Source organism: Marmota monax, unplaced genomic scaffold (genome assembly GCF_021218885.2).
Source record: "Marmota monax isolate L192 unplaced genomic scaffold, Marmota_monax_Labrador192_F-V1.1 WCK01_AAM20220418_F8-fsc00069, whole genome shotgun sequence".
NCBI lineage: Eukaryota > Metazoa > Chordata > Mammalia > Rodentia > Sciuridae > Marmota > Marmota monax.
The window spans coordinates 9,274,347-9,418,525 of record NW_026695243.1 but is presented as its reverse complement, the minus strand read 5'-3'; the positions used below and the strand labels follow the sequence as shown (position 1 = coordinate 9,418,525).

Genomic DNA, 144,179 nt, shown 5'->3' with positions numbered 1-144,179 from the left:
TAAATATGGTAATCTGGATGAAGCATACATGAACATGAATGAAAGGTAATTGGCTTTTTTTTTTTTTTGGTTTTACATTTCTAAGGCTGTAGGGTTGATATGTGCATAAATAGAAGTTAGAGTATGTGGGTGAAGCTTGACCATGTCTGCTATAGTAAGTGGGCAAATCAAGGCTAAGGGAAATCAAGGTTAGTTAGTACATAAAATGAATACCAAGAGATCCTGTAACACAGATAAATGCTTTTACCAGTGACAATAACATCAAGAAGCTGTGTCACTAACTTCTGAATGTTTCCCATAAGAAATCTCAGCACTTACATTTTTATTCTGTCACTTCTTTGCCAGAAAAGAGTTTTAGAACTTTACTACCATGAAAAGTTATGCATCCTTCTCTTCATACCTGTCTCAAAAGCTGTTTCAAAATTCAAGGGTTCTCCAGGACTTGGCAAGCAACTGGGTGTTTCCTTTCTGCACTCTACACTTTTTGATACTTTGAAGATGTATTCTCTCAGTTTACAATTTCTTAAACTGAAAATATTTTTAACTAGATTCTCACTTGGCAGTTTCTTTATGTTATGAATCATGAAAAGCTGTTCATGTAGACTCTCTGCTCTGAACAATGCCATCAACAGAGTTTCTCTTTGAGACTTATCCTCTTTTCATTCTGAACCCCTCAAACCAGCTCCGGTGAGAACTCAGAAGGAAGAGCAGGGAAACTGGTTCTTGAAAAGAAGTTCTCTACACGCATAAAACTTCAGGGTCTAGTTTTCTAATGGTCTTTACCAAGTTGCACGTTCTATCAGCAACCATGCAAGCTCTATAGTAAGAACATGAATGAGTAAAATCAGTTTTTATCCCGAAAAAAAATATCAACTGGTTCCTGGTCAAGCACACGAAAAGCTTCAAAGTCATCATCCCATGCAAACAATAAGTAAAAAGTTGAACAAACTGAAAAAATCATCAGTCCTTCTTATATCCATCATAGAAGTGAGGTCATGGTACAATCTGCTAACTTTCAACATTGGGGATATGGACACAAAGGATACAGTGAATCCCAACATGCTGGAACAAAAATTCTCAAGCAGGGGCTGGGGTTGACTCAGTGGCAGAGCGCCTGCCTAGCACTTTGAGGCACTGGGTTCGATTCTCAGCACCACATATCAATAAATAAAATAAAGGTCCATTGACAACTAAAAAAAATATTTTTAAAAAATTCACAAGCAGAAACTTTCATGAGAACCAGTGCAAGGGTAGGAAAACCCTGAACTATGATTATAATTATAAGTTATTAGAGACTCAGTGTGGAAAAAGCTGAGAGGTAAAAACCTGAAGAGGAGAGCCACAGTTTTGAAAGGCTTGTCTCTTGGAGTTCCACCAGGTTCTCCCAGTGAATCAAGAAAAACTCCCTTGCACTTCCAGCAGGGGAGAAAAAAATATTCCAGAGCACTGAAATATGTCAGAGCATTCTGTTATGATCAAGACTTGTCTTCAAGAGAAGCTATTTTACCAGAGCCTAAACTATTCAGGTCTTATTAAAGCTTTGCTGACCTAGAAGAAGGGAAATAACCAACTTCATCCCCCCTAGGCATGTTGTCCTACCTAAGGTGAGTGTAGTGTGGGGACTAATAGGCACTTTGAAGTTCACAACCCAAGGGCACATACTCACTAAAATAATGAGACTTAATCATAGAACTATAGGACACTATCTCTACCCTGACACCTATACCACCTTATTTCTAAAGGCCTATTTACCAGGGTTCCTTTTTCCTGGTACATCATATCTGACTTTCAACAAAACTTACAAGTCATACCAAAAGCCAAAATCTACTGTATATAAGGATCAGAATAAGACTCAGATACAGCAGAGAAGTTGAAACTGTCAGACTATGAATTTAAAATAATTATGATTAATATTCTAAGAGCACTAATGGAAAAAGTAGACAACATGCAAAAGCAGATGGATAATATAAATGAAGAAATGGAAATTCTAAGATTCAAAAAAGAAATGCCAGACATCAAAAACTGTGATAGAAGTGAAGAATGCTTTTGATGGGCTCATTAATAGATCATAAATGTCTAGGGAAGAATCTCTGAGCTGGAGGAAATTTCAATAGAAACTTCCAAAAGTGAAAAAAAAACAATGAGAAAAAAGCAAAACAAATATTCAAGAACTATGGAACAACCATAAATGTGTAACAAACACATAATAAGAAAAGGAGAAGGAGAAGAAAAAGAGAACGGAACAGAAGCAATATTTAAGCAATAATGAGAGAATTTACCCAAATTCACTTCAGACACAAAAACCAAAGATCCAAGAAGCTCAGAGTCTCTCAAGAAGTGTAAATGAAGAACAAAAACTACACTCAGGTTACTTCTGACTCTGCCTTAGAAATCATGTAAGCAAGAGAAAGGGATGAAATATTTAAAGTGTTAAGAAGGGAGAAACCCACCAACCTAAAATTATCCATTCTGTGAAATTATTTTTCAAAAGTAAAGGACAAATAGTTTCTCAGAAAAAAAAATTAAGAGAATTTGTAACCAGTAAACCTGCCTTATAAGAAATGTTATGAGAAATTTTTCAGAGAAGAAAAATATGATATTATAAGTCAAAAATTAGAAAGTATACAAAAAAGCATTAGAGAAGGAATAAGTGAAGGTACAATAAAAACTTTTTTCTTATTCTTAGCTGATCTAACAGATTGTTTGAAATATTAATAGCAATAATGTGATCAGTGATTATAGCGTATCCATATATAGGCAAAATGAATGATAGTAATGATATAAGGGATGGGAAGGAGGAATTATTAATATTTTATTATAAGTTACTTGTACTATTTGTGGCAAATAGTTCTTTAAAAGTGGACTTCAATAAGTTGTAAATCTATATTTTAAACTCTAGGGTAATCATTAGAAGAAGAACTTGTATTATTGAAGAAGAAATAAGTATTATTGATATGCTAAAAGAAGTGAAAAACTAGAATAATTTAAAATGTTCAATTAAAGCCACAAATGGAAGGAAAGATGAAAATAGGAACAAAGAACAAAGGTAATAGAAAACAGTAACAAATATGGTAAACATTAATCCAACAACAGTAATAATTACTTAAAACATCAGTAATCTAAAGACACCAATTAAAAGTCAGAAACACAGTAAATTAAAAAAATAAAATCCAGTGATATAGTATCTACAAGAAATCCACTTTAAAGTATGCAGAGATTAAAAGTAAAGGGATGAAAAAAGATATAGCACACTAACTTTAACCAAAAGAAAACTGGGAGAGTTATATTAATTTCAGACAACATAGACTTCAAAGCAAGAATAATTATGGATAGGCAGAACTAATATCATTAAAATGGCCATATTACCAAAAGTACTCTATAGGTTTAATGCAATGCCAATCAAAATCCCAATGGCATTCCTCACAGAAATAGAAAAAGCAAACATGAAATTTATATGGAAAAATAAAAGACCCAGAATAGCAAAAGCAATTCTAAGCAGGAAGAGTGAAACTGGCGGTATAGCGATACCAGATTTTAATCTATACTACAGAGCAATAGTAACAAAAACAGCATGGTACTGGTACCAAAACAGGAGGGTAGACCAATGGTACGGAATAGAGGACACAGAGACCAATCCACACAATTACAACTACCTTATATTAGACAAAGGTGCCAAAAGCATGCAATGGAGAAAGGATAGCATCTTCAACAAATGGTGCTGGGAGAACTGGAAATCCATATGCAACAAAATGAAACTGAATCCCTTTCTTTCACCTTGCACAAAAGTTAACTCAAAATGGATCAAGGAGCTAGGAATCAAACCAGAAACACTGAGTCTAATAGAAGAAAAAGTTGGCCCTGATCTCCATCTCGTGGGGTCGGGCTCCAAATTCCTTAATAGGACACCTATAGCACAAGAGTTAAAATCAAGAATCAACAAATGGGATGTATTCAAACTAAAAGTTTTTTCTCAGCAAGAGAAACAATAAGAGAGGTAAATAGGGAGCCTACATTCTGGGAACAAATATTTACCCCTCACACTTCAGATAGAGCTCTAATCTCCAGAGTATACAAAGAACTCAAAAAATTAAACAACAAGAAAACAAATAACCCAGTCAACAAATGGGCCAAGGACCTGAACAGACACTTCTCAGAGGAGGACATACAATCAATCAACAAGTACATGAAAAAATGATCACCATCTCTAGCAATCAGAGAAATGCAAATTAAAACCACCCTAAGATACCATCTCACTCCAGTAAGATTGGCAGCCATTATGAAGTCAAACAACAACAAGTGCTGGCGAGGATGTGAGGAAAAGGGTACACTTGTACATTGCTGGTGGGACTGCAAATTGGTACAGCCAATTTGGAAAGCAGTATGGAGATTCCTTGGAAAGCTGAGAATGGAACCACCATTTGACCCAGCTATTTCCCTTCTCAAACTATACCCAAAAGACCTAAAAAGAGCATACTACAGGGACACAGCTACATCAATGTTCATAGCAGCACAATTCACAATAGCTAGACTGTGGAACCAACCTAGATGCCCTTCAATAGATGAATGGATAAAAAAAGATGTGGCATTTATACACAATAGAATATTACTCAGCACTAAAAAATAATAAAATCATGGCATTTGCAGGGAAATGGATGGCATTAGAGCAGATTATGCTAAGTGAAGCTAGCCAATCCCTAAAAAACAAATGCCAAATGTCTTCTTTGATATAAGGGGGTCAATTCAAAACAGAGCAGGGAGGAAGAGCATGAGAAGAAGATTACCATTAAACAGGGACGAGAGATGGGAGGGAATGGGAGAGAGAAGGGGAATTGCACGGAAGATGGAAGGAGACCCTCATTGTTATACAAAATTACATATAAGATGGTGTGGGGAAAGAAAAAAATAAAAGAGAGAGAGAAATGTGTTACAGTAGATGGGGTAGAGAGAGGTGAGGGGAGGGGAGGGGAGGGGAAGGGAGGTGGGGATAGGAAGGGTAGCAGAATACAACAGACACTAGTATGGCTGTATGTATAAACGTGGCTGTATAACCAATGTGATCCTGCAATCTGTACACGTGGAAAAATAAGAATTCATACCCCAATTGAATCAAATGTATGATATGTCAAGATCATTGTAATGTTTTGAGCAACTAATAAAAAATTTTTTAAAAAAAGAATAATTATGAGGGATAAAGAGGTTGCCATGGAGTGAACTGTGTCCCTGGAAAATTCTTATGTTGAAGTCTTAAACCTTAATGTGACTATATTTGGAGATAAGGCCTGTAAAAGGAGATAAAGTTAAATGAGGTCTTACAGTTGAGGTCCTGACATAAAAGGATTAGTGTCCTTACCAGGAAATATACCAGAGAGCTTTCTTAGTCTCTCAGTCTCTCTCTCTCTCTCTCTCTCTCTCTCTCTCTCTCTACACACACACACACACACACATACACACACATATACATGCATACTAAGAGGGCATGTGCTGCCAGGCATAGTGGCACACGCCTGTAATCCCAGTGGCTCAGGAGACTGACACAGGAGGATCCTGAGTTCAAAGCCAGCCTCAGCAAAAGCAAGGCACTAAGCAACTCAGTGAGACTTTGTCTCTAAATAAAATACAAAATAGGGCTGGGGATGTGGCTCAGTGGTCAAGTGCCCTGAGCTCAATCCCCAGTTAAAAAAAAAAAAATGGGCATGTAGGCACACAGCAAGATTGTGGCTACCAAGAAGTCAAGAAGAAAAGCCTTGCTAAAAACTGACTATTCTGGTACCTGATATTGAACTTCTAGGCCCCAGAACTTTAAGAAAATTAATGTTTATTATTTAAGCCACTCCAACTATGGTATTTTGTTATGGCATGCTGAGAGAGGCATTATACAATAACAACTAGGTCAATTCTCCAAGAAGACATAACAATGTGTATGTGCCTAAAAACAGAGCTTTAAAATGCTTAAAGAAAAAAAAAAAAAAACACTGATCAAATTGCAAGGAGAAATAGAAGAATCTTCTATTAGTTGGAAACTTCAATACCTCTCTATGAGAAATGGACATATCCAGGGGCAGAAGATCAATAAGGAGAGCTAAACAACACCATTAAATGAGTGAATATAAGGAACATCTATAGATCTATAGATTACTTCACCCAACAACAGCAGATTACACATTCTTCTCAAGTTCACATGGAATATGCACTAAGATAGATGGCCTTCTGGGCCATAAAACACATCTTAAATTTAAAAAAAATAGAAATAATACAATGTATGCTCTAAAACCACAGTAAAATTAAACTAGAAAACAATGACAAGAAGATAGCTGCAGAATCCCCAAATTCCTGGAGATTGTGCAACACACTTCTAAAAATCACAAGGTTCATAAGAAGAAACATCAAGAGATTTTAAATTATTTGGAAGTAAGTGAAAATTAAAATACAACTTATCAAAATTTGTGGGATACAATGAAAGTGGTGTTTAGAGGCAAATTTATAACATACTGTGTAAGAAAAGAAGAGCTAAAATCAATAATCTAAGCTGAGACCTTAGCAAACTAGAAAAAGAAGAGCAAATTAAGCTCAAAGTAAGCAGGAAATAAGAAATATTAAAAATAGAGCAAAAATCAATAACATTAAAAACAGAAAATCAATATAGTACCAAAAAAAATCAAAAGCTGTTTTTTAAAATGGTTTTTTATGAACCAAATTGATAAGTTTTTTTTTAAATGAACCAAATTGATAAGTTTCTATCCAGGCTAAGAAAAAAAATAGAAATGACACAGATTGCTAATATAAAAAATGAAATCCAGATACAGTGGTGCATGCCTCAAATCCCAGTTACTCAGGAGGCTGAGGCAGTAGACTCACAAGTTCAAGGCCAGTCTCAACAACTTAGTAAGAATTTGTCTCAAAATAAGATAAAGGGCTGGGGATGTAGCTCAGTGGTAGACCACTTGCCTAGCATGCATAAAGCCCTGGGGATAATCCCCAATAATGAAAAACAAAATCATTACAGATTCTGTAGATATTAAAAATATAATAAAGAAATATTCTGAACAACACTATGTCTACAAATTTGATAACCTAGATGAAATGTATCAATTCCATGAAAAACACAACCTGCCAAAACTCACACAAAAATGAACAGACAATCTAAACAGGCCTATATCTATTAAAGAAATTAAATAAATAATCTCTCATACATAGACATAAAAATCCTGAAGATAATATCAGCAAATTGAATCCAATAATGTATAAAAAGAATTTTATACCACAACCAAATGGAATTTATCTTAAATTTGCATGTCTGGTTCAACATTCAAAAGTTAAATATATAATTCATCACATTAACATTCTAAAAAATAAAAATCACATGATCACACGTCATTTGACAATTTTCAAAATGCATTGCTGATTTTTATAAAAAGAAAAACTCTCAGAAAACAAGGAATAGAGACTAACTTCCTCAACTTGAAAAAGAACATGGGCCAAAAAAGCCTATAGATAACACACATAATGGTGAAAAACTAAGAGCTTTCCTGCTAAGACCAAGAACAAAGTAAACATGTTCCCTCTTACCCTGCTTTTCAACATTATACTGAAGTCCTCACTAATACATTTAGACAATAAAAGGTATGCATATTGTAAAGGAAGAAATAAAACTGTTTTTGCAGATGACATGATTATCTATATAAAAATCTGGGAAAAAAAGGTTTAAACTGTTGAAACTAATAAGAAATTATAATGTCACAGGATATAGTCTCCTAGCTATAGACGAGGAAAAAATATTTGCAAAAGAATTATCTGATAAAGGGTTGTTATTCAATTGCTTTCCTATGTACCAGCAAGTGGAATTCGAAGTTAAAAACATAATACCATTTAATTAGCGCCACCCCAAAAAAAGAGAGAGAGAGAGAAATGCTTAGGTATAAACTTAAACATGTACAAGGGGCTGGGATTGTGGCTCAGTGGTAGAGCACTTGCCTAACACATGTGAGGCACTGGCTTCGATCCTCAGCACTGTATAAAAATAAATTAATTAAATAAAGGTTAAAAACAGAATTTTTTTTAATGTACAAAATCTGTATGAGGAAACTACACAACTCTGATGAAAGAAATCAAAGAAAAACAAAATAAATGGTGAGCTAGTCCATGCTCATGGATAGGAAGATTCAATATTATTGATAATATAGATTCAATATTATTGCTTCTTCCCAACTTAATCTATATAATCCCAATTAAAATCTCAAAAAGTTATTTTGCAGAAATGAACAAACTTATTCTAAACTTTATATGGACAGTCAATACATCTAGACCAGCCAACACATTATCAAAGGAGAATAACAAAGTTGGAAGACTGACAGGACCCAATTTCAAGGCTTATTATAGAACTACAGTAATCAAGACAGTGTAGTGTTAACAAGAGAACTAACAAATAGATAAATAAAACAGAATTCACATAAATACAGTCCAGAGAGTCTAGAAACAGATTCACATAAATACAGTCAACTAATCTTTCAAAAAGAAGCAAAGGCAATATAGTGGAGAAAAAAAAAATAAGCTTTTCAACAAATGAGTAAACTAGCTATCCACATGCAAAATTAAAATGAATCTAGATAAAGACTTTACATTCTCCACAAAAACTCTCAGTGTAGATCACAGACTTAAATATAAAATGAAAATACATAAAACTAGAAGATAATATAGGACATCTAAATGACCTATGACCCAGCATTTGGTGATGGCTTTTTAGATATACCACCACTCACATGATCTATGGAAGAAATAATTGATAAGCTGAACTTCATTAAAATTAAAAAACTTTTGCTCTGTTAAAGACAATCTCAAGAGAATGAGAAGAATAGCTATAGACTAGTAGCTAGGAGAAAATTTTTGCAAAAGACTTATCTGATAAAGGGCTGACATTTAAAATATACAAAGAACTTTTTTAAAGCTCAACAATAAGAAAATGAACAACCCAGTCAAAAAATGGACAGAATAGCTGAATGGCCACCTTGCCAAAGAAGATATATGTATTGCAAATAAATATATGAAAAGATGCTCCACATCATATGTCATTACAGAATTGAAAATTTAAATAATAATGAGATACTACTATATACCTATTAGATGCCAGAACCCAGAACCCTAACAACACCAAATACTGGCTAGGCTGTGGAGCAATAGAAACTCTCCCTCATTGCTGCTAAAAATGCAAAATGGTACAGTCATTTTGGAACCCAGTTTGAAAGACTCTTAAAAATTATTAAGCATATTCTTTCCACATGGTCCAACAATCACAGGTCTTGGGTATTTGCCCAAACTGAAAATTTAATATCCACACAAAAATCTATACAAGGACATTTGTAGGAACTTTATTCGTCATTGCCAAAACCTGGAAGCCATCAAAATACTCTTCAGTATGGGAAGGGATGAATAAACTGGTGCATCCAGACAATGGATACTATTCAACACTAAAAAATGATCTATCAAGTCATCAAAAAGCATAGAACCAAATTTACATGCATATTATTAAGTAAAGGAAGCTGATCAGAAAGACTACATATTGTACAATTCCAACTATATGACATCTTGAAAAAGCAAAAATTATGGAGATGACAAAAAAGTTCAGTGGCACCATGGGTTCAAAAGGGGGATGGATGAATATATAAAGCCCAAAGGACTATTCTATATGAATACTCTAATGGTAGATACACATCATTATGTACTTGTCAAAATGTATAAAATGTACAATACCTGAGTGAACCCCAATGGACTTTGGGTGATAAGGAAGTGTCAATGTAAGTTCATCAATTTTTAACAAATGTTCCACTCTGGTGTTGATATGGATAGTGGGGAAGAGAAGGGAGATATGTGGAGGGGGACAAGGGAGATACGGGAATTCTCTGTACTTTCTGCTCAATTTTGGTGTGAGACTAAGATTGCTCTAAATAAAATAAAGTCTATGTTAAAAGGGGAAAATTATTGATTTTAGCTGAATAAAAATTATTATAAAACTTTTCTACCCTCTGAAAGCTAGCAAAAATCCACATAGTTCTAGAAAGGATGTTCTGCATAATGTGTTCTTAAACTGCAAACACATGGCCAAACTCTGTGAAAGTGTGTGTGTGTGTGTGCATACACATAAGTGCTCAAACATGCCTTTTTCCCCCTAGGAAATAATTCCAAAACCTTCATCAGGATTCTTCCCCAAATCTTAAGGATCTCAGGCCTACAACAATCAGTTCTGCATAACTGCTTCCAATACCTTTTGTGTTTTCCCCTAGCTGGTACACAATAAGCAAATGGTGCAGTGGTAAGATCCTTACCTAGCCTCATGGTACAAATGCAGCTTGAATGTTGCCTGCCATGCCCCAATGTCAGCTGATTGCCCCAAGGTAGATTCATTTCCCTTCACCAGAGAAGCTGACTGGGTTCTCAATGTCTAGAAATGCAGAGGAAATGCCTTGTGGCACCCAGAATAGCATATTCATGGTCACAAACATGGACAGTTGAAGGACATGCCCCTATAAGAAAGGGCAAGGCAGAAGAAAATGTCTAGCACATACTCTTTATTTTATTTTATTTTCTTAAATGGGGTCATGTCATGTTGCCCAGGCTGGCCTTGAATTTGTAATCCTCACATATCAGCCTCCTGAGTAGCTGGAATTACAAACATGTGCCACTGTGTCCAGCTTAGCACACACTTAAAATTACCAATAATGTTATATGTCTGCCACTCCTTGAACTACTTGACATTTTCCAAATCTAACCTAAAACATTTTTTAACAAACTACATTCCACAATGTATGTGTGGTTTCCTATTCCTGCTACAAAGTAAAAACAGATCAAAGAAAATTCTAAGGGAAAATTTCTGTTGACTCACATTCTCCCCCTTGGTGAGGACATCCATAATGTCCTCATAATCCTCATAATGGATCACCAATCATGGATCACCCAATCACCCTGCTCCAGATAAACTCTTCTACCATTTAGTTTTTGTGATTGCATAATTTGACATTTCAATTATCTTCTTACCTTTGACTTTCCCAGTCTTCAATCATGCCTCCTCATCTAGCCAGTTACCAAATCCTCTCAGTCTTCCCATAGTAACAATTCTCATATCTGGTTATTCCTTTCTCTCAGCCCTGGAATGTCCCAGAGCACTCAACACAATAACACACACTCTTATTACCTCCATTAGTTCAGCCTATAACTTGTCCTTTTATTTCTCTTTTATACAAAAATGTAAGTCATTGCTAGGAGGTGCCTCAAGTGGAGTGTAGGAACCTCTACACAACCTTTTGAGATAAGCATTATCTTCCTTCTTGAAGAGCAAGATAATGCACACACATACACACACACAAAAAAAAAAAAAACCTAAGGGGTTAGGACTGGTAAAGAAGTGTGTAGGTTCTTCTGAGGTCCCCTTCATATATTTCCTTAGGTCCTGCTCAAGTGATGATGAACAGTAGGGGATCTGAATGTACCTGTGCAACAGCTACCATGTGATAACCCCCCAATGCTCACACACTTAGATAGAGAAGGCACAGACCCTGGTAAAGGTGGAGCACAGCCAGAAGTCCATTTTACTTTGACTTGACACCAGCCTCCTAAACTTTGAGAAGCCCTCTCTCTACTTTGATCCATGCTTTGTAACCAAGCTCTTTCACTATTTCTTAAAACTTGGCAGAAATGGTGTATTATTCTCAATAAACCTATACTGGCTACAGTACATATACCTTTGGCTGGAGTTTTCCCAACGTTTTTGGGTAACTAGGGTTCAGTCTTGCTGATCAGAGCCTCTGGCCAGCAGTTACACAGACTTCCAATTAATAAAAGATTAAGGAACATTTTAAGCATATCTAATAAATACTGTTTGGCAGGGGGAGGGAAATCTTTCAGGAAAAACATTCACAGAATGCTTGGTAGTGGCAACAGGGGGAATCACTGGTCTTGGTCGCTTCTGGCCATTTTATTTACTGAGCTTCCTCCCTATCAGCGTCACAGCCAGCACAGCCATCCTAGCTCCTTCTGTCATCATGACCATGGAGGGTCCGAGAGACCAGGGAGATGTATTTGCACTCAACTTTGACCAAAAGCCAGGAAATGAAATTCTGAGTGGGGATGTGGTAAGACTGGAACTGGATTTTAAGACAGGATATGTCAGGCCAAGGTGAGTGGGATGGAAGGAAATGGGGGTGGAGGTTATGAAGCCGAGCAGCAAACACAGGGCAAGTAAAGGGTTCCAGGATTTGGAAGAAGGACAATCTCTCTCATCGAAAATAATGTAGGCGAGTTCTAAGGAGGTCCCTAGCATGCAGATGACTGCATTCCTTCAGGTCCCTCCTCCTCTTCCTGATTGAAATGTAGAAGAAACTGAAAAGGACAACATTTGTGGCCAAATGCTGCTCCTTTTTAAGAGATGGAAAAGTAAAGCTTGATACAAAAAAAGAAAAATTGACCTCAAAGAGCTTCCAGTTTGCCTTTTATAGCCTGAACTAAGACCAAAAAAAAGAAGCTTAGAGTATCTTTTTCATAAAGGACACACATTTCTTCACAAGGACAGAAAAGACATTTTCTTCTTTGGAAAGTATCAAGAATTATTAGAGGGGAAAAAATAATAATCCCCTTCTACAGCCTTGTCCCCAAATCTGGGTTCTCATTGTTTTATCCATGAGATAAAACAATGGTGATCCCTATTAAAATGCAAAATATTATGTCCCATCCAAATTTAATATCACAATAATTTATTGCATTTATAAGAAGTCAAGCACTAACGAGGCCCCCGCAGGACAGAGATGGGTCTGAGTGGGAGCCCAGGGAATAGCCTAGAGCTCTGAGAAAGGCCAGGAGGGAGGAGCTAAGGGAAAGAAGCAGCAGCATGGAGGGCCCTTCCCATAAAGAAAGGAAGCAGGTGTAGAAAGCAGAGTGAAGGGCTTAGAGAATACATTGCCAATTTCAAAATTTTGTTGAAAAATTAGCCTTTCCCTGACATGTTTAATGATACCTGTATCTGCCACCCAAACACCCACATGGGTTCTCAATGACTCTTGGCTTAAACATACTCCTTTTAGCTGCATATGTACTCATACAAGGGGCAACAATTTATTCATTTTCCCTAGGGAAAAGGAAAATTGTGGGGGGCGCAGAGAGAGCTTATTTGGTTTTAGTCCTCTGTGGTTTCAGATGGTCTGAAGGGAGCAGATTTCACCCCTTCCCATATGGCCCCAAGATGCTACTAAAATTTCCAACTCCAGGCTGCTTTGCATTTCATGAGAAGAGTGTGACAAACTGATCTACATGGCTAGAGTCAAAAGCCAGGTGTAGAACAAATAAATGATTTTAAGCTGAGTTAAAGAGCAGCTCATAAGAAATTAAAAGAGCTTCTCTTTTGTCCTTGAAAGAGAATAGTAGTGCCACAGACCTCTTTGGGAACTGCAGCAAACTTTTTTTTTCTTCCGCAGATAACAGGTGACCATTTTCCCTTTCCCTTAGGGAGGAAAAACACAAGTATTTAATTAGGAAAAAAGTAGCAACTCAGCCAGAAAGGGTGCCAACTGGTGACAGACTCACGAACTCATTGGACATGACAACACACATCTTCAAGTCCACCTAGGGAACCCTGGGGTCTCCAGGGATTGGCATCCCCAAATGGCAGCTCTTTAATTGGCTCCCCTGTTACTGCTGAGTGCATGCCCCACATTTGGGGCACAGACAACTGGCTTCATGGGCACCACGACACACAGGCTGACTAATGAATCACGGCCACCCACACACACTCACTAATCCATATGTGCTGCCAAGCTGGAAGGGCAGAGATAAACTTGGACTCTGCAGCTACTAGGCTCTTCCTGAGCTAAAAGAGGATGGTGACCCAGTAACTCTGAAGGCTGACATCCTTTTAGGACAGTGTCCCCTAGTGAAAAATCAGTGCCCTTCCATCAACTGTGGATCAATAACAGCCTCCGCACACAGGGTCAGAACTATAGCATTTCATTTACATGGAAACTGATATTTGGAAGTTTTCACTCCAGCTTCACTGAGATCCACTCTACAAGGGAAACATCATCTGCTGGTATTTGTACAGCAGATCCAGATGAATTAATTGAGATTCCCTTTCAATAGAGAAACACCATGCAGGCAGAGCCCTGTGCAAAAACAATCTCAGAGTTAAGCCTTCTACAGAAGTGAGTTGCTTTCCCTGGGTTTTTCTATGTGGGTTACCATGGCACTCTCTCTGAACATATTTCATATTTTAAATATACAAAAATACCACAGAAACTATTTGGGCAATGTCTGGAGGGAACAGCCCACAAATAACGTAAATGTATTTCACTTTATTTTATAACAGGTTATATTGGCTTCAGACAGAACTGGTTTATTTAGACTTTTGCTTAGTCACACAGTTATTATTTCTCTGACTTTACATCTAGGGGAGCTGGAGCAGAATGAAGCATACCGGTCACATCAAAGCTAGCAACTCCACTGGAAGGAAAGCCAGGAGTGCCCTTTGTCCTAGGTCTCCTCTATAGGTGGAGTCAAAACCTAGGGGACTGGAAATCTCCCTCAGCTTTATCTATCCCCTACCTTTGTCCTAGTTATAACCAGGTCTAAGCCAATTTTAATTACTTTAGTGAAATCAGTTTCATTGCCTTTTCTAGGGATTGATCCTCTTTTAAAAATAAACCCTCCTTAGAAAGGGAATACCCTTGTAGTAGCTCATTGTGAATGAGTAAATGAATAGATTTCTTCTTTTATGAGAAAACCCCCAGGCACTGGAAGAGTATTGGATCCACTGGCTGGGAAAGAGAAGATGCTAATGCCAGGGAGAAGGATTTGGAAAGTGAATATGAAAAAACTGAGGATGTATTTTAACTGTTTCGCAATTTTTCCAGGGACTGCTGACCCTGCTTCTCCTCCCTTCTTCCTGTCCCCAAGGAGGAGCATCTCAAACAAGGTCTAATCTTCTCCTAAAGGACTGAGAATAGAAAAAAATAAAATAAAAAACATATACTTGACAAAGCAAAGGTGCAATTCTCTAGCAGATGTTTAGTCCAAAACCCTGCATGGGCCAAGATCAAATCAAAAATTAAAGGATTTCCTATTTGGGCCTTTTCCCCCTTTAGCAGGTACAGCATACAATGCTGCAAAATCTAACCATGAGGTTTCTGAGGGCAGTGACACACAGGACTTTTGGGGGGAGGGTTTTTGTTTTTGTTTTTTGTTTTTGTTGTTGTTTGTTTGTTTGGAGTGCTTCTCTCCCTTGCCCACCTCCACAGATACAAAAAGCCAATATCTACCTTGACATAAATTTACATAATACAGCCAGAAAGAGAGTTTCCGATTTGCTCCAGGATTTGATATGCACTTGAACTGAACTGGATTTTCAAAGTTGGAGGACAGTATAGGAAAGAGCACAGTACATACTTCCAGGCAACATCTTCTTCTTTTGCTTTGCCATGAAAAATCAAATAACTCTGAAGTTCATATGACCCAGGACATTCAACTCCAAGAATCTCACCTAGTAGAGAGGAATCTTGGGACACATCCTAGAAAACATCCCCAAGTGTTTCACATAAAATCCTGAACCTGATTAGCTTTTCCTATAGTAGTTATGTGGCAGGGCCTGCTGACCTGGGAAAGCCTTGCATATTCCAGAGAAAAACTGGTGTCTACTCTTTGTAGATAGTTGTTCAAGAATATCTGCCCCCTCTTATCACAAAGCTCCTTCAAGCAGCCAGCTTTTGGTGGTTCTGGCAAGAATAAAGCTATGAAAACCCTGCATTCTCATCTAAATGTCTACCATGTCTGGTACATCTCACTCCATGGTTTTTCCTCCAACCATGCATTCAGCTGCACTGTTATTAAGTTAGCATTCTTCTTTAAATGAACTGATATGTTCTCATAATGTGATTTAATATTTAAATGAGTGTCTCTTGACCACCTAAAATCACCTAGTAATATGACCTCACACTTAGGGATGAAGGGCTCCTGCCTTGCACCTCTATGAACACATATGCACCCTTTCATACACTTCCACATCGCCACAGGGAAGGTTTGTCAAAACAGGGCCATGGCAGTTAGCAGAGGTTGGAACTTAGTGTGGTTAAATCAGAGGGAATAAATTTACATGTGAAGTGTCCTCTTTCCAGATCTCTTCGAGAGCCCCCCTACTTCTCTCTCACCACACTACATGGCCTGGTAGGTCAGAGGCTATCTCCTGCTTACCAGAGCCTCCAGCCCCAACACTCATCCCTTACCCTCATAAACAAACAAAAACCAGGGGAACCCAGAGGGGGCATAGAGAGGACAGTTGAGGATAATTAATGCAATTAATTTCATTGCTCTCCAGATACTGATCCTCTTTAAAATTAACCCCTGGACCCTAAAGATTTTTATCTCCTTTCGCCCAGGACCTTAGGACCCTGGAGCTGAGGAAGTGGGCCAAGGAGTCCTGACTACACCTCCGTCTCATCTAAGCTGAGAGTGAGGGTCGAAAGAGGCCCCTGGCTCAGCTCCTGCTCACCAACAGGCTCTGAGTGCCATTATTTTCCTCTGACACAGTCAATCCTAAACTCTGTTAACAAGTGACAATAATGAGTGGCTCAGCCTCTGTGTTTTTATTGTGCTGCCTATTTAAGTACATTTTATTAAAGCTAAAAGATAGGCAATTTTTAAAATAATGCCAACCAGAATAATTATTCCCCTGAATAATTATTTGTATTAATTGCACAAGCCAATCATGACTGAACAAAAATAGTGAATTTCGAGTACTTCCCATAAAACAGAAAATAAACTTGAAATAGTGCTTCTCATTTTAAAATTTTATATTAAAATTCTCTTTTTAAGTACCTTAAAGACTTTACATCATATTAATAATTATTACCATTTGTTGGCACTTAACTGTGTGCTATGTACCATGCTAAGCTGTTAATATGTACTATATTATTTAATCCCTTTTCTTTCTTCCTTTTTTTTTGGTGGTATACATAGGGGATTGAACCCCAGGACCTCATGCATGCTAAGCAGGTGCTCTACCACTAAGCTAAATCCCCACACCTCTCATTTATTTTTATTTTTTTATTTTTTCCCCCTTTCATTTAATTCTATAGAATCCCTAAGAGGTGGCTAGACTCACAACATTTTATGTGTAGGTAACTGAGACTCTAAAGGAAGTTAAATATATGCCCAAGAGAATACTACTTATAAATTATGAAGCCAGAATCCCAAAGCTAGTGCCTTAACACTCCAATAATATCACTCTAAATCCTAAACTATCCCCCATAAAGATAAGCCACAGGAAGTGGAAAATGGGTGAGCTTAAATCCGTTGTCTGTATAAAGCAAAGAATACATTTTTCTAGATAGGAGGCCTTATTTTGAGCTTTTACCAACCCAGTGGAGGACTTGAGAGCAGGCTTTTAGTAATTTCTAATTTTTTACTATTTGAGTCTTTCAGTTAAAGAGCCTCTATTAATGAAAGAAAGTGGTTTGAACAGGGCAAAAAGTCCTCAACTATTGTATTTTTCCAAAAGTAACACCAAAATGACCTGGGTGGTAATGCATCATAACAGTCTGACTGGAAATTTCCCCTCTGGTAGTTGGCTTTTGACTAAGATGCCTTTAATATTCCCCTCAGCTGGACCAAACTTTAGACAGCTTTCTTCCTGGGCTTCCTTTCTTGGATAATTTACTTTAGAAAACTTGGGGCTATAATTCTTTCTCTAATCCTCTGAGATGTAAATCTCTGTCTCTTGCCACTTTCATAACCCAGCAATATCCTTCTCAAGGATCTGGATCTTTCTCTTTGAAACTTAATCACCAAGAAACCTCCCAGACCCTAGGGAAGCTTAGGAGCCTAACTTCAATAAGCACTATTAGCAAACACTGAAGACCTCATCACATGGATCCATCTACTCCCTAACATGCCCTAGTACTTTTGTACTAGCTTTCTCAGGACTTAAAAAGGCTCCCCACTTTTGTTTCAGTGGAGTTGACTTCTATCTCTCCCCTCTATTGCAATAGACTTGAATAGCTTTCCTTGAATGTCTTACTCCATCCTGTGCAACTTTTCTTTGATGATGTTTTTGATTCACTATAACCTGTGTCAACCCCATATTCTCTCCATCAGCAATGACTCTGTTTGTAGGGACCCAGGAATTGCAAATTCTCTTACAAGATGATGTGAAAATGAGCTCTGGGTGCTACAGGTACTGAACACTGCTGACCCATGTCTTCTACTCCTCTGTGATCAGCTGGCAGGGAGGTTGCAGGGAAATCCTCTCAACAAAAGCAATATATACCACCTTCAGCCCAATTCAAACCTCCCCCCCTCCACTCTCACTGCCATCACCAGGGCAACTTTCCACTCTTTGGGGTTGCTGGTAGGTTTATACGAGCTTCTTCAAAGAAGCAAATACCCTTGCCCTAAACTCAAATAGAATGCATCTGGAAATGTTTGAACTCCTTTATCTTCTTTTGTTCTTATTGTTCTAATTAGTCATACATGACAGCATAATGCATTTTGATTCATTGTACATAAATGGAGCACAACTTTTCATTTCTCTAGTTGTACATAATGTAGAGTCACACCATTCATGCAATCATACATGTAATGATGTCTATTTCATTCCACCATCTTTCCCATCCTCATACCCTTCCCCTCCCCTCATTCCCCCGCTGCCCAATCCAAAGTTCCTCCATTCTTCCCTTACCTACCCCATTATAGATCAACATCCACATATCAAAGAAAACATTTGGCCTTTCTTTTTGGGGGGATTGGCTTATTTCACTTAACATGATATTCTCTAACTCCATCCATTTACCTGCAAATGCCATTATTTTATTCTCTTTTAACGCTGAGTAATATTCCATTGTGGATGTACCACAGTTTCTTTATCCATTCATCTGTTGAAAGGCATCTAGGTTGCTTCCACCATTTAGCTATTGTGAATTGAGCTGCTATAAACATTGATGTGGCTGTGTCACTGTATATGCTGATTTTGAGTCCTTTCGGTATAAACCAAGGAGTGGGTTGGCTGGGTCAAATGGTGTGAACCCCTTTATCTTTTAGAACTTGAAGAATACAGATCACAACCAGCTCACTGAAACAATACCTCCTATTTCACAAAATTTCCATCCAATCTGCATTGTTGTATGCAGAGTCCCAGCAGATGTTTGCCCCTGCTGTCAAGCTTCACCTGTTCTTCCCTGAGCAATTGTGATGTTGATGCCCTGAACTGGATCCACTGGATTTGACAAATAAAAAGTTAAAAGGAAAAGGTTTTAAATAGTTTTTTAGAGGACAACAACTAGTCCCTAAAAGAACCAAATCTTTAACTCTGTGCCAGAGGTTAACTCTGTCCAGGAGGCTGTGTTTACAGCGTCTCCAAGTGACATTATCAAAGCATTTTGGCCCCAACAACTCTAGAAACCACTGGCCCTGGTCAGGGAGAAATTAATGGATTTAGAATCTATAGGTCTATGAAGCAAGTTATAAATTCAGTCTGGGATAAGAAAACACAAATCTATCATTGAATGTGTATCTCCTTTGTGCCAAGTGCTTTTCATCCTCATAAGCTTGACAGGTAAGCACTATTAACCATTTTACACGCAGAAAAGGTCAGAGTTAAGATTCCAACTAGAGTCTGTTTGATTCCAAAGTTTATTCTTCTCTTTTCACTTGATTTTTGGCAGGTATTGAATCAACCTTTAACTCTTACTTCTTTGTTCCCCAAGGAATGTAGCCCTCTGTTTAGCATTCAGAGGGTTTGCTTGGTGGTTCAGCTATCAAGTATTTTTACAAGTGGGGAGGTGTGACTAATTGAGGTAGAAATTAAGAAGAAGATTTTTTTCTGGGAAGCTAATAATCTAGTTTAGACATATTTGATCTGGTGTCCATGTAGGACATGCAGTTAAAGGGGTCTTTTGTGCTGTTATTAACCTGTAGTTCAGGAGAGAGATATGGCATATAGATAATGATTTGGGACTTTTCATTGGCAAAGAGTTGCTTATAAACCAGAGATATGGATGAACTACCAGGTTGAATGGAAAGAGTTAAAACACAAAAGACAAAGCCCCGGAGCCAAAAAGAAGAAGAAAATAGTAAAGGAGACCCAAAGAAGGAGCAACTAGAAATATGGAAGAAAGCAAAGGGAACAGGGAGAGGAGAAGACAGAGTGATGGAAGACATAATCAACAGAGTCTCATGCTTCAGCAAGACTGAGTGAAGTGAGGTTACGGGCAAGGTTTGGTGGTACACAGCTATAAACCCAGCTACCCAGGAGCTGAGGAAGGGACATTGCAAGTTCGTGGACAGCCTGGGCAATTTAGCTAAACTCTGTCTCAAAATGAATCAAAAAGGGCTAGGGATGTAGTTCAGCAGTAGAGAGCTTGCCTAGCATCATGCACTTCCTTAGGTTCAATCTCTAGTACTGCAAAAAGACAAAAAAAAAAAAAAAAAAAAAAAAAGCCTGTGGGATTTGGTAATGCTTCAGGGCTATGTACCGTTTACATACCATTTCTCACTGAATCCTCATAGCAACTCTATGGAGGAAAGACTATTATCAGTGCCATTTGAAGGATGATAAAAACCAGTCACAAAGTGGTAAAGTAATTTACACAAAATCTCAACTCTCATAGGTAGAAAAAAATCTGATTTGAATCTAGGCAATCTGATTTCAGACCCTGACTTTCTTCTCCTCAAGCTAAACTGCCTCTCTAAGTAAAAGAAGGAAGGCAGGATTAAAGTTAGGTAGGAAGGAGTGTCAAGAGAGGCTTGCTATACACATTTGTTTTTGGATGGGAATGTTCTGAGTATGATTTTAGTGACAGGGATCCATGGGAAAAGTCTAAAGATGCTAGAAAGAAAAGAAAGCAATGGAAAGAGGTTCCAAGGGAAGAAGGTAAGATCAAACGCAATTCCTTATCTATTATTAATTCCTCAAACCCTTAGGGATTAGGGATTCAATTACAAACTACAGAGAAGGGTCCCTGCCCCAGGAAGTTTCGAGCCCAGCAGTGGGAAGACAGATGAGAAACAAGAAGCAGACCAACAACCTAAAGCCAGGTATGTGGGAACAAATTGGGTAGTGGGATAGGAAGTAACTTCCCACATATAAACAAAGAGAAAAGGAAAAGGGGGAACCTCCTAAAAATAGAAGGGAGAACAGAAGAGTAAATGGAGGAGACCAGAGGGAGAGAAGAGGTGAGGGGAAAAGAAGTTTGGGGGAATTAAATTGATCAAATTATGGTATGTGTATGTATGAATGTGTAACAATGAATCCCAGTATTAGGTGTAATTATAGCTCACCAACAAAATAAACAAATAAAACCTGAAGTGTGGGGAAGAGTCTTGTGGGGATTGGATGGGATGGGTAAGACAGAGAACAATAGGAAATTAAACCAAGAATTAATAAATGGGGTGGCATCCAATTAAAAAGTCTCTGCACAGCAAAGGAAACAAGAGCATGAAGAGAGAACTTACAGAATGGGAAAAAAAATCTTTCCTAGCTACTCCTCTGTCAGGAATTAATATCCAGAATATATAAAGAACTCAAAAACAAAACACAAGAAAAACAGCCTAATCAATAAGTGGGCAAATGAATTGAACAGACATTTCTCAAAAGAAGAAATACAAACAGTCAGCAAATAAGTGAAAAATGTTCAACATCTTAAGCAATCAGGAAATGCAACTCAAAACTACAGTGAAATTTCATCTCACTCCAGTTAAAATGGAAGTCATCAAATACAACCAGTAACAAAGTCTGGCAAGGATGAGGGGAGAAGGGAACACTCATATACTGTTGGTGGAATTATAAATTAGTACAGATACTAAGGAAATCAGTACGGAGATTCCTCACAAGACTAGAAAAGGAAACACCAAATGACCCAGCTATACCACTCTTCAGTATTTATCCAAAAAAACTACTTACTATTAGTGCTCTATAGCCATACCTGCATATCTATGTTTATAAGCAACACAATTCACAACAGACAAGTTACGGAACCAGCCTAGGTGACTGTCAACAGGCAAATGGACAAAAAAAAAATGTGGTATATATACCTAATATTTTACTCGGCCATAAAAAGGAATGAAATTGTTATATGCAGGAAAATGGATAGAACTAAGAACATCATGCTAAGCGAATTAAGTCAGTCTCAGAAAGTCAAGGTCATGTGTTATCTCTCATATGTGGAAGCTAAAGAGAGAATAAAAGAGATTATTTTTTTCTATGAAAATAGAAGGGAGACCAACCAGTACAGTAGTAGGTGGGGCACGGGGGAGGGAGGAAGGGAGGGAAAGGGGAGGCATGGGAGAATGAAATAGACTAAGTTATGCTATGAGTGGATATGAATATATAAGAATGAATCTCACTATTATGTATAATTGTAATGCACCAATAAAAATATTTTTTAAAACAGATGGAGAATAAGGGGCGAATGGCATGAGGTGCTGCAAGGGAGGTAAGCACAATCCCATGGGAAGTGTTTTTTAAAAATGTTGACCAGATCTCACCCCATCCGATAAAATCAGAATGTCTGGGGGAGGCACCTGGTGTGGTTATGCTTTTAAGCTTCCCAGAGCAGCCTGAGAAGAGAATTGTCATTTTAGTGCAAGCTTTTCTTTTCCTTTTTTTTTTTTTTTTTTTTTTTGGTGGGAGGGCAAGTGCTAGAGATTGAACCCAGGGGTGCTAAATCACTGAGCTACATCTCCAGCCCTTTTTATTTTTTTTGAGACAGGGTCTTGTTAAGTTGCGTAGGACCTCCCTAAAGTGTTGAAGCTGACCTTCCTTGAACTTGCAATCATCCTGCCTCAGCCTCTGAGTCACTGGGATTACAGGCATGTGCCACCATGCCAGGCTAGTGCAAGCTCTTCTTGAAGATCATGACCAAGAGTTTGGTTTTTAGTGAGGATGCAGCTGGAACCATCCAAAGGTTCCAAGCAGAGAAATTACATCATTACATTTACTATTTTAAATATTCAAGAGAACTAACTGGGAAAAAGAATTCAGCTTTATAGAGAAAAAAGCAATTCTTTTTCTAAAATGGGGAAAAAATGAGAGATAAATACAGGTAAGTTTAAACAGGTAAGTTTAAAGGTGAAATGAAAAGTTCACATCTAAGAACTATTTTCTCCAAGAAAGAAAAGACTTGGTTCCTCTTAGAGTGATTTAAGGGTGTGGGGATACAGTTCAAATGAGAGATGGGAGGACAGCAAGAGCCAACAAAGTGGAGTAGGAAAGGAAGACATCTGAGAAAATAAAAAGGGTCCCTATATCTGGGGCTCAAGGAGCCTCAGATCATGGCAGAAAACATGGCTCCTTAGGTAGAGTCATCAGCATCAGTTTGCAATAAGAGAGACTGAGGCTGCTGGGCTAACTGAGGAAGTGCAGAGGAAGAAGTAGGTGGTACAGAATTGAGAGTCCTCAACCAGAGACCACCAGCTGAATTAGAAAGAAAACCAGAGTAACTGCTTAGACTAGAATGCTTGTGATCCTGACATCTTGATGCAGTTGAAGAACACAGAGAGAGAGAGAGAGGCTCGTAGGAAGGATGTGGACATGGGGTGGGATTGTTTAAATGCAGCAATTTCAAGCAAGGAGGACATGTGGGCTGTGAGCACATCTTCAAGGAGCTGTGCACACAGACAGATATTAGTTTATGGACCAAAGAGCTCGGAATATGCTACCCCAAAAGATGCTACTTTGGCATAAGGAGAATTTTGATCTACAGGCAACTAAGAATCAACAGAACAGAAACAAGCATTCTACCCTCCTCCTATCTGCCTAAAAGCTAGGCACAGATTTCCCTTTGTGAAGTTGCTCCCCATCACCACCACCAGAAAAGGCAGAATGAGAGAAGCTCCAGATTCAGCCCAGAACTAGCACTAAGAGGAATTTGCATAACAAAGCTTATTTTAAAATAACCTTGCTCTTCTATTAGTTTCCCCCACATATTTACCCTCCCACAATTTATTGTACTTAGAAGCTAAAAGTGCTTTTCCTTTTTCTTGTCACTTTTGCACAAATGTATCACCCTTTGTTAAAATGGTATATAAGCTTCTGGGTCTAACTGGCTCATTGGAGTTTTCCTTTCACTTCTATGAGGACTCCATAAACATATCAAATAAACCTTATTCTCTTATTAATCTGCCTTCTTTCAGTTCCTTTTGTAGGACCCAAGTCACTGAACCTAAGAGGATAGAGGGAAAGCTTTCATTCTTCCCTGATAGGGCATTATTTAGATTCTGAATTAAAAGTGCCCTACAACCACCAAGTATTAGTTTTGTTGTTAGGGGCACCGGGGAGATAGCTTTAGGACATATGCTTGATAGTGTTTTGGCACTTTCCTGAAGCACTTAAACCCTGAATAAAACAATGTTTACCCATATTATCCCAGAGGATGGGAAAGTTCTATTAAGGAACAATTTCTTTGGCTGGGGGATGTTGGTGGTAAGCACTTACCTAGCATGCACAAGGCCCTGGGTTTAATCCGAAGTAGCACAAAAACAACAACAAAAACAAAAGAATAATTTCCACCATTGTTGTCATAAAATCACTAAAAATCAGTGTCTCAATTCAAAATGTCAATCTGTTGCTGACACCTGGTTCCTACAACCCCTGGTTACTTTTTGGTCTTGAAATGCCTGCCAAGATCTTGGTTGGCCTACTGCAAGATGATTATCCATGGGGCTTTTTCCCAGTCAGCTGGAAGGTTGGCTGTGAAAGCCAGCTGAAAACCCAAGGATAGCTTTGGAGAACGGAGGATGAGAAATAGGAACTGAGGTCCCAAGCACCTGGCTATGAAAGGTAGCAGAGTACAGAGTTAAAATTCCTGCTTCAGTAATCAGATGTAATCATTTCCACTTCTGCCTTACCAGCTGAGCAGACTTCCACAAATTCTATTCTCAGTGTCTTCTTCTGTACAGTAGGTTAATAATTCTTACTCTACCTGCTTGTTTCAAAGGTTAAATAAGATCAAGTATGTAAAGTGCTAAGCATTAAATTTGGCACACAATAAATCGTCATGAAATTGTTATTATCAGGTTTCCAAACAGTATGCTTAGATTAATGAACTGCTTCCAAGTCACTGCTGAGGGGGTTTAGCCTATTTAGAGAATTCTCCAACACAATTATACATCAGTTGGAAAGTGGCAGTGGGAAGAGTCATGATTTATAGCCATAATCAATTTTGAGCTATCAACATGGAATCCCTGAGTACACATGTGGCTCCTGGGAGCCCTGGGAGCTGGCTCCCATACACCACTGGTTGGTTTTCTGGGAATTATTACCAAAGGTTCTTGGGAATTCATTCATCTATTGTGTGTGTGTGTGTATGTGTGTGTGTGTGTGTGTGTCACCTACTCTATGGTAATCCAAGAGTCTATCATGCAAAGAGGATTGTTGTTTTTTTTTTAAAGAAGAAAACCTGGCTCTTCCTTCTCAGAGGCTGCATTTAAGCCATCACAGCATTGTGAAGTAGGAATCATGTGGAAAGAGCAATACGGCCATGGAGTTCAGGGAGGAGCACCTCACCCTTATGAAGGTTCAGAGAAAGCTGCAGCTCTAGACATGTGGAAGCTAGCCAGCCAGGCAAAGTGAGACTGGGCTGTGGTACACAGAGGGAGAGAGGCCAAGGCGCTATGATCTGAAGTGCAGGAAAACAGAAGCTAAGAGGTTAGTATAGCAGAGCACAAAGGAAGGAGCTGGACTGGAGATGCTAACCTTGACCAGGCCGTGTGGGCCTGGGAGGCATGTTAGAGGAACCAGCATAGGGTTTTAAATGGAAGAGTGAGATGGTTGAGGAGAGAGAACTTTTTCAAGAGGGAGGAATCAATCAGCAAAGTTGAATGCCTCTAAAAAATCAAGATGAAAGCAGGAAAACATCACTGGAGGTCCCTACTGGCCTTGCAGAGGTGTGTTGGGACGGATGCCAAATCACAGATGTGGAGGCAGCAGGGATAGACATTCATTATAAAGACAGATGGGGGTTGGGTGTTTGGTACAGTGGTGGAGCACTTGACTAGCATGGATGAGGCTCTGAGTTCCATCCCCTACAAAGGAGGAGGAGGAGGAAGAAGAGGAGACAGATGGTGAAAGGGTGGAAGAAGATTAAATAGTAACTGCATAGGAATGTGAGGTTATTTAAGTTCAGAGAGACCTGGACATGTTTAAGTGCTGATGGGGAGGAGTCAAGAGAGACGAAGAGGCTGAGAAGATAGGGAAAAGATGCACAGGGCCAGCCTGGGCCTAAAATGTACCCCCCAGCTTCCAGTCACCTCTCCAGGTAGAAACAAAATCCCAAGGACCTCAGGGCACCCCCAGAGTCCACTGTCCTAGGGCAGAAGAGAAGGGAGTAAGGGACTAAGTTACACAACTGGGGCGACCATGGCTTGTGTGCAACTTGTGCCAGGCTCCAATTTTAGTCAAAGCACCACCATCCCTTGGCGGGGGGTCAAGAGAGAAGTGATTCAAATTTATTATTTTTTAAGTTACTCTATGGAACACAGCTTTGGATTCTTTTATGAAAGTAAATCTTTAAATCCTTTCAATGCCTAAAAAAGAGGGTCTACACTCCTCAATCCAATATAGCTGATGGAAAAACATTTTGCCTAGTGTTATAAAATTCAGGAAAGTCCACATAAATATCCAGACTTCCAAATTCTCTTGGCAACTTGAAGATCTGACAACCCCAGCACTGTGAAGCCTCTATCAGATGAACTCAGTGGTTGCTGCCTCATCAGAAAGGAGCAAATACTCACCATCTCGCTTGATATGGCCTCAAACCAACCACTTCCCTGACTGCCTGGCCCCTAGGGGGACTCTTCTGCTCTTGCTGGAAGATAGCTTAGATGCTGCTGTCACCTGTCCCAGCCATGCTTTATTATCGAGTACCTCCCTGTGTGGGGGGCAGAGAGTAGAGCACTGAGCATGAAACAATAACCACAACTCTGCCCCTGCTCACAGAGCAGGGAAGCTGGAGAGACAGGCAGAACTTTAATCTCAGCAGGATGGGGCTGCTGGCACCCTATGACAACACAGATTTAACTTTGCATTTAGAAAAATATTCCAGCTGTCTGCTCGTCCCACACACCCACTGATGAACAAAAGCACATTCAGAATGGATGCTCAACTTGCTATAGAAATTTTGACAGGAACTTCCTGGAGTTTGACATTGTACGAGGCACATCGCTTTAGCAGTCAGGCCAGAGCCACCTTTTGAAGAGGGCAGAGAGAATAGTTTAGTACAATACAACAGAATTTAAAAGAAGCACTGGAATGTTTTTGGCAATAGCAGTCTCATTGCATTCCTTCCCTTTTTCTTTGCAAGCTGGAATTGTTTCCAATATTGTGCCAAGATCTGACCTGGTCTTTGCCAGTCTCAATTGAAGATAGATTGAAACGATAGAGCAGGTATGATCCACAGGACTCAGAATGTTTGTTTGTTGCTAAAATTCTTGCAGTGATCATCACATTGGCCAATGTAAGCACCTGCCTGCCCATATCCCTTGAGGGTATTATTTTTAGAAGGAGCTTGGTGAAACAGAAGGGCTTTATCACTATTGAAAGAAGAGGAAAAACAAGTTTGATAAAATTTCAATACAGACTAGGAGAAAAAAAAAAAAAGCTAACCTGAAATTCTGACCTGTATCTTTTGCAGTAGAATTAATTTTCATTGAATAAGAAGCAAAGATTAAAACACCCAAGGCCTTGAAGAATGTCATACAATAAAATTAAACTAGAATATTCTTGTTTTGAGAACAAGTACCAATCAAAAACTCTGAAGGGGTGTGAAGGTTGAGGGAGAGGAGGCAGGTTGTTCTAAATTTCAGGTTTTGGCAGTTACAGGATTTGGGAGTAAGATCTTTCATGCCACTGTGTTAACTCAGGGGTCTTCCCTCTCTCTCTTACAAATCAAGATGACAACTCTGTGGGTTGTGGATCATGGACTATTTGTCTGGATTTGAACCTCAGCTCTGATATATACTAGCTAGGTAGTATGTGAGAGGGAGAATTACTCGTCACCGCGTGTTCCTTTTTGCACACTTGGACATTTTTTCTATCTTCATTAAGGTATAGTTTATATATAATATTCACCCACTTTAAGTACACAGTTTAATGAATTTGAGTAAGTATATAATCAGGTCATCAAATAACCATTCAATCAAGACAGCCTAACATTCCCTTGCACCCTTGGCAATCAATTCCATCCTCTACCTGGACCCCAGGCAAATACCCATCTGTATTCTGACATAATTGGTTTGCCTTTTCTACTGTGTCATAAAAATGGCAACTTACAGTATATAGCACTTAAGCTTTTGCTTAGTATGCTTTTGAAATTCATCCACATAGCTGCATGTTCTAATATTTCATTTCTTTTTATTGCTGAATAATATTCCATAGTATGAATGTATGACAAATTTGTTTAACCATTCATCAGTTGATGGATGTTCAGATTGTGTCCAGTTTGGGACTATCATGAATAATGCTGTTGTTAACATTTCCATATAAGTCTTTATGTTGTACACTTTACATTTTGTTCCAAATGCATGTATTCTCATTTTTAAAATTAGGGTGTGGGAAGAATCACTTCTCTGAATAGCTAGAATCTGGAATAAATGAATATAATTATAGTTTGGCTGGCCAAGATTTACATAACTTCTCTCCACATGCAGTACTCGGTGCCTTTTTATGTATTATGTATGTAAATACACAAGAACTATTTGGCTTCCTCTAAGCAATACATCTAGTTGATTTCCCTGGCAGACAAGATGAATCAAATCACTGTGATTATGTTAAATGCTTCTGTGGCCTGAAGGGTGCTTGATTTTCTTAAAAAGAATCTGTCCTATACCCATTGGCCATTTGTATATATTCTTTTGAGAAATATCTATTTAAGCCTATTGTCCATTTTTTAATTGGGTTATTTGGGGTTTTTGCTATTAAGTCAGGTTCCTAATAAATGCTGGATATTAATCCCTTGTCACATGAATAGTTTACAAACATTTTTCCTATTCTGTAGGCTTTCTCTTCACTCTTGATTCCTTCCTTTGCTGGGCCATAGCTCTCTAGTTTTATGGAATTCCATTTGTCTACTTTTGCTTTCATTTCCTATGCTTTTGAGGTCTTTTTGTTTTGCTTTGTATTTCTACTGTGATTTCTTTATTTCAAGCCACAGGTCTAGCAAGTGATTTCTGTAACTCATGAGAGATAAGTGTCTAATTTCATATTTCTGCATGTGTATGTTCAATTTTCCCAGCACCATTTATTAAAGACTGTCTTTTCTCCTGTGTGTATTTGTAGCGACTTTGTTGAAAATCAGTTAGCTATACATCTGTGGGTTTACTTCTTTTTTCTCTTTTCTATTCCATTGGTCTATGTGTCTTGTTTTTCAGTCAGTACCATGCTGTTTTGATAACTAGAGCTTTGTAGTATGTTCTGAAGTCAGGTCATGTGCTGTTGCATAGAAGGGAGACTATAGACAGCAATAATGTGTTGTATATTTCAAAAATCTAGAAGAAAGGATTTTAAAAGTTTTCACCATAAAAAAATGACAAATGAGGGCTGGGGTTGTGGCTCAGCTATAGAGCGCTCATCTAACATATGAGAGGTACTGGGTTTGATCATCAGCAACACATTAAAATAAAGGTATTGTGTCCACCTACAAAATATATTTTTTTAAATGACAAATGTTCAAGGAGACAGATATATTTAACCTGATTTAAGTATTTCACAATGTATACAGATATTGAAATATCATGTGGTACCTCATAAGTGCATATAATTTTATGTACCAGTTAAAATATAAATTTAAATAAAAATTTAAAATTTTAAAATGTTAAACAACAAAAATATAATAATCTTCAACAGTTATATGCAACATGATATAGGGAAGGGCAATGCATGCATTTAGATCAAAATTAATGTATGGAGATAAAAGTTAGATGAGTGGCTACCTCTGACAGGGGTCACTGGCATTGATGGGTGCAAGGAGAAAGGAGTCCACAGGTTGTGACTGGGTCTTAGGGTGCAGGAACTGTTCTCTACCTTCATCTGGGTGCTGCTTCCCTGCATAAATACCTAGATAAAAATTCATCCAGAACCAGGCACAGTGGCATATGCCTGTAGTCCCAGCTACTCAGGAGGCTGAGTGGGAGGATCACCTGAGCCCAGGAGTTTGAGACCAGCTTGAGCAACAGGGTGAGATTCTATGCACTTTACTGTATGTATGTTTATATTGATAAAAAAAGTCAATAATCATAATTATTATTATAATTATAACCTTTCAATTTCAGGTCAAAAGAGATCCTATATATGATATGACTGGCATTAATCTTGGCACATAATAAAAGATGTGTAATAATTCATTTTGCTCCCATGCTTTCATTTCCAAGGGAAACAATGTTTAGCAATATGTTAACATTACAACTATGTATTTACTGGTTTCTGGTCTGCATAGATGGAGTCACTTTGGGTCCTCTGAAAACTGATGTATCCTGAGGTACAGGCAGGGGCGCAGATGGGCTCTCCACACATCCTATCTTGCCTCACCTGAGTGGATGCCAGCACAGATTTTCAGTTGTATGTTGGAATCTCTAAGGTCCAGCACCAGGTCCAGGGCTATGCTTGCTACCTCTTCAGCATGAAGGATGCCATTGGCCTTGGGCACCCCACATAACAACGTATCTGAAAATATAGGAAATAATAGCACACTTGAGTGAACTGTAAAAGATTGTAGGTTTTTTTCAAAGGTGACTGGCAAGGGCTTGTCCTCCCTTTGCAACATAGAAGATTTATGTAGGGCAGAGGGTGTAGAAAATACAAAGGATTGGGTCTTTGGGAACAAAAGTCACTAAAATTTGAGTGACCTGGACATAAGCAGATCTAATAAATCTTTCTGGTCTACATGTAAACAGATTGTCTCTTGACAACTATTAATCAATGCTTCTTATATTCAAATAGTATTGCCCTCTCATATTTAGCTTCAATACAAGATAAAGAGTCTAGGGGCAACCAGCCATGTTTGAGTCAATTTCTTACATTTGTCTTTCACATTGACAAAAGGAACTCTGGACCAAAGCTTCCAAGAACCACAAAAAGTAATGCAACAACTCATGGACTATTGATTCTTTGACGTCCACAGGATTATTTAGAGTGGTGAGAGAAGTACTTAGAGGAAAGCCACCCAGAAGCTTTCAAGAGTCAGTGTGGTTTTCAAAGGTATGGAAAGTTCATGAAGATTAGGTGGCTCAATATGCCAAGCTATAAGCAAAATAGATTTCCTGGTTCAAAGCTAAATGAGACAGGAAATGAACATCTTGAAGAAGCTGCATTCTTAAGGGGAAAAAAAAGTGACAAAATCTCAGAAGCCTGGAACAGTATAATTTGTAAGTGGTTCCCCAGAGTGGGACTTGGGTATAGGGCCTGCAGGATCAGAACCTTGTCAAGTCATAATGAGCACTGGTACATCGCAGAATGAGAACTTAGATGCTTAGACACTGACCTTGACTGAGTGCTATGCTGTACTGGATAGAAAAACGGACTGGGATCTTAGTTAAAAGAGTGATCCTGAAAGATGTCTTCAACCTTTTCCAGCACTGTTGTGTAAGTGGGTGGGAAGACACTCCCTGCTCAGCACACCCACTCAATTTCTGCCTCGATGTAGAAGGTGCTCTTCCTGACACAATCCTGCACATACACACACACACAGTTGTCATGGCAATTGAGGCACAGTCTAAATAAAAACATAGATGGAGGCTATATCTGAAAGGAGCCAATAATTTAAACATTTTGGTTAAAAAAACATATTTCAGTAAGGATGAGGCAACCTCTCTGTCTACCCAGTAGTAGCAACAACAACAACAACAAAAATCTGTCTACACACACTATCCCACCTAAGTACTGAATCCTGAGATCTTGGGATACTAAAATAATTAAAACACTGGTATTTAAGGCATCAATTATTTTTCAACAGTGCTTCTAAATGGAGTTTTGCCAATCTCTTCTAGGTTCTAACCCACCAGGAGTTATAGGAACTAGACTATTGAAAAATAACCACCAAACCAGTATAGCAAAAACTTCCGGCTTGGGGAAAATATTTTTGGACTTATTGGAGGACCGCAAATGTCAACTCACCAATCATTTTTACCACTTGCAAATGTTCCAAAACTCAGTTTGAATTCTATTACCTTAGGGGTTAATAATTCATTTAGAAAGATACATATCTAAATTATATCTCAAGTAATCAGAAAAAGTAAGATAGAGATAATAAAGATGCCTGTTTTATAATCAACGAGAAACTTAGTTAATTCATTTCAACAACCTTACATACCACGAAAAGTATCATCATGATTAACAAGAATTATCTAAGCAATTATTTTGCAGTGGATACTTAAGCTACAAAGAGATATAACGATCGGTGAAGTCTATCAATACAGGCCACACTGCAACGTCATACAAGGTAAATGCCCAAATAGTTAGAAAAGTGGGTGATTAGGAAAACTTTGAGTAGGCGAATCAAATTTCAGGGGGCAAGTAAGACTTGAGCCAGACTATAAAAAACTGACTATCGAGCCAGACGCTATAATCACTAATCACTAAACTTAACATTTAAGCATCCTGGAAGCAAAGGGGAAATATTACAGGTTAAATGAAAGTTTGGGTGGTTTGGCAAGAGATGTCCTATAAAAGAATAACGAGAAATGAATCTGTGCAATGAAGAATTAACCAAAGTGATGTCCAGTCTTTGCTTCCAGCTACAAGGAACTGGTCTCCCTTCAATGTCTTGCATGATAGGGGGCTGTGACTACTAACAGTTTAACAGTGTGACTTATAATGGGGCCTTGAGGTCACACAGTATCACTTATGACCTCTAGAGGAATTGATGATTAATTAGCCTGACCTCTAAGAAAGGATGGAGACTAAAGGTCAGCCACACAATAGTATGCAATTGGGCCCCAATAAAAACTGTACACCATGGATTTGGGTGAGCTTCTGCAGTTGGCAAGGTTCTATGCATTTTGTCACACATGGTGACCAGAAGGAGGTCATCTGACCATCTACGAGGAACTGGTCTCCCTTCAGGGAGAACAACAGCGCTTTCTAGATGGAGCTTTGCCAATCTTTTCTAGGTTCTAACTCAACAGGGAGAAAATGACTGACAGCTCCATAGTTAGATTCCTCCTGGATTCTGCCCTGTTTTTTCTTCCCTTGGCTGATTTTAATTTTTCTCTTTTTGCTATAAAAAAAATCTTTAATAATAGGTATAATACTCTCTTGAGTTCTATAAGTCATTCTAGTGAATTATGGAACCTAAGGGTAGTTGAGGGAACCCCCAAACTTGTAACCAGCTGATCTGAAATAAGGATGGTCCTAGGAATCACTAAGCTAGCAGCTGATGTTAGAAGTGAGGCCGTCTTGTGGGGACTGTTCCCTCAGAGTGTACAGTAAGCTAAACTCATTGTCAAGGGGAGGAAGTCTGGGATGTGGGGCACTGGCTGCAAGCCTGAAGAGTCTGTGCATGATGATGTAGGCTATTAAGTTTCTGATTAAGAGAACAGAATAAGCAAAGTTGGTTTCATTTCCTAATAGTTTTAAAAAAGCCAGGCACAGTTGTGCATGACTGTAATCCCAGCAATTTGGGAGGCTGAGGCAGGAGGATGACAAGTTTTAAGCCAGCCTGGGTGACTTAGCAAGAACTCGTCTCAAAATAAAAAAATGGAAATTGCTGGGGATATAGCTCAGTGGTAGAATATCCCTGGGCTCAATCTCCAGTACCACAAAAAGAAAGAAAATAGTAAATACAAGAGACAGGAAGCAAGGAAACTGGTTAGGGGACTATTTTTGTCCAGATGTAGGAAGATAAAGGTCAGATCTAGAAAAATGAAAGGAAAGGTGTGAATAACATTTATAGAAAACTTATGTCATGTCAAGCATTGTGAGTACTCTATATGCCTTTCATCTACAAAACAATCTACATGGTCAGCAAAATTATGATGCTTATTTTGCAGATAAAAAAGAACTGAAGCACAGAAAGACTGACTAATTTACCCAAAATCACCCAGCAAAAAAGTGGCAGGGCTGAGGTTTGACCCCAGCTGGAATCTGACTATAGAGCCTGACTCACAACCATTCTATTGTGGCTATAAAAGGGAAAGGCCAGAAAGAGTCAAGAACAACTCTAGAGTTTTGCACATTGATAAAGAGAAAGCTACAGGTGCCCCTACAGCCCAACACTTCTATTTTACTATGACCAAAAAGGCCATGAGCCCAGGAAATCTTGGCTGTACGCATAAATATGTCACTAAATACTTTACTAAGTCACTTAAATTTCCTGGGCTTCAGTCCCTCTTCAGTTGAGTAAATCTCTAAATTCCCTGCCCACCATGAGAAGCAGCAGTCTGAGTAGCCAGCAACATGAGTTCTTGAGTCTGACAACTTTGGGTCTTGGTTCTGCATTTAGTAGGTGTGACCTTGAGCAAGTATGGAGCCTTGGCGTTCTCATCCAGGAAATGGAGATTATGATGATATCTGGGTCATAGGAATGTTGACAGGTACATTAATCAGTGGTCCACATCAAGCCCTTAGCACAATGCCTGGCATGTGACTAAGCATCCGATACATGGTGGTGTTAGTATTAGTTTTCCAGCTCTATCTAGCAAGCTAGGAGATAATGCATAACTTGAGAGCCCTGAAAATACCATTCCAAATAATTACACTGGCCATACTCATAGGTGAATAATTAATTTTTCAATTCTTATTAGTAACTGTATGAAAGAAAAATACATATTTTTATTAGCTACCCTTGATGCGGGTGCACCACTCTGGACTCTGCTGACAGCCATTGTTGTCTAGTGCAGCAGGGATACAGACTGAAGCATAAAAGTTCACACTGACACAGAACCCCATTGTGCACCAACAATAAAACAGACAACACTAAAGGATGAAGATTTAGCATCATAGCATACTTTGACCAAAACACAAGTTAATCAGTACTTTCATAAAGCACAACAAAGCAGAACCTTGGTCCCAATCAAGTCCCAGATGCCTAAGTACTTAATCCATTTTTATCAACTCCAAGCAAAATTTACTTCAAATTTAGCCAAAGGATTATTTCAGCTTTCTCTCTGTATTCCTTCAACAACGGCCTTCAGAGATAATGTTATGACCCTCACCCACATTTCTGCATAGTGAGCCTACCCTGAGTGAATAAAGAAAAATCCTTTAAATCTAGGGATTACTGAAAAAAATCAGAATCCCTACCTACTATGTATTTAGTGTCCTATTTACTCATTAACAGTGAGATTTGTTAAAAGTTTTCATCTTTTGCTGGGAGCACATTTGGGTCTAAACATCTGTTCAATGGTTCTGAATTAGAGGCACAGGGAAGAAAAGCCCAAAGAAATACAAGTGAACTGTAAGGAAAATATGGTTGTTTAATTAATTGTCCTGTATGATAGCAATTTTAATTTCATGATGCAGTGTCTTCCAGTAATGAAAACAAGAAATTCTAGCAGCACAATAGTTTCATCAGCACAGTATTTTTCACTAACAGAAAGAAAAGGAATTGTGTGAATTGCAGTGACTCATGCAATGGTCTGCATGGGCAGTAGGTCCAGTAACGAAGGTGAACTGGGAGAAGCACCATTCCTTCTTCAAGTGATTATCGATCTCAGTCCTTCTACTTATTACTGCACCAGGCTGAAAGCCCCCTGAGGACACAGCTCCTATCATTTCAGCCTCTTAAGTTTGGGAGCTCTACTGCTAACACAGGGCCTGGCACATATGGGGTTCTCAATAAATATGCAATGAAAAAAAGAATTGTAAATATTTTCTAAGACTATTTTCAATTTGCCTGTTGGGTAATGGAACATTTTGTTGTTCCATTCTCAATTTATACAATTTAGAAATTGTCGTGATTATTGATAGAATAATTTTATCTAATTATTATCCCATATTCACTACCTAATCTTTCAAAATTTACTTCCTTTCCTCACTGGTCATGAGGAACGGGAAAATACCAATGTGAATAAATGGGGGTGCTCCAGTTGCACAATCAGTTAGCACATAGTACTCAATCAGCAAACAGGCCAGAGGGGCATTAAAGGTCAATGAGCAAATGCCTTAGAATCTGACCACAAAAATAAAAGGATAAAGCCAATTTGTTTCCCATATTGAACACAAATGGTTCTTAGTTGTGCATACCTGTAGTCCTAGGTACTCAGGAGGCTGAAGCAGGAAGATCACTTGAGCCCATGAGTTGAGACCACCCTAGGCAACACAGTGAGACTCTATATAAAAAAAAAAAAAAATGAGGCTACTAAGATTTGTTTTCTAGGTGCTTACAACTGAGGAAAGTTGGGCTTTTCATGCAAATAATTAGAAATAATTAGCTTCCATTAATTCCTAGCTTTGTTCCCACTAAAATTCAATATTATTGCATGTCTAAGGGAGTTCCCACATAGTCACACTCAGCTGCAACAGTCTCCACTTTGTAGACATAATGATCTGTAATTTCATCAAAGGTGACATAGAGTATGTTCAGGAAGTCCCCTACCTGATGCCGTGTGCTAGCACTAGAAAACTCAGTGAAGCCCACAATGTCACTAGCAAGGGGCAATGAGGTAGAAAAAAGTTAAATCAGGCAAAACAATCAGCAATACCTAATTAAGCCAGAGTAGCTCCTTGTTCCCTGTTCAGCACAATTTTTTTTTTTAAGCTCTCCAAAATCTGAGCCAGTGAGACCAGAAAGTGACAGGCTAGTTAATTGCTTTAGAAAATATTCTCCATTATTTGTGACATGGTTGGTTGAGATTCTTTTTTTTCTTTTTCTTTTCTTTTCTTTTTTTTTTTCCATCGTTCGGTTTGGGTTTGGGGTTTGGAGGTTGGGGTTGGCTTTGTTTGTCACTTATCTTTCTTTTAGATTGTATTGTTAAGGCAAAAGCTAGGACAGCTTGTTTGATGAGAATTCTGTCCCCTAACATCTGGACTAGACCTATTTCTGATGAGCAAATGAAAAGGTTTATATAACAAGAGATTTACACAGAATGAAACAGCTGTGCAAAGCTCATTGAAAGAAGTCCTGGGTCTAGGTTTATTTGCTTACTAGTTATCCTGATTCCCACCTACTCTTGAGATCTTCTGTTTGGTTGTTAGGGGTGCTTTCATTTCTTCAGATGAATTACTTTGAGTTTATACCATTATCTGCTGGAAAGAGGTCGTTCTTCCTCCCCCACCCCATCCCACCTCCACCAGGAATCACCATCATGACATGGCATGGCTCTGAGCCTGTCTTTAAACTCCATGCTTCGGTCTCTCCATCTGTACAACAGGGAAGGTCCCTTGGTCCCCTGGTAGGGGCTGGCTGCTTGGAGTGCCTGCAGTAAGCTACAAATCAGTTGCAGTTTCAACCTCACAGCTTACAACTTCAATATATAGGTTTTCCTCTGAACTTTCAAAACTTGCCTATAGGCAAGGTGACCTTGGTTCTGCCTCATCACAGATTCAGCCATTATATTCATTGTTATGGAAGGAAAAACTGCATGGTCTTTTTGCTTCAGATTTTAAAACACATTCCCTAAGATGAAGTATACCTTTCTAAAGCAATTTCCTGCTGTTTTGCTAAACTGGGTGCCTACTAGCAATTGATTTAAGTTTTTTTTTGTTGTTGTTGTTTTGTTTTGTTCTTTGAATCAAGGGGTGGGAGTGAAAAGACTTAACTAAATCACACTGACTTACTTTATTAACAGGTTGCCTGAGTGGTAAGCTTGCTGCTACTTCACTCAAATGCCTGCATTTTCTTCTTTGGCAGATATTCTTTACTCTCAACCTTCTGATAGTCATGCCCAAATCCTATAATCCCGTGGATTGCTCCATCTCTATACCTTTTGAGTTGAAATCCTAACTGTGTTATATTAAAAACATAACACCTGAAAAAATGGGCACACCACTATGTGACCTTTTAGGATTGATACTTAAATTCGTTCTTCAGCAATAGCAATGGATTCGTATCAATACATTCCCCTTCTTGCCTATTTTTCATCCCAATCAATAAAATATACTTGTGGATGGTAAGAAAAGGACAGGATAAGTGGCAGTCTGTGGCTAAGGTCAGGAAGTCACACCCTGGAGTCAGTTAAGGAGAGTTCATGTTTGCCTTATTATATTCGTACAGCTAGAAGAAGACAATACCCCAAAGTATGGCACTTTGGTGTGCCAAGTACTTTGAACTAAAAAAGACTGGAAGGTCTCAGAAGTCAAGTCTCTCCAGAATCCATCCCCTCCCCCCCCCCCAAAGTGAGTCACAGTCCCTCTCTTCCACAAGGGAGGTCAAAGAAAATAGAACCCCTCTACCCCAAAGTAAGCTATAAAACCTAGAAAGTCTACTCTCTCCTTTCTCTCTTGATCCCAGAAGAATTCTGTCCTATACTTACAAGGAAGAAAGGCTACACAGAAGGACCAAGAAAAATCTGGACAGAATTGGCTGGGTCCACCTCAGTTCATTACCATTAGATCACACCCTTTTGTCTCACCAGGTTTCCATGGCTGTTTATTCTCTACTGACTAGGCATTAACAGTTTGTCCTGGGTCTTGGGGGTCTTCCTTTCTGAAGGCTCCATGCATATAAAACTTTGAATAAATAAATTTGTTATGTCTTGCTCTTGTTAAAAAGTGTGTGTGTGTGTGTGTGTGTGTATAAACACACTCTGGTAACTTCGAGCAGGACAATTCCAAGTTGCTGTCATCAGCAACTTGTTTAGGTTATAAGTTTAAACAGTTCATTAGACAGGCAGAACCCAATCTTAATGACTACACCTTCAGTTGTCACTTCTGTCCTCTACACACAGTCAACAGGGTATTATTTGTATTGTTTTCCTGGCTATAATGGATTGTACCAAGCCAAGCACATTTCCCTAACCCAGGCTCCCTTAGGGCCGCTGTTAAGATGGGGTCAAGGATGTTATCAGAGGTGGAGAAAGGAGAGTTAATTATAGGAGTGGAAGATCTGCCTGTGATGTCTCTGGCACCAGCCTTTACTGACCAGGCACTTTGCTGGTTGAGATTGATGGTCTCTCCTAACTTGAGACACTTAGTACAGGAACTGGGGCCTCTCTGGGTGAGTTAAACAGGTCCAGTTCTTAGCCTGCAGGGATTTGCAATTTAGTTGGTATGAGCCCTAGCAGCATTGTTAGTTCAGAGAGCTCCTGGGCTTTGCACTTTGGGGAGTTGGTGGAGCCTTTTGTTCTCAAGAAGTGGCTATTACCTTCTTCACAGGGATTTTTTTCCTAAACATAATGTGGTATATGAACAGTTTTACCTTGTCTTCCTCTAGTCTTGGGGATTAAAAATCTAAAGTTATTTGAATCTCGAAAGTGTTGGAAGAAGCAAATCAACTATGATCTTCATTCTGACTACAGGGTAAAAGCAATCAGAATGATATACTGGGCACATTCATCGCTCATTTTGCTTGCAGATAGCTTGGGACCCCCCTAGAGGGATAAAGGATGAATATTTATTGCAGTCTAATAATAGTGGAAAATTCAGATTTTATATTTTTTTAATGAAAGAAATAGGTGATATTTTTATATTTCCCTCAGGAATTTCTGTCTCAATAGCCACTTTTGATATACATATTCATAAACTACCCTGGTAATATGCTAAATACTTATAAATGCAGTATGATCTGGCAATATTGCTATTTCTTCTATGCATCCTTAATTGAGGAATGTAAAATGTAGTCAGGTTTCCAACCAATTTTTACGGAGCACCTACCACATCCTAGGCACTCTGCTGGGGACTTGGTAACATAACCAAGATTCATTTACCCCATCCAGAAACACATACTCCTGCTGGATAAACAGCAAATCATGATATTTTATATTTAACTAGCACACATATTCACATATTCACATATGTGTGCCAGTTAAATATAATAATAGAGAGGATGTACTGTGAAGTGGGATCATAATAGCATTGACCTTGGAGTATTGTTTTCAGGATTAAATTTCTTAGCACATGGTAAAAAAAAATAAAAGAGAGGATGTAAAGGGTGACACAGGAAGTACTGACATGTTTCTGCCCCAAAGAGGATAACTTTCATTTCAGATAGATTTGGAAAGTTACTCCTCCCACCAAAAGGAAGAAAGTAACTCCAAGTATACAGGGCAGAACAGGCAAAGCCCCCAAGGCTTATGATAATGAATCACTTGGATTAACTTTGTTCTTTATTCTTGAGCTACCTTTGGGGAGTTGGTGGAGAATATGCATGAAAACATGGACCCTCTCCCAGAAAATACACAGCAGCACCTGTTATGCTCAAATTCGGGACCCCCAAAAGACCACCAGAGACCAAGATCGATGTAAACAGCAAAGAGGTGTTTATTGCGAGCTAGCTCGGTTCTCCGCGCGCACACAGCAACTGGTGACGCTGAGAGGCCCCGAGCACAGGGCTTGCAGCAGTTTTATACATTCTTTGGAGAAGGCAGGGACCCCCACATACTTCATAGCATCCCTTAGCAAATCATCACACACCGCCGGAAAATCAAATAACAACTCTAAAACATGATTGGCACATTCACTGGCGGGAACAAGTTGGGTAGGGGTGATTGGTTACTACAAGAGGGGGATTCGTTTGAACTGATTGGTTTAAGCCAAGAGGGGTGTTCACATTGGTTTCCCAACACGTTATCAACCACCATAAACTACTGGGAAGGGGGTTGCTATGGATCCTCATCTAGCCTGACTGAGTCAGGGACACCTGGCCAGCAGATCTCTCCTGTTATTTGTAGATAAACAACTTAGCAGGGTGGGAATGTGCCTAAGAGTGCTCTGTGGGTCTTTCCAAGGACAAAGGTGATGTCCCTTCCTTGGACAGGCTTTGCTCTGAGGTAGAGGCTGGTTTTTCACACCCAATCTTGAATATAATTTCAAGGATTTGTGACCACCTGAAACTTATGGCCTATCTAGAGCACCAAATTTAGATAAGCAAACCAAAGAACCAACAATGACAATCAATATTTAGGAGTTAAAAAAAAAAGGTTTTAAGGCAAGTCCAGCACAGAGGAGCCATTGAAGGAAACTTAAAGGAAACTGGCATTATCAGAATTGAGTTGCCTTGAAGGGGCTGGTCACCCAGCCAGGGCAGCTCTGTGGGTCACTGGTCACTACCGGTTCATAAGACATCTGTGCAAATGCAGTAAGATAGGCACTCCATTAAAAACCAGGAACCACATTCCTTTTGTTCATTATCTCCCTTAATTTTCATGCCATCCTTTTTAGGTTGTTTTCCTTGTTTCACAGATGAAAACACAGGGGCTCAAAGAGACTGAGTTACACAGCAGCAAAAACCAAATCTAAACTCAGGATGGTAGGACTCCAAAGATTTTGAGATTCCACTTAATAAAATGAAGGAAGATTACACGTATTTGTAAACTGAGGGGGGAAAGCTAGAACCAAGAGACTGAAGATATAGAGTATCACGGAGGAGACAGTTGATGGGGTAAGGCCCACCAACTTTTTCTTTACCACTGGGTCTTTCCTTTGGCTATCTCTCCTAAATTAAGTTAAAAAGCTGACAACTCCTCCAGTAACACCCTCATTTCTCTCTTCCCCTTCAGTGAAAATCTTTGAAATTTTGAAACACTTGCCCATACTTGCTTCACTTCCTCCTGTCCCAGTGTCCTCAGGACATACCCCAAACAAGCTTTTTGTCCTCCGCACTTGACCAAAATTGCTCCCGTTAAGACCACCAATAATTTCTAAATTGCTCCATCCAGTGGTTGATTTAAGTATCAACCCCGTCTTACTTGCCCAGCAGCAGTATTCAATATGATGCTCACTCCCTTCTAGGGAAGACACCTTCCTCATTTGGCTTCTGGAATACCACCCCATCTTGATCCCAACTACTCCTCAAAATCCTTTTCTCCCCCCGCCCTTCTGTCTCTCCCCTCAGATCTCTTCTGCATCCATATTCACTATCCAAAGGGAGCTCTTACACTCTCATGGCTTAGATATACAATCTATATACTAATAACACTCAGGTTTACATAATGCATCTGGAACCCCTCCTTGAACTCTAAATTTTTATATCCAAAAGCCTGACATCTCCCCTTGGATAGCTAATAATCTTCTTAAAATAACATGTCCTAAATCATGATTTTTTTTCCTCCATAAGCTACTTTTCCCCAAGTTTTCCTTAATAAGCAAATCTATTCTTACAATGGCTCAGGCCAAAAATCTACAAGGCATCTTTGATCCCTTTCTTTCATTCACATCACACATCCAAGAGCTAATCCAAGAGCAAATCCTATAAGATCTAATTCTAAAATATATCCAACAGATAAGAGGAATCAATTTCAAAGAGGCCTATTGCACAGTAAAGCGACTATAGTTCATGATGATATATTGTATTCCTGAAAAATGTAGACAGTGGATGTTATGTGCTTGCACCACAGGAATGATAGCTACATGAAGTAATGCATTTGTTAATTATCTAAATTTAACCATTTCACAATATATATTATTTTAAAACACCATGTTGTATACAATAAAAACATAACATTCTTTGTCAAATTAAATAATATTTTTTTAAATAAATTAAATCCATTATCAGTGACCACTTCTCACTATTTCATTGCTACATCCCTATTTGAAGCCAAATTCACCCTTCATGCAGAACTTAACCCCTGTACTGGTAATTTGGGCTTTACAATTACCTCTCCTGCAGCCTTTTACATGCAGCAATAGAACATTTCTTTCCAAACAGAAGTCAGAGCGTGTTGTTCCTTTACTCGACCCTCCAGTGCTCCTCATATCCCCTCAAAATAAAATCTAAGTCCTTACCACGGCATCCAAAGTCATGCCCAGCTCTTTTGTTTACTTTATCATCTACCTCTCTGCCCCACTGTCCCACTCACTGACCCCCTTTTCTGTCCCTCAAAATTGCCAAACATGCTCTCACCTGTGTACCTCCCACCCTCTCTGCCCCTACATGCCTTTTACTTTGTTCAGCATTCTGACCACACTGTAGGAAACAGCAGTCCCCGTCGCTGTCACTCCCTACTTGGCCTTATTTTCTTTCTAGCACTCATCACCACCTGATATATCATATAGTTGTTTTTCAGTCTCCATTTTCTGTCTTCCTCCACCAAACCATGAGCTTCACAAGAATGAGACTCGTTCCTTTATATACACTGCTATGTTACCGTCTAGTACAATGCCCAGCATAAATGGGGTAATTAAGAAGATTCATTCAATATCTATATGAAAGGAGGCAGAAGTATGAGATCCAAAAGGAGAGGTTGGCCTCAGAAAGTGGAAGGCATGGTTCTTCCTCTTGCAGAATATGAAACGGGTAGAGACAAGCCTTTATTTGGCAAGTTTCATGACAGTTGAAAGCAGTGTCATACTTTAGAACCTGTTCATTGGGAAGGAGTCCTGGTGAAGTGAGGTGGTCCACTGGAAATAAGGAGAAATGAGATGAACACAGAATGTAAAGAAAGGGATAAAATTAGGAATGGCCAGTGATTAGGGATAAATAAAAAGACTGTCACCAGCTACAGCTGAGGTAGCCCAGAAATAATGCAGGTCACTGACGGGCATTACATACCTGGCATTATGTTACATACCAATACTGGATCCCAAGTTAGATGGAGGCCTAAAACTTAAAACTCCAAGCTTGGAGATCATGGGCATATGGGTGGTGGTGGAAGCTTGGGAACTAGAGCTAAATCAAAGAGGGCTCAGAATGAGTAAAGAGCATGCTGAGAATAGACCCCAGGAAACTTTCAATGTCCAAAGTGTAGATGAAAGATGCAGAGCTGAAAAAAGACAAGAGAGAACCAGGAGCAAGGAAGTAAAGAAGTCCATGAAGGAGAGGATTTCAAAAGGAAGAGAGAAAAGTCAGCAATTTTAAAGACTGGAAAGAGATCAAACAGAAGAAAAAACAATCACTCCAATTGGTCATTAAAGAATTATGGTTTTTCCAAGTATTGTGCTACTAGATGTTTTCTGATTCCATTGCATTAAAATAATGCTTATTAGACTGCTAGTCTGCAGTTTTCCAAGCTGTCTGCACATTAGTTTAAAAAAAAAAAAAAAGTAAGAACCAGTAGATTTTTTTAAATACCAATGCCTCAATCTCCTCCATAAGTAATTATAACAGAATGTCTGAGAGGTGAGGACCAGGTATTATTAAAGCCCCCAGGGGTTGGTAATGTGCAATCAGGATTGAGAAGTTCTGTGCAAGGGAAATCTACATTTTCGACAGTAACCACATAAGGGTGGGGGCCCAGGCCTGGCTTACACTGGGCAATCCTAGCTCACCCAACAGGATTGTAAAGCAGGACAGAGGACAGACAACTTTGGTTCTGGAGATAATGGTAACAATCAGTTGAGGGGCTGGTGGGCAGGCCTTGCCTAGGCACTAAGCCTGAGGATATGACAGACACTCTCTCTGCCAAGAACCTGCTGCCTACTTGCTTCCCTGATTTGGCAGAAGGTTAAAACAAAGATCCTGGTCTATTCATTCATTTTTAAAAAATAAAAATAATATCCAGTAAATTCTTCATTGGTGCCAGGCAATCACTAAGAGGTATGGCACATATTTACTCATTTACTATGAATGACACTCCCATTAAGTAGGTATAGCTTTTATCCCTATTTCATGGGATAAAGAAACAGCTCATGAAGTGACTTGCCCAAGGGTTATAAAGTTAGAAAATGGCAGAGTTCTGACTTACTCCAGAGCCCAAGCTCTGAAACATGTCATGTCATACTTGCTTCTCTCCATTGCCAGGGTTGGAAGCCTCTACCTGCCTGAGCATCTCCTGCAACTTCCAAGGAGGGCCCAGTTCCACCTCTCCAGAGCCTGGGCACTTCCTTGGAAGATTCACACACAGCTGCCCAAGATTCATTGCTGAACTCAAATCCTTCCCTTGTCATGACAGGTACAGATTTCTCTTCTACCTTCCAACTTTGATGCACAGCAACTTCTGATAAAGGAACTGAGTTGCCAAATTTCTGCTGCAAATGAGATGTGACCCTTAAAAATCCTTGAAATCAGAACACAGGATTTTTTTTTCAAAAGATGTAAAATAGTCATTTCCTTGGCTTCAGCAATTAGGTCTCAAAAAAGAACACTTCAGAGAAACAAGCTAAATAGAAATGCATAAACTAAACAAACCAGCCTTTATTATTGGCATCATATTTCAATATGGCATTACTTACTTTAGAGCAGGCAGTTCGTTATTTGTTGTTAATACATTAGTTCTTGGGTTCTTTCTGCCACAAGCACTTCCAGGTGTTCACTATATTTCTCCATCCAAGTAGTCATTACAAAGAGAAACTACTTCATGGGAACACTTTGCTCCCTGTGTATTCATCTTTGAAGCTTATAGATGGCAGGGGAATTTCTATAGACGGCTCCTGGGCTTGTAATTATCATCCCCTTGGAATCCAATAACCAAGCCAGCTGAGTGTTCCTTGTGAGGGAGTACACCACTGAGCCTTGCACAGAATGCTCCAGCAAATCCATACCTGAATGAGTGTGTCTCAGTTGGCACCTGTGTGCAGTTGGTGAGGATTGGAAAGTCACTCAAGCTTACCAAAGACATCTTCATGTCCACTGGACTGATTTTGCTGGGATTTGTCATGTGTAAAAGCTTCTTTACTACTCAAATATAGGTCTTTGTGATGGATTGTTTTTCCTGCACCTCTTAATCAACTGCAGTGATCAAAGATAACAATCATACACTGATTTACTGAAACTCTGAATAGAAATGCAAGAATTGAGCAATTTGGAAATCATCTAGTCCCAGGTTTCTCTTGTTTAACTTTATCCCTACCAATCAGGGGGATTTGATGGAGCTTTACTTTCGATAGCTTGAACTACTAAATCAATCCATGTGATTTGTGTTCAGGTTACAATATAAATTTATAAGAAAATCCAGTCTGATGTGATCTAGGGGGGACAATCCCCAATTCTGACGTGCTGCCTGTGTTGTGTCTTGCCGTCTTGGTCTCTCCAATATGGTATCCTTTTTTTTTTTATTTCAAATATAAAGAAACTTAAAAGAAAGAAAGAAACTAAGGCCCAGAGGCACTAAGAGCCAGATGTAACAGTGATGTAACAGGGCAATTAATGTCATGACTGGAGCTAGATCAAGAGGCTGTAACAGCACCGGCTGGTCTTTTCTACTCTGCCACTCTTCCATCAAATGCACTTAACCCTCCAACATCACAATTCTCATTTTGTGTTGTAGTAAATTGATTCCTATCAACTACACCAATTATCACGAGCCTACATACATTCCCAAACTCAAAGCATTGTAGTTCTGAAGCCTCATCTGCACCGGGGCGTGCTGCACAGGAACATGCCTGTTTTGTTTCATCATCACATAAGTTACCTTGTCAGGTTTTTATAGCACCAGAGCTCTCTGGTAACAATGGACTCACGTTCTGGATTCTGCCACGGCTCCTCTCTCCATTTGTTTTCCCCTAGGTTTCATCTCCATCTATGGCTCTAAGACAGGACTATAGTGGCAGCCCCCAAATTTCTACCTCTGTCTGAGCCTCTTTCCCAAGCTCCTAACACATATCTCAGTTCCCTATTGAATCATGCCAAGAAATTGTTACTTAAAGCAACAGCTTACATTTGCTAATAAGTCCCTTTCCGAGATGTAACCATGAAGTCATGGTGAGCTGAGGCAATGGCTTTATAGTTAGCACTTAAAGTGTCCTTTCCTTCCTACTCCCTACTCTACCTCTGCAAATTTTGAAGAGCAAGGACAGTAAGTCTTAGGCTTCCCTGCAAGTATTTCTTCAAGAGGGAGATACAAGGAATGTTCCTCAAAACAAACCTTTCCCTTTGGTGAGAAGAGAGGGGGGTGAAGAAAAATAGAAACTATCTTACATTAGAAAAATCAAAACAGAAGCATCCAACTTCTCACCAGCAGAAACATAATTTAACCCCTCTAAAACTACTCTCATCTTCACTGACTTATTTATTCATTCATTCAACTAATATTTACTGAGCACCAACTATATGCCAATGATATTCTAGGTCCTTGGGCTTCAACAAGGAACAAAAAAACAAAGTACTGTCCTTGAGAGGCTTAGAGTCCCAGAAGAGGGCGATAGACATCAATCCATCAAGCACACATATCTGTCAGCTGCTGATATGACAACAGAAGGAGCAAAGGTAAATGTGTCTGTCTCAGTGATGGATCATGAATCTAAACCAAGTGAAGAAAAGGGCACATGGGAGGGAGTGAGGGGCAGTCAGGGCAATTAGCCTGATACATTTCTAAAATTGAGAGATTAAAGGGAATTTGCTAGAAAAACAGAAGGTGGAGTCCAAAGACTGAAATGTTGACACTGAGCTTGTGAAGTGGATCAAATGATGGTCCCTGGTGCTATCTCAGTTGTGATATGAGTAGCTGAGACAGGGTGAGGAGCAAGATCATGGGAGAAGATGGGGTCAACAAATTGATGGGCCACAAATTGGACACGTTGTCCTCCTGGGCATTGAGATCACCCAAAATTATAACGGAAACAGTATCCAAGAAAGAAAAACAGGGAGCCCAGGGCCTTCCACCAAAGAATTAAATGGGAGTCAAAGAATGAGCTGGAGTCTTATACAGGTCTAGGGTCTCAGTGGCCTCACCCAAAAATGAAATGGCACAAACATATAATTGATAAGGTGACTTCAGCTCATAGTTGTAGTCTTAGATGTTCCCAAAGGCAAAAGGCTGACAAGGCAGGTAAAAAGAATCTGTTAGCAAGTACAAATCCGTTTATCTGTTAAACAGAATCTAGAAATATAGGAAGTCCTCACCATATGAGATCCACTCTGGAGACTTTCTAAATGTCTTAACTAACCACGAAGGAAAGAAAATTCAATTCTGCCACTGATGGCTGTTTCTGCCATGTCATTCCCATCATTCAAGAGCTGACGGTGCTCCTTTCTGATCAAGTGTGACTTACTCAACTTGGCCCCTAAAAATCTCCACCACAGGGCCCCTCCTAGACATTCAGTCATTCTCAGTTCCCCCAGAACTAACCGGTGGACTTTAATAGTGCAGGTCAGCCCTTACTCCCCACTCCCCACCCCACAACTCCCACCCTCTCTCTCCACACACTTATTCAGTTCTGTCCTACCTAGACCAGCTGCAGATACCATTGTTGTTCCATATAAAATGACTTCACTCATCTGCACTTGTCTGAGAGAGTCCATTTTCAGACACAAATGACAAATGGTGTCTACTAGGAGCCAGTCCTCATGAATAGTGGTAGTTTAGTTGTTGTTGTTTGCTTGTTCGGTTTTGTTTTTGGTTTCTGTGGGACCGCACACATAAATTTCAAAGTGTCATTGAAAATTAATTTACATATACATATATTGAAGCTAGATGTGGAGCTGGGGATGTAACTCAGAGGTAGAACATTTGCTGAGCATATGCTAGGTCCTGCGTTCAATTCCCAGCACTGGAGGGAAGGAAAGAAGGAAGGGAGGGAGGGAGAAAGGAAGGAAGCAAGCAAAGCAAGGAAATTTTAGGGTTGCAAACATATATTGAAGCTAGATGGAATCAGATAATTGGGAAATGGGAATGGTGTATTAACCAAAAGAGTATTGTTATTGGCACAAAGTGAACACTCCATTAGTCAAAATTTCATAATTCTGCTGGTTTGAGAGTTGAGGCATACTTTACTATATACTTTCATCTCTTCTTTTAGTTCCTCTTTTCATTTATTTAAAAGCACCAAAATCATTAAATAGTGTTGGCTTGTTCTAGATAAGATTCCCACATGTTTTAGATTATCTGTTAAATGGCATTCAGAAGCACATGAAATTAACGGCTTCCTACATAATTCCCAATGTTTTATATTTTTTAAAAATGAAATAAACAATTTAAAAGAACCCTGTCCCACCCGTCCTTACCTCCAACTTCTTTTATAGACAATCTTCTTTATCATGGTTTTGATTGATGTGGAAAATGTGTATAGTTTGTGTGACCAATTGAAATTTATAAACCTGGAGGGAAATTTCTTAAAGTAAGTAAGTAAATAAATAAATAAATAAATAAAACCTGATGGTGAGAAGAGTTTATCTGAGAACTCACATCCTAGGATACAAAATCCGTGTTCAACATCATTATGACTGGAATGTGATCAAATGAAAACAAATCTCTAAAGGATCCCCATGATCCAGATGCAGCCAGAGTATTTTTAGTTCTGCTCTCCTTCAACTCAATATACCTAGATTTGGGTGAGGGGAACTCCTCCTTATACCCAGAGGACCTTACAGTCTGGGATTCTTGTTCAATGCTTGCTCAAGTCCAAAGTACATGCCATTCCAAAAATATAACTGTATAATTATAATACCTATGTATCTGTCTATCCTTCTGCTTGTCTATGCCCTGGGGAAAGACATACCATCCTATTCCCCCTCAAAATTAGTGTCAGAATTTGATAGATATGTGCAAATTGTGTGTCCTCATTCTGAACCAGACTTGGCATCACTAATATTTATTGAACCCCTGTGTACAATTTTTCTCATCTGATTCTTGCTGTGGTACTGGAGTTCCTCTCTATTGCCTTAGTGGAAGTTTAAGGTTTGGGGAACCTTGAGAGGTTTAGTAACTCTCCCAGAGCCCCATCCTAAACATCAGAGCTGAGACCCAGAGCCAAGCACATCCACTCACAGAGATTATAAGAGGAAGTGTATGGGCATGGCTGGGGCCAAGACAGCTGTAACAGCTGCTGGAAGCTGGAGTGATATGCTTTCCAGTTTGCTGAAGGAACCAAAGGCAATATTTGCCTGTTATTACACAGTTAAGATGCTTATTGCCAATATGCTATCTATATTATTTCATTTTAAACAAATATGAACAAATCAGATAAAACATTGTCCTCAGGTAGGGTAAGGCATGGTGTTCACCTCTAAGCAAGAGACACTGACTCCCTGATGGTTCACTTAAAGATATATTTAAGTCTTAATGAGACTAGGTCGCTTTGAGTGACAATCTCCAACAAAATAATGGCATAGCTGCAAAAAGGCACATAGATCATTTTGATGTAAAACCTCTCATCCAGAGCAAATTGAAAATTCATACACCTTGCTCCGGCTCCCCAAAAGCAGAGTCACTGTTTGCAGAGTGGAGTGATGCAGTTACATCAATGTTCATAGCAGCTCAATTCACAATGACAATTCAGGTAAGCTCAGATAGACCCACATTTGTGAATTCTGTGAGGTCATAACTACCTTGTAGAAAGAAAGGCAATTCTTCCAAATAAATCTGATTCATTAAATGTAGGTCACATTTTAAAATAAATTTAAATGTTCATTATAGACTTGTCTATAATTAAAAGTTATTTTCATATTTACATTGCTAATATCCACTAGACTATGGATAACAACCTGAACTCATTTGTTATTTATACTCACTATGACGTTAGAAATAACTTCTCTCAATTATACATTTGCCTGTGGGTTTTCATGATGGTATGATGCACATGTTTACATACACGGATATTTTCTTCTAGTACTTCTAAAGTTTCATGTTTTTAATATTGGAAATTTTAAACTGTCCCACATTAAATTTTGGTTAAGGGTGTGCACTAGGGATCTAATGCTATTTTTGCTGAAGTATTAGAACATTGTCTTAAATCCCTTCTATAAATAGACTCTCCTTTCATCATTTATTTGAAATACCATTTTCATAAAACACTAAATTAGCTTATCTATTTTGGTCCATTTTAGGACTATCTAGTCTTTTTTTTTAGAAAGACTGATTTTTTTATTAGAGATAGTAGTTGTACATAGTAGTTGGGTTCGTTTTGACAAAAATCAAACATGCATGGAACTTGATTTACTCCATTTCAGTCTCCATTCTCCATCCCTTTCCCTCCCCTACTCTCCCCCCCACTCTCCCCCCTGTTCTCCAACCCTACCGATCCTCCTAGCACTTGTGTTTGTTTGTTTGTTTGTTTTTAATTGGTATTTTCTACATATACATAAAGGTGAAATTCCCTGTAGTATATTTATATATGGAACATAGCATGATTTTGTTAAATTCATTCCACATTTCCCCCACTTTCCTATCTATCCCTCTTCTCTCCTTCTTGATCTTCTTCTATTCCACTGATCTTCCCTATACCTTTGTGATATCCAACCCCTACACACACTTTTTCCCCTATTTTGCTCTAGCTTTTCTATATAATAGAAAACATTCCACCCTTAATTTTCTGAATATGCCTTATTTAGCTTATCTTTATTTGTTTGCTTATTCTCCCTTTCCATCCATTTACCAGTAAATGCCAAAATTTCATTTTTCTTTATGGCTGAGTATATATACCACATACAACCACTCTGGGAAGCAGTATGGAGATTCCTCAGAAAACTTGGAATAGAACCACCATTTGACCCAGTTTTCCCACTCCTTGTTATAATATACTCAAGGACTTAAAATCAGCATACTACAGTGATGCAGTTACATCAATGTTCATAGCAGCTCAATTCACAATGATAATGCAATAGAACCATACTAAGTGCCCTTCAACAGATGAATGGATAAAGAAAATGTTGTGTATATACAAAATGGAATATTACTGATCCATAAAGAAGGTTGAAATTATAGCATGTGCTGGTAAATGGTTATAACGGGTAACTATCAGGCTAAACAAAATAAGCCAGTCCCAAAAAACCAAATCCACATATCTCTCTGATATGTGGATGCTTCACATAACAAGAGGAAGGAAAGAACAGAAGTTCATTTAAAGGGGAATGAAGGGAAGGGAGGCAATAGGGATAAAATAATAGAATGAACTCGACATAACTTTCCAAAATGTTCATTTATGAATACATGACCAGTGAAACTGCACATCATGTACAACAATAAGAATGGGATCCTAATTAGAATAAGTTATACTCTATCTATGTATGTATAATATGTCAAAATATACTCTACTGTCATATATACCTAAAAAGAACAAATTTTTAAAAAATTTTAAAAAGAACTATTCTTATTCCTTTATCTTTCTGTCTATCCTCACGCTGGTACTATACTAATGTATTAATTATACTATTTTTATTTGAATATATATTTAAAAGTACAAAATCATAAGGGTACAGCCTGGTAGGTTTTTATGGACTGAGCACACCTGGGACACCAACTCCCATATCAGAAACCAAACATTTCCAGCTCCAGAGCTGTCATCAGCCTCTCTCCCAATCCCTCTCTGGTGTCTCACCCCTACCACACACAGGGGGACCACTCTGACTTCCAACAACTGAGGGCAGTTTTGCCTGTATTTTTTCTTTATAAGAATGAAATCATGTAGCAGTAATCAAGCTATTTTCATTATAATTTATAGTCATTTTCTTACTTTCTCTTGGTTATCCATGTATTTCACAATGACAATGTGAACCTTGTCTGTACCTTCCAGGAAGTGAATATTGGTCATCTTCTCGGGACCTCATGATATGGTCCCAAATCCACTAACATCTTTTTCACTTTTATAAACATATTTATTTTGCTCATTTGTTCAGTTCAGGCTTATGGAAAAGACAGAAAGAAGAATGTAAAGTAAATCACAGTCTAACTCATTTTACACTGAGGGACAGTCCCGTGAAAGTTAACATCTGATCAGAAGAAGGATTCTTAACAACCAACCTGGGAAGTCACCCACTCCCGGTGCTTTGTGGCCCTGCCATTGACACCCTCGTCCACCAGTCCTCAGTGGGGCAGCTGAGAAGCACTTCCCATTCTTATACAACTCCTCTGATAAAGGCCTTTGTCCTTTATGAATTTTTAAAATATTTGAACAAAAGAAAGTAATGTATCTCAACCCATCTGCTAAGTGTTTAACATGAATGATTATACTGATGCTACATTGTTTGCTTAATATTTTCCCTACCATAGGCATAGATTGCCCATGTTTCTAAGTTTTCATACCTAAGGTTTCCATATTCAAACCCACAGAATCACACTAAGTTTACTCATGCTAGAACCCCTCATCAAAAAGATTGCAATTTCACTCTGACATTTAATTTTTCTCTGGGACAACAGACAAAAATGAAGATTAAACTTTTGTAACAAAAATACATATCCCAATTTTTCTGGTCTGCTACTTTTCTTTAGTTTTGTCTAATAACCTGGGATTATATCTCCAAAATCGAAATGGAATGTTACATTATAACTAACAGTTTGTGCTTGGAGATACTGTCCTAAATCTTGGAATTGGAAAGAATAGCTTTCAGATCTCATGCCCAACTCACCTTGTGTGAAGATAAAAAGTTGATCAACACCATACTGTTACATCTTTGAGTCCTTGCCAGAGATGTTCTTTCTGCTTTGAACACCCAGAGCACATTCGATAGGATGGCTTCAACCGGGTTTTGAATCTGTACTCTGCCACTCATCACTGTGCAACCCTCAGATTCCTGTGAGGTAGAGAAGAAAACAGCATCCACGTTGCACACTTGCTGTATGGATTAAATGAGGTGATGATGTAGAGCACTTGGGAAAGTGCTTAGCAAGCATGCGCTCAATAGTTCTTAGCTATTGACATCATAATCATGTACATCATTCCATTAGATAATGCCACTCATCTCTAGCACCCAGAACTTGCCTTCCTCTTAGCATTTATCCCCTAGTCTTAACTGGCTTACTCATCTATTCCAAATATCCACAAAGGCAGACTTGGTGTCATTTGATTTTTTTTTTAATTTCTAGTGCCCAAAACTCTGTCTTGCTCATAATAAGCATTTTCATTAAGTACAATTCCAGAAGAGAAGGGCTGGTGTGGTGTAATCCCAGTTGCTTGGAGACTGAGGCAGGAGGATTGCAAGTTCGAAGCCAGTCTCAGCAACTTAGTGAGTTCCTGACTCAAAATTAAAAATATAAAGAGCTGGGGAATAGCTCAATGGCAAAGTAGACCTGGGTTCAATTCCCAATACCACAAGAAGGAGGAGGAGGAGAAAAGGAACAAAGGAAGGAGGAAGGGAATTAAAACACCAATGACCACCTATACACATCTCCTGGAGCAGCAGGTTCATAATCCAGCAGGAAGGGAGGTTCTGGGAACAGATAAATCTGTTTCAGGCACTATTGGTATGAACCACAATATTCATTGGAATCTTATTATGATTACAAACCAAAGTGGATCACTAAGGAAAAGAAATACATTTTCAATGAGGATGTACAGTCTCATAAAACTGGAAAGCATCACAATGTCATCATCATCATAACTGACCTAAATGTCATTGTGATTTAAGTCCATGTGAACTCCATGGAAAACAGAGATTATGAACTCACCGAGTAGAAAAAGTAGAATAATAACCATCCAAGACTGACTTAAGGAAAAATTTATGTGCCTAACTAAATTTGAATATAAAGGTAACATGTGAGGGAAAAGAGAAGACAATGTGAAAAAACTAAACCATTTTCATTCAAAGAGCATTGTTCGAATCTAAGCACTAATTCACAAGCTCCCAATCATCTGCATGATTGTATTTGAAGAAGATTATGGTGGCAATCCTGGTCTGCCCCTTAGCCAGATTGTAGGTTCTCAATAATCAGAATGACAGGGGAAATCTAAACAAAGAAGACAAAGCATTCAAGTTCTGAGGCACAGGTGAACATTATACCTCAGGGCCACCCCCAAATCACTAGGAATTATCACTGGTCTCCCACAGCTTCTCTCCCTGTCATTAACCCTGGGTAGACATTAGACAAGACTTTGAGGAACACAGTGGTCGGGAGACAAAGAAACATACTAGTTAAGTCTTCACACATACAGCAAAATGAACCAGAAGGGTCCTTCGATTCAGAAACACCCTGTTCCTCTGGGTCCTCTGCCATCTGTGAGACTTTCTTCTTCCCCTGGTTCTGTCACCTCCCAACCTCAAGGTTACTCCCCCTCAATCTCACCTTGGACTTAGTCTTTATCTATCATAGTTCATGTCTCTTTTTTATTTACCTTCTTAATTATAAAATATTTCAAACATATATAAAATCAAAGAGATTATTTAGTAAACCCCATGGACCCATCACCAGGTTCATCTATATCACTCAACCAGTTGCTGTGTTTTCTTTAGTTTGAGTATGTTAAATGAAATCCCAAGCAGCATATTTTGCCTGTAAATAAGTTTGGTCTGCCCACTGTGCATGTCCAATGCGAGAACACCACTGCTCAACCCAAGGGAACACCATTCAATGCACTGCGCACCCCAAGTGACCATATATGGCAGTCACGTATAGCACGCACCATAGAGCAGAGGTCCATGAACTTTTTCTTTAAATGCCAGATATTAAATATGTTCGGTTTTGTGGGACATACAGACTCTGTAGCAGTGACTCCAGTGTGCTGTTGTAGCACAAAAACAGCCACGGAAAATAAGTAAACAAGTGAGCATAGCTATGTTCCATTTTTATTTATAAATAAAATAAACGGTTGCTGAAGAAAAAGTAAGCAAGTTACACTCATTTGTTGACACTCCCCCTAACCCCCTAGGCTGGCACATAGGAATGGTCCCAAAAAAGACAGTCAATGTGAGAACTGACTATGTCTGAAAAAGGATTCTTGAATGACATATACTCTAAGCTCCAAGGCAGAAGGAATTTCAAGACCTCCAGTCTAACAGTATAGGACTCAGAGAGGATTGTCTCAGCTTCTAGGCCATCCTCAATTTTGTACCCACGAAAATTCTTGCTCGACATCCTGCCTTGCCCTACACACACACACACACACACACACACACACTGTACCTGAGTTCATATAATGGAGGCCCTATAACTGATCACAACTGAGAACCCAGTCTGAACCCCTGGTTCTCTTAAAAGTTCTCAACCCTATAAGGGACTGGTGTACTGACCTGTGCCCAGGTCTACTACTGCTGATGGGTGCTCATTGATGCCTGCTGGCCTGACTCAGATCTCAGGCAGCGGTTAGCACCCTGTGCTAAGAGAAATCCCTAACCCTTCCTACCTGTGATCTGTACCTTCAATCTCTCCTTCTTCCTTCCTATTACCTCTTTCTTTTATACATCTAAATGTCTCCCATCTTAAAATAATCTCCTCTCGGCCCTAACCATCACAACCAAAACCCTTAAAAGTCTTGTCACTTCCTGTTTCCACTTCCCAGTGTAATCCAAAATCTGCCTGCCTTACTCCACTAAAATGTATCAAGCCTCTAACAACTTCCCTATTGCTAAACCAAATACATACTTGTTAGTCCTTTAATTTCTTGACCTTGGTGGCCCCTGACGGTGTTGGGTCATTGTTATGGTTTGGACATGAGGTGTCCTCCAAAAGCTCTTATGTCAATGCAGGAATATTTGGAGATGAAACGACTGGATCATGAGAGTCATTACCTCATCAGTCCGTCCTAGTTGGAATGGACTTAACTGGGTAGTAACTGTAGGCAGCTGGAGCGCGGCTGAAGGAGGTGACATGCCCTGAAAGGGTTCATCTTCCCAGCTGCCCCCTTCCCCTTCTCTCTCTGCTTTCTGGTTGCCATGAACAGAAGAGCTCTCCTTCATCTTGCCTTTCCTCCTGAGGTTCTTCTACATCTCAGGCCCAGAGTAATGGAGTCATCTGGCCATGGACTGAACCTCTGAAACTGTGAGCCAAAATAAACTTTTTCTCCTCTGAGTTGCTCTTGTCAGGTATTTTGGTCACAGCAAGGAAAAGCTACTGACACAATCATTCATCTTCAAGTGGTCTTTTTTGGGCTTCTTGCCCGTGCCCCCAACCAGTCCTTTACAGTCTTTAAATGAGCTCTCTTCCCTCTGTGCCCCACTCCTTCCCCACACACAAGCCTCAAATGTGAACACTCCCTAGAGCTTGAACACATTCCTCCTATCTTCCCCTCATTCTCTCAAAAGTGATCTATATTGTTGACTCTTTCTAAATCTCCTCCAAAAGTCATCTCAATTGGTGACTCCTCCTAAATCTTCAACTCCAGCCCAGTCTTGAGTTTCAGATTAAAATACCAAACAGCTCTAAAATTATTTGTTTCCAACTAAACGTCTGGAAAAAAACCTCAAATTCAAATGATCTCATCATCTTGCCCCCCCAATCTGCTCCTCTCTCTGAGTTCTCTGGTCAACATTTTTCAGACCATGTTCTACAGAACACCTGTCTCTCAAGGTGGGTCATGAATTCAAATGATTCAAATAGGCTTGGAAACACTCTCTTGAAGATTTTCAAAGAATTATACTACTCAAGACCTAAAAATTAGTTACTATTGTACTTCCCAAACACTTTCCTCCACAGAATACTTTTATTTCAACAAGTCCTGGTTGTATCCAATTCAGCCAGTGGCTATTCCACAGAGCACATTGTAAAATCCCCCACTCTATCCCATCAAATGTCATCATTCTCTCCCCGGTTGCCCAAACTGGAATCCAGAACCCAGACTTTAGTCCTCCCTCCTCAGCACCCAGCATCCTTGGTTCTCTTAACTTTGCCTCCTTTGAATCTCTCCAACACATCTTCCTCTTAATCTCCCAGGCCACTGCCTTACTGGCCATCATCATTGTTGGCCAGAAAGACTGCAACTCATTGATAACTCATCTCCCTATCAACTGTCTTTCTCACCTCAATTGATTTTCCATGAGGCAAAATGATCTTTCTAGAAAAATCTGATCACAACACCATGATATCTTAAATACTTCACTGATTGTTCCAAGTGCCATTTGTGATCTGGCTTTGTCTAACTCTCTGGTCTCATTTCTTGCTGCTCTTCCCTCCTATATCTGCTCCCATCTCTAAACTCTTGCCATACTAATGAACTTACAATCTCACGTTGGTGCATCCTCTCCTACATTTAACATATCTTGTTCCCTATGCTTCAAATGACCTCTCTTCTTCTCCCTTCTTCTTTTCTACTCTTCCTCAGCTCACCTCCTCTGTGAAAACTTTCATGAATCATTCTGCCCTCACAATTTAAGCTAGATGCTATTCCCATATACCTGAAACATTTCTAGGACCTCATTACTGTTCTATGACTTTGATTATTTGTCTTCCCAAAAGACAAAGACATTTATTAAGGTAGGAAATATTTATTTTCCAACTTTTAGTGTACAGCATAGTATTTGTTAAATAAATTAATTAGACCTAGCCAGTTCCTATAGCTTGCAGAACTACTTGCTGTTACCTGTAACTATACCACCAAACAGGATACTCTGCCAGCATCTTCAGTCAGGTATTACCTGGGTACCAGAAGGTGGGTCCCATTCAAACTCCTGTTCTGCCTACCTCTCCCTGTCTAAGTTTAATAACCCAAAATATAATACAAGATATTGCATTCACTTCCAACCTAATGCCTTCCAAAATAATAATAATTCACATTGGCAACCAATCCTTGGGAAAATTGATGGAAGACAAGCTTGATTGTAGGATTTCTCTGGTTATGTTTCCTACCACTTAAATGCCTGGCTCTTACTGGAAACCCCCAATGAGAGGAATGTCATCATTGAGCAGAATGTCCATCAAGCTTTCCTCTGGGCAGTAGTCTGTCACAATAACATCTGGTACTTTAATGCAGCCTACAACGAATCTGCAAATGTTTGAATGATCTAATTCTCTGGGAAAATCAATATAGATCAGAAAGGATTTATCTAGGACATGATCTCCTAATCCCACTTTAAAATTTGACCTAGTTTTTCAACCATATAAAGAAACAAATATCTTCCTGGATTTAGTGTTATGTACAAAGCTTGCAGATCCACCCATTGTGATACAGAGTAAAGCATTTTAAAAAAAAATCAACATCAACACAATTCATTCTGGGCCTGATGTTTCATAACCCCTATCTGTAATCTGCACAACAACCCTGATTGGTGGCTATGACTGTCCCTTTAGTCACTTCTAAAGGTGAAGTGACTTAACCAAAATCCCCCACAAGTAACAAAACTAGCTCCTAGCTCTGATTTTCTCTAATTACAAAATTCATTTGTGCTTTTTTTTTAACATTGCCATTGGTCATTCCAATATAAAATACAAATATAAAAAGAAAAGTTCCTGTATTGAGAAAAAATTTATTTTTCTCACCAATGTTGCTTCAGAAACAAAAGGCATTTTTACAAACCAAGAATTCACAGATTTTTCAGTCTCTCCATACTTGTCTCTCATATGTTTGTTTTTCTTTAAGTTGGAATCCCTGCACCCCAACTCTGGGGGAAGGAGTAAGCTTTCCCTAAACCCCAGGCATGCAGCTGGCATTTCGGTGTGGCTAATTATTACATCTGCACCATCAGCACAGAGCACAGGTGGTGCTTTGCATAAACCAAGGATTGACTTGCAGATTGTCCATGGGGACTTTTCCAGTCACAATATTGTTCTCCAATCAAAACTCCCCCATCTTTTCAGCTTAAGCCTTGTTTCTCCACTCATCAATCCTTAGACTAAATCAGAAATGAGGTATTTATTTTCGTTTTTGAAACGGAGGCTGAAAAGAGGAGGACTGTTGATGTTTGTTATGCAGTCTCAACCGGAAGATGAAGGGCTTTCTGACCTCTCTCCCCTCTCCTAGGAGTACTGGATGCGATGCTTCTAGTCTCTCCTACTCTGCACTCACGCTCCACCAAGTCAAGGGCACGTAAGGAAACTCCTCCTAACTGCAGGATGAGGTGTTTGAAATACATGAAGGATTGGCATATTAAAAGAAGATTGTTTATGCCAAGCTTTACTATCTCTAATATGTTTCTTATATATTCATCAAGTCAATGATGTCTTGATTGCAAAACCTGCTGAGCCATAGAGCCCTTTGCAAAGGTGAAGAAATAGCATGTGGCTGCAGATACTGCAGGCTCCTCTGCTACCTGGAAGACTAAGTATCAGGACTACTTTGCAAAACTTCAAACTTCAACCGAACCTAGCATCTCCTAACCAAGATAAACTGATGTCATCCCATCCATTCCCTAGCCTTTGTTACTTAGAGAAGAGGTAAATGAAGGCTTACATGTTGTCACATAAGACTTTTGGAATAAAAGGAGAGAAAACAGCAATGCTTCTACTTCCCTTCTCACCTGCCTCTCCTGAACCTAAAGCCAGTTTCATATAGTAGAGAGGAGTAACAGGGAATGAAAAGAAGCTGAATCACTAGTTCTCCAAAATTTTGTGATATTAATTCTATCAAATTTTAATACTTTTGGCCATCACCATAATCTTCTAGTCCTTAATGTACCTCTATTTATCCTTTGCCATGATGGAGTAAATATAAAATAAAATATAATACAAATCAATGTAAAGTAAGGATATACAAATCAATGAGAAGTATTCATGAACCAACTCTGGGAGGTGATTGGTAATCAATAACTGAAGCATCGTAGTAGGAAGGATTCTGAGGTCAGATCTAGGTTCAAAGGAGGAAAGTTCATGGACATAAGCAAGTTCCAAGGGCATGAGTATTGTACATATTTTCCGTCCTTAATAAATATAGAGTCTAATCCTTGAGTCCAAAAAGCCAATTTGCAAATACATCAATATGGGGGTTGATGTCACAACATATACAGAGACTATCACAAGCTCAAGATGAGCCAGCAACATGAAGTCACCACCAGAGAGAGTGGCATGGGTGGAGGCATGCTGTCCAAAGCTAGCAAGGTGTGCTCTACCCTCACCTGGTTGGACTGTGGTAAGAGTACTGGATCCCATTCCATATGTCACACTGGGAAAGAAATGTTAGTCAATAATGGAGAGCAGTGCACTCAATAAAGGGCCTTGGAACCTGTGTTGTATAAAGCAAAAGAAATACATTCAACCTGGTGAAGAAAAAACTTAATGAAATTCTGATACCCATCCTTCCCAGTAATCTAGCATGTCTGTTGTCTCCCAGGTGGTCCACCTGAGGTTTTTACCAACCTCTACTCTATCTAGTTAGGTGGCCCACATGGTTTATTTACCTGCCTGCCACTTACAGAGTATGCCTGCTGCATCCAGATTGTAGACTGGGATCAATTAGCAAGTATAATTAAAGCCAAATGTAATTAATCACATAACAGTGAGACATTCTTGTTTAATTTCCTGAAGTTGGGAGACTATGACATTCCTGACAAAAGATAATCGATATAAATAAATCTCCAACCGTCAGATGTTCGTTTGAGTCACAACCAAAATAATTGTTCACCAAGCTATTGTTACCAGTTAGAAATTTACTGGCCCACATGCATGCAGATTATGATCTTGTGGCCCATTTTCAAAAGACTTGAATACCCCTGCTGTCTTAAATGCTTAAAAAATAGACAGCTGATGGTTGCACAAAAGAATGTACTTAATACCCTTGAGCTATATAGACTTAATAATGGCTAAGATGGTAAATTTTATGTCAGGTAATATTTTACCACAATATTTAAATGTGTTTTTTTTAAAAAAAAAATACCATGATTTAGGAGTAAAAGTATAGGCTTTGAGTCAGGGAGAAGCTAAAATTCTGGCAGAGCCACTCACTGGTTCCGTGACCCCTGAATCTAAGTTTCCTCCTCCAAGATGGGAGAAATAATAACTACCTATCTAATGAGGTAAGTATCTGGAGGTAGGAGTTGAAATGATGCATAGGAAGCACCCAGAAGTGATATGGCAGCTGAAGACAGATTCAGCATACAAACCAATGGGTAAGAATTATAGTGAGACCTACTGGTGTTCAGGATAAAGATTTGCTAACTTGAAGCTAACCAATGGACAAAGCACCTCAACAGAAAAATTGTTGCCCTGCAAAAACACAGTCCTACAAACCACAGCAATAGAGAAACAATGACCCAAGAACCTGAGTTTCACAAACAACTATTCACACTGCAAGATGGAGACTCCTCATCTATTCTGTAGGATTAATAGGAAACTGTCATTGTGCAGCTCAGGTTTCCCAACAGGTGTCATCCCCCACAGCCACCAGCCCCATGTTTTCTGCTTACCTCACTTGCTCCACATCCCTGTAGAGCGAGTATCTTTTTCTTGATGCTTTTTGTGGCTACTATCATCTGTACTTGGCTCCTATCATTTATATTGATTATCTTTGGTCAGGAATGTCATAGTCTCTTATTATCACTGTAATAAGAAAAGTCATCTAGACTTTCATTTGTGTGAGTCTGGACTCTGTTCCCCTTTCATCCATGGATAAAGCTGACATGTGTCCTCCTAGGACAAGTTGGTTTGATGAGCATAGGAATTTCATCAAGAACATGGAACTAACTATGTGAGTTTCAGGGCTCTCAGAGGAGGAAGAAGAAAAGAGGCGGGGGAGGGGGCGGGGGCGGGGGGGGGCGGGTTCCTGCTCAAAGCATTGTTTTGATAACTTTTTCTCAATTGTTTTTTCTGGCTTCTCCAGGCCACTTTCTTGAAGCTTCCACAATCCCTTACTGCCTTGTCTGAGGCTCCTCTGCTTAAGTGTTCATGACACTAGACACTTTAAGCAACCCAACGACAGAATCTATGTCTTTTTCTAATTTGTATTCTCAGCACCTTCTAGGAGCCAAGTACAGTGTAAGCTTTCAATGGAAGGTTGTTGAATAAATTAGAGAGCTGGGGCGAAAGAGGCTGCAGAAAGACAAAGCAAGGAAGGCAAGGGACAGGGCAATGAATCTGCACTTCTCTCTGGTGATCTAATCCCTGGGAAACCCCAAGGACAGCAGCCACTGTTATTAATTTCTTTGAACAGAATAAATAAGTCACTTGCCTGGAGATATCCATTAGTGAGTGAGGAGTCAAGGTTCAACCCACATCTACCTGTTCTAAAGCCCATGCTGTTTTCTCTAAAAAAAATACAACTCGGCTCACTCCCTTCCCCTAGTTTTATACCTCTAGTCTGTCTCCTTTCTGTATGACTTCTTTCTATCCTTAAAGCTTCTCCAACAACCCAGAGAGTTTAGTTTTACCACAAAGTCCTAAGTACCTATGCCATTGCCCCCGTGGTAGGAAATATTTAAAAGAATGAATTAACAAGCATCAACTGGATGCTACCTCATTTTCAATAGAGTGATAAATACCTTTGTTGTAGAAGTATGGTGAGGAATAAATCACCAATTATGTAAAAATAAAACAGCTCTAATGAACTAAATTCTAGCATGCTCAAGTGAAAACTGGGATAAAGGTAAAATTTGGATTGGGACCACCAACTGAAAATGCTTTATCCACCTTTATAAGGCTCTAAATATTTTTAAAATTATTTCACCTTTCACTTTGCAGTGTGCAGAGAATTTGAATGTATATTAATCTCATTGAATCTTGTTCTATATCTTAAATTAGTTAGATTTTTTTTCCTTTTTTACCACAGACAAATCTATCAATATTTTCTTTGCAACCTAATCCATTGTTTTTCATCTTGTAAACTCGTAAACTCATTTCTAAAAAATTTTGCCATTCACTTTTAACAACTGGGGCTGAGGGTGTAGCTCAGTGATAGAGTACTGAGGCCCTGAGTTCAATCCCCGGTGCCACCAAAAAAAAAAAATTACACACACACACACATATATGTGTATATATATATATATATATATATATATATATATATATATATACATATATATATGTATGTATATATATAATTTTTAACAATGGTTAGTTAAGTAATATAGTATTAATTTAGGAAATAGTGAGGTAAAGATATAATTTGATTTTTCCCACACAGCTAATATATTTATTGAATAATTCTTTTTTCCTTTCTTTAGATATTTGAGCTTTGTCATGAATTTAGTTCATATATATATTCATTTTTTCATTTCAAGATTATCTATTCTGTTCCAAATGTATTTGGCAAATCTTTTTTAAATAACATACTTTAAATTACTTTAACTTTCTGTTATTTTCTAATATCAAATAGTAAAAGTACTCCTCTTGGTACTATTACCTGCCTCCCAAACAAAAATGTCACCAAATAGTCTCATCTGGTAATTTTTCCAAAAGAAATTTAGAATTACTTTTGTTAACACATCCCTGAGGCCTCTGTCTGGTCTAGAGCCCAGTTGTGCCAGAGCAGTGGAGTAGATTGTGGGAAAGCCAAAGAAATGTCCGGAGACAGCCTGGGAGACATATGATTTATTCGGTAAAGCTTACAAGATCAGTGACTTCTCCAAGAATTCAGTGGTGGCAGGCTGACAGTACCTCCATCCCTCATGGTGCTTGGCTGAGCAGTACTTCCTCCCTCTTGTAGTGCTTTGACCAGTGTCATATTTCCTTTCCACAGTGCCTATTTGCAAATCATCAGTATGGGGGTTGATGTCACAGCAACATGTACAGAGAATATCATAAGCTTAAGATGAGCCAGCAACATGAAGTCCCCACCAGAGAGAGTGGCATGGGTGGAGACATGCTGTCCAAAGCTAGCAAGGAGTGCTCTACTCTCACCTGGTGGGACTGTGGTAAGAGTCCTGAGGCCTCTGTCTGGTCTAGAGCCCAGTTATGCCAGAGCAGTGGAGTAGATTGTGGGAAAGTGACATATTTCCTTTCCCCAGTGCCCTCAGCTCCACCAGTCCCCACTCAGAGAGAGGTTCTATATCTTAAGCCACAGAAGCAGTGGCATCATCAGCATTAGGCTGCTTAGTTTGCTTGTGTGACCAGCATCCCAAAGAGCAACTGTCCTGGTGCCTATACACAAAAGTAGCTTTCTACAGATAACACTTGCCCTAGTTCCCAGTGAGCAAAGATAATATGTATCTGGACTTTCCAGCTTGCTCTCATTGTTCCCTTATCAGGGATAGGTTTTGGGGAACAAAAAGGGGGCATTCTCAGGGACATGGTGTTTTACTGGCCCCCTTTTCTTTAGAGATGATATGGCCTCCAAGGCAGGGAACAGACCATGGGGGACAGCAAGTTTTCCTCACCCTCTCTCAGGCAAACATTATTGCTCTTTAATGTGAGGTGAAGCAAGTATATTTCCACGAATTCTTTTTCTCAAGCTAACTTTACCGCTCCTACAATTTTTGGAAATTCATATTTTCAGAAGCTTTTCTTGTGTCAAGCAGAATTTAGCAAAACCTCTTCTAATTAAACCTATGCGGAGCCTGTGCTGTAGTTTGGATCTGGAATATCTCCCAAAGGCCCATGTGTTAAAGGACCAGCCCCCACTGTGGCATCACCAGAAAGTGATAGAAACTTTAAGAGGTGAGGTCTGGTTGGGGGGTTTAAGTCACAGGATATGTGCCCTCCAGGGGAATCATAGGACCCTAGCCACCTCCTCAGTGGGCAGCTTTTTTTTTTCTGCCATATACTCACCACTATGATGTGCTGCTTTATGTCAGGCCCCAAAGCAACAGGGCCAACAGATCATCGTCTGAAACCTCTGAAACTGTGAGCCAGAATAAACTTTTCCTCTTTATAAGTCAATTATCTCTGTTATTTGTTACAGTAATGGAAACTGACTAACACAAGCTGTTAGAAAGGGATGGTCAGTGATAACAATTCTGAGAAATAGCACAATTTAGTCATGATGTCTATTATGCTTACAGCAGGCTAACTTGAAGTTACTCAGAAGTATAAAGGGAAAAAATTGTCAGAGATGTACCTTTTAGGTAAATTGCTTAACCAAAAACAAAAACAAACGTGACCACCTTAACTTAGGTTAAGAGAATATTTTTAATTAAATAGACTTGTCCTCCAATAATTATTAGATGATGGGCCAAATAAAATAGTCTCCATAGCAAATTTAAATCATACCTAAAACTGCCCACTTAAGAATTTATCTTTTTCTTTGTGTTTAGGTATTTTCTTGAGGTACAAATATTCGTGAAGAGCTATTAAGCAGATAACATTTGAACCATTTTATTTGTTATTTTAATAGGAAGTTAGAAAAGAAGTCTATGAGGTACACTACTAGGTCATCTGCCAATGTGTCACCAGAAATTAAGTTCATACTACTTTTAACCAGCGCTGAGAAAATCCTAGTGTAATAGAAAGAATGACTTAGAATCTAACATATCTGGCTGGTTTCTAATTCTAGGTCTACCACTTGGGCTAGAGGATGAAGCATGAGTTTGAAGAAGATACAATGAGAAGCAGCAGGGAAAACATCTAGAGGTTGTGACATAGCCCAAGCTGGAGTTTGGGCTTGATACTATTTGAAACCCCTGGGAAAGTTTTTTAATAGCTCTGCACCTCATTTTCCTCATATACAAGGTCTGGAACCTAAAACTCATTTTGTAGGATTCAAGGATTAGAAATAACATATAAAATGGGCCTTCTACAATAGTTGGCACAAAGTAGATATCTAAAAACAGCAGTTATTGATGCCACCAATAATATATATAGTCCATATTTCCTTATTTTTTTCTAGTCTAAGAGCTCACCCTGAGAAAGTTAGAAGAAATCAACTGTGCTGAGTGGAGGAAAGAGACTCTAGATGATTCTCCTCGTTTATAGAATTTCTTCCTAGAAAAGCAAAGTTCTTGCCTCTGGCTTGAAAGAATCCAAAGGATCCCCTCACTGCAGCTCAAAATTAGCACGATGATAGGAACATGCCCCCTGCCCTGCACCAAACACACGCTCAGGAGCCAGCCTGCTAGATCCGTGAAAAACCAAAAGCAAATACTGTCCCTGGTGTCCAGCTGGCACAGGGCTCCTTGACCGCTGTTGACTTGCTGCCCAGGTCTCTTCACGGTCCACCGAGCCACATCTGAGTGGAAGAAACAAAGCAGCAGAAAAGTTTGTGCAGCCAACAACGGGAACCAATAGATCAGCTGCTATTCACTGAATAAGCATCCCTGGATGTGCCACACACCCTGCCCGGCACTTTCATGTGTCATCTTGTTTAATTGTCACAATAACGCTGTGAGATAAGTATTGGTATTATCATTTTACAATGAAGAAAAGGAGGCTCAGAGAAATTCAAAGTAATTGCCTGATATCCCACAGCTAGTAAGCATCAGAGCTAGGATTCCAACCCAGATCTGTCCGACTCCGAAGTTCAAACTCATTCTCTCATACCATGCTGACTCTGACAACAGAATTCAGTTGTCCTCTGCCTGGGATTCAAAACCTGACTTAAAGACTCTGAGCTGGAAGGAAGTTTAGGGATGATTTAGTTATTAAGCTGTTTTCTCTCAGCTCCAACCTCACCCTGCACAGCCCATTTCTCCTTTGTCAGCTGCTCTCTTGAGGCACTCCCAATGGGAATAGGAGACCAGAATTCTACAGGGAGACTAATGGAGGGAGAAGCAATCTGCTACTTCCTGCCTGCCTCCCATTTAGGTCAACATGGTCCCAGCAGCGTCTCTTCTTGACCCTGTCCAAAAGCAGTTTATTCCTTTAGTACAGTGATTCTGTTTGCAGTTTTCTCAGCACCAGCCACACTGCTCCACCTTCTGTGTCCTTCCCCAGGACCCACCGAAGCCACGAGGTATGGGTCCCCATCTCCAGGCTTCTGGGTTTCAAAGGTCTCAACTTCTTCCCTTGTTCCTCCAACCCTTAGGGTGGAAGCTGCCCCCTGCAGTTTCTACCTCTGTGGTTCCTTTGTGTTCCCTCAGAGCCTTTCCAGTTCTCCAACACCTGGTTAAGAATTATTTATGTTACTGTCTCTGTTAAATAACTGCATGGTTTCTGTCTCCTGATAGAACCCTGAATAACACAAAGAATCTTCCTCTCCGATGCCTCTCAAATGAGGAAACTGAGGCCTACAGAAGTTATGTGACTTGTTTAAGTTTACACACTTAGTTGGTATTAGAATTTAAAATAACGTCACTACTATTTGTCCACTTAGGTGTGCTACAACCCAATGAGGCATATACCACCTTCCCTATAAAACAGATGTGGAAACGGAGGCTCAAAAGTTATCATGTTACCATCTTTATCCATTAAGAATGTGTTAAAACTCACAGAGGGACATGCCATCATTCCTGTAAAACAAATGTGGAAATCAAAGGTCAAAAGTTGTGTGATTTCTCAAATGTCCCCCACCTAATGAGTAACAGAGGTACAATTTGAAATGAATTAGTCTAACTACAAAACCAGGGCTGTTACTCATTTCTCCATACTCAGATCTTGTCTCCCCACCCCTCTAGATTGGATAAATAATTCTGCATCTTCACGGTCAGGTAGAGCTCTTAGCTGTAGACTCTTGTTCTTCTCTTAAGACTGCTCACTCATAAAGCTCAAAAGTAATCTTTTCTTTGCACTTCTGGCATGGAATAAAAAAATCTAAATATTGGGTTCCATCTACCAACATTTCTTTAACCAAGTTTCTTCTCGAAAGGGAAGAAAGCCGCTATCTTTTACATCATATTATTTGGGTCCCAAGCTATACAGGAATCTTCAGAATGACTGAAGCCCCTCTCATGGCCAATCACAATGACTAGATGATTCCCAGACAAAACAGAGAACACTCTGCAGTTAGGAAGGAGTAAAATCACACTTATGAAAGCTATAAATACCTTTCATATGCCTCCTGTAGTCACTGCTGCAAAATGAGAAAGCTCCAATATGTTATTTACTAGCTATCAAAAAGTACAAAGTCACACTTCAAAAATATCAATAAGTCTTTCTCTATTACCTCTTGACAGGTGCAGCCCAATTAGGAGCTTCCACGTGCTGGGTTTGGAGCGCAGCCACTCCCTGCCTGGGTGTTCTACTGATCACAGCTAGGCTGCAGTCAGTTAATCATGGAAGGAGACTGGATGGCAGAGACATCACAGAATCATGGTGGGAGGAGGAGCTGCTTTTTGTCTGCTAATGACTCAACCTGGATGCCCTGCGGGCTCCTGCTGGGCTCCTTGCCCTTGTTTGCAGGATGCATCCTCAGAGGGATTCATCTCAGTTCAAGGCAAGACAGAGGTTAAGTCAGCAGGGATCCAAGAATGTAGGAGGCCTGGCCACCATCTGAGGGTTGAGCCTACCTAGGAAGCTAGCAGCCATGGGCCTTTTCATTCATTTTGAGCCTTGGTGCACAGCTCCCTTGACACCCTTGAAGGTTGTATGGCTTTTATAAAAAACTATTTATAAAACCACTAACTAGGTACCAGGTGAGTGCTTTTCCAAAGAGAAAAGACCTGTGCCCGAAGGAGGTGGCCTTCTATGCTCATGTGTGACTTCCTGTTCATTTTAGAACCCTGTTTTTCTCAATATCTCATAGCAGGAGGCAGAAGTGCTAAGTCTGGGCTCTGTCGCTTACCTTCTGTACAATGTAGGCAAGTCACTTAGTCACCCCACCTCCATTTTCTTATGTGCCAAAAGGAATCTGTCAAGTTAAAGATCCAAGGAAATAAATCTAAAGATGATTATTACTGAAATTTGGGGGGAAATGAAAAATGTAGTTTAGTCCTATTTAATTTAGTCATTATAATAGACAAATGTAATTCCCTGAGAATATCATGGGGAAAATTTATTCACAAAATCAGCCCCAGTGGGAAAACTGGATATCCATGTGTAAAAAATGAAACTAGATCCTTATTTCACCCTGAACAAAAGTCAACTCAAAAGTGGATGAAAAAATGAGAGCAACTAAGAACAAAGCAGGGAGGAAGAGCAGGAAGAAAAGATTAACATTAAACAGATACATGAGGTGGGAGGGAAAGGGAGAGAAAAGGGAAATTGCATGGTAATGGAGGGAGATCCTCATTGTTATACAAAATTACATATAAGAGGTTGTGAGGGGAATGGGAAAATAAACAAGGAGAGAAATGAATTACAGTAGATGGGGTAGAGAGAGAAGATGGGAGGGGAGGTGAGGGGGGATAGTAGAGGATAGGAAAGGTAGCAGAATACAACAGATACTAATAGGGCATTATGTAAAAATGTAGATGTGTAACCGACGTGATTCTGCAATCTGTATTTGGGGTAAAATTGGGAGTTCAAAACCCACTTGAATCAAATGTATGAAATATGATATGTCAAGAGCTTTGTAATGTTTTGAACAACCAATAAAAAAAATCATATGTGATTTTAGAGCTTCAAGTGATATTAGTGATATCAGTATAATCTTTTTCCTAATGAGGTCACTGGAGCCCAGATAGACATCATTAACCAAAGACCCACGGTGATGATTTTAAAATAAAGGACAATTTGAATGTGAACTTCTCATGTACAAATGGTCATTCATTACTATTCAGAAGCAGGAACATCCAAACAACTATTGTTTGTTACACTTTGAGGCACCTAACAAGGTAGATTTTAGATAGATTTTTTGATGTGCCTTATCCTAGATTGATTTTTGCCATTGTTCTGTAGTGAATACATATAAAGGAATTCAAAGACTGATATAGGTTTTTGAGGATGGTTTTAGCTGGAACCCAGAGCTTGCACATACTTCTGTTTTCCTATGTTCTGAACTCCAAAATTCACAAGGAAAACATCTAGTACAAAATATAGGAAAAAACATAATTTTGATATATCTTTTAAAAATAATTTTTAGTTTCTAACAACAAGCAATTAAAAATTGAATCAAATTTAAGGATGCTAGGGAATTTGGTATTGAAGGGAATTCTTGTGTGAAGAATTGTTTCATAAGCACATAATAAAAACTGGTTATAAGTATGGCAGTATGTATAAACGTGGCTGTATAACCAATGTGATCCTGCAATCTGTACACGTGGGAATAATAAGAATTCATACCCCATTTGAATCAAATGTATGATATATGATATGTCAAGATCAATGTAATGTTTTCAGCAACTACAAAATTTCTTATGTTTAAAAAAATAAATGAAAACTAGTTATAAATCAAAAAAAAAGTGGATGAAAGCCCTAGAAATTAGACCACAAACTTTGCAACTGTCAGAAAAACAAACACTCCAACACACAGGCACAGGCAATGACTTCCTCAATAGGACTCCTAAAATTCAGGAAATGATACAAGAATTAATAAATGGGATGGCAGCAAATTAAAAGGAAACAAAAGCATGAAGAAAGAGCCTACAGAATTGGAGAAAATATTCACCAGCTACTTTTCTGACAGAATATCCATAATACATAAAAACTCAAAAAACTTAACACCAAAAATACAAATAATCCAACCAATAAATGGGCAAATGAACTAAACAGGCACTTCTCAAAAGAAGAAATACAAACATCCAGCAAATATATGAAAAATGTTCAACATCTTTAGCAATCACGAAATACAAATCAAAACTACACTGAAATTTCATCTGACTCCAATTAGAATGGCAGTCATCAAGAATATAAATAATAATAAATGCTGGTGAGGGTGCAGGGGTAAAGGAACACTTATACACTTTTGGTGGGAATATACATTAGTACCAAAACTATAGAAATCATTATGACACTTCCTCACAAGATGAGAAATGGAACCATCCCATGTCCCAGCTATATCATTGCTCAGTATTTATCCAAAAGAATAGTAACACAGGGGCTGGGGTTATGGCTCAGCAGTAGAGCGCGCGCCTCACACGTGCAAGGCCCTGGGTTCGATCTTCAGAACCATGTAAAAATAAATAAATAAATAAAATATGCCTCCTGTAGAAAGAAGTCTATGAGGTACACTACTAGGTCATCTGCCAATGTGTGACGAGAAATTAAGTTTGTATTACTTTTAACCAGCACTGAGAAAAGCCCAGTGTAATAGTAAAAGAATGATTTAGAATCTAACAGATCTGGCTGGGTTCTAATCCTAGGTACGAGGTGAGTGTCCAACTACAACTACAAAAAAAAAAAAAAAAGAATATTAATACCTACATACCCATGTTTATAGCAGCACAATTCACAATAGCCAAACTACGGAACCAACTTAGGTGCTCATCAACAGATGAATAGACAAAGAAACTGTGGTATATATACACAATGGAGTTTTATTCAGTCATAAAAGCAAAACTTATGTCATTTTCAGGAAAATGGATGGAACTGGAGAACATCATGTTAAGTGAAATAAACAAGACTCAGTAATAAGTCATATGTTTTCTCCCATATGTGGAAGATAAAGTGAAATAAAAACGATACCATGAAAATAGAAAAGAGATCAGTAGAGGTTGGAGATTAGGGGAGGGAGGAAGGAAGAAAATGGAAAGATACTGGGGAATGAAATTGACCAAATTATGTAATGTGCATAAACGAATATATCATAATGAATCCCATTATTAGATACTATTATAAGATACCAATAAGAAATCAGTCCTAAGAAAACATGACCATAGACGCCTGCTCTGCCTTAATTTTTTAGTGCCCAAACAGAAAATGTGGAATAGCCCCACGCTAGCACCTCTAGATTCACTGAATCCTAGTATGGAATAGCCTCTGAACACATCTCATCCAGTCCCCTGCTACCACAGGACTCTAATCTCCAACATCCTAGTAGAGCCTTCCAGTCTGCTTGAACACATTCAAGGATGAGGTGCTCATTTGTCAATAAAATACCCTATGACAGCTCAGCTCTAATGAATAGAAAACATGGACTCCAAAACCTCTCCCTATATCTACCTCCAACTGATCCTAGTACAGTGCTGCTGAAGCTACCTGGATTTACCTGAACCCCCTTCTTCAGCCCAGCCCCTCATTCCCTGGCCATCCTAAGAACTCCTATTAGCTGCTTTGGGGTTTACAAGGTACTTGCCTTATGGATCATTAGCAAAATGATATTCAAAGGGGAGGAAAAAGTCCACACCCTGACTTTGTCTGGGTTCTATTAACGGGAATTAGTTCCTCACCCTGTTTATTCAGAAGTTGACATTAGACATGAAAATAGGCATGACCTTTTGAGCCAGATCCTAAGGAGGAGATACGAAAAATATATGTGTGTCCTCAGGCACCATGGCCAGGGCTGACACTACAAATAACCCTCAGTACTCCCTGGAGACTCAGACAAGCAACACAAAGGGACCTGTAGACCAATTTGTATGTAGGGTGCAAGTGGTGACATCAGCCAGGGCCAGCCTTTGTCCTCTATGATATGAGGCATGGTCTAGTACCATAGAGGGGTTGTGCATTCCTGAACCATGAGGCGGAAATGGGAGGATTTGACCATATGTAATCATATGTATACATAAGTATACATATTCATAAACCACTGCTGGCACACACTGCCTTATCAGATGCACAGATCTCTCCTATAACACCATTAATGTGATCAATCAACCTTTTCTCAATAACTCTAGTAGGGGGTCACTACTTTCTAATTGTTTCCTCAAGATTTGCATCCCAGCTACATGGTCAGATAGCTTTGAAAGGGGACTGAGCAGTACTCAAGAGACCAGTGGGATATTCTGCCATTTTTGCATTTTTTCTAAAAGCACCTCATGAGAAAGAATGGAATTTCAGTGACACTACTTGTTTTAAGTCCCTGAGCAGTTGACTACTTCTCTGAGCTTCCTTTTTTTTCTCCCCTTTCTTTCTCCAAGGGGAATATTATATCTGCTTCACAGTGAAATCACATACATAAATATCCAACACAGCTCTTAGCACAGAATAATCGTCAAATAAATATAAATTCCTTTCCTTTTCCACAAGAATGGTGGGTAAAGTGACCTGAAAACATTGGCATTCCTTGGTAAGAATTTGCCGATTTTTCTCTTAGAAGTGTTCCAATTGTTTACTGCTCTGTATATGAACCTGGGACAATACTTCAGACTTCTCTGGGAGTCTGATTATCTTTCTGAACCATAACTGACTAAAATGGCAGAGATTTGGCCATTGTTTTCCTAAGGACAACAGGTTTCCATGATTCCAAGGGGAATATGGCTCTGCTTTCAGGGGACATGTTGAGGAGCAGGGAAGGCTCTAACTTGGGAAGGACCCATCCTGCATCCAGGTAGACACCTAAGTTGCAGAACTTTGGCAGAAACCTCAGCCATCACTGTCAAAGCACTACGGTCTCTGAACAGAAGCCACGAGGCTAACAGAGCTCCAGCACATACAGACCTAATGAGCTGGGGTGGAAGTCAAAGCCTTATTTGCATCTATTTCCTCTCATTATTATGTGGCACTAAGGAAATTTTCTGCTGAGCAGAGTGACCTTGACATATGATTGCTTGTGCTCTTCTGGGAATATGCAGAGCATTATAAGAAGTAATGATTCCCAAAGAGCCTATCTAATCTGACAACGCTCATCAGCCTCCAAAGGAAGATTATATCTTTTGTCCATTTCTCTAGTTTTTTTTTCAGTGTTGCTATAAAAAAGAAGCAGACAGAATAAGATCTATAACCTCTAACAATGTCCTTGCAAAAGTGAGAAGTGTGACAGAAATGCTGTCTTTCATCATCTTCACCACCAGTCAGCATTTCTCAGCAGATGAATTAGATCTGCACCTGACCCAACTCTCCTCTCTCTCTCAATCTTGGAGGTGTTCTCCAAACACTTCATGTTTTTGGCCTGAAAATCATGGGTACTAGACTTCAGGACCAAATGCTAAGAATCTAGACTATTGAATTCTCACTCCTCTAGTCTCAACCAATTTTCACTTCACATTTGGGAACATGGGTTGTGAAGTACTTGGGAATAAACTGTTGATTTTGCTCATTTACAGATTTGTTTGCTATGAGTGAAATCTATTATCAAACTTTGATCCCAAAACATCTTTTGTTTCTGATGCTGATATCACTTTGAAAAGAAAGAAAAATAAAGATTAAAATTTAGTTTAAATGTTGTACAGCAAATATTAATTAAAAAATAGCATTCATCATGGTTAGCAATAGTAAGATTACCCGTACAATTTTGGTACTCAATGAAATTCATTGCCACCGGTTTAATAAGGATCTCAGTTTACAATAATATAAATAAGCCAGGCACGGTGGTGCATACCTGTAATCCTAGAGGCTCTGGAGACTGAGGCAGGAGGATACCAAATTCAAAGCCAGCCTCAGCAACTTAGTAAGGCCCTAAGCAACTCAGCAAGACCCTGTCTCTAAATAAAATATAAAAAAAGGATTGAGGATGTGGCTCAGTGGTTAAGTGCCCCTGGGTTCAATCCCCAGTACCAATAAATAAGTAAATAAATAAATAATATAGATAAAGAGATTGAGAAGGATGTGGGGGAGAAGGTAGATAAAAAGAGGTTGGATTTGATCAATATATGCTATATGCATGTATGGAAATATCACCTTGAACCCCACTAATACATACAATTAATACATACTAAGAAAAAATTTAAAAATATAAAATAAATGAATTACAAAAGTGCTAAGAGCCAAGTATATGATGCATGGCATTTTTGGTCGAAAGGTGACGCCAGCTAGCCATTGAGATGATATGATTATGTTAAGATTTGCATTCATATGGATATTAGACTCCTGCTGTTCACCTAGGCAGGCTACGGGACTCCTGGAGAGTTCCCATTGGTTGGGGAAGTACAGTAGGAGGGAGTTCCGGGGGAGGAGCTCTCTCTGCCCTCCGAGAGGAGGCCGCGTGGGTGGAAAAAATCTTCCCGGGTGGTACCGGACGTTGGCGGCAGTTTCAAAAAAATAAACTTTGTTCCTGCTTGAGTAGCTCGTGATTTTGTGCCCAGCCAGACTGCGACACAAAAGTCCTTTAAATGAGAAATCAAATATTTGAGAATCCAACTTTTAAAACATTACCCAACTATTTCAGATTTATCAAAATCCCAATTTTTGATACATTGAAGATTTCAGGTTCAAAATACATATGCTTTGTTTTCTAGCCCTTAAATAGATATTGCTATGTTTCCTCTCACCTTGACCCTACTTCTCTGGAATCATTTTTCTCAATCTCGTGAACTCCTCTCCATTCTCTTATTAAAGTCTCCAAAGAACTATTGCCCACCCCTTCCCTCCTTCCCTCCCTCCTTCTCCTTCTTCTTTAATATACCATATAACTTTGGGGGGATAGCTGGGCCTTTCTAATGATAGTTTCTGGAATGTTTAGATGCACTTTGACCATTTCCTGGATATATGCCAAGAGATAAGAAGCAGATCCTGTACATCAGAACATGAACTGGGAAGAATTTAAGATTTTTCAATCTGCCACAGTATAGATGTACCTCAAGTTGGTTTGACAAGAGACAAAAAAAAAAAAAAGAAAAAAAGAAAGAAAATGCCTGAGTAGTCCCAGTCACTTCCCCCAACCACTCCCTTACCTCCATCTAAGGAAGAAGAAACATTTCGAAAAGCAGGATAGATAGAAACAGTCAAGCTTAGTGTGGACCTTTCCAAATCCAGGACAAGTCTTGCACATCTCGCCAGTACAAGAGGAATCAGGGCCTGAGCAGTCTTTTCTGATTAGAGCAGAAATACGGTGAGAAGACGCTAGAGTCCAGAGAACTGAATTCAACCCCTGCCCTCTCAACTTCTTTGCAAGAAGCAGCACAGGGTTGGGGGGTTGTATAAAGAAATGGATTTTGGAACTAGAGAGAATTTGGTTCAAATCCCAGCTCCCTCGCTAATTCTTGTAACCTGAGGCAAAGCACTTCAGCTTTTGTGTGCCTCATTTTCCTAATTCATAAAAAAGAGATAATCATATTTTTATCAGAGTTTGTTGTAAGAGATAAATGAGACATACATAGGTACTCAGTAAAGATCAGTGGTTGCTGTACAGCCTTGGGCTTATCATCTGTGAGGATCAGTCTCCTCATTTGTAAAGTACAGGATAGATTACCTAATTTCAAAGACTCTTGATAATAGAAAACTGTCAGATCCTGGCAGAGGATAATAAATATAAGGAAGAGATAACTGAGGAAAATCTAACTTGAGATGTTATTTAAATCTTACCAAAATATTTAATCAAGGTGGAGGCAATGGAGACCAAACATTTTGGAAAGTATCATCACCCAGGTATCTACAGAAAGTAGACCTACCCAGAGTCAGCTGGGCACAGTTCTAGTACCCTCACAAAGATCACCCCCACAGACTGAACCAGTGGAGAGAAAGAAAAATAATACTATTACCAAAACAAAAGTTTAAGACTAAAAGAAATAGATTCAATTTTTAAAAACTGAGGGTTAAAGGGCCGGGCATGTGCCCCAGTGGTAGAGTACTTGCTGAGCATGTGTGAGACTATGGGGTTAAATTCCTAGTAGTGAAAAAAATTATTTTAATAAAGCAAAAAGAAAACTGGTCTAAAACTTGGTTCAGATATCATTAGCTTGGTTTCCAATTTTGCTTTGGCTACCAGGAAGCTCACAGACAAATTTATTCCCCATTTTTAAAAACTATAGATGTTTATGGTCTACATAGTTTCATTATGACTCCAGTTCTCTTTTCAACTGGCAATTATACTTTAACTTGTTTTCCATTGTGATAATTAATTTTAGGTGTCAACTTGACTAGTGTTATGGTTTAGATGTGAGGTGTCCCCAAAAAGCACATGTCTCACGATAATACAAGAAAGTTTAGAGGTGAAATGATTGGGTTATAGGGGCCTTAACCCAATCCATGAATTAATCCCCTAATAGGGATTAAGTGAATGTAGCTACAGGCTGGTGGGGTGTGGCTAGAGGAGTAGGTTACTGGGGGCATGCCTTTGGGGTATAATTTTTTGTGAGCTGAGCTTAGTCTTGCTCTGCTTCCTGGTGATGTCCTGAGCCATGCTCTTTTACCATGATGTTCTGCCTTGCCTTAGGCCCCAAGGAATGGAGTCGGCCATCTATGGACTGAGAACTCTAAAACCATAAGCCCCCAAGTAAATTTTTCTTGTCAGGTCTTTTGGTCATAGCAGCAAAAAAAGCTGACTAAAACATCTAGAAAACTGACAAAACATTATTTCTGGGTGTGTGGGAGTCTCCAGAGGAGTGTAGCATGTGAATGAGGAAAATCCACCCTCCATGTGGGCAGGCAACATTCAGTCAGCTGGGGACTGGAGAAAACAAGGAGGCAAAGAAAAGGATTTTTTTTTCTTTTTCCTGGAGCTGGAATATACTACTCTTCTTCTGCTCTTGGTCATCAGAAGTCTAGACTTTCTAGATTTTGAACTCTAAGATTTATACCAGTGGCCCCTCAGGTTCTCAGGCCTTTGGCCTAGACTGAGAATTATGCCATCAGCTTCCTGGTTTTGAAGCTTTTGTACTCAGACTGAGCCAGAGCACCAGCACTCCAGGGCCTAGAAGTCAGCATAACATAGAACTTCTCAGCCTCCACAATTCCATGAGCCAATTTCCCCATCACCTATTGGTTCTGTCTCTCTGGAAAACCCTTATAATACACCCATGATCACAACTTTGCTTTTATTTTAAGATTTTCTTATTTCATTGTATGTATTCTTATAATACACCTGAATTCCTTTATGAAACAAGGCAGAGTATAAATAAATAGAAATCATCTTGCTAATCATGCAGTTATTTTACATGTCATTTTCCATGTATAAAATAAGAGTTTATGGCTTAAGATCAATATCCCTTTTAGCCCTAACCCTCTTAATTCTAGTCTTTCATTTCTATAGCTCAAAGACCATATTAGGTTTATACAGTCCTGACTTAGTAAAGTAAGCAGCACTGAATTCCCTGATATGTTTTATGTTTTTCTTGTACTTTTATTGGGAGACATTTATGCTCTGGAGGATTTTACTGTCAGTATCACTAATGAATTTTAAATGATTCATTTTGTATATTCTCTCCATCTTAATACTCTCAGACACTACACTGGTATCCTTAGAATTACAGCTAGAATGCTAACATTTGGAAAGGACTTAATATTTAGAATTTGATCAGCTCAACTAAAAGTTTGAAATAATCCTAATGTAATCACTAGTGATAACTAACATGGGGTACATCCCCGTCTTATAGATGAGGGAAAATGTAATACAAGGAGATTAAGTGACTTGCTCAAAGTCATGCAGTTCATGATTGGCACAAGGACTTGAACTCTGATCTTCTGACTCTAAAGCCTTTTCCAACTCTCAGCCTCTACAAAAGATCCTTTGAGCTCCCATGAACACTTCCAGGCCACACAAGTCTTGGGATAACCTCACTGATATGTTGCTGTGGGCAATTATATACTGCACTCCAAAGGAGTAGCTCAGAATTGGTCTTATGCCTCTTTGACTTTCAAGTCGTCCAATATTTGAAAATAGCAATCCTGTACACTATAAGTCTTTTGTTCCTGAGATAAACTTTAGAATTTAATTCACTCAGAGCTATTTTATCTGTTAGCTACAAGAGGCTCAATGCCTAGGGACCACCAGCTTTCCAGAGGTCTATGGAGAAAAAAAATATAAATTGGCTCCAAGTCACAGACAGCAAAACTGAAACTGATAGCCATTTAATTAAGTGCCTGAAAAATATAACATTATTACAACTTCATTGTTAAATTTATTATTCATTAAAAAATCCATTACATGGAGATGGGCTTGTGGCTTAATGTTAAAAGCACTTGCCTGGCATGTGTGGGGCACTGGGTTTAATTCTCAGCACCACAAATAAATTAGTGAATAAAATAATGGTCCATCACAACTAAAAATATATATATTTTTTAAATTATTACATATAAGAATAATTTGTGGATTAGATTCTCTTATTTTCCAAGAATCCTTGAGTAGGCTTAGTGATTGACTAGAAGACATAGACAATTGTATTGAATAAGTCATTCGTGGGCAAATAATTTCAAAGGTAAAATTATAAAAGATCCTCAACATTTTTATGGAAAGTTTACATTTAATTCCAAATTTGGATGTATTTTAATATGCTTACACTCAGTGATGGAACTTCACAAGAGTATACAGAAAACTTAAAATGGTTCTCTGAGTCTTCCATTGCTTAAATTTCTCCTTACAAGCTGAGATATCTTTTAGTAAAATTACTCCCTGTAGCCTCAGTGTAAAAGTTTTTTTTCTAGTTGCTGAATTTGGCCAGGAAATTGAACTACATTTGTTTGGAAGAAAATGAACTTGCTGGGGAGCACTTTGGGACCTGCCAAGATACTGCCAAAGTGGCCTACATTGTGCCAGGAATTGTAGATAACCAGGAATTCAAATTCCTCTGTCCACACTAGTCAAACTTAATCGTTTCCAGATATGAGAAAGTGCTCTTAAAAAAAAAAAATTAAAAAAAAAACCTCAAATTTTGGCAAAAGAACCAATTAAGTCAGTCACATTGCCAAGGGCATAGTTTTAATTGCCTCAAGGAGCCTTGGGGTGCACTGGCAAGATCCTAAGAATGTTGTAGGTTAAAAACCATATTGTATCCAGACACAGAGACTGCTGTTAAAGCTGTTAAACTTCTTGTATTCAAGTGATATGCTTGGCATCAAAAATGGGCAATTCTTTAAAGGCTCAATGGCTCTGTAAGAGCCGCCTTCGCAGAGCCTAAGGTGAGACCATCTGGCTCAAAGTCTTTAACCCCAGAGCCCACAGAAGTCACCAAGGAGAGAAGCTGTGAGGATCAGCTTGTACATCCTGAGGGCTGGTAATTATGACGAACCTACTTCCTGGAGCGCTGAGCCTGACTCTTGGCTTCAATCCCAGGCCTTCAGGGAGTCCTGGGGAGCTGGATTACTGAGACAACGATATTGATGGTCCCTGCTGAAGCCATAGCCAATTCTAGAACTTGCTTCCCTGCTGGGAAAATGAACTTAATTTGGGTTCTAAGTCTTGCCCAAGGAAGGAAATAAGACAAAACTCTTGAGATGCATGCAGTAGGGGTCAAGGAGTTGTGTAGGAAAAACTTGTACCCCAAGGAACTCTATGTCCTTAAGGCCCAGCCTCCAGAGCAAGAATGAATTTACCTCCTAAAAGTCCCCTGTCTCCATCTAGCACTTCAGGAATCTATTATGGTTTGGATGTGAAGTGTCCCTTAAAAGTTCATGAGTGAGACAATGCAAGAAGGTTCAGAAGAGAAATGATTGGGTTTTAAGAGTCTTAACCCAATCAGTGAATTAATCCCCTGATAGGGATTAACCTAGTGCTAACTGAAGTGGTGGGATGTGGCTGGAGGGGGTAGGAATTGGAATGTGGCTTTGGATATGTATTTGTATCTGGTGAGTAGAGTCTCTCTCTCTCTCTCTCTCTCTCTCTCTCTCTCTCTCTCTCTGCTTTGTGATTATCACATGAGCTGCTTCCCTCTGCCATACTCTTTTGCCATGATGTTCTGCCTCTCCTTGAGGAATGGAGCCAGCCTTCTATGGACTAAGACCTCTGAAACTATGAGCCCCTAAATAAACTGTCCCTTCTCTGAGGTTGTTCTGGTTGGTTCTCTAAGTTACAGCCGTAAAAATGCTGACTCAAACACTGTCCAAAACTGCTTCTTACTCTGTCTTCTAAGTCTGCTTATGCCATCTCTGCACCTCAAATCTGAGTGTGTTTCTCTGTCCAGGACCTTCAGATTAATACTCAGATCAGCTTGGTTCTAGAGTCTGGTTTCCCCAGGGCTGTTGGCAGAGTTCCCTTGTTTGTATTCCCAAAGATGATCCTGGCTCCAGAAGCCAGTCGGGGCTACACAGTTTCCACCTCTGATTGTCCAGGCAAAAGTTCTGTGTGCTCTAATGCTTTAATCTCTAGGCTTCTATGTAGAGTCTCAGCCATCACCCATGAGGAAAGGAAAAGTTGAGCATGGAATAAGTCACCTTTAGAAATACAGTAATACAAGGGGCTATAGCTATAGCTCAGTGGTAGAGTGCTTTCCTAGCACATGGAAGGCCCTGGGGTTCAATCCTCAGCACCACACAAAGATAAATAAATAAATAATAAAGGTATTGTGTCAATCTGCAACTACAAAAAAATTTTTTTAAATCGTATGGTAAAAAAAAAAGAAAGAAATATGATAGTACAAGCCAGGTGTGGTGGCACATACCTATAATCCCAGCGACTCTGGAGGTTGAGGCAGGAGGATCACAAGTTTGAGGCCAGACTAGTCAATTTATCAAAACCTTGTCTCAAGATAAAATATAAAAAGGGATATGGAATTATTTCAGTGGTAGAGGACTTAACTAGTACATGTGAGGCCTTAGGTTAAATCCCCAGTATCACAAAAAAGTAAAGGAAGGGAAGTGAGGGGAGAGGAGGTAGGAAGGAACAAGAGAAGGGAGGGAAAAAGGGAGTGAATAGTATTAGTGTGTCCCTGTGTTATACAAGAACTGTTGAGGCACAGGGGTGTACAACAAGGAACCAGGTGCACCTGGGCACCCCCCTTCATTGAACTAGAGTCACCTTCCATCTTGTTGAACAGAGATTCTGTTTCCTTGCCCACCCAGTAACACAGCAGTTTTGGCTTCCAGAACAGCTTACACCTTTCTAATTCTGATATGAGCAAAAAAGAGGTCACTCATGTGTGGACTGACACGACCAGGAGTAGCAATAAAGCAATGAATTTATGCATCCAAGGTTCATCCCATCCCTCCTAGGTTATTCTCTTTCTTGTTCATGCATTGTCGCTCTGGGAACTCCATGATCTATGGGTACCTCCAGCAAAGATCCATCAATCCCTTCAAATCGCAGCTGTAGAGCAAAGGAAGAAAACATGATAAACAATTAACACCCTATGGCTACTCAGTGTGGTAAATGTTGAGCCTGGTCTTTCCACTGGAATAAGAAGTGATTTACCTCATTGGAGAATACAGGACAACAAGAAAAACGTAGCTCATGAAACCATACTTATTTTCCAAGTTATCAAATCTTATAACAACATCCCTCAACCAGATTTAAAATATTCAAAAACCAAGATTCACAGACACCTGTAGGACATATGACTTGATTAAAGATAACCATCCCTGAATCATGAGGTTGATTTCTTGAAGGGTACTACAAGGAGACAAATTGTCTGTTCTCTTATTATACAACCTAGGAAAAGGCTTCTCCCAGGCATGACTGTAGATACTGCTGTCTCTGAATTTTTCAAAGCTTGTGACAGCTAACCTAAATCCCTCCAAAATACCACTTAATCCTTACTCTTTTACTACTCTGAATGATTAATATGTTAAATTCTGAAGATCAAATATATATCATTTAGGTAATATATCTTAAAAACAAGAATTCATTTAATGCTTTTCAATTGTAAAATTAGATTTAAATTGGGCATATCATGGTCTTCTCTATATTTATGATAATCAGGTATGCCTCACTTTGTGGAATAAATGCATCCCACCAGGTTCACCCTTAAAAGTGAATCGTCCCCTTCTAAGAGTCATATAAAACCAACCCCAAGACAAAAATACAATCACCTTTGATGATGAAGAATTTTCTTTAACTCACACATTTAAAGGAGAAAAAAAATTATATAATAATAATAATACCCATATGAAGACTGAAGTTTCTTTTGTTTGGCAGAATCATTTCTAGAGTTAAAGGATAAACAGCAATTATAGCTTCAGAACAGAACATCCTAGACTAAAAATTCATTCAGCTTTTATCCCATCTCTTCACCATCATTTTACAAGAAAATAACAGGAAATTCTCTTTGGGTGCTCAGACCTTGTTTCCTAGCAATCTGTGGAAGTTTATTCTTAGGAATAAGCAACTGAGCTAAGGCTGGGGAAGAGTGGAGACCAAGATGCTACAGGAAGTGGACCAAAGAGGCAATTATGAAGAGGTAGACCTCCCTCTTATGTGTCAGTGTTACCTGCTACCCAAATTAATGTTGGGCTGATGACATCTTATAATTGTCCCTTTAATCAACCAGAAACCATATATGTCCATAAAGGTTGAGAAGGTAGAACAGATCAAGTAAGAAAAAAGGAAGCAAGAAGAGGGAGCTGGGCACGCTGGTGCAAGCTTGTAATCCTAACGGCTCCGGAGGCTGAGGCAGGAGGATCATGAGTTCAAAGCCAGCCTCAGCAACTTAGCAAATAAATACAAAATAGGGCTGGGGATGTGGCTCAGTGATGGAGTGCCCCTGAGTTCAGTCCCTGGTACCAAAAAAAAAAAAAAAAAAAAGAAGAAGAAGAAGAAAAAGAAAAAGAAGAAAAGAAAAGGGAACCAAAATGTAAAATGTTGTAAATCAGGCTGTCAAGCAGCCAGGAACTCAGCAGCAGATCCTAAGACACCAGTTATAATGTATGTGTATATTTGTGTGTTTTCATGCATCCCTGCACACAAAAATTACAACATCATAACAGCTTTATAACTTTGCTAATTGTTGGTACGGGCTAACAGAGAAGAAAAGGGAGGAAACACAGAATACAGATCAAAGCATACTGCATATTTTCAGTTATGTAAAAGTGAGGAAAATTTAGTAAACTTTGTGGTTATTTCTTTGATTGTGCATAATTATGGATGGTTTTTCTTTGCATACTTTTCTATTTTCCTAATTTCTACAGTGAACATGTATCTTTGGCTTCCTCGTATTATGAAGAAATGTTTTGTTTTAAAAAAAGAAAGAAAAGATTTGAGATCAAAGAAGAGAAGCAAAGAGAAATTCCTCTGAGAAGAGAAAATCAATAGAAGAAGACTCAATCAAACAGTTGTGGATGGCGTTGGTGGAGAAAACATCAAAATCCACCTGAGAGACTGCACCTAAAGAAAGGCCAGGGTTGTACAGATTAAATACAGGCTCTAGGGGTGAAATAAGCAGGAGCTATAAATGTGATGGATTAATTAGTCAGACTGTGTCACTCTAATTTACCCACCTCTAAGTACGATTTCCAAGAAATAATTAACAAGTAAAATAGACTGAGGATCTAAATTACCAACTGAAAATGTGAAGGTGAGACCCACTCCAGAAGAAGGCACAAGAGGAGTGAAAGTGAAAGAGAGCCATCCCAAAAGATGCCATCTGGACAGGACATCCCCTGATGTCAGTGGAAAGAGGCCATGACAGACATCCCAGGAGCAGATTGGTGGTAACCCAGTCAGTTGCTGAAGCACGTGGCCCAGATCAACACTCTCAACCCAACTACCACCAGGAGCAATGGCATCCTGAAGGCAAATCTCATGCCTCCTCTGGGGGAGGAGGAGACTACAGAGTCCCCAGTGTGAGAGCTTCCATCCAGTCCATTGCCAGTGATGGCAATACAATCTAGGAAACGACAGCCTGAATTTTTGCAGGATGTGCATTACGTACATGATAAAAGAGAAAGGGTTCATGTATGTTAGCTGTCCAGCCTTTCTATTCCTCTCATGCTAAAGAAAATTCTGTCTTGACCCTCTCACCCAGCTATGGATGGTCCTGCTTTGCTGAATCAGCCCGATGGACCTTGTGATGGAGAGGAGAGAGGCTGATGAGAAAGGCCAGAGGCATAGAGGCTAAAGCTGATAGGAGTATGGAGAGAGTTTTGTTAGAAGAAGGCTGGAGTGAGTGAGATGGGGAAGCAATTTTAGTGTGAGGGAAATGGATGGAAGGCAAAATCAGGTGTTCAAAGGGGGTGCTATGGTTTCCTTAACTCCCCTTTCAAAATTTGAGAAAGAAAAGGAAAAGACTAAAATCTTTGAAAATTTCTTTTGAAAGTTGGACTGCACTGTTTTAACCACAACAGTGCTCCAAGATCATCCATGAAAACACAGGTAAAGTTTATACATTGATGAGGCACCCCTCATTTCTATAGAGACCTTGAGGTTCAGGTTCAGCAAACAGCTTTCCTTCCTAATGTTCTCATGTGTAGTGGCTAAAATAAGGGTCTCTTGTCCTTCCTGTTTCCCTATCTTTTTTTTTTCCCCAAATAGAATTATCCCTAGAGCTTCTAACTCTGAAAGCTGCTCCAATTTCTGTGACACTATAGAAAGTATGTAAAAGCACATAGTATTGGAAGTAACAGGGGAAAAATTAAATCTTCCCTAAGCTTGAACTGTACAGAAATGTCTGTATGTTTTAAAAGATGAACGATCGAATCTGAAATGTTCTTGTGTCAAAGTATAACTTAGTCATTTCATATGTTGGTGCTCTCTAATGAAAGCTCTTCAATGAAATCAATTGTATTTAGCCTAATCAGTAAGAATAACGAGCCACTCCAGGTCCACTGAAGTAGTGCTGCTAACCTTATATAAATAGTTTTGGTCATATATAGTACATAAGGTGCATACTGGTACCTGCTGGGAGGCCGAAGAACTCAGTATTAGTAAACCCACAGTCCTGGTGAACAGTCAAGAGCTAAATGATAACAAACGACTTCCCTGATGTGATGCAGGCATACCCACTAGCTGGCACAATCTAGCACAAAGATAGCAAGAATGTAGCACACATCCATATTCCACCCTACATTCAGTGACCCTGAGAGACATCATTAATCAATTGATACGATCTTTCCTGCTGAGCCAGCACAGTCCCAGAAACTCCCTCCTTCCAGTCCCCAGGCAGTTACTCTCCATGGATCAGAACTGGCATGTGAGATGAAATCTATTTGCCATTCCTACTCTGTGGGATGATTAAACCCAAAATGTCAATTTGGGGATGAGTGTCCAAAGATCTCGCCCCAGGTTCACACAGAGGTATTAGAGCTGATGGTACAGAAACAAACTGTGACAGAAGAGCTGGCCTTCTGCAAAGGACCAAGACAGGGCACGTACAGGCGGATAGCAAGATAATCATCCCTCATTATCCTCTCCCATTTCACTTCTTGGCTTGAGGTGCTGAGGGTTGCCACTCAAAGACATTTTCAGGAAAGAATAACCTTTTGAGCTATTGTCTTTTACAAACACCTTGGCTCAAATTAGTGTTTTGCATTAGTAAAGTAGATCCCCGGAAAAACTCTAAAGGTTTAGGGTTCAAGATGGACCTGAGAGGCAAATAATCAGGGATTAGTCAAAGACGATGATAAGGCCAGGATGCAAAATACCACTTCCCACCCACAGCTCTCTGGAGGGTCAGCCTAGAACAAGGCTGTTCTCTTTTGGGAAGCTGGGCATCAGATGCTCAAATAGGAAACAAAATTCCACGGTAAATAGCTGAGAAAAAATAATGATTAGGACTTTAGTAAGTGAAATTAAAATGTAAGTGAATATGTTTACCTTATTTTTAAATTAGGTTACAATTGGCACAACAATGAACTGAGTTCTAAATAACTCAAATATCTGTGCTGGGGGAGGCCTTAATTTTTCTAACAAAAAGGGCAGAATAGTATAATATCCTTTGTCTTGTGCTCAATTTTACAGCACAAACATAAGGAAGATCACTTTATGTCAAATATGATCGAAGGATTATTACTTTAACAATATCAATATTCATTGGCATTCAGATCACTTACTTTAAAGGCTATTGTTTAGTAATTCTTCCTAGTCATCTCCTCTTCAGTTGGTAATTTTTCTAACTTTCCTAAGCCTCATTTATGTATGGTTTGAGAAGACTCCAACATCATTTTCTTCAACTTTGTGAAATCCTAAAATTGTTACAATTTCATTCCACAACCTATTTATATTGAGTTTGCATTTATATTACTGGATGTATAATATCCATCAGTGAAACTTACTGGGAAAATATGCTGACAGGGGAAGAGAGGCAGGTGCTACCATTAAACAAGGGTGATAATTGGGGAAGACTAATTCAGCAAGTTGACGAGTGATTATTTTTATGTGATGATAAACTTGGCTTCTCTGTGAAACCATGTAATTGTCATAACTGGAGTAATGAACATCCAGATATTAAGGGTGCCTGCATTAAACACCCCTCCCCACTGGGCCACAGCTGATTGGATCAGAGATAGACACCCAGCCTGTTGACAGCCACAGCCCAGTCGGGATGGCGCATGGCATTTTGCCAGAAGGAGTGTTGAGAGGTGATGCCAGCGAGCCATTAAGATGATGATAATTAAGTTATAATTGCTGTGACTGGATGATGCTGGATTGAAACAGGCTGTGTATTGAGTTGTATATGGACCCTGCTGTCCGGCAATAGGGCGGGTCTGGGGTTCCTGGTTGTGGGCGGGGAGCCCGGTGGAGGGTGAGAGAGTTCCCGGGGAGTGCACATGGAGTGCTGGTGGAGTTCGGGCAATAAAGGAGTTCCTGTTTGAACCTACAAGTGCCTCGTGGCACCTCGGTTATTTTGTGCCCAGCCAGACTGCGGCACCAGCCCAACTGAAACAATCATTTTTCTTTTCCAGAAATTTGGGATTGAGACACAGTTACACGTATAAAACAGTGAACTCTTTTTTTTGTTTGTTTGTTTGCTTGGTTTGGTTTGGTTTGGTATTGGGGATTGAACCCAGGACTTTGCACACACTAAGCACACATTTCACCACTGAGCAATCGTGAACCAGACCAATCTCTCAATTTTTTTTTTTTTTTGTACTAAGGATTGAATCCAGGGCACTCTACCACTAGGCCACATCCCCCCTACTCCTTTTTATATTTTTAATTTCAGACAGTGTCTTGCTAATTTTCCCAGGCTGGCCTTGAACTTGTGATCCTCCTGCCTCAGTCTCCCCTGCCACTAGAATTACAGGTGTGTGCCACTATACCTAACAATCTCTGAATTTTTTTATTCTATCTCCCTATCAGTAAAAAATTACATTAATATAATTTTTAATATTTTTAAAATTTAAAAGTTGAATGAATATATATTGAAGACTTTTACTTTATAAATAATATAAAAAACTTATTTTCTATAATAAAAATTATCAATACAATATTCTAATTTTATTATTTATTTATTATTCACTGTTTTAAAAGATTTCATTCAATTCTATGGCATAAAAATTCACATTTGATGCTATTGTTAGTTTATCTAATAGTTGGTTTTAAAGGATGCAGAGCTAAAAGCCTAATTCAAAATGACAAATAGGTCCAAATGGAAGAAAAGATACATCATTGGCCAGATTTTGAAATTATGATTTTTTTTAAAATCCCAACTACCTATTACACATAGGCTTTTGTTAAAATTAGGCTTATAAATTCTTACTTTCTCTGATGTCAATCAGACCTCAAAAAATAATCAAGCAAATTAATACAACCACTTTGGAAAGCAGTATGGAGATTCCTCAAAAGAATAGGAATAGAATCACCATATGATCCAGATATTCCATTTCTCAGTATTTATCCAAAATAACTAAATCAGCTGAGTATGGTGGCATACACGTGTAATCCCAGCCACTCAGGAGGCTGAGGCAGAAGGATCGCAAGTTCAAAGCCAGCCTCAGCAACTTAGCAAGACCCTGTCTCAAAAATAAAAAGGGCTGGGGATGTGGCTCAGTGGTTAAGTGCCCCTGGGTTCATCCCTGCTACAAAAAAAAAAAAAAAAACTCAGCATACTCTATATTGATACAGGCACATTAATTGTTTATAGCAGCACAACTCACAATAGCCAAGATATGGAACCAACGCAGATGACCATCACAGATGAATGAATGAAGAAAACGCTGTATGTATACACAATGGAGTTTTAACAAAGAAGAAAAAAATCATGTCATTGGCCAGTAAATAAATGCAAATGGAGAACATCATGCTAAGTGAAATAAGCCAGACTCAGAAAGTCAAGAGTTTTCTTTCACCTGCAGAAGTTAGAGCAAAGAAAGGGGAAAAAAGAAAGCAGGATTGTTTTTCATAAAGACAGAGGGAAGATCAGTAGAGTAGAAGGAGATTAAGGGCAAGAAAAGAGGAATGGGAAAGGGGAGAAAATGTAGAATGAATCTGACAAAATTGCATTATGTACATGTATAAATATACCACAGTGAATTCCAACTTTTACGTGTACCTATAAAGAACCAATTTTTAAAAATAAATAAATATAAGGAAGACCAATAGAGCAGAGGAAGGAGAATCGGGGGAGGGAGAAAGAAAGGGAAAGAGGATGCATTGAGGACTTAAATGGAACAAAAAAATTCCACACACAGTGATTATGTCAAAATGAACCTAATTATTATGTATAACCATATGTGCTAATGAAAGAATTAAACCAATCAAACCCACTGACTTTCTTTTCTGGAAACTTTTATACCAGTCAGAAAATTCTGATTTCTGAAGTGCATAACTATTGAGGTTCTTATGGATGAAACACTTTCTTTTCAACCATAAAAGCACATAAGGTTAGAAACATTGCCAAACATCTATTTTCAAGATCTTCTTTCCATAGCAAGAGTTTATTTAAAAAGCAGATACCTTCTCTCTCACTAACAAAATGTCATCTTTATCTTGAAGATGAAGTTTACCTTGAATAAACTTTTTTTAATAGCCATTGGTATCACATAAAAGGTCAGTGACTTTGGAATACTTAAAATACACATATCTCATCTTTAATAAAGACCATTCTTTTGCCACAAAATGAGGAGAATACATCAAGACTTTTACATGAATCCCTTTTCTTTTTCCAAGTATTGGGATGATTCTACTATTGAGGTCCTTGCTTTTATAAAATTAATGACATCAATGACCTCCTGTGGCACTTTGTACCCTTTGGACTTCAATTTTTTTAATATTTATTTTTTTAGTTGTGCATAGACACAATAACTTTATTTTATTTTTATGTGGTGCAGAGGATCAAACTCAGTGCCTCACGCATGCTAGGCAAGCACTCTACCTCTGAGCCACAACCCCAGCCCCTGGACATCAAGTTTTATCTATGCTGGAATGTCTGAATAATAGGGAATGGATTTCACACATGGAATTAACACTCTTGCTCCATAATTATTTTTTATTCCAGCCATCCATAGTTATGCAAAGGCATAATACATTATTTCCTAGAGTTCCTGGATGACTATGACTGTCAGTTGCATGCACATTGACCTGGGCAGCACAGATGCCTCCTCACACCTTGGATGTCCAGTTTTACTGGATCATTTTGCCAGCAGCAGACAGGATGTGAGTGAATATTTGCCTATCAGCAGGAATTCAAGGACCAGATCCCACAGATTCCCCTTGACCAAAAGAGAGGAGCTATTTTATTAACAATAGAGACAGGTAATAAAACATCAATAATAATGACAAGAAAGTGCAGAGCAAAAAGCAAGTGAGAGGGGCTGGGGCTGTGGCTCAGTGGAAGAGCACTTGCCTCACACATGTGAGGCACTGGGTTTGATCCTCAGCACCACATAAAAATGAATAAACAAAATAAAGATATTGCATCCATCTATAACTAAAAAATATTTTTTAAAAAAAAGCAAGTGAGATGAAAATGATCATCCATGGGAATATTTAAACCAGTTCTCCTGATCTCTGCAACAAATGTCCTATAGTCACGCTGAGGGGCTCTGAGAACAAGTTATACAGTTCCCTAATCTTAGGACCAAATGTATCTAAATAGAATTCACCTTTTAAAAGAAAATTTTTTTTTCTGTGTCATTTGTTCTCAAGGAACATCACAGTAATGAGCTGGACACCCAAAGTACAGTTACTACTTTTATTTTTTTTAAATTTTTTTATTGTTGGTTGTTCAAAACATTACATAGTTCTTGATATATCATATTTCACACTTTGATTCAAGTGGGTTATGGACTCCCATTTTTACCCCGTATACAGATTGCAGAATCACATCAGTTACACATCCATTGATTTACATATTGCCATACCAGTTACTACTTTTAAATGCTCAAATGGCTCAGCCTACCTATATCCTCAAAAGTATTTTAGTCACTAGAGGGAATTAAGAAAACACACTAGAGTGTAAGAAGGGATTATCAAAAGGAATCACATTTTTGCCTCAAATCTAGAGACTCTTGGCCTGCCATAGAAATAAGCTTTGACTCTTATCCTCACCTTATAAGAAATATTTTTGCAAGTTTCTCACTATAATAAAGATTTGAAAATTAATTTCAAATAGCTAAATAGAAATGACATTTACCAAATTTAAATTACGCAAATCTTCATGACAATTTTTGTACAAACACTTTTTCATCTTGAAATGAACAAAGCCCCTTTGACAGCAAATGGAACTTAAATCAGTGTCCCCACATACATCAACTAACTTTCATCAGAGCCTTATACATGCTTTTTTTAGCCCCATTTTTATTGTTTTAATTTCATCAGACCAATCCCACAAACATGCTAGGCAAAATGCTAGGTAGAACTTGATAGATGATTTCCCCCAAAGACAACAGTAATGCTTCCAAGTCATAGGGGATCTTGGCACAGGTGAAGAATGGCCCCAGATACAAATTGTCTCTAAGAGACCCTCTGCCAATAGTAAGACAAACTATGAACAAAAATGAGCATGGTCCTTGAGAGTAATTCATCTGGTGGGAATGTGTCTTAAGGAAGAAATGCCAAATAGAAGGGAAAAAATTCTATGGGCTGGGGCTGTGGCTCAATGGTAGAGTGCTTGCCAAGCATGTGCGAGGGTTTTATCCTCAGCCCCACATAAAAATAAATAAATAAAATAAAGATATTTTGTCCAATTACAATTAAAAAAAAAACTCTACATCAAACATGTTCATGCTGTTTATAAAAATAAAGAACTAGAAGCAACCTAACTGTTCAACAATTGACAAACTGATAAGTAAACTACTATATCCACTCAATGCCATATTGTATATCACTAAAACAATGTTCAAGAAACTTCTGTCATACCACTAACGAAGATTCATGACACAATACTGTCTTTAAAATAAACAGGAATACAATAATTTTTGTATATATATATATCAGAATGACAACTTTGAGGGAGAAATTCCTATGCATGGGATTACAATGTCACAAGGAAAATCAAATGCTACTGATTACCTTAGGATGATGCAATCATGGATGGTGTTTGAAATCTATTTTCCAAATTTTCTTTTACTGTGGCTTTATTAGTCATATAAATATATATAAACAAATAAAAATATTTGAACTAACTTAAAACTTATAAATGTATTGAACAGTTATTTAAATTGTTGTAAAAGAGTTAATTTTCCTCCCATGCTTTCCCTCCCTACCCACTTTGAGTCACCCCCCTTATATCAGAGAAAACATTCGGCATTTGTTTTTTGGGGATTGGCTAACTTCACTTAGCATAATCTTCTCTAATGCCATCCATTTCCCTGCAAATGCCATGATCTTATTCTTTTTTAGTGCTGAGTAATATTCCATTGTGTATCAATGCCACATTTTTTTTATCCATTCATCCACTGAAGGACATCTAGGTTGGCTCCACAGTTTAGCTATTGTGAATTGTGCTGCTATAAACATTGATGTGGCTGTGTCCCTGTAGTATGCTGTTTTTAAGTCCTTTGGGTATAGTCTGAGAACATGTTACTCTGCCATAATGTTGTGGATGTGGATAGAAGATTAGACTACTAGGTCAGAGACAAAGGGCCTTATTACTCACTGTGACAGTAGGCTGAGTATCGGCATATTTGTGTGCCAGTTCCTCAAGGCCCAATTACCAAAAGACAGCTCAAGGAAGATCAGGTATAATCTGGACAAGTACAGGCTTGAGTTACAAAAAAGGAACTGTGATCTCAGGGAACCCAACTCTTCTATAATAGGTAACAAACCTGCCTGCCCTTTGCTTCAGAGGAACACACTGTTTTAGGACTATTTTAAACTTTGCCTGGCATGCAATCTCGGTTGCAACATACTTAGATTCATATGTGATAATCATCAATCACTGTTGCAATTAAACTTCAATTATGATAGGGAAAAAAATTGTTGTAAAGAGGCACAGATAGCAAAGAGATCATGAGAAGCTGGTGTCAAACGGGATAAAGAAGAATCTCCTGGAATCACTTGAAACAGGGAAGAGGAGCAGGGGCACTCAAAGCAAGTAGGAAGTCCTATAGTAGTAGTTAGAGGCAAAAATATATACTGCCTGTCCTATTGTTTCAAACTTAGTTTTACCTGAACATTGATGAAGGCAGTTTTCTCAAAGTTATAGATAGAGGCTAGAAGCTCAAGATCAAGGTGTAAGTAGGGTTGGCTTCAATTCTGAGACCTCTCTCCTTGATCATCTTCTCCCTGTCTTCATATAATCTTCTTCCTCTTCAAGTTTATATCCTAGTATTTTCTTCTTATAAGGGCACACATCATATTTGACTTAGCACCCACCCCTATGACTTCATTTTACTGTAATTGCCTCTTTATAGATGAACACAATGCCTTTATTGTATTTATTTGTTTTTATGTGGTGCTGAGACTCGAACCCAATGCCTCACCCATGCTAGGCAAGTGCTCTACCACTGAGCCACAACCCCAACCCTGTAATTGCCTCTTAAAGTCCCTATTTCCAAATATAGTCACATTCTGATGTACTGGGTGTTAGAACTTTGACATAGGAATCTGGAGACAAAATTTAAAGGAAAGTAGCCCTGACTTCCAACTAGTGAGGATGTGCCAGCCTGGCCACAAGCATGTCTCAGAAAGAAGTCCAGATTAGGTTTCTTGCTTTCTCTCTATGGGACAGGTTAGGTTGCAGGATGCTCACATGAAATACCTTTTTCCAAGTCTTACTGCCTTATCTTTTGAAATACTAATTCTTTGGGCTGTAAAAGTTTGCTACTAATGGATGGCTATCGTGTTTAAAGCAAATATTTAAAGTACAGATTTAAATAGAAGACTTCCTGCCTGCAAACTATTTATTATCAAAAGCGTCATCGAAAAGACATCTGAATCTGCCACTCTATTAAAAAGATCCATGGGGGAAATCTCAGAGCAAATTTCCTTTTTCTCCTCCCAATCCAATATCATACCTCCCTCCCTACCTCTAAAAATTCAATTTACAGAAATAAATCGGCACCGAAATCAAAGTATGCCTGCAGTTTTTCATGTCAATCAATAAAGCAAGCGACAAGCATTTGTTAAATGCTTTCTATGTGCCTAGCCAAAGTTTTAAGTGTTTGGAGGTACAATGAACCACATGGAATCTCTCTGGATTCATTTTAAAAACCTATTGTGTTAAAATGAAAATGTATCAAAGGTTCCAAAGAAAAAAGAGACAGAGCCTCTTCAGAAAACTTTTTCCTTTGTGAGCCTTTGAAGCTTATGTTAAATACTACATAAGAGTTTTCAAAACTTAGGTTCTTAAAGGGAGAAAAAAACAGGTTGGCCTGAGGTTTGAAACACAGGTTGTAACATCCCCAACGAGACATTCTCCAGGGAAAACAATGCTTTCCATGCTTATGAGTTATTCATTAGGAAATCAGGATCTAGCTGGCTGACACTGCAAGTGCCAAGGCAAAACTTTGATCCCAATGGGGAGGTGAGAGCTATGAAACCAGGTGTGTCTGCCATTCATTTCTGGAAGGCAATTTTAAATCATAAGAACAGAGAGAGCGAGAGAGCGAGAGAATGGGAGATAGAGGAAGAGAAGTCACCCCTGTTTTATCAAAGACTCATTAGCAAAATAAAGAGACAGGAAGAGAGAATCACAGGGGTCAAAGCCACTGCCATAATTTCTAAACTCAAAGATTAGAACAGTACTGCCTCAAGATTCCAATACAAATAAAATACTCAGAATTTGTTTGAGATCTAGGATGATTAAGCAGATGATCATAGTGAGAGATTGTATTTGGATATTCTTATTTTGTTTAAAGTGATTCATTTCAGTGTATTACAGGTGTCCCCACTTTACAAGGTTCCAATATGTACAAATTTTAGATACCATGGTTTAGTTGGTGAAAACACAAAACAGTTCAAACTGCTGTTACCATTGTATATTAATTGTGAATAATCACATAAAGTACAAATTTTGCTACTATCCTTCAGTTCACAAAATATAAGTGACATGGGCATCACTGGTCAAACACCTATCACACCACTTTTTTTCAAAGTCTGTTGATGACTAGTCACTGTGCATCTGTCATTCAGTTCAGGCACAGATAGTAAACCATATAGTTGTGTGGTCTTCTCTTCCTCAGGCACAGCAGTTCCCCCACTCTCCCACCCATGGCTTCACTTTCCACAGTTTCATTTACACATAATCAACCAGGGTCCAAAAACATTAAATGGGAAATTCCATAAATAATCCATAAGTTTTAAATAACATTAAGTATAGCATGTCATTATAATTGTTCTGTTTTACTATTAGTCTCTCATTGAGTCTAATTTATAAATTAAACTTTATCCTAGGTATTTATGTATAGGAAAAAACTGTATAGTCATGGACCAGATAATGACATTTCAGTCAACAACTGACCACACACATAGTGGTAGTCCCATAAGATTATAATGGAGCTGAGAAACTCTTAATACCTAGTGAACACCCAGCTTAAGAAGCAGCAAGAGAAAGGAAACTATAGAAAGAGGAGAAAAAAGCCTCCAAGAAAACTCGCCACAAAGGGTCAAACAGAAGCTTTTGCAGACCTCAATGATCTCCTTAAACACTTGACCATAGATCCCGTCAATATCATTAATAGAGAAGGATGTTCAAGGTGCATTATCTGCTTAGAAGCAAATCTATGATGAAAAAAAACGCAAACCACCATGGACATATTTCTGAAAATAGTGATACCTCCTCAAGAAAAGTCTCATTGGAGCTGGGGATGTGGCTCCAGCGGTAGCGCGCTCGCCTGGCATGTGTGCGGCCCGGGTTACCATCCTCAGCACCACATACAAACAAAGATGTTGTGTCCGCCAAAAACTATAAAAAAAAAATATTAAAATTCTCTCTCTCTCTCTTAAGAAAGAAAGAAAGAAAGAAAGAAAGAAAGAAAGAAAGAAAGAAAGAAAGAAAGGCCTCGTTCAGATCCTTCAAGAGGTATTCCAGAAGAAGGCATTGTCATCATAGAAGATGACAGCTCATGCTGGTGTGAAGACTTTCCAGTGGGTCAGGATGTGGTGGAAGACAAAGATGCTGATGACCCTGAGCCTGTGTAGGCCTACCTAATGTGTGTGTTTGTCTTAATTTTTTTAAGTTAATTAAAATTTGAAAAAAAAATAGGATAAACTGATAGAATAAGTATATAAAGAAAAAATAAATTTTGTTCAGCTGTATAATGTATGTTTTAAGCTGTATTATTTAGAAAGAGTTTAAAACTTTTTTTCCAAAAATTAAAAAAAAAAATTTTTTTTGAAGTTAAAAAGTTATAGTAAGCTAAGGTTAATTTATGATTGAAGGAATTTTTTTATAAATTTCGTGTAGCCTAAGTATATGTATTTATAGTCTACAGAACTATCCTAGGCCTTCACTTAGGTCAACTCCCAGTCCTGCAAACTCCATTCATGGTATATATGCCCTTTATAGATAGATCATTGTTTAAATTTAATACCATATTTTTTACTGTACCTTTCCTATGTTTGAGTATGTTTAGATGTGCAAATACTTCCATTGTTACAACTGCCTACAGTGTTCAGTATAGTAACATACTGTACAGGCTTGCACCCTATAAACAAAAAAGCTAATGCCATACAGCTTAGGTGTATGGTAGGCTATAACCTTTTGGTTTGCATATATAATTCTCTGATGTTCACAAACAATGAAATCACCTAAGGACACATTTCTCAGAATACATCACTATCATTAAGTGACATATAACTTTTTGTATAGAGTTAAGTACTATCCATGGTTTCAACATTCAGTGGGGGTCTTGGAAGGTATCCTCTTAGAACACGGGTAGACTAAGATCTTACAATGAAGACTGAAGTATAGAAAAGAAATGAAAAGTGACAATAATGGAAATGAAACTGGATGTGAAAAGAAGATTTGAATAGCATCATCAAAGCAAAAAGAGGATGAGAACTAGCCCTTCTTAAGGCTACAGTATTAAATGCATCTATGAAGTTAAAAGACTTAAAAAAAAAAGGTGAAGTTGCTTCAACATATTTTAGCTTAAACTGCAGTAGAAAGAGAAAATCACATATAATTGAAATGGAATGTTTACTTGTACTTTGGATTGAAGGATACAGTAAAAAATAATCTCGGTCAAGCATGGTGGTGCACATTTATAATCCCAGCTACTGAGACAGGAGGACCACAAATTCAAGGCCAGCCTTGACAGGTGGGGGAGACTCTGTCTTGAAAAAAAAAAATCTCAATCAGTCTGGCTCACATTCAGCCCACACTGTTGAAGTGAGTTGTCCCACTGAAAGATGCCAGTAATTCTAAGGAGACTGAAGAAACTTTAGCTGCCAGAAAAAGATGGTTTCATCATGTGAGATGTCAGCATGAATCGATTAACATTAAGCTATCTGATAAAGTAGCTGGTAAGAATAAGAATAAGAAGGCTGCTATGAAATTTGAACCTAAATCCAAGGATTAGTTAAAACAGGTCCTTCTGCTCTCAAATACTGAAGCGGCTATGACCAAAGCACAAAGATGTCTTAGAGGAAGTGATGCTGCCAAAAAAAGCTCAAGTTGAAGGGACTCTCAAGATATTTTATAACATTGAAAGTGCAAAGGGTAAAAATCTTGAAAGCTGATCTAGATTTTGAAAGGACTGTGACAATCTGCAGAGACATAAAAAGCAATGACATACTGATACATACTAAAACACAGGTGAACCTTCAAATATTATGCTAAATAAAATATGCCAGCCACAAAAGACCAAAAATTGTCTGATTCCACTCATATGAAATGTCCCAAAGAGGCTAATCTATAGATACAGAAGGCAGACATGATTGCTTAGGACTGAGGAGGAAGAATGGAAGAAGTGACTAAATGGCATGGGGTTTAAATGGTCTATTTCAAGTTATCATGGAGCTGATCAAATGTTTAGGATTTAAAAGGTCAAAATTCCAAAGAAATGAGAAGCTCACTAGGCAAGTCCATTTTGTGAACCTCTTTTCTCCTCGAGACACTAATGATTCTTAAGATGGTAGGGGCTGAGCAAGGATCAGGGGTGAGATCACTGAGAAGCCAGGCAGAGTAGATGCTATAGGCAAAGGAGCCAGAAGAAAAATAGGAGTTGGAGCCTGCCAAGATTCCTGAAGAGGTGAGGCCTAGGGAAGACAGCCTGCTACTTAATTCTCTAGCAAGACTAAAGAAAAGAGAGAAGCACAGATTACAAATAATAGGAGTAAAAATGTAGACCTCACTACAGAGCCTGTGAACTCAAAGAGTGACTAATGGAATATAAGAACAATTTTATACCAATACTTTTGAGAATTTAGATGAAACTCCTAGAAAAACAAAACACCAAAACTGACTCAAGAAGATAAGAAAATGTGAATAGTACTTTAGCTATTTAAGAAACTGAATCTAGGGCTGGGGCTGTAGCCCAGTGGCGGAACGCTTGCCTAGCATGTGTGAGGCACTGGGTTCAATCCTCAGCACCACATAAAAATAAACAAACAAAATAAAGGCATTCTGTCCATCTACAACTACAAAAAAAATTTAAAGAAAAAAACTGAATCTATCATTGAAAATCTTTCCACAAAGGCATCTCTGCATCCACTTGGTTTCACTGATAAGTTTTTCCATTTAAGGAAGAACAAAATACCAATACTAAGAAAATTATTCTCAGAGAAGACAATCTATAATAAGTGAATTTGTCAAGTTTACCAGTAAACAAGGTTGATTTACAGCAAAATAAAATATTAAAAAATAAAATTTGAAAAAATGATATGATAATAACTGCCCTCTCCCCAGTGAAGCTCAGATTTCATTTTTCTAAATAATCATCTGATACTGAATTTAAAACTTGAGAGTCATCAGAAAAGATCTACACTTAAACGACTGGACTTCAGTCAACAAACATGAATACATGTGTCTTCCTTTAAGACATCAGAACAACTGCTCTGGCACTCAGCTACGAAGAAGTCCAATGTCCCAGGTGCCATGACACTTCCAGTATGTCTGCCTGAACTCTGATGGAAGAAAGGAAGCTAAGTTACACAGTTTCAAGGGGCACTGGTCCTATAAGGATATTTTCCTTGGGCCTTGCTGGAGAACCTTCCAGAAATGTAAAATAGGGTAAGGACCAGAAGCAAAAAACCCTGGCTATTTTATTTTATAAAAAGCCCAAAGACTTTAACTCTTTCCTTCCACTACTGCATTACTGCCCCATTATGTGGAAACAATGCTTATAACAAGAATTATAAAGGGGCTATTAATGCCCTTAATATATAAGGAACATACAAATATTAATCCCAAAGGCCCTTAAGGCCCCCAAGTACAAATGGACCATGATCCTGACAGAATTAACATGGGAAAAAATACCTAATACAAATATAAATGTCCAATAACCACGTAAAAAAACATTTATCTAAGGTAGGTATCAAAATTAAAACGAAGTATTTACTTTTGCCAAACATTACCAAAGATATTTTTTAATAATCATTTTCCAAAACAATAGGATGGTACCAGGAGTATATGAACAGATCTTCAAAATCTGTAGAAGCTGAAGATAAGGAAGAGATTTGAAAGAACTGATTCTAACCTCAGTGCTGGGAAGAAGCAAATGCCATGGGGTGGGTTAATGTGTTCCAACTGCCTGGTGTCCAAATGAACTGAAACAGCTTCTGCTTAGAATGAGCACTGCCTCCAGCTACAGCATATAGGAAGACTATGTCTTCCTTCATGCCGATGACCTGGTTTTTCTATTATGACTCAGAAATGACCTTAAGAGAGAGCTAAATTGACTGGCAAACTATATTAGAAAGAAGACTTTGAGTAGAACAGACTCCACATTCAGATTGACAAACTACTCACAATATATCCCTCCATATCACACAAATATACACACATACTTGGACCCACTTATGCACACATAATGCAAGATAGTGTTTCTTGCCTTTATTTTCTAAATTTTTCCAAACACACCTCCTCTCGATGCTCTAACTTCTTTTTGACCACTTTCCACTCTGCTCACTAGTTTTCCTTTGTCTGACCTTTAAATACCAAATTATTTGTATCCTTGGCTTTCTCCTCTTTTAAATTTACACCTTCTTATGACTATAGTACTCTCAGACTCCAATACTACTGCAAGAATACACTCTCTATATATACATATATGTGTATATATACATGTGGGGGGGGATACTGGAGACAAACTCAGAAGCATTCTACTTTTAAGATACAATCCTAGTCCTTTTTAAATTTTTATTTTGATATAGGGTCTCTAAGCTGCCAAGGCTGAACTTGAACTTGCAATCCTCCTGCCTCAGCCTCCTGAGTAGCTGGTATCACTGGCATGTGCCACTGTACTCAGCTAAGAAGTCTATATTCTGACACTTCCACGTTCACATCCCAACCCTGTGTGAACTATCTTTGCAAACACTAGATCAATATACCTTGTATTGGTATGAAATATGCACATCTAAAATGAAATCTTCCTTTCTTACAACCATCCCTCCTTTTTGTTCCATAGTTACTCATTCATCATTCAACAGTTATTATTGCATTATTGTTTTATTACTTGCATAATACTAGTTATTATTGATGACTCATTCTTCCAAGCCACATACTTGAGAATCAAGTATCAACCTTCATTCTTCTCAGTCCTTTACCTGTTCATGTCAACTATGGATTCTAACTCAAATTGGTCTCTTGTATTCTGCCCTTTTTTCTTTAATGTTTAAGCAAGTACTCATCATCTCTCACCAGGATGCCTGCAGCAACCTCCTACATATTTTCCCTGCCAATACAGTCGGTCTACCTTCCACAGAGTTGGCAGAATTATCTTCCTAAAAAATAAATTGGGTCATGTCACTCGCTGTTCTTAAATGCATCCATAGCCCATAGCAATGATAGGGTCTATGGACCAACCACATCAGAATCAACTTGGGAGCTCATTACTCTGTCATCTCCAACTGCATCCATCTCCTTGGAGAGAAGACCCAGGAATCCCCACTTTTAATGAGCTCCCCAGGTGATTCTTGTACCCATTAAGGTAAAGAACAACTGCCCTGAAGGGGAGAACCCACGCTCCTTAGGCAGAAATAGAAAGTCCTCCACCCTCTGGGCCCAAATAGCCTTAGTCCGCTCCATTCTATACCATACACCCTACACACCAGTTATGCTCAGTCTCTAGCTCCAGTCTAGACACTGCAGCCCTGCCCATGCCTCCACACCTTTCTCCATACACTGCTCTTCTGCCTCCTTCTGCATCTAGTAAAACTCTGATCTACCTTCTTCTGTGACTCCTTCCTTCCCCTGCCCCATCAGAGTTGTCACTTCCTCATCCATTCTCCCACAGCCTTTTCTCCACACCTTCATTGTGGCCAGGAACTCGTCCCACTGGATCTGAATTTGTCTGTTATGTGGTGGTCTTTTAAACAGACTATAACCTAATGGCATTATCTGACAAAGAATCTTTATAGCTGTCTAATGGATTAATTAACTTCTTTCAATAAGTTAAGAATTCATCTACAAAGTAATTGATATGGGAAGGCCCGCTGGATTCAGTACTTCTTAAAATGTTAAGTTCTGAGAACCAAACTAAAGTTCTTTCATGACTAAGAAAAACAACTCTTACCATGCGAGCCAGGCCTGGCTCTGGAGTTGACAGGATGTGATCTCATAATAAATTATTTCACCAAGAAACTCTCTGTTTTAGTTGCCCAACTCCTTACATATGACTGTAATTTGATATGATGCTGTATTTTGTCAGTGAGATGGTTAATTTCATGTGTCAATCTGACCTGAGTGTGTCTGTAGGAATGTTTCTGTGTGAGATTAACATTTCCATCGGTAGATTTAGTAAAGCTGATCCCCTCTGTCCCTTGCAATGTGAGTAGGTCTCATTTCATCAACTGAAGACATGAGTAGAATACAACAAAAAAGTTGAGGAAGAGGCTGCTGGATAAGGACATTGATCTTTTCTGCTCCTCAGTCTCAGACCGAAACATCAGTTCTTCTTGGATCTCAACTCTGCTGCCTCTCAGACTGGAACTTATATCATCAGCAGCAATCCTGGTTCTCAGACCTTCAGAATGAACTAAAACTCTACATTGGCTCTCCTGGGTCTCTAGCTCACCAACTACAAATCTTGAGACTTCTCATCCTCCAAAATTAAGTAAGCCAATTCCTTATAATCATCCCCTGGCTCGTGTGTGTGTGTGTGTGTGTGTGTGTGTGTGTTTCTGATTCTCTCAAATTGGCCATTTGAAAAATATTTATATTAGTCCCACTGCCCCTGCCCAAATGTATCTCTCTTGCCAATCCCATCACTTCCCTGACTTTCATTATTCATGGACCCAACTGTCTACTTAGCATCTCACCTGAGTTATTTCTTCATTAATTCAAATTAATTCAAACATGTCCAAAAACAGAACTCCTGATTTTGTTCCCCAAGCCAGCCTATGCCTACTTCTCACCCTCTCATTCAGCCATCTCTCAAGCCAAAGATCTAGAACAAACCTAAATCCTCTCCTTTGCTCATTCCCCTCAGGCAGTAAGTCAACACCTTTAACACCACTTCCACCAGCTTCATCCTGGACAAAGCCACCATCATCTCTCACCCAGACTTTTGCAAAGCCTCTCGGGAGCTCTCCCTGCTTCCACTGTTGCCCCTTGCAGTCAAGTCTCCATACCACAGCCAGGGAAAATTAGAATTAGACTTTTTTAAAGATGACATAGCTTCCTGCTTAAAACTTCCAATGGCTCCCCAACCACACTTAAGGGAAAAAAACATCTAAATCTCTACAAAGCCATACCTAACTACCTTCTCCATCCTCACCTGTGACAAGCTCCCTGCCACTCTCCCCCACCACCACTGTGTCCCCCACCATGCACAAGTCCTCCCCATTCTCAAGTATTCCAAGTTTGTTCCTGACGCTTGGTCTTAGGATTTGCTATTCCCCCTCCTGAAATGCTCTTTGCGTGGCTCATTCTCTTCATCATTCAGGCATCTGTTCATGTCACCTCCTCAGAGACCCTTTCCCCTGCCTTCCCAACTTTTATATCCCATTAATCCCCTTCATTTTTCTTCAGAGCTCTCATCAATGCCTGGCATTACTTTACTGACTGACTTGTTTGTTGACGTCCTCTCCCCACAAAACCATAAACCCCATAAGACAGTGTGTTGTCTTGTATACCTTCATGGCCATGGTGCCTGAAACACAGCGTGTGCACACAAATAGAAAAATGAATGGAATCTTTTGTGGTACCCTACTAAAGAAATAAAATATTCTGTTGTTTGCAAACTGATATGCATCCTCTAATGAGACACAGAAACTATATACCTCATCGCATTTCCCTTTTTCTTAACTTTCAGGAAGCTCAATTCTAAATTTTGCACTCAAGCTCAATGATTTACTTTAAACTGGGTTTTGAAAATATGCCTATTTTCTGCTCTTTTATTAATTTGTGTGTGCCAATATTGCCTCTCTAACATGATTATAAGCTTCTTGAAAGTAGGTCTTTTTACAGTATTCCTTCTTGTGCCCTTGAGCTGTGTATATCAAGGGAAAATCTTACGACATTCAATCTATAACATTCCCAATTCACTTATTTCTTCACTGACAGAATGATCAATAGTATCATCACATTTGGGTTAGGAATGAATAAGCCAAGGTCTAAAGGAAATTGTCATCACCTTCCCAAGAGCTGAACAAAGATCTGTTAGAGGCAAGAGATCAGAAGTTATCAGCACAAAAAGAGGAAGCCTGACTTGTGAGCTGCATGGGGTGGGGGGCAATGTGGCACAACTAAGCTTGCCCCCAAGCCACACAATGAGAACCCAGAAGAGTTGGAATGTGCCCCTGGGAAAACTAGTGAATAGAACGTGATATAAGGAAAGGAAAGTAATTGGAATGTGCCTGGAAGAGGGGAGGAGAGCTGAAGAAAGAAGAAGATATTGACCCAGATCTTGCTGAAGAAATAAAGCTTCTTTGGCTGGGTGGCTGGGTTTGAGGGATAGTGGGATAAATGTGGGGTTAAAGGGATGGATGCAGTAGTAGGCTTTGTTATTAATGCAGAGTGAGGACAACCTAGAGGTGGTCCTTTTAATCTATGGGGCCTAGACTGAAGTTAGAGCAGAACAGATAGGAAAAAGAGAGAGGGAGGGGTGGGTTCTGATGAAAACCTGGCAGGACTGCCCTTTCACTGTTATTTCTTGACATTCAGCAAAATCCCACCATCAATTTTAAAGACCAGTACTAACCACGGAGGCCAGTGAACAGGAGTAGACACTGGTGTGATGAAACAGTACATTGGCATCTTTCCAGCTGGCCGGGCACTCCATGTCCCTCACAACCTTATGACAACAGCTGCAGCACTGGACAAGGGCAAGGATTTGAGTTCTGTATGTGTTTCCCTGCCCCACCCCCAATGCACACCAGAAAAGGGACTTGGGATCTTCCTCATTCAACAAGATAGAAATTTGAAATGGAATAAACACTTCACAACAGAGACCCTATATCCACACCCTCCCTTTCCACATCCAGAGCTTCCAAATAGCACTTTGCACAGACATTGTCTACAGAGGGGCCCAGAAATAGCAGGGACAAAATGTGAAGTTTTATCTAAAATTGAACCAAATAATTGCAGAGTCAGAGTGACTTACATAATGTTCCTGGGTTTTTGTTGTTGTTTTCCATGCTCTCTGAGTACCTTTCTCCACTGCTGAGACACAACCTATTCCAGCACAGAAAAGAAGGCAGGGCCGGTTTCAACATGGGAGGGAGCGCACTTTGGCTCAGGGGACATTCATCCTATCAACAGACTAGAGCTAGACCCACTGATATCTTCAGAGCCCCTTCAGGGCATTCATGAAATGAAATGTTATTTATCCCACCAAGAAGGTAGGCTACACTGATGCAAGAACGGACAGTCTAATCATGAATCAAATCTTCTTAGGCAGGCCAAATGGCACACAGTCACCTCTCAGTATCTGCAGAAGATTGGTCCCAGAAACTTCCCCCTGAGGATGCTAAAATCCAAGGATGCTTAAGTCTCATATAAAATGCTAGAGTATTTGCATATAACCTATGCACATCCTTTCATATACTTTAAATATCTCTAGATGATTTATAATACTTAACACAATGTAAATGCCATGTAGTTGTTGCACTATATTATTTAGGGACTAATGACAAGTAAGAAAGGTCTGTACATGTTCAATACAGAAGCAATTATATGTATATATTTATAATATTATAAATATATATATATATTTTCCCCCATCCATGATTAGTTGAATTCACAGATACAGAACACATGGATACAAAGGGAGACTGTAAATTCACAATAAATCTTGGATGAAAGAGTCCTAATGGCTTTCACTTCCCTCCTGTCTGTACTAGTAGAGGCACAGCTACATCCAAACAAGAACCCCTCCATCATAAAAATGAGTGTTCCCTGGACACCAACTATGTTCCAAACACTATGTTTATAGCATCATCTCATCTAAGTTTCCCAAGAGCAGAGCCCTGGAAGGAAGGTACCACCATGACCCAGTTTCACAGATGAGGAAACTGATCAGGCTAAGCCCTTGCCCAGCATTTAGACCCAGGAGGGCTACTGAGAGCTTCCATTCTTAGCTTCTAAACAGTCCTGTCTCCACAGGCTGAGACAGGCCCCATGGGGAGATGCCAAAGTGGCATTCCATCCCACAATACCACTTCTGAAAAGCAAGATGCAGTTGCAACTAAATCCAAAAGAACTGAATTTACACACCAGAGACAGAAGAGATAGGCTCTTAAAATTCTGAGCATAATAACTGAATATAAATAGTTTTATTTGCTAAATTAAATACAGTGTTAGCTGAAATTACAGTAATGCAGCAATCACTGCTGTTTTAATCTAGTTGATAATATTTGGAATTTCCTCCTAAAAAAATCAAATATTTAGGCTTAAGAAAGCACCCACCAAAAGATATCTGAGGAGATGAAATATTTGAAAAGGACTGACCTCAATGTATAAATACTTTTAAAACATAAGCTCTAAGCCCTGGATCTCAGCTCCCTTTCAGAAGACCACACACACACACACACACACACACACACACACACACCATATTCATTACACACACACACACTACACACAAATGTACTTACACCACAAATGCACCCAGTTACACATACTACTCACATGCAGCACGCATATAATCAACACACGAAAATACACCATAACTACACACACACACACACACACACACACACCAAACATATATATATATATATATACCCAACACACAAACCACAGACACATACACACATACAAGACACCTGTGCCACACAAAGTGCACATACGACATACACAACATATGCGCGCACACACGAAGCCTCTGAACAGCAAAGTGGAGACAGCTTCCTTTGTTATCCCCTTTCTATACCCATTTATGTATAATTGCAGCTTTCATTTTCAATTTTAAAAAGCACAGCTCTGCAGGGGCAACTGTTTCAAACTCGAGAAAGCCTGAATTAAATGATAATCTTACTGAAGTTTTTTTTTTTGTTTTTTGTTTTGTTTTGTTTTGTTTTTTTACTAAAAATGCAGTTTACATTAGCCAAAAAAAAAAAGTATGGACTTTAAAACTCATGTTCTTAAGCTTCCTAAATCACTGCAATTTTAAAATCTTGAATCTACCATTAGGAAGAAAAGAGGAATCTATTTTGCAATTTGAACATTCTTATGATGAGTTTCTTATTATGACTCATTCTATGGATGTCTTGTGCAAATGTAAAAGAAAATAACAGATTGGTAAGTGAGAAGTATTTCAATGATGGGAGAGGAGCCATTTGGGTGAGTCAAGTCCTTCCCCTCCTTTACTGACTTGGGAATCTTTGGGAAGCCCACATTATGCAAAAAATATATATATATATATATTCTTACAGAGCTGAAAAGAACACTTGGCATAGGACATCAATGTAAAAAAGGAGGCATTGTACCAGGGATTGAACCCAGGGGTGCTTAACCACTGAGCCACATCCCCAGCCTTTTTTTATCTTTTATTTAGAGTCAGGACCTCACTGAGTTGCTTAGGGTCTCACTAAGTTGCTGAGGCTGGTTTTGAACTCATGATCCTCCTGCTTCAGCCTCCCAAGGCACTGGGATTACAGGTGTGTGCCACTGTGCATAGCAAAAGGAGGAATTTTAAACATGTCCTAACTGATATTTCTATGTGTCGACTGACAAATACTTTGAGACTTAACAGCAAATAATCATTTTATTCTCTTAATTTAAAACCTTTATGTTAATTGCAACATGGTATATTGGATTGGATCCTGGAACAGAGAAAAAACACCAGTTTTTTTTTTTTAAAGGTAAAATCTGAGTAAGTTTTTGTACTTTAGTTGACAGTATTGTGCCAATATTAGTTTCTTAGTTTTGACAATGTACCATGGTTACATAAGATGCTAACATTAGGCAAAGCTACATGAAGGGCATATGGAAACTCTCCATACTATCTTTATAACTTTTCTGTAACTCTAAAATTATTTCAAAATAAAAAAATTTAAAATATTTATGGTAGATAATATCTTCGCTCTCAATCTATGCTTTCATTAAAAGAACACCAGGTGCAGCAATACTTTTGATGGAATTTATAGGATAGTTGGGCATAGTTTGAGCATTTTTTTTTTTACTTTTTTTTTTTTACTTTTTTTAACTTTTTTAAATTTTTTTGTTCTTTTTTAGATATACTTGACAGTAGAGTGTATTTTGATATATTATACATACCTAGACTATAACTTATTCTAATTAGGATCCCATTCTTGCAGTTTTACATGATATGAAGTTTCACTGGTCATGTTCATATGTGAACATAGGAAAGTTATGTCTGATTCATTCTACTGTCTTTTCTATTCCCATCTCCCCTCCCTTTCTTTCCTTCCCTTTTGTCTAATCAAATGAACTTCTATTTTTCCCTCTTCCCTTATTGTATGTCAGTACCCACATATCAGAGGGAACATTTGGCCTTTGTTTTGGAGGGATTGGCTTATTTCACTTAGCATGATAGTCTCCAGTTCCATACATTTACCAGCAAATGCCATAATTTCATTCTTCTTTATGTCTGAGTAATATTCCATTGTATATATGTATATATTGTTTTGAACACTGGAAAAACTAGGGTTGGAAGAAACATATCCCAACATTATAAAAGCAATATACAACAAACCCAAGGCCAAAATCATTCTAAATGGAGAAAAACTGAAAGCATTCCCTCTAAAAACAGGAACAAGACAGGGATGCCCTTTTTCACCACTTCTATTCAACATAGGCCTGGAAACTCTAGCCAGAGCAATTAGGCAAAAGAAAGAAATTAAAGGGATGTGAATAGCAAAAGAAGAGCTCAAACTATCTCTGACAGGACATTATTCTATATTTAGAAGACCAAAAAAATTCCACCAGTAAATTTCTAGAACATATAAATGAATTCAAAGTAGCAGGATACAAAATTAACATCCATGAATCAATTGAATTTCTGTACTCCAAAAATGAATCAGCAGAAAGAGAAATTAAGAAAACTATCCCATTCACAATAGCCTCAAAAAAATACTTAAGGATCTCTACAATGACAACTACAGAATACTAAAGAAAGAAGCTGAAGAAGACTTTAGAAAATGAAAAGATCTCCCATGTTCTTGGATAGGCAGAATTAATGTTGTCAAAATGGCCATAATATCAAAGGTGCTATACAGATTACAATGCAATTCCTATAAAAATTCCAATGATATTCTTCACAGAAATAGAAAATGCTGTCATAAAACTCATTCAGAAAAATAAGAGGCCCAGAATAGCCAAAGCAGTCCTTAGCAAGAAAAGAGAAGCAGGAGGCATCACAATACCAGACCTTAAATTATACACAAAGCCATGTAACAAAAAGGGAATGGTATTGGCACCAAAACAGTCAAGAAGACCAATGGAATAGAATAGAAGACACAGAGACAAACTCACATAAATATAGTTACCTCATACTAGACAAAGGTACCAAAAACTTACATTGGAGAAAAGAGCCTCTTCAACAAAGAGTACCTGGGAAAACTGGAAACCCATATATAGTAGAATGAAAGTTAACCCCTCTCTCTCACCATGCACAAAATAACTCAAAGTGGATCAAGGACTTAGGAATTAGACCAGAAACCCTGCACACACTAGAATAAAAGAAGAATATGTAGGCCCAACACTTCAACATATTGGTTCAGAAACTGACTTCCTTAACAAGACTCCTAAATCACAAGAAATAAAATTAAAAATCAATAAATGGGATAACATTGAACTTAAAAGCCTCTTCATAACAAAGGACACAATCACAAGTGTGAAGCAAAAACCTACAGAATGGGGAAAAAATCTTTGCCACTTGCACCTCAGATAGGGCATTAATTTCCAGGATATACAAAGAACCCAAGAAACAACATCAAAAAAAACCAATAACTCAATTAATAAATAGGCAAAAGAACTGAACAGACCACTCTCAAAGAAGAACTACAAATGGTCAACAAATATATGAAAAAAATGTTCAACATCTCTAGCAACTATAGAAATGAAAATTAAAACTCATTTCAATCAGAATGGCAACTAACAAGAATACAAGTAACAATAAATGTTGGTGAGGATGTAGGAAAAAGAGTACACTTGTACATTGTTGGCAGAACTGCAAATTGGTGTAACCATTCTGAAAAATGGTATGGAGATTCCTCAAAAAAAAAAAATTAGGAATGGAATCACCATTTGACTCAGTTATTCCACTCCTCAGCATATATCCAAAGGATTTAAAATCAGCATACTACAGTGACACAACCACATCAATGTTTATAGCTGCACAATTCATAATAGTTAAGCTATGAAGCCAACCTAGGTGCCCTTCAATAGATGAATGGATGAAGAAATTATGGTATAAATACACAACAAAATATTACTCAGCCATAAAGAAGAATGACTTTGTGACATTTGCCAATAAATCGATGAATCTGGAGAATATCATGCTAAGTGAAATAAGCCAATCCCCAAAAAAATGAACATCACATATTTTCACTGATACGTGGAAAGTTAAACACAATAAAGGGGGAGGGAAGGGGAAGAAGAAAATTTCAATGGCTTAGACAAACGGGAATGAAGGAAAGGGTGGGGTGATAGGAATGGGGAAGACAGTAGAATGAATCTAACATAATTTTCCTATGTACATATATGAAAATATCTGAGTGAATCCCACCATCATATATACCCACAAGAATGGGATCCTAATTAGAATAAGACATATTCCATGCTTGTATAATTTTATCAAAATGGATTCTGCGGTCATGTATAACTAAAAAGAACCAATAAAAAAAATGAATGGATAAATAAATTGTGGCCAAATATGCAATTGAAATTATTCAGCCTTAAAAAGGAAGGAAATTCTGACACAGGCTGCAACATGGATGAACCATGAGGACCTAAGTGAAATAAGTCAGTCACAAAAAGAAAATACTGAATGATTCCACTTGTACTAAGTACATAGAGAAATCGAATTCATAGAGACAGAAAATAAAATGACAGTAGCCAGGGGCTGGGAGGAAGGAGGAAACAGGAAACAGGGAGTGGTTTAATGGGTATAGAGGTTCCGTTTTACAAGAAGAGCTCTGGAGATGGTTGCAGAACAACATGAATGTACTTCACACCACTGAACTGTACACTTTAAGATGTTAAAATAGTAGAATTCATTATGTATATTTTACCATAAATTTTTAAATATTTTTATCTTATTTCTAGGGAACTGACATTCTAAGAATTTCATTCTTTCGTCCCTCATCAAAGTCAAGGGTTGAATGTGGGCTACCAGCCCACAATACATGATCACAACTTTTTAGATTGTTAATATTTTTAACTATGCAAATATATATAGGAGAAAAACTAGAAAACAGAGAAGCCAAAAAAGAAATACAATCTGTTTTAAAACTATCATCATTCCGCCACCCAAAAATAACCCTGGATAACATTCTGTTGGGTCCAACCAGGCGTCTTTATTTTTGCAAACCTCAAGTTTGTTTTCAGCATGTTTCTAGCAGCAATTTTAAAGACACCCGACACACAGAGTGTAGGAGTCCACAGAGTGTGGATGTCGGGAGTCAAAGGACTGCAAATGTTAGCCCCTACAAAGGAGCTTAAAGGCTGACCAACCAGAGTCCCCTGATTTTGTTGGAAATTAGGAAACAAAAGTTCAAAGAGTACTTATGCAAATAAAAGGTAATGGGAAAACCAGGCCTTGAATGTACATGTTAAAGACAGGAGAGAATGCTGATGGTCAGCTCAAACAGAATGAGCTGGGATTTCTCATGCCCCACAGTAGTCTAGGAGCAAGAGGGCAGGCTCCTAGACAGGCAGCCTGGATGTGAATCCAGGTTCTTTTGCTCACTTTTTGGCTATTTGACATTGATCCAGTTGCCTGACTTCTTAAGCCTCCTCTGTAAAATGAGTATAACAATGGTGCCTACTTAAGATGGTCAGGATTAACGAAGCAATTCAAGCAATACACAATCACTTACAATCGATGATTACAATTATTGTTACTAAAATAACATTTTCTTAACCAAGGACATTAAAGAGCAGACCCTGTTCACAGCATCTGCTGTGCTTGCCCTGACACTGGCTGCTCACACAAGGCTCTCTGAATGCTCAGAGGAAATTAGCCCAGTGGGGGACCCCTAAATTGCCACCTTTCTCCACCTCATTTCTGTCATCAAGTTACTCTTTCACTAGCAGAATGTTTGAACTGCACAGCCCAGTTAAGCATGACAACATTTAGAGAAGTGCTGGGCAAGCCACACGGGCCAGAGAAGGGTCCAGTCCTGACAGCATAGATATAAAAGGCATCTGAGGCCATCGGTGCACAGGTGATTTTGAAGGGCTCCTCACTGACCACACTCCCAGGTGCCAATGGACTCATCTCTAAAGCCTGAAAAGAGCCAGTGAGGATGTTTTATTTCACTCTGCACACCAGCAGCACAATCAGGTTTTGAGATGAGGGTTTTTAATGAGATACTATATGGAAAACCACTGATTGTAAAGTGTTACCATAGATATCAGTGCCATCCTCATTCTATAAGTGTAGGAATACCATTAATTTATTCTCAGAATAATGTTTCTAGGTGTGGTGAGAACATTAGCTGGGACCACATTTCCAGATCCCTGATAATCTCTCCTTCCACTATTCTGAGAGGATATGGAGTAATCTGTAAAGTCCAAGTCAAATCAGAAGAATTTAAAGATAAGAGAACCACCCCTTGACAATGGATGAATATCAGGCACTAAAAAAAAGAAGGGTTATACAGATTGCAAGTATTTACCTCAGTCCCCAATCATTGACCATACCCTGGCTACATAGATGCTGCTGCTTAAAATCTTGGATGAACTTGACTGGCATCATCTTCCTAGGCATTTGCCCAAAAAAACAGTATCTCTTTTGTTCACAAACATTTCCATATTATATATTTAGCCATTATCTAAATTATTTAGGTGATACCTATTTAGATGTTTAGACAACAGTCAATTGGTAGGAGAGGATGGGGGCAGAGGAGGATGTTCACTCAAAAACCAGGAAGTCAGCTGCGGTTGGTGGCACCTGCCAGTAATCCCAGCAGCTCTGGAGGCTGAGACACGAGGATCACAAGTTCAAAGCCAGCCTCAGCAACTTAGTAAGACCCGGTCTCAAAAATAAATAAATAAATAAAAAGGGCTGGGATGTAGCTCGGTGGTGAAGTACCCCCGGGTTCAATCCTTGATACAAAAGAAAAAGAGGGAGATCAGAGCACAGGTGTCTGAAAGACTGAGGAAATATAAAACTGGACAAATCTCACTGATGCTTAAAACTAAGAGCAAGTATCATCCAAGAGCCAGAAAGGTCTTCTGAAGACAGTGAGAATAGTAACCAGAATGAAGAAAGAGGGCAAAACCCCACATTCAACTCACTTCCCAGAGAAAAGTAGTTTGGAAAGTGAGTGGGGGAGAATCTAAAGCTACTAAACATCCCACCTGCTCTGGAGACACTGACAGCAATGCTTAGAAGGGCTGGACAGGGATGGGGGCATTTCTAGGGAAGAGTAGGCTCTTTCCTGACAGAGAGGCAGGAGCATGAGGAAGAAGCACAGCCACAGGGCATCTCATGTCACAGTCCTCAGAGACACTTGTGCCCTATGTCCTGCCAAGACTGCCCAAGTCTCAACAACCAGTACACTCCCTCAAGGCCGTCCCATTACTGATCCAGGGTGCAGCCTCCAGGTCCAGTTAGGAGCAAAATCCTCAAAGCATCCAAGTGGAAAGTGAGAGTGCCCAGGAAAAATACCCTTACGTGTTTTGAGGATAAATGCCAATCTTGGATAGATCAGATTTGACTAAATGGAAACATAGAAATAATGTACTGAGCCTATTTTTTTTCAGTCTAGTATTTGTAAAAGAAAATAGAACTCCAGAGGCAATAAAATCATGATCATTACATAGTACAAATTTTCTCTTTGCTATTTCAAGCAGTAGCAGGCTCTGGGCCTCCTTCCTTGTGGAGGTTTGAGGCAGGGCAGAAAGTAGAAGTTACTGTGACACATCCTTTTCTGATTGTTGCTCCAAAGTCTGGCAGGACATACAGCAAAAATGTCCCAAAAGATTGTCTGAGGGGATAGGAAGGAAGTCGAGAACATTCCCTAAGACCAAGAAAAGATTCCCAGAAGCCTGTGGTGGGGATCGGGTGACCAGTGATTCTGCACATGGCGGAGACCAGAGCTCTCCCTGGTTGAGGCTAGAGTCAGTAAAGAAATTCATGAGACATTCCTGATTGTGTCAAAGAGCTGCGTGCTGCCAGCCTGGCATAGAAATAGTAACCCCAGGACCTGTGAGACTGTGCTCAAAGATAATCAGTAAAGAACCAAGGCCTGGAACATATATCACAATGTTCTAAAGACACCCTTTTACCAACCTGGAATGGAAAGGGTCATCAAAAAAAAAAAAAAAAAAAACTAAGTGAAAGGAGAATGGGAGAGGAGAGGGAAGATGGGAGGAAAAGGGGGGGGGATCATGAATGAAATTGATTTCCAGGCACATATGAGTTTGTTGGGGGAAATGTAACTAATATGTATAACAATATGGCTTCAATAAAAATAAAGTAAATGTCCCAACTCTAATGAGATGGGGTCCAGGAGTTAAATTAAGGTAATAAATAGCAGAGTATAAAATATACTTGTTCTTGAATACCTGAGTAAGTATCTACTACATATCTGTATTGTACTTTAAGTACAAAACAGATATGTAGTAGATACTTTTTATTATTAAGTTGCTGAAAAAATAAATTCTATGTAAATAAGAAACTCCAAAACTCAAAAGCAAAAAATAACAATAATCCAATTAAAAATGATCAATAGATCTCAATAGACATTTTTCAAGAAAAGACATACAGGTAAGTACTCAAGATGGTGGCGAAGGGAGTGCATCACCCCCGTGTACCGGGTCACTGTGCGGGAGAATGACGAGTTAGAACGGCTAAAAGCTATCTTGTTAGGAATTTCCAGCAAAATTGGGGTGCTCCAAAACCTAGAGGAAGGATTTCCATCGCACGAGGATCAGCTACGGGGGCTCAAATGCGAGAGATTTGTCCGCACGGAGAGTCACGCTGCTTATTCAGCAAATTGCCCCGCGGCTAGAGTCTGCGGCGCGCGCTGGGAAACGACGAGATAGCAACGCAAAGATACAGCGCTGCGGATTCTGTGGGCTCCTGCCGGGCTGTGCACTCACTGTGCTCAGTGCTGAATTCTGGGTTTGAGACGGGGGAAGGAAGCGGTCCAATTCGGTTCTCCACACCGGTCAGACCACAGAGGAAGCCAGCGGCCACCATCTTGGAGAGCTGACGTCACCATCCCTGTTTTCGACTGATCGCAGCTCATTCAGCTATAGAACAGGTAATTTCAGGCTGCCATTCGCCTGCGTCTCACAGACAAATTACTCAGGCTCAGTGCTAAAGAACCCGCGGAAACTGCTTCTTGGAGCCTGCTCCTATCAGAACATACACCGAGCCCGGAGCGGCCGAATTCCGGCACCCGGAACTGCTCTGGCCCAGGGCTAAAAAAACCGCGGAAACTGCTTCTCGGTCCGGGTCCTGCTGAATACTGTGGAGGTAAATACCAACTGAGCCTTCATAGGCAGAGGCAACAGGATTGAGACAGGGCTTGTGAGGGCCGGTCAGGACCCACCCGTTGCTTTGGTCACCCGGCAAAGGGAACGAAATGCTGCCATTTGCATGGGATACCAACATGGCAGAGATCTGATGTCATCAGAAAGCGGCGGAGGAGATAACTTAATCAATACCAGCGGCGTCAGAAACAGTTGGTCTCCTGGTAAAGAAAGTGAGCCACAAACACCCGAGTCTCTCTCACTTTGTCATCAAGCCAGAGGTGCAGAGCAGAGCCACCGCCCGCATCCAGAACAGGCCCAGCGACCCGCAGGCGTGGTAGTCACGTCACCCCAATTGGAGTAGGGGCAGAGCAGAGCCGCCGCCCGCACCCGGAACAGGCCCAGCGGCCCGCTGGCGTGGTAGTCACGTCACCCCAATTGGAGTAGGGGCAGAGCAGAGCCGCCGCCCGTGCCCGCAAGGTAGGCAGACCTGCGACCGACCGGCGGAACAGGCCCAGCGGCCTGCCGGCATGGTAGACACGTCACCCCAGTTGGAGTAGGGGCAGAGCAGAGCCGCCGCCCGCGCCCAGAACAGGCCCAGCGGCCCGCCGGCGTGGTAGTCACGTCACCCCAATTGGAGTAGGGGCAGAGCAGAGCCACCTCCCACACCTGGAACAGGCCCAGCGGCCCGCCGGCGTGGTAGTCACGTCACCCCAATTGGAGTACAGGCAGAGCAGAGCCGCCTCCCGTGCCCGGAACAGGCCCAGCGACCTGCCGGCATAGTAGATACATCACCCCAATTGGAGTAAGGGCAGAGCAGAGCCGCCGCCCACGCCTGCAAGGTAGGCAGACCTGCGACCGACCGGCAAAACAGGCCCAGGTGACCGCAGGCGTAGTAGACACCTCACACCAATTGGAGGAGGGGCAGAGCAGAGCCGCCACCCGCGCCCGCAAGGTAGGCAGACCTGCGACTGACCGGCGGAACAGGCCCAGCGGCCTGCCTGCATGGTAGACACATCACTCCAATTGGAGTAGGGGCAGAGCAGAGCCGCCGCCCGCGCCCAGAACAGGCCCAGCGGCCCGCCGGCGTGGTAGTCACGTCACCCCAATTGGAATAAGGAGAGAGCAGAGCCACCGCCCGCGCCTGCAAGGTAGGCAGACCTGCGACCGACCGGCAGAAAAGGCCCAGGGGTCCGTGGGCATAGTAGACCCGTCACACCAATTGGAGGAGGGGCAGAACAGAGCCGCCGCCCGTGCCTACAAGGTAGGCAGACCTGCAGCAAACCGGCAAAACAGGCCCAGCGGCCCGTCAGCGTGGTAGACAGATCACCCAGTTGGAAGAGGAGCACAGCCGCCGCCCGCCCCTGCAAGGGAGACTTTTCAATTATACAAGAGCAATATAAATATATAGGGGGAAAATTTCAATAGCACAACAGTTTCACCAAGCAGAAAGAAACGTGAGTAGTATGAAAAGACAAGGAAAGAAAGGACCACAAGCAATGCAGGTCAACTCAACTTTAGAAGAGGTAATAGCTGCAGCAGATGGAATGTCAGATAAAGAATTCAGGATATACATGCTTCAGATGATCTGGAGTCTCAAGGAAGACATTAGACAGCAAAATCAGACAATGAAACATCACTTCGACAATGAATTACATAAACAAATCCAAGAAGCAAAAGATCAACTATACAGGGAGATAGAGGTTATAAAAAACAAACAAACAGAAATCCTAGAAATGCAGGAAGCAATAAACCAACTTAAAAACTCAATTGAGAATACTACCAGCAGAGTAGAACACTTAGAAGATAGAACATCAGACAATGAAGACAAAGTATTTCAACTTGAAAAGAACATACACAGCTCAGCAAGACTGTTAAGAAACCATGAGCAGAACATCCAAGAAATATGGGATAACATAAAGAGACCAAACATAAGAGTCATTGGGATACAGGAAGGTATAGAGCTCCAAACCAAAGGAATGAACAATCTATTCAACGAAATAATATGAGAAAACTTCCCAGACTTGAAGAATGAGACAGAATCCCAAATCCTAGAAGCCTACAAGACGCCGAATGTGCAAAATCATAAGAGATCCACACCTAGACACATGATAATGAAGATGCCCAACATACAGAATAAGGAGAGAATTTTAAAAGCTACAAGAGAAAGGAAGCAGATTACATTTAGGGGTAAGCCAATCAGGATAACAGCTGATCTTTCAACACAGACTCTGAAAGCTAGAAGATCCTGGAATAACATATTTCAAACACTGAAAGAAAATGAGTTCCAACCAAGAATTGTGTATCCAGTGAAATTAAGCTTCAGGATGGAAGATGAAATTAAAACCTTCCACGATAAACAAAAGTTAAAAGAATTTGCAGCTAGAAAACCATATCTTCAAAACATCCTTGGCAAAACATTACAGGAAGAGGAAATGGAAAATAACAATGAAAACCAACAGTGGGAGGTAGTACAGTAAAGGGGGGAAAAATAATCAAAGAGGAAAACAAACCATGTTTAGTAACATAAATAAACAAATAGGGCTGGAATAACAACCCATATCTCAATAATAACCCAAAATGTTAATGGCTTAAACTCACCAATTAAGAGACACAGGCTAGTAGAATGGATCACAAAACAAGACCCAACAATATGCTGCCTACAGGAGACGCATTTGATAGGAAAAGACATACATAGACTGAAGGTGAAAGGTTGGGAAAAATCATATCACTCATATGGACTTTGGAAACAAGCAGGAGTGTCCATACTCATATCAAATAAAATAGATTTCAAGCCAAAGTTAATCAAAAGGGATAAAGAGGGACACTACATACTGCTCAAAGGAACCATACACCAACAAGACATAACAATCATAAATATATATGCCCCAAACAATGGTGCAGCTATGTTCATCAAACAAACTCTTCTCAAGTTCAAGAGTCTAATAGACCACCATACAATAATCATGGGAGACTTCAACACACCTCTATCACCACTGGACAGATCTTCCAAACAAAAGTTGAATAAGGAAACTATAGAACTCAATAACACAATTAATAACCTAGACTTAATTGACATATATAGAATATACCACCCAACATCAAGCAGTTACACTTTTTTCTCAGCAGCACATGGATCCTTCTCAAAAATAGATCATATATTATGTCACAGGGCAACGCTCAGACAATATAAAGGAGTAGAGATAATACCATGCATCTTATCTGATCATAATGGAATGAAACTGAAAATCAACGATAAAAGAAGGAAGGAAAAATCATGCATCACTTGGAGAATGAACAATAGGTTACCAAATGATCAATGGGTTATAGAAGACATCAAGGAGGAAATTAAAAAATTCTTAGAGATAAATGAAAACACAGACACAACATATCGGAATCTATGGGACACATTGAAAGCAGTTCTAAGAGGAAAATTCATTGCTTGGAGTTCATTCCTTAAAAAAAAGAAAAAAACAACAAATAAATGATCTCATACTTCATCTCAAAATCCTAGAAAAAGAAGAGCAAAACAATAGCAAAAGAAGTAGAAGGCAAGAAATAATTAAAATCAGAGCTGAAATTAATGAAATCGAAACAAAAGAAACAATTGAAAAAATTGACAAAACTAAAAGTTGGTTCTTTGAAAAAATAAATAAAATCGACAGACCCTTAGCCATGCTAACGAAGAGAAGGAGAGAACTCAAATTACTAGCATACGGGATGAAAAAGGCAATATCACAACAGACACTTCAGAAATACAGAAGATAATCAGAAATTATTTGAATCCTTATACTCCAATAAAATAGAAGATAGTGAAGGCATCGATAAATTTCTTAAGTCATATGATCTGCCCAGATTGAGTCAGGAGGATATAGACAACATAAACAGACCAATATCAATTGAGGAAATAGAAGAAACCATCAAAAGACTACCAACTAAGAAAAGCCCAGGACCGGATGGGTATACAGCAGAGTTTTACAAAACCTTTAAAGAGGAACTAATACCAATACTTTTCAAGCTATTTCAGGAAATAGAAAAAGAGGGAGAACTTCCAAATTCATTCTACGAGGCCAACATCACCCTGATTCCTAAACCAGACAAAGACACTTCAAAGAAAGAAAACTACAGACCGATATCTCTAATGAACCTAGATGCAAAAATCCTCAATAAAATTCTGGCGAATCGGATACAAAAACATATCAAAAAAAATTGTGCACCATGATCAAGTAGGATTCATCCCTGGGATGCAAGGCTGGTTCAATATACGGAAATCAATAAATGTTATTCACCACATCAATAGACTTAAAAATAAGAATCATATGATCATCTCGATAGATGTAGAAAAAGCATTCGACAAAGTACAGCATCCCTTTATGTTCAAAACTCTAGAAAAACTAGGGATAACAGGAACATACCTCAATATTGTAAAAGCAATCTATGCTAAGCCTCAGGCTAGCATCATTCTGAATGGAGAAAAATTGAAGGCATTCCCTCTAAAATCTGGAACAAGACAGGGATGCCCTCTCTCACCACTTCTGTTCAACATAGTTCTCGAAACACTGGCCAGAGCAATTAGACAGATGAAAGAAATTAAAGGCATAAAAATAGGAAAAGAAGAACTTAAATTATCACTATTTGCAGGTGACATCATTCTATACCTAGCAGACCCAAAAGGGTCTACAAAGAAACTATTAGAGCTAATAAATGAATTCAGCAAAGTGGCAGGATATAAAATCAACACACATAAATCAAAGGCATTCCTGTATATCAGCGACAAATCCTCTGAAATGGAAATGAGGACAACCACTCCATTCACAATATCCTCAAAAAAAATAAAATACTTGGGAATCAACCTAACAAAAGAGGTGAAAGACTTATACAATGAAAACTACAGAACCCTCAAGAGAGAAATAGAAGAAGATCTTAGAAGATGGAAAAATATACCCTGTTCATGGATAGGCAGAACTAACATCATCAAAATGGCAATATTACCAAAAGTTCTCTATAGGTTTAATGCAATGCCAATCAAAATCCCAATGGCATTTCTTGTAGAAATAGAGAAAGCAATCATGAAATTCATATGGAAAAATAAAAGACCCAGAATAGCAAAAACAATGCTAAGCAGGAAGTGTGAATCAGGCGGTATAGTGATACCAGACTTCAAACTATACTACAGAGCAATAGTAACAAAAACAGCATGGTACTGGTACCAAAACAGGCAGGTGGACCAATGGTACAGAATAGAGGACACAGAAACCAATCCACAAAACTACAACTATCTTATATTTGATAAAGGGGCTAAAAGCATGCAATGGAGGAAGGATAGCATCTTCAACAAATGGTGCTGGGAAAACTGGAAATCCATATGCAACAAAATGAAACTGAATCCCTTTCTCTCGCCATGCACAAAAGTTAACTCAAAATGGATCAAGGAGCTTGATATCAAATCAGAGACACGGCATCTGATAGAAGAATAAGTTGGCTACGATCTACATACTGTGGGGTCGGGCTCCAAATTCCTCAATAGGACACCCATAGCACAAGAGTTAATAACTAGAATCAACAAATGGGACTTACTCAAACTAAAAAGTTTTTTTCTCAGCAAAAGAAACAATAAGAGAGGTAAATAGGGAGCCTACATCCTGGGAACAAATCTTTACTCCTCACACTTCGGATAGAGCCCTAATATCCAGAGTATACAAAGAACTCAAAAAATTAAACAATAAGAAAACAAATAACCCAATCAACAAATGGGCCAAGGACCTGAACAGACACTTCTCAGAGGAGGACATACAATCAATCAACAAGTACATGAAAAAATGCTCACCATCTCTAGCAGTCAGAGAAATGCAAATCAAAACCACCCTAAGATACCATCTCACTCCAGTTAGATTGGCAGCCATTATGAAGTCAAACAACAACAAGTGCTTGCGAGGATGTGGGGAAAAGGGTACACTTGTACATTACTGGTGGGACTGCAAATTGGTGCAGCCAATTTGGAAAGCAGTATGGAGATTTCTTGGAAAGCTGGGAATGGAACCACCATTTGACCCAGCTATTCCCCTTCTTGGTCTATTCCCTAAAGACCTAAAAAGAGCATGCTACAGGGACACTGCTACATCGATGTTCATAGCAGCACAATTCACAATAGCAAGACTGTGGAACCAACCTAGATGCCCTTCAATAGATGAATGGATAAAAAAAGATGTGGCATTTATACACAATAGAATATTACTCAGCACTAAAAAATAATAAATCATGGAATTTGCAGGGAAATGGATGGCATTAGAGCAGATTATGCTAAGTGAAGCTAGCCAATCCCTAAAAAACAAATGCCAACTGTCTTCTTTGATATAAGGAGAGTGACTAAGAACAGAGTAGTGACGAAGAGCATGAGAAGAAGATTAACATTAAACAGGGATGAGAGGTGGGAGGGAAAGGGAGAGAGAAGGGAAATTGCATGGAAATGGAAGGAGACCTTCAGGGTTATACAAAATTACATACAAGAGAAAGTGAGGGGAAAGGGAAAAAAATACAAGGGGGAGAAATGAATTACAGTAGAGGGGGTAGAGAGAGAAGAGAGGAGGGGAGGGGAGGGGAGGGGGAATAGTAGAGGATAGGAAAGGCAGCAGAATACAACAGACACTAGTATGGCAATATGTAAATCAATGGATGTGTAACTGATGTGATTCTGCAATCTGTATACGGGGTAAAAATGGGAGTTCATAACCCACTTGAATCAAAGTGTGAAATATGATATATCAAGAACTATGTAATGTTTTGAACAACCAACAATAAAAAATTTAAAAAAAGAAAAGAAAAGACATACAAATGGTCAACAGATATCAGCATCACTAATCATCAGAAAAATGCAAATCAAAACTAAAATGAGGGGCTGGGGCTGGAGCTCAGTGGTAGAGCGCTTGCCTAGCATGTGTGAGGCCCTGGGTTCGATTCTCAGCACCACATACAAATAAATAAATAAAGGACCATCAATAACTAATAAAAATATTTTTAAAAAACTAAAATGAGAGGGGCTGGGGCTGGGGCTCAGCGGTAGAGCACTCGCCTAGCATGTGCGAGGCCCTGGGTTCGATCCTCAGCACCACATAAAAATAAATAAATAAAACAAAGGTATTGTGTCCAACTACAACTAAAAAAAATAAAATATTAAAAAAAAACTAAAATGAGATATCACCTCCCTCCAGGAACAAGGGCTATTAGCAAAGAGACTAAAAGAAAAAAAGTATGGGCAAAGATACAGAGAAAAGGGAATGCTTGCCCACTGTTAGTGAAAATGTAAATCAACACAATCATTGTGGACAACAATATGGAGGTTCCTTTAAAAATTAAAAATAGAACTACCATATGATCCAGCAATCCCACTACTCAGTGTGTGTGTGTGTGTGTGTATGTGTGTGTATCCAAAGAAAATTAAATCAGTATGTCAAAGAGACATCTGCACTCCCATGATCATTGCAACACTATTTACAATAGCTAAGAAATGGAAACAACCTGAAGTGTCCCTTTCCTGAATGACGAATAAAGAAAAGGTGGTACATGCACACAATTGAATACTGTTTGGCCATTAAAAAAAACTGTCATTTGTGACAACATGGATGTAACTGGAGATTATTAAATGAAGTAATCCAGGCAGAGAAAAAATTACTGCATGATCTCACTCATATGCAGAATCTAAAAATGTTGATCTCATAGAAGTTGAGAGTAGAATAGTGTGGTTACTAGAGGCTGAGGAGAACAAGTAGGGATAAGGAAAGGTTGGTCAATAATACAAAGTTACAATCAGGAATAAGAAGTTCAGGTGTGCTGTTACATAGACAGATGAGCACAGATAAATAACATATTGTACTTTGTGAAAAGCTCTAAGAAAGGATTTTTTGAAATATTTCACTACAAAGTAATGATAACTGTTTGAGGACATAGATACATTTAACCTGATTTAAACATTGTACAATATATATACATGTATAAAAATATTATATGGTTACCCTTTAACATGTATAATTTTTATGTTTTTGTGTATCAGTTAAAAATAAATTTTAAAAATCAATTCTGTGAAACAATATGCCTAAAAAAATCTACCTAATTTCCTGTTTCTCTGTTCAGATTTTTGAAACATGAAGCCTCTTTAATTCAAAGGTCCATCTCTGGTCCATTCAGCCAAGGCCTGGGAGGGAGGGAGGCGCCCCTGGGTGTTGCACTTGCTCTAGCTGGACACATCTGGGACAAGGTAGGAAGGCAGTTGTTTTCATCAGGAAAGAATCTGACTGAGACCCAAGCAGACCAAAAGAACCAGAGGAATGTTATGATACCAGACATGAAATGACAAAAGTTTAACAAGAATTGGAAAGATTGCAGAGTAGGATCAGCACCCCCCAAAATTAAATCAATACTATCTGGGCAAATCTAAGATATTTAATCAGGAGAAAAGGAACAAAGACACAATTATGAGAAAGAAAATAAGAGATACTAAGGAAGAGACTGGCAATCTAAAGTATAATTTATATGCTCAAAGAAAGACCAGAACAAATAGAAAAGAAGCAATGATTTTAAAAATGAAGAAAAATAGCTTGCTTGAACTGAAAAAAAAAATGAAAGAAAGATATCCTCAGATGAGAAGGACTCAGTAGGATCCAGGTGGGATTAATAGCAAAAGTCCAACTCGTACACATGCAAGGATGCCAATAACGAACTTCCAGGTAAGAAATTAAACCTTACAGTATCAGGAAAGCAAAAACAAAGTTATCTACAAAGAAAGAAAAGTTAAGCTAACCTTTGTCACAACACAAAACCAGTGTTTTAAGGTGCAAAGTTGTAATATAAAACTTCTCTTCTAGTCAAGTTGTTTCCCATGAAAAGCAGCATGATACTCAGATGTGCAAAACCTCAGCGCTCACCACCCATACAACCTTCTAGGGAAACTCATCACAAGCCTCTCCCTCCAGCTAATAGGTGGAAACCAGAGCATGGGATGTCACCAAATAAAAATACTACAATGACCACTACAATCCTATTCACATAAAAGCTCAAATAATTATAGATATGCTTTCTCAATGTTGTTGAGGGAATGAGCCACATTCTCATAAGAGAAGATAAACAGCATTAAAAAATAAACATGCACAGGTCAGATTCTGAATTATATAGGGTAAGGTAAACATGTTTCAGATTAATTCCATTAAAATGTAATAATAGTTATAAAAAAGAGAACATAAAAGTAGGACAAGCCATTGGAGATCAATTTAAAATCATCTAAAGCTGCAGATAGTATTTTTCCTGAGGCTTTTTTCAAATGGGGTAATACATGCTTTTGCCATTGCCTTTTAATAAGGAATTCATGCATCAGGCAAACATTAATGTTTAAACCAAAAAGTGTGTGTGTGTGTGTGTGTGTGTTTGTATACATACACACACACACACACACACACACACACACACACTAGGGGGCAAAAATCTACACATTAGAAGGTGCATGTTGTTTGAAAAAAAAAAATAGAGGCAGCAGAGACTCACTTCATGTTCTACTGTGCAGAGTGGCCTTGTCTTAGTTTGGGCTGCTATAACAAAGTACTCCAGTCTGGGCAGCTTAAATGTGTAGGACCTCAAGACCCAGGCCCAGCATTAGATGACCAAACCCCTAGGCCTCAAAGCTGCAAGACACATCCTCACCCAACCCCCATGTCAAAACCCCTCCAGCAGCATGTAGCACCTCAGGTGTTGCACAATGTTACCACAAGATGTTCCATGTAGATAACCCTAACGGGCCCCCTATCACAAGATGTTTTTTTTAGACAGTCCTACCGGTTAAACTTGAGAACTAGGTTTAAAAACAGGAACTGAAAGGACAGAATGTAATTTTATGGTTTTTTTGAGAACAAAAAGTTGAAAAACAAGTTTACCCCCCTAGGTGACTCAACTGCTAAATTCAGAGGGACCAATAGGAAGGCTGTTGCTGTGCTAAGCTAAGACCTAACCCACCTGTTCCCTATAAAAGATCTATACCCCAAAGCCCGGTGTGTCAGCTCATCAAAGCTCCGGCTGAGGTTTTGCTGTACACCCGCAGGCGCCTGTGTGAGAATAAACGCCTCCTGCTTTTTGCAGCCAGTGTCTCGTGTGGTTCATTCTGGGTTTGGGATCTGTGGATATTTTATTGTGGAGGTCCCACCGAGATCCAAGATCCCGGTTCCGGTTCCAATCCCGGTCCCTATCCGGAGGACACCCGACATCACTGGGAGGTAAGCTGGCCAGCTCAAACTGACTGTCTTATTGTCCTGTTGGTTATCTGTTCTTTGTTCCGCGCAACGTCTGTAAGACTATATGATCCTAGACATAGTCATTTAGTATTCTGAGTATTCTGAGGCAGTTCTATCATTTAGTATTCTGAGACAACTTAAAAAAAAGTTGACGAACTCGGACTTCTCCCCTGCCACCCTGGGAGACATCCCAGGGATCAGAAGGGTCCATTTCTTTGGGGCCCCCGGTGTTTCCGAGGATTACACCATTTTTGTAGACGACAAAAAAGTACAAACTTCTCCCAGGCCATCTGATTTGTTCGGTTTCCACCGAAGCCGCGCAGCGATCTCACTGTTTGGTTTCGTTTTTGTGTCATTGTGTCTGTCTCTCTATTTCCTCTCTGAAAGTAACATGGGACAATCACTAACAACCCCTTTGAGCCTAACTCTAGATCATTGGCAAGACATTCAAGATCGGGCAGACAACCTGTCCATGGCAGTCAAAAAAAAAAAAATAAAAAACTCTCTATACTTCAAAATGGCCAACATTCAACACCAGCTGGCCAGCAAAAGGGACTTTTAATACTGATCTTATTTTCCAGGTAAAAACCCAAATCTTCACCCATGGTCCTCATGGACACCCTGACCAGATACCCTACATTGTTACCTGAGAGGACTTAGCCTCCAACCCCCCCCCTTGGGTTGCTCCTTTCTCTCCACCCAAACCCCCTCTCCGTCCTCCCCTTGAACCCTCTGCTCCCCTCATTCCACTTCCCCCTCCCCAAACCTCTCATCTTTACCCTGTTCTTAACAAATCTGAGACCTCAGTTAAAACAGGGACAACACCAAAAAAGGTTCTACCGCCGGAGGACTCAACTCTAATTGACTTGCTGACTGATGAGCCTCCTCCCTATCAACCCCAGCCCTTACAAGCCCCTGAACCTGATCAAGCATCCTCCGAGGACGAGAACCAAAAAGGCCCAGTCGCCAATGCTCCCCCGGATCCTTCTCCCATGGTGGGACGGCTCCGGGGACGCCGGGATCACACCGCCTCAGGAGACACCTCCAGAGTTCTCCCCCTGCGACAGACGGGAGGCCCCAATGGCCAATATCAGTATTGGCCTTTTTCTACCTCTGACCTCTATAACTGGAAAACCCATAACCCTTCCTTTTCTAAAGACCCTATAGCTCTAACCTCTTTGATTGAGTCTATCCTAGTAACTCATCAGCCAACATGGGATGACTGCCAGCAGCTCCTGCAAATTCTCCTCACTTCAGAGGAGAAACAAAAAGTTCTTTTGAAAACTCGCAAAAATGTGCCAGGGGACAATGGACGTCCCACCCAACTCCCAAATTTGATTAATAAAGCTTTTCCTTTAACCCGGCCAAACTGGGACCATGCGACTGAAGCAGGTAGGGACCACCTACGTCTCTATCGCCAGTTACTCATAGCGGGTCTCCATACAGCAGGGCGACGACCCACTAATTTGGCTCAGGTAAGACAGACTACCCAAGGGACAACAGAAACCCCGACAACATTTCTAGAAAGATTAAAAAAGACATATCGGAGGTTTACTCCTTTTGATCCTGATAGCGAGGACCAAAAAAAAAATGTATCTATGACTTTCATTTGGCAGTCCGCCCCAGATATCAGGTCTAAATTGCAGAGACTAGATAACTTGCAAGATTTTTCTCTGACAGACTTACTAAAGAAAGCCAAAAAGATATATAACAAAAGAGAAACTCCAGAAGAACGAGAGGACAGGATCAGAAAGATGCAGAAAGAACGAAAACTTAAACTTAGAGAGAAATCAGACAAAAAAAAAAAAAAACAAAGGCGTAACAAGAAACTAAGTAAAATATTGGCCACCGTAGTTCAGGCAGGACATCAGGAAAACAAAGTAAACAGGGACAGGGAGCAAAGCAGACCCCGTGTAGACCGAGATCAATGTGCCTACTGCAAAAAAAAAAGACACTGGGTAAAAGACTGCCCAAAGAGACCCCCCAACCCCAGGAGAGATACCAACCGGGCTCCCCGACTGCTAACATTAAATAAAAATTAAAAAAGTCAGGGCCAGGAGCTCCCCCCTGAGCCCCGGGTAACTCTACAAGTAGGGGAGCAACCTGTGACCTTCCTAGTAGATACCGGAGCCCAACACTCAGTGCTGACACAGACACCAGGACCCATGAGCCACAAAACGACGTGGATCCAAGGTGCCACTGAGAGTAAACCCTACCGGTGGACCACCACGAGAGAAGTACACCTTGCCACAGGTAAGGTTTCTCATTCGTTCCTACACGTGCCTGACTGTCCGTATCCACTGTTGAAAAAAAACTTATTGGCTAAATTGAGAGCCCAAATTTATTTTAAAAATGGGGGCGTCTCCATTACGGGGCCAAACCAGACTCCATTACATATATTGACTTTCAAATTGAAAGACAAATATAAACTTTTTGACAAGCCCTCGGTACCTATAAAAGACATGGACTATTGGCTTAGTTCCTACCCGGAGGCCTGGGCTGAAACCGGAAAAATGGGATTGACAAAACAACGGCCCCCAATAGTCATTCATCTGAAGGCCGCTGCTACTCCCATTAATATCAAACAATATCCTATGTCAAGAGAGGCCTATCAGGGCATCAAGCCGCACATCAAACGCCTCCTAGACCAAGGCATCCTAACACCTTGCCAATCGCCCTGGAACACCCCACTACTACCAGTTAAAAAGCCGGGGACTAATGATTACAGACCAGTCCAAGACTTAAGGGAAGTTAACAAGAGGGTATGCGATATCCACCCCACAGTGCCAAATCCTTACAATCTCCTTAGCACTTTGCCTCCTACTCATACTTGGTATACTGTTCTGGATCTGAAAGATGCTTTTTTCTGCCTAAGACTGTCTCCCCAAAGTCAGGCTCTCTTCACATTTAAATAAAAAGATCCAAAAGGGAAAATCTCTGGACAGCTGACCTGGACGAGACTGCCACAAAGATTTAAAAACAGCCCAACACTCTTCGATGAGGCTTTACATCAAGATTTGGCAAACTTCCGTGTAAGACACCCTTCCCTAATCATGCTCCAATATATAGATGACATCTTGCTGGCTGCGACCTCCGAGAAAAATTGCCAGGCAGGTACGGAGAAATTATTGCAAACTTTGGGGCTACTAGGATATAGGGCGTCAGCAAAGAAGGCCCAAATCTGTCAGACAAAAGTTACCTATCTGGGCTATAAACTCCATGATGGTCAACGATGGTTGACAACTGCCAAAAAAGAGACTATCTCAAGTATACCAACCCCCCAGAGTCCCAAGCAACTGCGGGAATTCCTGGGGACCGCAGGTTTCTGTAGACTCTGGATTCCTGGGTTTGCTGAGATAGCAGCCCCCTTGTATCTACTAACTAAGCAAGGTAACTCCTTTGCTTGGACTAAGAAACATCAATTGACATTTGATAACATCAAATTGGCTCTTCTGTCAGCCCCTGCTTTGGGCTTACCGGACATTACCAAGCCCTTTGATCTGTTTATAGATAAAAAACGGGGATATGCAAAAGGGGTTTTAACCCAAAAACTAGGGCCCTGGAGGCAACCTATAGCCTACCTGTCAAAAAAATTAGATCCAGTGGCAGCAGGATGGCCACCATGCCTCCGGATGATTACAGCTATGGCTCTGCTGATTAAGGATGCCACTAAACTGACTTTGGGACAGCCATTAACCCTGTTAACCCCTCATGCCATTGAAACTGTGATTCGCCAGCCGCCTGATCGCTGGATGTCAAATGCCCGACTCACCCATTACCAGTCTTTGTTATTGGACACCGACCGAATTCAGTTTGGTCCCATGGTGACACTAAATCCAGCGACCCTCCTGCCGCTCCCAGGAAAAGCCGATCCTCACAACTGTCAGCAGATTCTTGCAGAGACACAGGGAACCCGGCCGGACCTCACCGACCAACCGATAAAAAATGTAGAGCTGGTCTGGTACACAGATGGAAACAGTTATCTGCTCAATGGAAAACGACGAACAGGAACAGCCGTCACCACCAAATCTGAGGTAATATGGGCAAGTACACTTCCGGGCGGAACATCAGCTCAGCGGGCAGAACTGATAGCGCTAACTCAAGCGTTAAAATTGACAGAAGAAAAAAAACTAAACGTGTACACTGACAGTAGATATGCCTTTGCTACTGCTCACATACACGGAAAAATTTACAGACGCCGGGGTCTACTAAGCTCAAAAAAAAAAAGATCAAAAATAAGGCTGAAATATTAGCCTTACTTAAAGCTTTATTCTTGCCTAAAAAGTTAAGTATCATGCATTGCCCCGGTCATCAAAAAGGTAATACTCCAGAGGCCAAAGGGAACAGATTAGCAGATAAAACGGCCAAGAAAGCAGCCCTAGGGCCACAGCTTTTAATAGTGACTCTATTGCCCCAACGAGCAGACCCACCACATGATGACCATAAAAAACACTGGGTCTATAAAAATAAAAATTTAGATGCCATACAAAAACTGGGGGCCACTTATAACCCCGAAAAAAATGTCTGAAAATATCAAGAAAAAACTATCATGCCCCTCAAAAATTCAAAACAATTAGTAAAGTCCCTACACAGACTAACACACCTTGGGGCTAAAAAGATAAAAAAACTCTTAGAGCGTGGGAAAGGTACTTTATATCTTCCAAACAGGGATCAACTTCTGCGCCAAAAAGCAGAAAACTGTCAAGCATGTGCCCAGGTAAATGCTGGTAAGATCAAAATTGAAACAGGGATCCGGATAAAAGGCCATAAGCCCGGAACCCATTGAAAAATAAACTTCACTAAAATTAAACCTGATATATATGGCTACAAATATCTTCTGGTTTTTGTTGACACTTTCTCTGGATGGACCGAGACATTCCCAACTCGGCATGAGACTGCTAAGGTGGTTGCAAAAAAATTACTGGAAAAAATCTTTCCCAGGTATAGAGTACCCGGGACCATTGGGTCAGATAACGGGCCTGCCTTTGTCTCCCAGGTAAGTCAGATGGTGGCCAATACATTAAAAATTAATTAAAAATTACATTGTACTTATAGACCCCAAAGTTCAGGACAGGTAAAAAAAATAAATAAAACCATCAAAAAAACTCTAACTAAATTAACGCTTAAAACTGACACTAGAGACTGGGTACAACTCCTACCTTTAGCTTTATACCGGGCCCGAAACACCCCAGGCCCACAGGGGCTAACCCCATTTGAAATTTTGTACAGTGCACCACCACCTGCTGTTAACTTTTATAAAACTAAAACTTATGCCTCCCTCACCCCATCTATGCAGACTCATTTGCGTGCCTTGCAGTTGGTCCAGAACGAGGTTTGAAAGCCTCTAGCCGCAGCATACAAGGAGGAACTCAAAACCCCCTCGCTGCCACATCCCTTCAAAGTCGGAGACACCATCTGGGTACGCAGACACCAGAGCAAGAACCTCGAACCGCGGTAAAAAGGACCTTACACCATCCTGCTGACCACTCCCACTGCAATCAAAGTGGACGGCATCACCGCTTGGATCCACGCTTCCCACGTAAAAGCTACACATCCGCAGGAGCCCACAGACGCCTCTCTGGATCCAAAATGAAAACTGCAACGCACCCAAAACCCACTAAAGATAAGACTTACACGTTGTTAATCACTCTTGCTCTCTACGCTACTCCCCTCGTCCTAGGTAGTAATCCCCATACCCCCATAAAGTTAACTTGACAGGTGTATTCCGAAACCGGAAAAATAATTTGGTCTATTACAGCAGCCCACATCCCTGGCACATGGTGGCCTATTTTGACCCCAGACTTTTGTCAACTAGCCGCTGAATCAGACTCTTGGGATATTCCCGGCAACTCACATGACCTCAATACTTATTGTTCTACCCCCATAACGAGATGCAGACTGGGTCAACATGACTTTTACGTTTGTCCCAAAGAAGAAAAAAACCGAACCCAAACACGTAGATGTAAAAATTATAAAACATACTTTTGCTCCTCCTGGGGCTATAAAACTACAGGGGACGCTCATTAAAAACCTTCTTCTGATAAGGAATTCATAACAATACTCAAAAACTTCACTCCCCATGGTACACGCCCCTCTGATTGCTATCCCCCCCCTACATCTTACTACCAAGGGGACAAATCATTGCCCTTACGGATACAGTTTACAGAAAAAAAAAAAAAACAGCTAGATCCCTGGCTCACTGGGAGAACATGGGGCCTTAGATAATTTATAAAAAAAAATAATCTCGGTGTAATTCTCAAAATCAAATTATCTCTAACCCCAATTTTGATGAACCCAATAGGACCTAATCCTGTTCTCGGGGACCAAAGAGCTCCCTCAGTTCCCAGACAATCAAAAAGTCCGCCCAAAGTACCTCCCAGTGAGCCACCCATGTCTCAAATTGTAACCATAGACTGTCAAACCTCTAGTTACTCCCCCGAACCCACACTCCCTGGAACCGAAAACCGATTGTTAGATTTGATTCAAGGAGCCTTTTATGCCCTCAATGCCACCAACCCAGACCACACCCAGAAATGTTGGCTCTGTCTCACCTTCAGCCCACCCTACTATAAAAAAATAACAATAATGTCTGACTGGAACAGTAACATAAACCCTGATCCTAAATATATGTCCCTGCCCGGCTATAAACTCACCATCACTGAAGTTTCAGGACAAGGGATCTGTATAAAAAATATACCCCTGTCACATCAACCTCTCTGTAACACCACCCTCCTGACAAATGGCTCACAAAATAACTATTTGTGGGGTCCCCCCGGAACTTATTGGGCCTGCAACATTGGACTGACCCCCTGTATTTCCACGGCAATCCTCAATGCCTCCACTGATTTTTGTATGTTAGTCCGAATCTACCCACGACTATTCTATTATTCCTCAGAAAAATTTAAAGGACATTTCATGGGCAGGATTCGATACACCCGAGAGCCTATCAGCCTTACCCTGGCAGTCTTGTTAGGAACAGGAGTATTGACAAAAATTGGGACTGGGGCTGCAGCTCTGGTTGAGGGCCCCCGACAGCTAGGGATTCTAAAAGCTGCAATCCAACAAGACCTAAGAGCAATAAAAACCTCTGTAACCACTTTAAAAAAATCCCTAACCTCCTTATCAAAAGTTGTCTTACAGAATAGACGAGGTCTGGACCTATTATTCTTAAAGGAAAAAAGACTTTGTACAGCCTTAAAAAAAAACTGTTACTTTTACACCGATCACACAGGGGTAATAAGGGAGTCTATGACAAAGCTTAGAAAAAGACTAGATACAAAAAAAAGGTCTCTGCAAAGCTCCCAAAGTTAGTTTAAAAACTGGTTTAATAACTCCCCTTGGTTAACTACTATATTATCTACTATAGCCGGTCCCTTAATTGTATTGCTGCTGATCTTAACATTTGGGCCCTGCATATTTAACAAATTAATGCAATTTATAAAAAAAAAATTGTCTGTAATTCAAACTATGGTACTCGCGCAGCAATATCAAGTACTCCCACAGCACCCTGAACCATCAGCTGAGCAAATACCGGACTCTGAGCAGGTAGATCAATGGATATAAAATTATATCCCGGATAAAGAAAAAGGGGAATATAAACAAAAAGGGGGGAATATAAAACCTCAAGACCCAGGCCCAGCATTAGATGACCAAACCCCTAGGCCTCAAAGCTGCAAGACACATCCTCACCCAACCCCCATGTCAAAACCCCTCCAGCAGCATGTAGCACCTCAGGTGTTGCACAATGTTACCACAAGATGTTCCATGTAGATAACCCTAACGGGCCCCCTATCACAAGATGTTCCTTTTAGACAGTCCTACCGGTTAAACTTGAGAACTAGGTTTAAAAACAGGAACTGAAAGGACAGAATGCAATTTTATGGTTTTTCTGAGAACAAAAAGTTGAAAAACAAGTTTACCCCCCTAGGTGACTCAACTGCTAAATTCAGAGGGACCAATAGGAAGGCTGTTGCTGTGCTAAGCTAAGACCTAACCCACCTGTTCCCTATAAAAGATCTATACCCCAAAGCCCGGTGTGCCAGCTCATCAAAGCTCCGGCTGAGGTTTTGCTGTACACCCGCAGGCGCCTGTGTGAGAATAAACGCCTCCTGCTTTTTGCAGCCAGTGTCTCGTGTGGTTCATTCCGGGTTTGGGATCTGTGGATATTTCAAATGGATTATTTATTTCTCATAGTTCTGGAGGCTGGAAGACTAAGGTCAAGGTACCAGCAGATTTACCTGGGGTAAGAGCTCTCTTTCTGGTTCCAAGACAGCTGCCTTCTCATTGGGCTCACGTGGGTTTCCTTGATGCCTGTGCACAGAGAGAGGGTAATCACTGTTCTATTATTAGCAATATTCTATTAATAGCACTTTTCTATTAATAGCACTAATTCTACCATGAGGATCCCACCCTCCTGACCTAATCTAAACCTAATTATCTCCCCAGGGCCCCAGCTCCAAACATTATCACCTTGGGGGTTAGACTTTCAACATATACATGATTGGGTGGAGGGATATGCAAACATTCACCCCATAGCAGCCCTTCCTCCCCTCAAAAGACAAGCAGCCTTCAATGCTGTGCCCAGGAACACCTGCTAGTCATACCACCGTCCTCTGCAGTCCACACACACACACACACACACACACACACACACACCAGCTGTGGACTAGTTTGACTGCAGCCACCCATACAAGGCAACTTTATAGCTCTTCAAGTCCAGGTGCTAAAAAACTCCATCACCTAACACCCTTCATCACCCTTCTGGCTTCACAAAGCCTTGAATGTGGCCTGTCAACTGTGAGTCATCCTTCCATGTAACCTTCTGGAGGATGGAGGATGATTCCCTAGATCCCTCCTGGGAGGATGGGAGGGGAAATAGACTGGGGCTGGGCAGGAGGGTTGGCAGGTTGATCCTAGGTGTGTTTCATTTCCCTGCAGGGAGAAAGCAGCTCACTCAGCAGGCTGCACATCTGACACGTTCTGCTGTAAGTGGTCTCAATTGCCTTCAAGCTTAGAGCTGGGGAGGTCAAATGGAGGAAAAGGAAAAGACAAAAGGTGTGGGTTCCTTCATGTGCAAGCTTCTCAATAGGGGAGAAGTGATTCGGGGAGAGGGGGAAAGCAAGGTGAGAAAGGAGATGATGCAATATGTGTGTGCCTATTTCTGGCCATAATATGTGTCAAATAAGTTAACATTAAATCCATTTTTATGCTACCTTAATGAGTTTGGGTTACATTGTAATTTGGGGTATCCATGATGGCATAATTATCTCACTTTGTTTCTTATATACTATTTTTAGGTTTCAGAAGGCAAAATTATCAAGAATTTTTTTACCATTTTTTCAAATCACTATTGTAGAATCAATCAGATATGTGTTTTAATATACATTGATTACAATTCACCTTTAAGGTAAGTCTAAGAAGTTTACTGTGAATCATTTATATCAAACATAGGCTGGAGATATAGTTCCATAGTAAAGTACATGCTTAGCATTTATGAGGCCTTGGGTTCAATCCCCAACCCACAACAACAATGAAAAAGAAATTACTGAACATTTGAGTCATTTATTATCCCTCTTCATAAGAACACTATTAAAATAATATAATTTATCTAAACATCATTTCACAAGTGTTAGGAACAGTTAATTTAAAAGATTCTATTGTGTGCTATAAGAAAGGAACTAAAGAGATCGTTTTAGTAGTAAAAAAAAAATTATTCTTCTTGCGTGTTAAGAGTGGAAGAACAGTTATTTAATCAAAACAAATATGCTTTGCTTGCAGACTTTCCTTAAACCTTCAAAATCCAGCTAATAAGCATTCTATTGGTAGGTTGATTTCTATTCTTAAAGGAGGAAAATGCATTTCTCTTCTTATAATTTCCTTTCTTTCTAAAGAAGGATTTATATAATTTTATTGCACACATCAGTTGACATAATTTGAAAATAGCGTATTTCCAAGGTACAGATAATTTTCACATTCTGTTATCCATCCCAGGGCATTAAACTTGGGGAACAATTTCCTTCATTTAACAAAATTCACAAAGCCCTGAATAGAGAAACAGAAAATCAGAAATCAAACCCCTTGTACATATAGGTTTAGGATCAAGAGAGGTATATCCAATATTATAGCTATTATTTAAATTACTTTGGATATTTTGCCAAATGGGGGTGGGAAGGAAGACAATAAAAAATATAACTATATAACTATCAGAAGGTAAACAAGATTATCAGGTGATAGTCTACTTAAAACTTCAGTAAATCAATTGCCAAGCTATCAGAACTAATCAAAATGTTCACTAAAGTAGTTGTGAAATCAATGACCCAAATCATGAACTTTCCTATATAGGAGCAATGAGCCAGAACCATTTGGAAAAATATAAAACCTGCTCCAATAGCAATGGTATCTTTTTTATACATAAAGAATTGCTGGGAGCCATTAGCCAAGTAGGTATGACAATTTCCTTGCCAGCGTACCCCATGTTGCTTAGTGGAAGGACTCGTGGAAATAGGACATTTTGCAGTGACATTGCAGTTAGGTGACCTTGCTCAAGGACCAGGGCGGATCCGGGATTAGGGTGTTCCTGGTTTAGGATAATCGGGTTTAGGGCGTTCCAGGTTTAAGATTATTCCTGCTGGGAATAGGGCGTATCCTGCTGCCTGAGTTCCCCTTGAGTTCTCACGGGATTCAGACAGTATTTTTTGGGAGATAGAAGCCCAGTGGAGGTGGATTTGGGCAGAGAACGTGGATTTCCCCAGAACGTGATTGTAGACGGCTGGTGTGAGTTCGGGAATAAAGAGTTGCTGTTTGAATCTACAAGCTGTATGGTGGCTGGTGATTGTGTGCCCAGCCAGACTGCGGCATTTGTGCCCAGCCAGACTGCGGCAAAGAATGACCACTTGGAATAAATTTAACAAGAGACATGGAAGATACAGATTGAAGGGAAAAACTACAAAACTATCTTCCGAGATATAAAGGAAGATTTAAATCCATTACCAGGAAAGTCGAGAGATGTACAATTGAAGTCCACCCAGATTCACTGAGGTCCCATTCAAGACCAGAGCCAGTGATTATGCAAGGCCAAACCTAGAAAACTGGGTTTCCTTCAAGATCACTGGATGAGGGGAGGTCTCCATGCTAAAAGCCTCACCGGGTCCATGTTTTTGTGGTAAGAAGATGTCACACAAAATAATATAAACAAATGGAGCTGAACTATTTCCAAAGACTGACAAGCTTCCTGCGGCAAGCATATTACTTTTATACTGTAAGTAAAGGTAATGCTTACAGCTGTAAAGATAAACCCCATTGTCTCCTGAAATTTACTTGCTTACCTACAAATCCAATCTGCCTGAAAAAGCGAGAGAGGATAGGAACCAGACAAATTGGGTCCCTGTCATCCTCAATGCATGGCTTTTCTGGTTGCCCTGAACTTCAACTTCACACCAACAGGGAGAAAGATCTGAGACCAGGTCTGAATGAGATGCCCTTCACTTCTGCTCCTATTCCCCTAGATATACTCAGTCTTCATGATGTAACTGCAAGGGAGGCTGGGAAGTAGACCATACTGCTTCCCTTCCCCTTACTTAAATTTTATTGAATAAAGTATATTTATTGTAAGGAAAAAAGAAGCCACCCAATTATCTTCTTCATATTACTGGAGTCTGCCCTTTATTTTATTTTTTTAATTTTATACACTTGGAGAAAACTTTTCCAAAAATGCATAACAATTTTCCTGTTCCAGTAGAGTGGACAATAATGAATTTTTTCTATCCTCAGGTCCATCACTAAGAATATCAGCTCTCTTAACTGGGGCTACCTTCAGGAACTCTTGAAATTCTGGTTCTTTACTTCTATACTAAAAGTCTCTGAATTACTCTCTTTCTGTAAATTCTTTTGGTGGTTTTTTTGTTATTTGTTTTGTTGTTGTTGTTTTGGTTTGGTTTGGTTTTTTGGTTTTGCAGTGCTAGGGATTAAACCCTAGGCCTCACATGCATGAGGGGCAAGTGCTCTATCACTGAGCTACGTCCCCAGCCCTGTAAATGCTTTGAAATGGTTCATTCTGAATCCCTCTGCAAATTAAGAATGGCATCTGTCATTTCTTACTGCTGTTATCACTGCAGGCTCCTAGCAGTTCCTTTTCCCTCTGATATCCTCCTTCTATTAAGGGTTTTATACTAAGGTAAAAAAAAAAAAATAATGTATCTAAAGTTCAAGCAAAAAGTTAGCTCAGACTGAGGCCCACCCCTGAGTAAAGAAAATGAATTTTTATCAACTAGACTTTTAGTTGATTTTGGTAATCCAATAATATCCTTTTTAAATTTTTTCTTCCAAATTTTTACTGTTTTAAGCAGGTGCAAATAAACAATTGTGCTATTTTATTATAGAATCCTAGAAAAGAGAATAAAATTATGCTCAAAGAGAATGACTTTGTAAATAGTTCTGTGAAGAAAATTTTAAAATAAGAAAAAAAAAGCTAGAATATTGACTAATAAGGAGAGGAGTCTGCAATGTATTATTATGTAGAAAAAAGCAAGCTACAAGGTGGCTATAGATAACCCTTTTTCTGTTAAAAAAATGCACATTTGTATAAGTTTAGAAAAAAATCTGAAGAAATTGGGAGTAGTTATTTTATTTCTGAGACATAGGATTACTGATGATTTTTACTTATAATGTTATTTATTTATGTAATGTTTGCCTATTTTAGAAGTAGGTATTTTTTAACCATAAAAACAATAAGGATATTTTTAATAATTTTTTTACACAAATGGAGCACAACTTTTCATTTCTCTGATTGTACATGATGTAGAGTTACACCATTCATGCATTCATACCCATATATAGGGATAATAATGTCCATATTATTCTACCATCTTGCCCTACACACACTCCCCCTCCCCTCCTCTGTCTCCCCTCCAAAGTGCCTCTACACACTGTCTGCTGCCACAAATAAAAAGCCTCTCATAAATACTGAGGTTTTTAGTCAAAAAAATAAAAAAGCATTGAACTCAAAGTCACTCTCATAAACAGGGGAAGTTCCAGGAAAGGGTTGATGGCTTCCCCCAGAAGACTTTGCCTGGAAATCTGTTGGATATGATGTTAAATAGAGTTTTAAGAGTCTATCAAAGCCCTCACAGTTTATTATAATTAGAATCACAGTGTAACCTGTACTAGAATTATGATGAAAATGTATTTTGTTGGGAAGAATCCCAGCAACTACACTGTTATAAAGGTTTTCAAAATGTACTTCCTTTCCTAACAAAAATATTGGTAATTTAGTATGCAAAACCAAATGCACCTAATAGGCTTCTTTCTCTGGGTATCTACTAAGGGGATCCCAAAAGAACACCATCTGCCCAACATTTTGTCTCTATCTTGCATGAATCTCTATAAAACAGTCAAATGGATTTAGGCATGAACTCCAGAATATCCCAGTTTAAATTGATATAAGTAATGTGTTGCTTAAGTATTGCCACAAAAGTACCACTTAACAGATTATGCCAAAATTGAGGGATATGCAACAATAAGTATTTATTCTCATGTTCCTAAGTCTGCAGGTCTGGCTGGGACAGCTCAGCCTCAGACTGTGAGTCAACTGGGGCAATTCTGCTCCACATGCCACTCATTCTTCTGGGAATTACAGAAAATCTATGATATGCTCATGGCAATGCAGATCAAGAGGGCAAGACAAAAACCACAAGCATATTTGAAGCTTTTGTCATCATTGTGTCCACTAGTATCTCATTGGTCAAAGCAAATCACATAGCCAATCCTAACATTAGAAGGACAGGGAAATATACTCCACCTCTGATAAGAAGAACCACCACAATATCACATGACACAGGGTGGGGACACGGGGAAGGTTGAAGAATTGGTTACAGTAATGTAGTCTTCCAAAAGTAGTATTAACTCACTGTTAACCAACAATACAATAGCATCTCTGCTTTTATATTTAGCTAGTCTTAAAAAGGAGGACACTAGAGAAGAGGACAGAAGGAAAAGGGAAAGTAGGATCCAGAAACATGTAGCAATTTGGACACTGCCCAGAAAGAGAGAAAGAGTTGGGGAAGAGAAAACAGTGGAGGTCCCTGGAAGGGGACATTATAAAGCAGAACACCCTTATGAAAATATTCACTGATGAGAATTCAGAAATGAAGATAAAAAAGAAATGAAGAAAAACAAGATAGTAGGAGACATAAGCATAAAGGATAAAACTTTTAAAAATCCCAGAGAAACACAAATTTTAAGAAAATCATGCCCAGAAATAAAGCCATTCAGGCATAATGAATGTCTTCATTTAATGACAGCACTTCTTATATGATCATTACAAGTCTATTGTCTATGTTTTATGATTTATAATCTGAATGCATCTATGAACCCCTATGAGAATCTCTCCACAAGAAAAAAAAAGTGTGTGTGAGTGTGTGTGTGTGTGTATCTGTGTGTATAAACAGAATTTTTTTTTCTTGAACCAGGCAGATCAGTGACTCCCTGGAATTGGAAACCTGAATACAGAGAGAAAAACTAAACATGTCAAAAGTTCACTCAGCTTTATGATTGCCCTGAAGAGACCGTCCCATGATTCCTTTCCCCCCCATCCTCAAGAGTTGTTCTGCCTTCCTAATCCCTCTGAAGCCCTACTCTGAAATACTTCTCCACATTTCTTTCAGTTCTGTGAACTGTCCTTTCATCCTATCGATAAGGATATTTTTCTGCCTCAATGAGCCAAAATTGACTTCTGTTGCTTTTAATTAAAAAAAGATGCATCAAGTACAGTTTCCTATTCCACATGAGATGAGGTGGGTGGGAACGGATGTGAGAAAGCAAGCAAGCGAACTGAAGAAGCCTCGAAGCAAATTACAAGGCATGCTATCACTCAAGATCTAATATCTGAAATCATTCCATGAACTGTTACCATGGCAACCTTTCAATGTGTATTCAGTGACTTTATAATATATTAACATTTTATTATAAACCAAACTATATTGACTTAATTTGGCCTTGATTCCTTTTTAAATATATATTATTTTGTCTTATAAAAATTATCCGAGCTTCCAAATCAAGATGGGGTGTGAGCCAACAAATACACTTTTCCCTTTAAAGTTTCTATGGAAATGACAATATAAATAAATGCCCTCCATGCTTGTCTCCTACCATCACCACTATTCTTTATACATACACACACAGGCACACACCACTCACTAGAGCCCATCTCCTGCCATCAGAATGGATGAGCCAACATGGTTGATATGGTTAATCCCTTCCAGTTGATTGATAAAATGAAAAAAAAAAAAAAAAGTCAAAATGCTGGTTGAGTTTTTTAAAATATAGAATCTGGCCAGTTGAATAGAAAAGTCATCTGTATTAGAGGCAATAAAATGTCAAAGAAGAAGGACACTGGGCAGAAAAGACATGGCCTCCGAGAAAGTCAAGGTGGTGGCAGCAGAATATCCCAGAGAGCCTAGGGAGGTAGAACCCTAGGGAGAGGTGTGCCTATTTCTCCTCCAGCCACACTCTGTAATTTCCTCATTATCTACATCCAGAACAAAGTCAGAATTTGGGGCAACAAATTGTTTCTAAAGCCATATGAGGCCATTGAACACCACTTAACTCATCCATGTGCCACAAGAGTCTGATGTCAGCCTACTCCCTAATTCAGAGAAGAATATCATCATTCCAGAAAAAAAAATAGTCAGGCACCCAAAGAGAATGAATAGAAGAGAAATAAACCTACACGGAAGAAATTTTTTTTTTAATCCAGTAATAAAGAGAAATAGAATATTTTATGCAATGTGGTGTCCACATGACCAAAAAGAAAAAAAAAATGCAAAGGAAGAACATGAGCTACAAGCTCATGTTCTTCCAAGCCCAGCATCCCCACACACTGCAAATCCTGAAGTAGGGACACTAGGCAGCAAAAGAAAAAAAAAAGAAAGAAAGAAAGAGTGATAAATAGGAAAAGATGAAAATTATCCATGGTTAAGGAAACACAGATTGAAACATATGTCAGTTTGCCTCATGTTTATAGGGGCATTGTGTTAGTTTGTATAGGCAAAATAAAAATAGGAAAGTGAAAGGAGGAGTAGGGAAGAAAATGAGTTGAAAAAGAAGAAAAAAATAAATAATTTCTATGAAATTATAGTAATGAAAATTGTGGTATGAGCTTAATAATAGCTCAATAAAACTGGAATAGGGGTCTATAACAAACTCATGTATGTACAGTCATGGACTATATAACTTACTTGCACAACTAATTTTTTTTAAAGAGAGAGAGAGAGAGAAAGAGAATTTTTTTAATATTTATTTTTTAGTTTTCGGCGGACACAACATCTTTGTTTGTATGTGGTGCTAAGGATCGAACCCAGGCCACACGCATGCCAGGCGAGCGCACTACCACTTGAGCCACATCCCCAGAGCCCCGCACAACTAATTTTTAATAACCAATATAATATCTTTTTAAATTATTTTAGTTGTAGATGGATACACTACCTTTATTTTTATTTATTTTTATGTGGTGTTGAGGATTGAACCCAGTGCCTCACACATGCTAGGCAAGTGCTTTACCACTGAGCCACAACCCCAGTCCCCAATATAATATCTTTTTTTTTAGTATTTATTTTTCAGTTTTTTCGGCGGACACAACATCTTTGTTTGTATGTGGTGCTGAGGATCGAACCTGGGCCGCCCGCATGCCAGGCGAGCACACTACCGCTTGAGCCACATCCCCAGCCCCCCCAATATAATATCTTAACAGTAATATATTTTTTTTAAAAAAAAAGCAAAATAACTAAATGTAACTGTTATGCATATCTATACTGGAATATCTTTTTTAAATCCCACTGCCCCCTCCAAACTTAAATTCCAAACTGCCCCCTCCCACACTTAAAACACCTCTATAAGCAAGCTTCCCTAGAAAATGAAGGCTAGTATTAAGGTGCTGAAGTTTTATTGGGAAGTACAATCCCAGTGCAGCAAAGGAAAGGAAAAGGAAAGTGAGGGAAGAATGGGAAATACAAATAGTCACTTCTCTGTGACAGCCATAAAGATGCCCCGCCAATCACTTGGAAGGTAAAAGGAGCATCTGCTTGGCCACTCAGGATGTTGCTGGACAGCCTATATGGGAAAATCATGAAAGGGAAGGTAGAGAGGGGCTTTATCTCCTAACTCCTTCTGGTCAAGTTGCCCCGGGAGAGGTCATTTCTGTGTACCTTTGGGTTGCCTCACTAGGTTTCCATCCAGAAGTAGAAATCAAAGCTGGAAACTCCAAGAGTATGGCTGGTCAAACTAAAGAGGAATTTCAGGGGTCTGCACAGAACAGTGATCCAAGGGTCTGGAAATGGGTAAACAGAGAGAATCTACAGAGGTATAAAACATATGTTTGGCACTCATGATTAGATTTTCATTTAAAAAAAATATGGTAGTTATAGAGTATACATTTGAAGGGAGGAAGAAGTCAGACAAAATGACCAGGTAGGAAGGCAATAGACCAAGTGCTCATAGTCAGATGAAGTAGTAGGAGAAAAATTGCTAAGACTCTGAATAATAACCACAGGTCAACACTAGGCTGCATCCATACATGCATTATAAGCCTGGTCAACTAGCTAGACAGTGGAACCACTAAATCAAGAGAGAAATCAAGAAATCCAGTGTAGTGGTCAGTATTGGGTATTGAGAAATTTATGGATCTTAACCATGGATCACCATTACACCATGGTCTTGAGTCTCTTTGTTGAAGTGTAGACTGGATTTGTATAATTGAGATTCAAAGTGTAGATGGATGATATGATGTTAAGAAGAGTGTGTAGAATAATAATATTAAGAAACACCATTGTCTGAGCAGAAAAAGCCCAGACAATGAAAAAGAAAGAAGCAGTTAGAGCTTGAAGCAGAAGCAAGAGAACAGAAGTTAGAGAAATAAGAGTTTCAAAAGGAAGTAAGTAAAAGAGAGAGAGATCAGAGAAGACAAGCACTAAAACCATCCACTGGTTTAGGCCATTACAGGGCCTTCGGTGACCTTAGTAGGAGTAGTTTCCAGGCAATGAGGGATGCAGAAGGCATATGGAGGAGTGAATTGGAGGAGAGGTCATTCAAAAGACCAAATTTTAAAAAAAAAAAAAACAAGAAGAAGAAGAGACAGACTGTTAGCTAGAGAAGATGAAGGAACTTAAATGCAGTGGCATTTGTTGTTACTATTATTGTTGTTTTAAGATGAAAGGGACCTGAACATGTAATAGCTAATAATAGTAAGTCACTAGTAAACAGGATGAAGAATGAGAGGGGAAAGGGGAAATCTATGGATCAGGTTTCAAAAGAAAGAAAGAAAAAACCAGTCCAGGGCATAGGATAAGGAGCTGGTTTTAAACAGAAAGAGGAACTATTCACCCTGTGGAAGAAAGTCCAGCATTGGATGCATGTAGACAAGAGGCCATGAAGGGGGATGGAAAGCTGAACACGAAAATGCTTGATG

General features: G+C 39.3%; 1 long non-coding RNA gene across 1 annotated transcript; it reads right to left on the bottom strand.

Moving 5' to 3' along the window:
* Positions 1-30,547: 30,547 nt before the first annotated feature.
* Positions 30,548-134,034, bottom strand: LOC131424046 (uncharacterized). The gene is made up of 3 exons (XR_009226446.1): positions 133,960-134,034; positions 53,262-53,426; positions 30,548-30,676 (listed from the first exon to the last, which is right to left on the bottom strand). It is a non-coding gene; the product is annotated as an uncharacterized LOC131424046 (long non-coding RNA).
* Between the last annotated feature and the right edge of the window lie 10,145 nt (positions 134,035-144,179).